Source organism: Mus musculus, chromosome 14 (assembly GCF_000001635.26).
Source record: "Mus musculus strain C57BL/6J chromosome 14, GRCm38.p6 C57BL/6J".
NCBI classification, from domain to species: domain Eukaryota; kingdom Metazoa; phylum Chordata; class Mammalia; order Rodentia; family Muridae; genus Mus; species Mus musculus.
The window spans coordinates 100,964,918-101,109,096 of record NC_000080.6 but is presented as its reverse complement, the minus strand read 5'-3'; the positions used below and the strand labels follow the sequence as shown (position 1 = coordinate 101,109,096).

General features: G+C 39.3%; 1 long non-coding RNA gene across 1 annotated transcript; it reads left to right on the top strand.

The window, feature by feature from the left end:
* Positions 1 to 53,010: 53,010 nt before the first annotated feature.
* On the top strand, positions 53,011 to 129,632 carry Gm46481. Its single transcript, XR_001781421.1, has 3 exons — positions 53,011 to 53,156; positions 127,733 to 127,973; positions 129,564 to 129,632. It is a non-coding gene; the product is annotated as a predicted gene, 46481 (long non-coding RNA).
* The last annotated feature ends 14,547 nt before the right edge of the window (positions 129,633 to 144,179 follow it).

Sequence of the window (144,179 nt, the reverse complement as noted above, 5' to 3'; positions counted from 1 at the left end):
AATGAGCTTGAGTGCACACTCAGGTTCCCCTGACCTGACTCGGATGTGAGTAGCTGAATGCAGTTTCCAACTGGCACGTATTTTGGGGCTACATTTCTTTTTCTTCATTCTATTTTCCTCTAATTGTTCTTTCTACAAGTTCTTACTTTTATCCCTAATCTGAACTAAGCCCTCATAGTTGTTGTTTTTTTTAATCTCATTTCCCTTAAAATACTATTTTGTGTTTTGATATACTAACTTCTATCCACATTTTCATGTCCTGTTCACTTAAAATAAAATCTGCCAGCCTTCCCTGTAAACTATGAATAAAACACAAGGTACAAGATACAAGGTGAAAAACACATGAAACTCAAGAAGAACTAAGACCAAAGTGTGGACACTTTGCCCCTTCTTAGAAATGAGAACAAAACACCCATGGAAGGACTTACTGAGACAAAGTTTGGAGCTGAGACGAAAGGATGGACCATCTAGAGACTGTCATACCCGGGGATCCATCCCATAATCAGCCTCCAAACGCTGACACCATTGCATACACTAGCAAGATTTTGCTGAAAGGACCCAGATATAGCTGTCTCTTGTGAGGCTATGCCGGTGCCTAGCCAATACAGAAGTGGATGCTCACAGTCAGCTATTGGTTTGATCACAGGGCCCCCAATGGAGGAGCTAGAGAAAGTACCCAAAGAGCTAAAGGGGTCTGCAACCCTATAGGTGGAACAACAATATGAACTAACCAGTACCCCAGAGCTCTTGACTCTAGCTGCATATGTATCAAAAGATGGCCTAGTTGGCCATCAGTGGAAAGAGAGGCCCATTGGTCTTGCAAACTTTATATGCCTCAGTACAGGGGAATACCAGGGCCAAGAAGTGGGAGTGGGTGGGTAGGGGACAGGGGGAGGGTATGGGGAACTTTTGGGATAGCATTGTAAATGTAAATGAAGAAAATACCTAATTAAAAAAAAAGATTTAGAATTACCATGGGAAAAAATACATACTTGTCAAAATATTTTTAAAAAGTAAAGAAATACAGTGTCATCTGCCTAGCATCATTTCATGGAGGCAACTAAATTATCAGTTATTTATATATCTATGTGTTCCAAAGCAATGCCCAAATAAAGCATATTTTCCTTTCAGAGGTAGTTTTATACATGACAGCAAGTGCCATTTTTCTATATTTAAAATTCACAAATATGCTATTTTACATATTTGTGTGTGCACGTGTGTGTGTATAACATATTTTAAAAGTAGAGAGCATTCCATTACTTTAAATTTAATTATCTTACCCAGATGGGCATTTATAGTGCATCAGATATTTTTCCTGTTAATAGTAGTATTTCTCCAATGTGTTTAAGTACATCTGTGATATAAATTCCTAAACACAGAATCTAGGAGACAAAATAAAAGAAGTACCTTTTATTTTGACAGCCATTGCTTACATTTTCTCTGTAGTAGTTTTCATAAAAGGATGGAGGGATCGTAGAAGCTGGAGGGTCAGCACATCCGCTGTGAGATGGTCTCTCCCCACCCACCCAGGAAAGAGACAAGTTCGAAGAGAGTAGGAGGGAGAGGGTAGATGTGGGAGGAGATTAAGGAAGGAATAAAGATGAATATGTTTGAAATATGGTGTCTGAAGTTCACAAAGTATTAATAAAACATATTATTTAAATTTTCTAAATTTGGACTTTCCCATCTCTTTAGAAATGACATAATTATTATATTCTATGTCTTCCTACCATTTGTCTGATTAGTCAATTTCTACTGGTTTCATTTCTTAGTGCTTAATTTTGCACCTTAAGCTGTATTTCTCCCACATTATTTAGTTTGTATATCCTTAATGACATATAGTAGAAAATAGGCATGAGTGATGAGAAAACCCACATGTTCTTCTTGGTGGATTTGCTTGGTTTCCTTTTTGAGATGGAGTCTCATTATATCAATCTGGCTGGCCTGGAGCTTGCTATGTAGATGAGGCTGACATTGAACTCAGAGATTATTCGCCTGCCTATTTACTTTTAGCCTCACTTTCTCTTATCCCCCCCCCCCCAACATTTGCTGGGTTCATTACATTGGCTATCTCTCCTGTAAGCTTAATTCAAACACTTACTTGACATAGACTGACTCATATAAGGAATCAGTACAAAGAGCCAGGATTGTTTTCTACTCCATTATTAAATAAAATTTACTTACCATCCATTTTTTTTCCAAGAAGAGCTCAGTAAAAACAAAATTTCAATCACAGAGAGTCTCAAGTGATGAGGAGTGAGCTAAGTATGAGGTTAAGTTTATTTCTTGAAGAATCTTTGGAGATCATCTCATTGCTCCCTAGCAATGACAATGTTTTGACACCTGAGATCAGCCTGGTGTCAACCCTTTAGACTTTAGATTCCTTTAGACTTACCTTTTATGTAACCTAATCTCTTTAGCATGCATGTATTCCTCTTTCTAGCTCACCTAACTTCCCTAGAGGAGCTCTTGGTGTAATCTTTTGTATAGAAGTTCCTGGGAAACACTTCTTTTCACTCCTCTAGATTAAAATCCTTTTTTCCCCCTAGTAAGACTTCTAGAAGGATAATTGTAAGTATGTTTTATTATTTGCTATTTCAGTTAATTATAGTTTATATACACATCACCCATGTGCTTGCTGATCTTTTGTGTCATTTGAGGGGTGTGGGGGATCCGTTTAATGATGGGTCAGGGGTGGGGATCAGTTTCACTTTTTTCTCTTTGCTCCACACGTACTTCTGGGCTCCTCGTTTCGTGATTTCCCATGTTTTCACGGGCATGCCTGTCCTTCTTGGTCTGTTATTGATGATGCATGATATTATGATATCTCTGTGATCATAACTGTGAAGGTTTTCCTTTTCTCACTGCAAGTTAATGCGTTTCCTTCTGTCAGAGCTTCCCTGAGCTCCTATAGCTCTGTTCTGGTCCTATAGCCTCTTACCTGCTGTGTGAACTTGGAACTTCTCAGCACCCTTAGCTCTCATGCTTAGAACAGGAACAATCATTTTGTTTGTTATATAGTGAAGATTAAATGTGTTAATTATTGAAGGCAATAAAATGTGCTTTATACATGATAATTGCTTGCTACTACTTATTTGTGGTTCCGCATATATTTTACAAGTTTTAAAACATTCTTTTTAATTCAAAGAAAACTGATCTTAGAACTGGAGAAATGATATAGCAAAATGCTTGCTCTTGAAGTCTTGGGACCAGGATTCCATGCCCAGCGTCCAAGAAAAGTTGGGCTCAGTGCTATGTGTTTAGGTGTTCCCAGTGCTGGGGAGATAGAAACAGAGGATTCCTGGGGCTTGAGATGGCCAGCCAGCCTGGCTGAATCAGCAAGCTCTAGGTTCATAAAGAGAGAATTTATCTCTAAAAATAAGATGGGAAAACAATTGAGGAAGACACTAAACTTTGACATTTGGTCCCACAACACCTTATACCCCCACCCCCATGCACACATGTGCATACCCCTCTACCTCCACACAAACATAGGTATACATACCCCCATATACCACCATATGAATAAACACACATATTGACACACACATATATTATTATTATTATTATTATTATTATTATTTAAATGTGGGATTAGCCCAAAATATAATATTCCTTTAATATAAGAAGTTACACTCCAGTAATTAATCATCATATTTGTATAAAAATAATATAATTACCTCAATAGATTATTCTAATTTGTGGGAACAACCTTTACTCTGCTTGAAACTAACATATCTACCTTTTATTACTTATCTGATATATATATATATATATACATATATATATATATATATATATATATATGATAATTTATGATAAACACAATATCTCCAGTTAGTGGGATGAGAGATTCTCTTTCTTCTACCAAGCCTCAGTGCTTTTTCCTTTGTACACCATGAGAATTTTCTATAAAAATAATTCTGTCTTTAATATTAATTTAATGCAAAGGTCTTAATGCATTTATTATTCCATCATATCATTAAGCATTAATGTTCTTGTGGTCAGAGTCAAAGGTCAATAGAGGACAGACAAGAGAGGTAGTTAATTGCAACCAAGGGATCCAATCTCCCTGCTAAAAGGGGGACATCTGGGCAGGAAGTTCAGGTGGCATGTGGCTTGAATATAGTTCCTCGTCTGTCACATGTATTCTGGAATCTTTCTGTTATAAGGGTTCTTCCAGCTGATGAGACTGGGCAGAAGAGATGTGAGCCAGTGCAAAAATGAAAACCACAGATATGCATACTTAGTTTTGCTTCTATGATTTCAAAGTTAATTATTTGAACATTTGACTAATTTCCTTGTCTTTGGAACTTATTTCTAGAAATGGCAAAACTGACTCAGAAAAAAAAATGCTTAGTTTTGTTTGGAAGATGAGATTATCCTCTGAATCACCTTACTCGTGTGCACATTCTAAATTTTATATGAAGTCTCTCAGTGCAGACTTTTGTTAACTTATTCACTAATTATGCAATAAAACTGTTGGAATAACTGTCTAACTCATATTTTATTAGTGCTTAATTAAAGATATGGTTCAAATAATTGTGGCATATTGCAATACTAGTGAACCAAAAATTATAATAAACAAAGTGACAACAGAAAATTACTAGGTATGGTTTACTTTATGGATTTTTAGCCGAATTTATAAATAGATTACATCATTTTTGGATATTTTTGGCCTCATATTAACCTTTCAAAATGAGCTGCAGCCATGGGTGTAGCATATTTATGAAACGGGCCTTTCTGACGGCCTTAAAGCAGGTATCAACATGCCCTTTGGGGTTTTTCCATAAATCCAATTTTTAGATCTGATGTCAATAGTGGTTTAGAAATAAATTGAGAGAAAGATTGACAAAAAGTCATAAATGAAATAACCACAGGGACCTAGATGGAAGAGCCTCAGGAGGCAGTGTGGCTTATTGAATTATAGCCTTAAGCAGAGTTCTACACTACCTTTTTTATTTTGCATAGTATTATGACTCCAGTTCACACTTTGGCCCTGAATGAAATGACTGTCTTTACTGGTTTTGTGATTTCTGTTAGTTTTAAATCATTATTAGGCTTAGGTATTAAGTGTTGACAAAAAAATAGAAATTATCAAGTTGATTCCATATATAATGGTAGTGGGAATTTGTAGCTCTAGGATCCTCAGCTTGTTTCCTTATTTATTTACTTTTGATCTCATTCTATTTAAGCCAAGAGATTCTTTAGAAAAAAATGGATCAAGTAGTGAGGACAATAGATAATAATATATTTGACTTTATTATTCTCAAAACAAATTGGCATGTATAAATTTACTGTCATGGATCTGAAATATCAGGATTTGAAAGGTCACGTGATATTCAGAGGAAAACAATTTCAGTTTGCCTAATTTTTCTCTTGAAGGATATGTGTGGTGGGAATGTCTCCTCTAAGACCTCCCAGGAAGGAAGACTAGGGAACAAAATCTTAGCGGAGCACTGGAGTCAGCCTGTCCCGAGCTAGCTCTTAAGAATGCATTCTGCTTCCTTTTATTCCATCAGGACCAATGTAGAAGATTCTGCAGTGTTTAAGGAAAAGGCAGACAGATAATCTTGTCAAAGGAACAGGGGCCAGTCCTCAGATGAAGGCCCTCTAGAAGACAGACAGAGCTGACAAAGGGACAGGGCCAGTCCTCAGATGAAGGCCCCCTGGAAGAGTAAGTTGTTTGTGATGCTCTCCAATTCCATCACTGATGGTTTGCATGTGATTCTTGATTTACAGAAAGTATGATTGATTGATACACTTGCAATGAAAGCCTATGGATATTTTAAAACATTGGTTCACATTGAACAAATTGTAACAAATTGCACATCACCCAACTGGGATCCTCAATATTGCCATTTTAAGGACTCTTATCAGATTTTTCACCTAATTAGCACAGCACTTCACAGTTTTGTTTGCAGCTATAATGTTCACTCTAAGCTTCCTTCATTATCTCTTCATACTCATGGCTGTTTTTCCCTACAAGGAGTAAATTAACTTCACTAAAATACCCAAGAGTTAACAGAAGAGGGTAGATAGATAAATAGATAGATAGATAGATAGATAGATAGATAGATAGATAGATAGATAGATAGCCTTGCTACTCTTAGATGGCATGTGGCTCTGAGGAAAGCTGAAGGTAAATACAGAGAGGGATACAGAGGGAGAAAACAGACAGAGAAGAGAAAGGGAGGAAGGAAGAAAGGGAAAGGGAGGAGAACTGTTTCCCAGAATTAGGTAGAAAAAAATCAGAAACTTAGAAAAATGCTTTTGAGGAAGGTTAACAAGTTTATAGAGTTCCCCAAGACCTTAACAGAGAGGTCTCAAGTTTCCTAGGCATTTCTAGAGCTATTCTGGCTGTTGTGAGACATAGAAAGGAGAGAGGTCAGGCTGAAGGACAGGATTGCTTTTGGTCTTCTAATGTTTCTGAATTAAGACACTTACCAAGTCCCTGCACATTTGCTTGCAGTTGTAAGGATGATGCAAAGCCATCCCCTGCATCCTTCAGTAGGTTCTCAATAGTGCTTACAGTGCACACAGTTATAGAATAGTACCGCAGCTAGGATGGTGATTCGTTCACCTCTCTGATCCCACTCCAGCACCCTTGCACACTCGTGCCTGTGTGTACACGTATGTTTGTGTATCAGTCCTAAGTTCATCACACACATTGCTACAAGGTACCGTCACCTCCATCCATATACAAAGCAGCTTGTCACAGCAGAGATCGGTGCACACATTGTATGCTTCCCGTCTTCTACCTTCTCCTCCTCTGCAGGCTTCACATTCTCCTCCCAACCCGGGCAACTATTATTCTATTCAACAAAATTGTGTTCTTTCGAAATCGTTAAAAATGACAACCTGGAGTCATAAAGGAGTCCTGGAGAATAATGACACACTTGAGCTGCCTTTCATGTCTGCATCGTAGATCAGAAGTGATGGGTTTGGGAAACCTGTTGGAAGTGAAGAAGTAACATACCTGGTGGTTGTGTCCCTTTCATCTTGGTATCCCAGCTCAGCTTTTAGACATGTCCTATGGTTACTTTTTGGTTTATTTCTTGTGCTCACAACTGTCCTGAGTGGGGGAAATACAGACAGCAATGCATCTATGCCATCATGAATAGTGAAATAGAGAAGAGTACATCTTCCCGTCTCTGTTCCCCGTGAATATATATCCTTCCTCTTGTTTATTATAAGTTCATCCATTTGCTTATTTTCTTGTGATTCTGAATTAAAATTAAATCCCTCCTGGTTCCCTCTCAGGCATGTGTTGACACGTAATTAGATGGGTTAGGATATTTTTGCCTATAAATACAATATACTAAACTAAAATTTAATTACGCAAAGAGGAAACCAATAGAAAGCTAGAGATACGGGGCACGAAAGATTTGTCTAATTTAGTGCCTCCAACCAAATAGCTCAGAAAGCCTCACTGTTTTCATCCATTGTGAAAAAAAATTCTTATAGCTGTTATAATGATAATATGATAATCTTATATATCATATACATGCATATATGCATATTTTATATTACACATTAAATTTAATATATTAAAAAGGCCATGGAGGCACTGGCCATTAGCTAATGTATAACATCTTCTAAAGTTACATTAGTACAGGTATCTAGTTCTTGGTGTGAAGTGGACATTCTCCTAGAAGTCTTCCAGTAGACTGTCCTCATATCTAGGTCAGGATCTATCCTATGCAAGCTTGCCTCCAGAGGGAATGACATTACTCTGTTTTAAAGTCATTTGCATCCACTTATAATATGTTTTGAGGAATGTCATGTAAAGTATCTCTTTAAGTTGTGAGGAATGTCACCATTTCATTTGGATCTAAAGGCATGGCATGAGTGGTGGCTGTAGAGAAAGGTGTTCCGCCATTGTCTGTTTTCTTAGTGTGATCACAAAACGCAATCAGGTCTTTGATGTTTAAGTTGTTTAAGATAGATATGAGGCCCACACACAGGAGGAAGGTGAGTTGAACTGGTTTGTGTTAAAATTGAATTGACTATGTTTTAACCATTCATAGTCCCAACGAATGGTCAAAACTAATGTTTTGGCCATGATTGATAAGTGGTTTATCAGAAAGGTAGGGTTACCTAAGAAACAACCATGACCCAGTGGTCAAGTGGAAATCAGATTTCATCCAAGTCATGTTTGCTTCAGGGCAGTGTAGACTGGTTAGAAAGGTGAATAGGTTTGTATTCATAATTTCCATGAAAAATCCAGGTCAGCAAGGACTGCTTAATTTTCTGAATCTAAGAATTTACAATTCAACTCAGGAAAATGTGTGCAACTCAAAAATATCTGAAGTGTTTATCCTAATTTTCTTAGCACATTGATATTATTTGATGGCAGAGAATTATTGCAAACTAGATTCATTTAGAAAAATAGCTTTGATATTTAGAAAATAATCTGAGATCTAGATTAGTGTGTTGATGCTAGGATAAAAAAGAAAACTGATTAATTGGGTGAATTATTCAATAAATATTTGCAAATGCTTGAATAATCAGAAATTACAGCATGGCAGGCTTTATACCAGGTTTTGATGAAGTGAGCTACTATTCCTGAGAGAATATCATTTGATTGGAATTTTACTAATTAGATGTAAGGCTTGAATCTTACCTGAGAATGCAAAGATGAAAAAGACATTTTCTATCCACAAGTTGCTGGATCTAAAAGGCAAAACAGACAAACTCTATTCTTTTTTTTTTTAGGTATTTATTTCATTTACATTACCAATGCTATCCCAAAAGCCCCCCACAACCTCCCCCACTCACTCCCCCACCTACTCCCCCACCCACCCACCCCCATTTCAATGCCCTGGAGTTCCCCTGTACTGAGGCATATAAAGTTTGCACTACGAATGGGCCTCTCTTTCCAATGATGGCCGACTAGGCCATCTTCTGATACATATGCAGCTAGAGACACGAGCTCTGGGGGGTACTGGTGAGTTCATATTGTTGTTCCACCTATAGGGTTGCAGATCCCTTCAGCTCCTTGGTTACTTTCTCTAGCTCCCCCATTGGGGGCCCTGTGATCCAACCAATAGCTGACTGTGAGCACCCACTTCTGTGTTTGCTAGGCCCCCGCATAGTCTCACAAGAGACAGCTATATCTGGGTCCTTTCAGCAAAATCTTGCTACTGTGTGCAATGGTGTCAGCGTTTGGAAGCTGATTATGGGATGGATCCCCGGGTATGGCAGTCTCTAGATGGTCCATCCTTTCGTCTCAGCTCCAAACTGTGTCCCTGTAACTCCTTCCATGGGTGTTTTGTTCCCAATTCTAAGAAGGGGCAAAGTGTCCACACTTTGGTCTTCATTCTTCTTGAGTTTCATGCTTTTAGCAAATAGTATCTTATATCTTGGGTATTCTAAGTTTCTGGGCTAATATACATTATCAGTGAGTGCATATTGTGTGAGTTCTTTTGTGATTAGGTTACCTCACTCAGGATGATGCCCTCCAGGTCCATCCATTTGCCTAGGAATTTCATAAATTCATTTTTTTAATAGCTGAGTAGTATTCCATTGTGTAAATGTACCACATTTTCTGTATCCATTCCTCTGTTGAGGGGCATCTGGGTTCTTTCCAGCTTCTGGCTATGATAAATAAGGCTGCTATGAACATAGTGAAGCATGTGTCCTTTTTACCAGTTGGAACATCTTCTGGATATATGCCCAGGCAAGGTATTGTGGGATCCTCCTGTATTACTATGTCCAATTTTCTGAGGAACCCCCAGACTGATTTCCAGAGTAGTTGTACAAGCTTGTAATCCCTCCAAAAATGGAAGAGTGTTCCTCTTTCTCCACATTCTCGCCAGCATCTGCTGTCACCTGAATTTTTGATCTTAGCCATTCTGACTGGTGTGAGGTATAATCTCAGGGTTGTTTTGATTTGTATTTCCCTGATGATTAAGGTGGCTAAACATTTTTTCAGGTGCTTCACAGCCATTCGGTATTCATCAGGTGAGAATTCTTTGTTTAGCCCTGAGCCTCATTTTTTTAATGGGGTTATTTGATTTTCTGGAGTCTGCCTTCTTGAGTTCTTTATATATATATTGGATATTAGTCTGCTATCTGTTTTAGGATAGGTAAAGATCCTTTCCCAATCAGTTGGTGGCCTTTTTGTCTTATTGACAATGTCTGTTGCCTTACAAAAGCTTTACAATTTTATGAGGTCCCATTTGTCAATTCTTGATCTTACAGCACAAGCCATTGCTGTTCTATTCAGGAAGTTTTCCCCTGTACCCATATCTTCGAGGGTTTTCCCCACTTTCTCCTCTATAAGTTTCAGTGTCTCTGGTTTTATGTAGAGTTCCTTAATCCACTTAGATTTGACCTTAGTACAAGGAAATAGAAATGGATCAATTCGCATTCTTCTACATGCTAACCACCAGTTGTGCCAGCACCATTTGTTGAAAATGCTGTCTTTCTTCCACTGGATGGTTTTAGCTCCCTTGTCGAAGATCAAGTGACCATAGGTGTGTGGATTCATCTCTGGGTCTTCAATTCTGTTCCATTGGTCTACTTGTCTGTCACTATACCAGTACCATGCAGTTTTTATCACAATTGCTCTGTAGTACAGTTTTAGGTCAGGCATGGTGAATCCACCAGAGGTTCTTTTATCCTTGAGAAGAGTTTTTGCTATTCTAGGTTTTTTGTTATTCCAGATGAATCTGCCGATTGCCCTTTCTAATTCATTGAAGAATTGAGTTGGAATTTTGATAGGGATTGCATTGAATCTGTAGATTGTTTTTGGCAAGATAGCCATTTTTACAATGTTGATCATGCCAATCCATGAGCATGGGAGATCTTTACATCTTCTGAGATCTTCTTTAATTTCTTTCTTTAGAGACTTGAAGTTCTTATCATACAGATCTTTCACTTCCTTAGAGTCATGCCAAGGTATTTTATATTATTTGTGACTATTGAGAAGGGTGTTGTTTCCCTAATTTCTTTCTCAGCCTGTTTATCCTTTGTGTAGAGAAAGGCCATTGACTTGTTTGAGTTAATTTTATATCCAGCTACTTCATTGAACCTGTTTATCAGGTTTAGGAGTTCTCTGGTGGAATTTTTTGGGTCACTTATATATACTATCATATCATCTGCAAAAAGTGATATTTTGACTTCTTCCTTTCCAATTTATATCCTCTTGATCTCCTTTTGTTGTCGAATTGCTCTGGCTAGGACTTCAAGTACAATGTTGAATAGGTAGGGAGAAAGTGGGCAGCCTTGTCTAATCCCTGATTTTAGTGGGATTGCTTTCAGCTTCTCACCATTTACTTTGATGTTGGCTACTGGTTTGCTGTAGATTGCTTTTATCATGTTTAGGTATGGGCCTTGAATTCCTGATCTTTCCAAGACTTTTGTCATGAATGGGTGTTGGATTTTGTCAAATGCTTTCTCAGCATCTAAGGAAATGATCATGTGGTTTTTGTCTTTGAGTTTGTTTATATAATGGATTACATTGATGGATTTCCGTATATTCAACCATCCCTGCATCCCTGGAATAAAACCTACTTGTTCAGGATGGATGATTGTTGTGATGTGTTCTTGGATTTGGTTACTGAGAATTTTATTGAGTATTTTTGCATTGATATTCATAAGGGAAATTGTTCTGAAGTTCTCTATCTTTGTTGGATCTTTCTGTGGTTTAGGTATCAGAGTAATTGTGGCTTCATAGAAGGTAGAGTACTTTCTACTTCTATTTTGTGTAATAGTTTGTGAAGAACTGGAATTAGATCTTCTTTGAAGGTCTGCTGGAACTCTGCACTAAACCCATCTGGTCCTGGGCTTTTTTTGGTTGGGAGACTATTAATGACTGCTCGTATTCTTTCGGGGATACAGTACTGTTTAGATCATTAACCTGATCCTGATTTAACTTTGGTACCTGGTATCTGTCTAGAAATTTGTCCATTTCATCTAGGTTCTCCAGTTTTTTTGAGTATATCCTTTTGTAGAAGGATCTGATCGTGTTTTGGATTTCTTCAGGATCTGTTGTTATGTCTCCCTTTTCATTTCTGATTTTGGTAATTAGGATGCTGTCCCTGTGCCCTTTATTGAGTCTGGCTAAGGGTTTATCTATCTTGTTGATTTTCTCAAAGAACCAACTCCTTGTTTGGTTGATTCTTTGAATAGTTCTTGTTTTCACTTGGTTGATTTTGCTCCTTAGTTTGATTATTTCCTGCAGTCTACTCCTCTTGGGTGAAATTGCTTCCTTTTGTTCTAGAGCTTTTAGGTGTGTTGTCAAGTTGCTAGTGTGTGCTCTCTCTAGTTTCTTTTTGGAGGCACTCAGAGCTATGTGTTTTCCTCTTAGAAATGCTTTCATTGTGTCCCATAAGTTTGGGTATGTTGTCGCTTCATTTTCATTAAACTCTAAAAAGTCCTTAATTTCTTTCTTTATTCCTTGCTTGACCAAGGTATCATTCAAAAGAATGTTGTTCAGTTTCCACGTGAATTTTGGCTTTCTATTATTTATGTTGTTATTGAAGGTCAGCCTTAATCCATGGTGATCTGATAGGAATCATGGGACAATTTCAATATTTTAGTGTCTGTTGAGGCCTGTTTTGTGACCAATTATATGTTCAATTTTGGAGAAGGTACCATGAGGTGCTGAGAAGAAGGTATATCCTTTTGTTTTAGGATAAAATGTTGTGTAGATATCTGTTAGATCCATTTGTTTCATAACTTCTGTTAGTTTCACTGTGTCCTTGTTTAGTTTCTGTTTCCATGATCTTTCCATTGATGAAAGTGATGTGTTGAAGTCTCCCACTATTATTGTGTGAGGTGCAATGTGTGCTTTGACCTTTACTAAAGTTTCTTTAATGAATGTGGCTGCCCTTGTATCTGGAGCATAGATATTCAGAATTGAGAGTTCCTCTTGGAAGATTTTAACTTTGATGTGTATGAAGTGCCCCTCCTTGTCTTTTTTGATCACTTTGGGTTGAAAGTCGAGTTTGTTAGATATTACTATGGCTACTCCAGCTTGTTTCTTCAGACCATTTGCTTGGAAAATTGTTTTCCAGCCTTTCATTCTGAGGTAGTGTCTGTCTTTGTCCCTAAGGTGGGTTTCCTGTAAGCAGCAGAATGTTGGGTCCTGTTTGTGTAGCCAGTCTGTTAGTCTATGTCTTTTTATTAGGGAGTTGAGTCCATTGATATTAAGAGATATAAGGAAAATTAATTGTTGCTTCCTATTATTTTGTCGTTAGAGTTGGTATTCTGTTCTTGTGGCTGTCTTCTTTTAGGTTTGTTGAAGGACTACTTTCTTGCTTATTCTAGGGCATGGTTTCCATCCTTGTAATTTTTTTTTCTGTTATTATCCTTTGAAGGGCTGGATTTGTGGAAAGATAATGTGTGAATTTGGTTTTGTTGTGGAATACTTTGGTTTCTCCATCTATGGTAATTGAGAGTTTGGCTGGGTATATTAGCCTGGGCTGGCATTTGTGTTCTCTTAGTGTCTGTATAACATCTGTCCAGGCTCTTCTGGCTTTCATAGTCTCTGGTGAAAAGTCTGGTGTAATTCTGATAGGCCTGCCTTTATATGTTACTTGACCTTTCTCCCTTACTGCTTTTAATATTCTCTCTTTATTTAGTGCATTTGTTTTTCTGATTTTTATGTGTTGTGAGGAATTTATTTTCTGGTCCAGTCTATTTGGAGTTCTGTAGGCTTCTTGTATGTTCATGGGCATCTCTTTCTTTAGGTTTGGGAAGTTTTCTTCTATAATTTTGTTGAAGATATTTGCTGGCCCTTTAAGTTGAAAATCTTCATTCTCATCTATTCCTATTATCCATAGGTTTGGTCTTCTCATTGTGTCCTGGATTTCCTGGATGTTTGGAGTTAGGATCTTTTTGCCTTTTGCATTATCTTTTATTGTTGTGCTGATGTTCTCTTTGGAATCTTCTGCACCTGAGATTCTCTCTTCCATCTCTTGTATTCTGTTGCTGATGCTCGCATCCATGGTTCCAGATTTCTTTCCTAGGGTTTCTATCTCCAGCGTTGCCTCACTTTGGGTTTTCTTTATTGTGTTTACTTCCAATTTTAGGTCTAATATGTTTTTTTCATGTCCATCACCTCTTTGGATGTGTTTTCTTGTTTTTCTTTAAGGACTTCTGTTTGGTTGTGTCTTCCTGTTTTTCTTTAAGGACTTGTAACTCTTTAGCAGTGTTCTCCTGCATTTCTTTAAGTGAGTTATTAAAGTACTTCTTGATATCCTCTACCATCATCATGAGATATGGTTTTAAATCTGGGTCTAGCTTTAGTGTGTGTTGGGGTGCCCAGGACCGTCTGAGGTGGGAGTGCGGGGTTCTGATGATGGTGAGTGGTCTTGGTTTCTGTTTGTAAGATTCTTAAATCTGCCTTTTGCCATCTGGGAATCTCTGGAGTCAGATATTATAGTTGTCTATGGTTAGAGCTTGTTCCTTTCATGATTCTGTTAGCCTCTATCAGCAGATCTGGGAGACTAGCTCTCTCCTGAGTTTCTGTGGTTAGAGCATTCTCTGCAGGCAAGCTCTCCTCTTGCAGAGAAGGTGCACAGATATCTGGCGTTCTGACTTGCCTCCTGGCAGAAGATGAAGGCCCAAACAGGGCCTGTCCCAGAAACTGTTAGCTTCTGAAGTTCACACTTTCACCTGTGCAGACTAGTCTCTGTGGGATCCGGGAACCAAGATGTCTCCTGCAGATGCTCCAGCCAAACTCTATTCTTTACACATCTTACTCATAACTGAATTCTGAAGAATCAGTAGATAACTCAGCCTATAGCTCATGCACAAAACCCTTTTTTGTACAAATGAACATGTAAGAAGCTAACTCTAGTATTCTGGTCATACTACAGTGAAACCATGAGGGTAGAGAGCATATATGAAAGATTAATCATCTAGGGGAATAGAGTGAAGGCCAGGGAGAGTCTCAGAGGACATATTTGAATTGAATCTTGAAGAATGAGCAGAATTCTGCCCAGCAGAGGAATAGATTGAGAAAAAACTGTGAAATTACATTGAAGTTTTGATAAGTATGAAATGTTCAAATTGCAATACCTAGCCCCGTTTAGTGAAGCAAGGGGGATTCCTTTCAAAATATGGTGGAGTTATTTGGAGAGTATATTCTTCTAAGGAGTCTACCTTATATGCTTACCTTACATGTTTATGTATTGGAAAACAGTAACAGAATTTAAGTGTCTAAACTGTATTAGTAAATGTGATTCTCAGGAAGATCATAGTAGTAGCTACATGGAAGGTAGACTAGAGAGTGCCGGAGCCTGGGATTGTTATCAGTCACTATCAAGAATCCCAAGGACACATCCTGAGAGCCAGAATAAGAGCAGTGACATTGGGAAAGAAAAGGTACTTATTGGATAATGTGAGAGTTAATGAGATGACAATTGATCAGCTTGTTATAATAATTTAAAGGGACGGAGGAGGAGCTTTCACCCTGAGGTTTCTCGGTGGGGAAGCTGAGTAGATGGCATCACATGTGGATGGCGAAGCAGAAGAGTCCTTGGAGAGATTCAATATTCTCTGTCATAGAAAGACTGTGGCACAAGCTGAGACCCTCAAAAGGCAAACATTACTATTCTAGTGAGGACTGGGATAAACCTTTTGTATGTGTGTGTATGCAGAGTTGAAAATGTGTGTGTTCATGTGTGGGGGTGATTGTGGAGAATCAAGTTCACATAGGCTCTGCCCCTCAGGAGCTGTTCTCTTTGTTTTTTAATTAAAAACAATTTTTAGAACAGAGTATTATTACATCGTTGCTTCCTTCCTTTTCCTCCCCTCAAGCTCCGCTATGTACCATAGCCTTATATGATGGGGGGGGTGGGGGGGTGGGAGAGAATGGTGTGTGTGTGTGTGTGTGTGTGTGTGTGTGTGTGTGTGTGTGTTCAAGACTGATCATTTGGTAACCAATTCGTGTGCCTTTCTCTGGGGAAGACTTGCTCTTAGCATTTTTTTAGTTGCCTGAAGTTTTTATTTTGTTTTAATTAAAAAAAATTCAGACAATATATTTAATCATATACTTCCTACTCACCTAACTCCTCCCAGACTCTCCTGTGGTATTGTGGCCTCTTGATCTTTCCTTTCACCACATTTGCTATTGGTTTTGTCCTTATTCTACTCACACACACGCAGTCACATCGGTGAGACTTTATGGGTGTATCTTCTGTTATTTGAAACAAATCTTTCACTGGTCTGGAGCTCAGCTTGTTGGGTGGATTGGCTGGTGAGCAAGACCCAGCATTCTGCCTTCCTCTTTCTCCACTGTTGAGAATCATAAGTCCACGTTACCATGCCTAGCTTCTAGTTCTGGGGACTAAACTTAAACTCTTGTGATTGTGAGGCCAGCTTGATTCACTGACCTGTCTCTTAAACCCATACTAGGGTAAATGTGTTCAATAAACATCCATTGAAATATAGCATCTATAATTCACAAAATATATAAACAAAATGAGACTGTTCTGTAAGCTGTTGCCACTGTTAGATTATACAGATTATAACAATCTTCATAATCTCCATATCCATCCATCTCATAATTTTAAGGCCAGCTGTTGTGACACATACCTTTAATATCAGTGATTGAGATGCAGAGGTGGGCAGATCTTTGCGAATTTAAGACCAGCTTGGTCTACAGAGTGAGTCTAGGTCAGCTAGGGCTACATAGTTTTACCCTGTCTCAAAACACAAGGTATACAACTTTAATAAAAGATTTGGATATTTTGCTTTAGTATCTGACCAATGACATACTGAATTTCCCCCTCTGCACCTTTAAGCTACATTTGACCAGGTTAGATCTGAAATGTCAACTTTCTGATCCATATCAGTTTATGTGTAAAGGAGCTGAATTTGAGATACAAGAGACCCCCATGACTAGAGACAGCAAAAGACACCATACTTGCTAACGAATTGAGAACAAGAAAAAGCAAATAGGGTTCTCAGATAAATTAAATAGTGCTTTTAAAATAAATTGTTGTTAGGGAAAAGCTGTTATTTATATGCATTGATTTTATGTTTCTAACTTGGACAATAACTATAACTAATATTTATTAGTCACTATTTAGCAGGACAGTTTTCTGAGCTTTATAGGTAGTAAGTAATTGAAACTTTACTCTTCTTATTATTACATGAAGCATCTCAAGCAAAGAGCTGAGGTATTCCAGAAGTCCCAGCTGGGATGTCTCAGAGCTAGGCTTGCAACTTACCTCAGAGTTTTGTTTTCTAGACAAATGCTAAAAATCTATGGAGTTAGCCACAGGGTATAAAGCAAAAGCGATCTGCATAATTAGTGAGGAATAATGATGTTCTCTAGTAAATTGCTAATACTCATGACATAAGTGGCAGGGATTTTGAAGGAATAATTTAATCAAGAATCAGCATAACGGTATATATACATATGAATGGCATTTAACCTTGCCTATTTATAAGTTTTATATTAATTTATTAAATACTTACTATAAATCAGATAATAAGCTTCTTCAAGATCTTGCTTTATAGATCCTTAGAAGAGAATACAGAGAAGCAAAAGGTAGCAGCCTAGGGAATGAGCTTAGAATAATTTTGCTGGCAGTGTGGACAGGAATTACTGCAGCCTGCCCAGGAGTCGGGCAATGCATTTTGTAGCACAGACATGTGATTTTTCTCTTGTGGGATTGATAGATATTTGCATCCAAGTTAGTTAGAGGAAACTTTCTTAGATTATCAAAGCCACAGGAATGGAGAAGCCTGGCTGATGAGATGGGGTTTGTAAATTAGGCTAAAGCTCTATTTTAGTCTGTTTGAAAACTAGTGGTTTTCCAGTTCTTCTGACTCCAAACTGTAGGAAGCTCTAAAAAAACTGTGCTCAAATAATTGCCTGACTATAATTAGGCTGAAATTTTTTCTCAATAAATTTTGTCTTTCATTTTTTCCTTTTTTCTTTACATCTTGTAGCCTGTGTTTTATTGCAGAAAAAAATCTGTTTCAAGATTAAGAAATGTAAGTCTGTTTGTTAGGTGATGGTTATGGTAGTGGTGGTGGTGCTGTGTTTGTGTGTGCGTGTGTGTGTGTGTGTGTGTGTGTGTGTGTGTATGTATGTGTGTGTGTGTGTGTGTGTGTGTGCAACCTCAGCTGTGGTTTGTAAGCATTGTTCACTCTGTGGTATGATCCAGTTATCATTGCACTGACCTGGAGTTTACAAAGTAGGATTGTGAGGAGCGGGTGTGGCGGCAGTCCCAAAGGCGCCAGGGACTGCAGCTAAGTCGTATGACTTGCACATGACTTCCTCATATAAGCCACAAACATCTTGAGAGCTGCGCAGGTGTACCAGGATACCGGTGAATCCATTTTGGTGGAGATATGCCCCTGCTGCCCTGATTAGCTGAAGCTGCGTGTCTGGTGAGGTGGCGTGGCCTGCTGTGCGTGGATGGGAACTGAGAGTATAAAAGAATGAGAGGCCCAGGGTTCGGGGGAGATATAAACAAGGGAGATAAAAACAAGGGAGATATAAACAAGAAGAAACAGGACTGAATAAACATGTGCAGAAGGATCCTGTTGCAGCGTCATTCTTCCTGGCCAGTTGGGCGCACGCAAGAAGTGGTGCTGAAACCCGGGAAAAGGAACATCTTCAGGCATGAGCGAAGACCCCCTGCTACAGGGAGGATTCAGAACTGCATCACGGGGAAGGAGTGGTTAATAAAGGTTCCCATAAAACAGACTGTTGAGAAGGATCCAGCGTGGATTCAGAACTCTTCAGCTGGGGAACAGTACTGATGAAGAGAAAGAAGAAAGATGAAGACTGAATAAACTGCTGTTAGAAGGACTGGTGGTCGTGTCGTTCTTGCTGGTCAAGAGCAGACACGACAATTGGTGGCCCGTACGGGGAACGGACTCCCCCACCGAGTTCAGAACTTTCAGCAGTCAGTGGTTGCAGGCAGGGTAAGTTCACGGTAAGTGAAACTTGCGACCCCAGGAGTTTGGGAAGGACCTCGGATAAAATAGAGGCAAGCATAAAGTTGCCAGGAAGCAGGCACAAGGTAACGAAAGGTTCCCGGCTTTGGGACAAGTTAAGGAACTATGATAAGCTCAGTGTAGTGATCAATAGCTCCTGGCTGTGTAGTTATGCTTTTTTCTTCCATTGACCCTTTGTGGGTAGGTCTGATTGTTTTGGTCTTGTTTGTTCTGATATATGGACTCTGTTACTGTTTGAATCGAGAGGCAGTCAAGACAGGTCAGAAAATCCTTACAGAGCAACAAGAGAGTATGTCAGAAGAGGAGAAGGGCTTAAAAAGAAAAAGGAAAACAAAAGGAGACACAGTGTTATCAGGTGGACAGAAAGGACAAAATAAAAGAGCTGAGGCAGAGGAGGAAGGTGAATTAGCTTCTGTGCCTCCTCCCTATGCCTCCTCGGCAGCCACCTATAGGCGGACCTTCTGTCCGGAGGTTTGGAGAGAGGTTAGATTCTCCTTGCTGGGATGTCCTGTTTTCACTGACCAAACAGGGCAGAGATATCACGAGCCTCTAGATTTCAAAGTAATTGGGAATTTGGCTGAGTCTGTGCGGACATACGGCCTAAGTGCCTCCTATACTATGGCTCAAGTAGAGGCCTTGAATAGACACTGTATGATGCAGTCAGATTGGGCAGGCTTGGTGAAGGCATGCCTTTCAACTGGGCAGTATTTAGATTGGGAAGCCTTCCTTATTGAATTTGCAAACGAACAGGCAGCTGCTAATGCTGTTGCAGGAAATCCAGTATGGGATAGGGATATGCTGCTTGGTCAAGGTCGATTTGCACAACAACAGACAGGATATCCACTGCAGGTGTTTGAGCAGGTGAATCAGATTGCCATAAGGGTGTGGAAATCATTGCCTATCAGAGGGGAAGTTAGTGAAAACTTGACTCTCATATTGACTCCCCAGATGGACACACAGGTGATTGAGGTTATGGTCTCATCACCACGAGGTATTGTGTCCATCCCCTCTGGGGATCGACCAGATCAGGTGTTGATGTGGGCGAGAGGGTCTGTTTGTGTGTTTCCACAGGACCAGACGGAACCTCTTTGGGTGCTGGAGAGGTTGGTGAGACACTGCAAGAATGAGACTCCTGATCCAGTTGCCCCTGTGGATGTGGTGGATGGTCCCACAAGCACAAAGGATGGAGCCGAGATGGGAGATCCTCTCGGTGTTCCAGAAGCCGATACCAGCTCAACATGACGTTCAAATTTTTCCATGCCTTTTTGATCCCTGAATTCCCCTTAAAGAGATAGCCCCTCTGGCTATCTATCCCTTGCTTCAGGGAAGATGAGTGGGGATGGGAGCCCTGGGATGTATGCTTGCTATAGTGTGTTTGTGTTGTGTGTTTGGCACATGTGTTAGGTGCAGAGTGTGCGGGTCCGCACTTTCGCCATGGTAGCGCAGGCTTTTGCTGCAGTGGAGGCAGGATAATCTCCTCAGATTCAGTTTGCCACTCTAAAAGAAATTATGCTGTGTTATGCCGTGGGGTGCGAGGCTAAGCACTGCACAGAGGATAGCTTGATGTTGGCATCCTGTGGAAGGCATGTCTGATTGCATGAAGGTTCAATGTCCTAGTAACCTTCCCCCAGGAAAAATGACACAGGAGCTGGCCAAGACCTCTCTGGATGATGAGCCCAAGGGATGGTTTTGTGTAGGGTCCCTATGCTTGCACACTGGGGATCAGACCTCTACCTTCACCCATGAGGCTTGCTTGCAGCAATTAAGATCTGGCCATAGATTAATCAACATCCTGGCCTTTTGATGCACCTGCAGCAAGCAAAACACAATCTCCCCAGGTGTGACTTGGCATGATAGAGAGGTAGTCAGTGATAAGACTCCCTGGGCATGTCACCAACCTAAGACAGGGATCAAACCAATGCTGTTTGTCTCCCAAGGACGGGTAAGGGGCATGGCTGCGGGGGGCTATCTACAGACATTCTCTCTGTCAAAAAAGAAAAAAAAGGGGGAGATGTGAGGAGCGGGTGTGGCGGCAGTCCCAAAGGCGCCAGGGACTGCAGCTAAGTCGTATGACTTGCACATGACTTCCTCATATAAGCCACAAACATCTTGAGAGCTGCGCAGGTGTACCAGGATACCGGTGAATCCATTTTGGTGGAGATATGCCCCTGCTGCCCTGATTAGCTGAAGCTGCGTGCCTGGTGAGTTGGCGTGGCTGTGCGTGGATGGGAACTGAGAGTATGAAAGAGTGAGAGGCCCAGGGTTCGGGGGAGATATAAACAAGGGAGATATAAACAAGGGAGATAAAAACAAGGGAGATATAAACAAGAAGAAACAGGACTGACTAAACATGTGCAGAAGGATCCTGTTGCAGCGCGCAACATAGGATGACCCTATTGACAGTGGGGCCCACTGCCTTTGCATCCTCAGTGCTGAGATCTGAGGTAGGTGTTTTAGTGACTCAGGAAGGGTTCACTTCCTACAGTGAAGAGGAAGACTTGAAGTGACCTAAAATGTTTGCCTGTAGAAAATTCAGCAGATTGTCAGACATGGATGAAGGCAAGTTGATCCTGGTAGATAAACCTCAGATACAAGGCCAGTAAGGATGCTTTTAAAAGTCTGTTCTGGGAATTGATAGGACTTCTAACAAGCGTGGGCTATAGCAAGGAATTGCCACTACGACTTCGACAGCAGAACTGGCTTCACATGGAGGGGATATGCATACATGTGTAGGGGTTGAGAGAGTGTGGAGAAGTGAATGTGGAAACATTTGTTACCTACATGACTCAGTACTGACAGTGGTGAAAGTATAAGATATTCCTCTCATGATCTAGAGAATTCCTTCCCCAAAGCATCAAAAGGCCTACCCCTTGCACGTCACATTGCTTCTTTTCTGGGTTCTTGATTAAATGATCCTGATCAAAAGACTGTTCCTTTTGTCTCTCGTGTCCTAATGACATACTTAATTTTCTTTTATGCACTTCAAAAAGAATTCTTTTGTATGAGGTGATGTATAAAAATCCCATTAGAGAATTATTTTAAAAGAATAAAATCTTTGACCCCTGTAAAATTTGTGGAGAGAAAAGAATTTATATAAAAAAAGACTTTGGCCTTTAGTCTACAGTTGAAAAGCTGTTCAGATGGTTTAGGGCAGTTGAGCTTTTGCTTTTATGAGGACTGATTACTGCTTGGACTATCTTGTAACAGAGGGCAGAATGATGGGCAAGTCCCCCAGAAAGGAGGTTGCTTCTCACTGAGACGGACTGCTCCAAGAAGACAGTCACAGCTATAAATCAAATGTTCTTCTTGTCAGAGTTCTCTCATTTCTTTGTCCCCATGTCATTCCATCTTCGCTAACTTGTCCTGAGAAGGGAAATTAAATATTTTGTAACATAACCTCCTCAGCCTTTAACCATCTTAGTACATAAGATCTCATACTTTGTTTTTACCCTATTGGTAGTGTTATAGAGCCACTAATCCCCAACCTATAAGTCAGGCATGGCTCAATATACTGTTCCTCTAGCTCCATCAGTCATTATTCTACTTTTCTCTGTACAGATTTTCCTACTTCTGACATTTTGAATTCAGTGAAGCCCGTGGCTGTATCTGCACAGGAGTCTCTCACTTGGTATACCATCATCACAGTTCACTCCCACTGCAGCGTGATCGAGCCTTCACTCCTCTCAACAGCTGAACCTCATTATGCTGAATGGGATGGCCCATGTTTACTTCATCTATTCATCAGTTGTCAGATTCTTGAGGTTTTTTTTCAGTATTATAATTAATGCTGCTATGAGCATGCCTGTACCAGTATTTCTGTGGATCTGTGTTTTCAACTCACTTGGGTATATACTTAGGGGTTGTACTGTTAGGACCAGAGAGTTGTTCTTTAGAAACTCCTAAATTCTAAATGGTTGGACCATTTCACATCTCCTCTAGCCATGAGTGAGGATTATTTTCTTTTCACTGTCCCCGCATCTTGTGCAAAACCTGAAAAAAAAATATAAGCAGAGAATAGCAGACTGTGGAATTTTCATCTCTAAGCAGGACATCAATATCATATCATATCTACTCCCCAGGACCAGGGATCATCACAGAATAAAGAGTCAAATGATTGTAAAGCTGAGAGGCTGGGGATATCAACAGCAAAATAGTATTTGCCAGACATAAGCCGTTGCACAGATGAGCTCACTGTGGCTGTGCCTGTGTGTGCACAACCTGCAAAGGATCAAGTAAGGCTCAGCGTTGAGGGGACGATGCATGAAGTTCCATCCTTAGTTGAGAAGTTATTGACAGTGGTAGATGCTGGGGAATGGAGAGTTAGTATTTTCAGGGAAGTATCATGAAGATAGTCCTCCACCATGCACATAGGTGGCTCTAAGTAGACTTAGTGTATTTAACAAGAAAAGAAGAACACACAAAGTTAGGAGGGGAAAGGTGGTGGAAGAGGGACGAGTGGAGTCGGAGTGGAGGAAATAAAAAGTGAATTTGGTCAAAGCATGTTACATGCATGTATGAAATTCTCAGTAAAATATATAAGCATCATCTTGCTTTTTGCTCTTTATTTTAACCCTGTCTTCCGTTTCAACATCCTTATATTTTGAGGTTGTTTTATTCCATTTTCCTTCTTCCTTTAAAAGTTAATTTATCTATTATTTTAATGAGAAAAAGCATCATTCCCCAGTATTTCTCATCTGCCAATGGTAAATAATTGGTGTTAGATTTATCTATTGCTGCATGACAAATTATGCTCAAATTTAGCAGCTTAATCGAACAACCATCCATCTAGTTTCTGTGAATTCCGAATGCATCCCTCCCTCCCTTCTTGCCTCCCTCCCTTCCCTCCTTCTTACATATCAAACATCATTTAACAGTATCTCCACTCAAGCTTTGTTGGGACACGCTGCTGAGAATCCTTATATATTTGTCAGCAGGTTCAGTTTCTCGCTGTTGATGGATGGTAGATCCCCATTTATCACTGGATGTACCTAGAGGCTCATTTATTCCTTACTATGTGGAATTTACTGTAGGGATAGTTCATGATAGTGCAGCTCCTTTCTGAGAATGATCAGCTGGCATGAAGACTAGGCAATGGAGACCTTTGGATTGAGCTTCAACAGTGCTCCAATAATAGTATAAAGAAAAAGGAAAAAGACTTGTGGGCAAACAAAGCCATACTTTTATCCATGCAAATGATTTAACATAAACTTTTTGGTCTTTGTTTAAATATGATTAGGACATTTCTTACAGAAAGCAGGCTTTCCAAGGTTTGGGTCACTTTCCAATGTAGAATTAGGAGAAGCAGAAAAATACATTTGGAGTGAATCATGATCTGGTCTGACTGACAAAGTCCATACTCTTCATGCTTCAGTTGTACGGTATGTATAGCTCAAGGGTACTTCCTACCAAGAGTTTCCAAGCCAGTTTGACTTCAGTCCATAATAAAAAATGATTTTTCCATGGATACCATTTCACTGAACAAATACACGGAATCAGTTCACAGAAAACACAAGTTCCCCAAACTAAAAATGCACTCTTGCAAAATACAAGCTTCTCTGAGTGAGCTTTGCCACTCTATCTTGTTTTTAAAAAAATTATCCTACTTAACAAGGATATGTTGTCCCAGGGAAGATCCTTAATTTCTTTCTAGTGGATTTCATCCCTTTGAAAGCATGGGTGATTCAATTTCTCTTTCCCAAGCTGCTAAGTCAATGAGAGCTGTTTGTCTTGACTAAGAAGACTGACGCAAAGAGAAAGGCCAACAGCTCTCCTTTTCCTTAAACACTACATGCTCTCCTGAAGATTTTATATTAGCAAGCGCTCCATCTCTCTGCTCTTTCCTACAAGAATGTGCATTGCTTTGATACAGAGGATCCAGGACAGCTATTTCAGAAAGCTAATGATTTCTGTTGGCTAAATAGCCTTTGGCTTTGCCTCAGGCTATGAACTCTCCCCACAGTTCTTAATTCTCAAAAATGAACCTTTTTTCTTCGTCTACTGGCCTCAAGGGGTTATTGATTCTGTCACATGCATATTGTGCTTGGTCTCCGCGGTGTTTTCATTTACTTGTTCTTCCTGTGGACACCTCATAGTTGGTGTGACAGGCAGTTCTCTGAGCTCATGTGGAATAGCCACTGAACATAAATTTTACCTAGAGGAGGAAGTATTCTCTTTACTGCCATTCAGCACCTGCTAAGTGTTTGACAGTGTACAAGGCATGCACTGTTTCTCAAATATTTTTCCAAGGTCTCCTGAATGCAGGAGAAGTATGGGATCTGAGGGAGCTTGCAGGAAGAACCAGGCCCCCTTGGAGTATTTTATTTTAGCTTGGATATTTATGCAAATTTTAACTCTGTGATATGTGTTTGTTTTAATAGCTAATCAATGCTTTATACTATTTATGGGTAAAATTACTTTAACTCTCCTCCAGAAGTGTAGACTAAAATTCATATCCAGAGTCTACACTTTGATTTTCCATGACTAAAAGCAATGTTCACATAGGAATTCTGAGAAGCATGAACATTTTGTGTTTTTGCTTTTGTTGTTGTTTGATCCCATGTGGTAAGTATTAACATATGCTTTGACATCTGAAGAATAAGGAGCTCAATAAATTCATACAAATTGATTGATTAGTGCATTGGAACAGACCAGAACTTTCTTCCCAACAAATGTTTTCTTTTTATGTCATACTGTCTATAAAGCTTCATGGAGTGAAAAATAATCCAGTAAATTGTGGAGTCTTTGCTACAGAATCACTTCTGGTGTCAATAATCAGTCTCTTGGTGGGAAGATATAATAAATGAGGGAATTCAAACATTTGATTGCTTGAGAAGAAATCAGGATGCTTGAAAGGGATAATTTCTCAAGCAAGGCTTAGGAGAAGTTGAAGAGACCATGCATAGATTTAGCATCTTATTTAAGTCATGGGGTTTATGTCATGTTACAGGAGTTAGGTTTCTACACACAAGGTTTGGAGCAGCCAGTGCTCTAGCCAAAGACCCTGGGCTTCTGACTTCTTCTTTGTCATTCTCTTTTATCTAAATTGAAATTTTTGATTCACTGTGGGTCTGAATAGTTTTTAAATCATATTCATAGAGTTGCAGACCTGGAGGGAGGGAGGGAGGGAGGGAGGGAGGGAGGGAGGGAGGGAGGGAGGGAGGGAGGGGGGGGGAGGGAGGGAGGGAGGGAGGGAGGGAGAGAGAGAGAGAGAGAGAGAGAGAGAGAGAGAGAGAGAGAGAGAGACACCTTCTCAGTGCTTGCTAGGGGACAGTTTTCTTGATCCATGGAGAGGAGGCAGGAAGAATGTTCTAAAGCACAGCATACGTGTTGTAGTGGCTATTCCTGGTTGTCAACTTGACAATATTTGGAATGAACTACAATTCGGAATTGGAAGGCTCACCAGTGACCCTTATCTGGAGGCTTGGAGATCCTTATCTGGATCTTGGTTTGAAGATCTTGAGCCATAGTGGCTATGGATTCCAGAAGATTGAATCTCCGAGTTAAGGAACACACCTTTAATCTGGGCTATGCCTTTCATCTGGGATTAAAGGTGTGGTGGAACACACCTTTAATCTGGGCTACACCTTTTGCTGGAGACAATATAAGGACATTGGAAGAAGGGAGTCTAGCTCTTGCTCTTGCTCCTGCTCCTTCGCCTGCTTGCTGCGTGAGACTGAGTAACTGCTAGATCCTTGGACTTCCATTCACAGCTGTGACTGAACGATTGTTGGGAATTGAGCTGCCAACTGTAAGTCATCAATAAATTCCTTTATTATCTAGAGACTATCCATAAGTTCTGTGACTCTAGAGAACCCTGACTAATACAGAAGTTGGTACCAGGAGTGGTTCTAGAATAACAGAAGTACAAGGATGAATCTTTTAAAATTCTGGAATTGGCTTGTTGATCCACCAGCACTTTCAACTATTGAAACCTCTCCAGATTCTCTCCCTCCTGGGAGCTCAGAGAATTTTGAAGACCCATGGTTGAAACTATATTCCGAACTTAAAGAAGCTAATGCCCTTGATTTTCTTAATGAATTAGGTGATTCAGTGCACAAAGCTTTCTACAAGATGGGGAAAAAATCGAAAAATGATTTTACTGGCTGGCTGCTCTTAGTATCTGTGGAAAAAATGATGAATGAAAGGAAGGAGTTGTGTGATAAAATTGAAAGGCTCCAGACACAAGTAAACGATCTAAAAGTTGCTAAGTGTGTCCTTGAGGAGAATCTTCTCTCTTGTAGCAATAGAGCTCAAGTTGCAGAAAATCAAACAGAAACTCTCATTGTAAGGTTGGCTGAACTACAGCGAAAATTCAAGTCTCAGCCTCAGAGTGTGTCGACAGTTAAAGTAAGGGCTCTAATTGGCAAAGAATGGGATCCTACAACATGGGATGGGGATGTGTGGGAAGACCATGTTGAAGCTGAGAATTTTGAATCCTCAGATTCTCAAGGGTTTGCCCCACCTGAGGAAGTAGTACCCTCAGCCCCACCTCTTGAAATAATGCCTTCCCCACATGAGGAAATTAATTTTGCAGAGTCTGCTCACGGCCCACCAATAGTTTCTTCTAGACCTGTAACCAGACTCAAAGCAAAACAGGCTCCTAGAGGGGAGGTAGAAAGTGTAGTCCATGAGGAAATTCGCTACACTACTAAGGAGCTTAATGAGTTTGCTAATTCATTCAAGCAGAAACCTGGTGAATATGTGTGGGAATGGATTTTAAGGGTGTGGGATAAGGGTGGAAGGAACATAAAACTAGAGCAGGCTGAGTTTATTGACATGGGTCCTCTGAGTAGAGATTCTAGGTTTAATACGGAAGCTCGCATAGTTAAAAAAGGTGTCAAAAGTTTGTTTGAATGGTTGGCTGAGGTGTTTATCAAAAGATGGCCTACTGGAAATGACTTGGAGATGCCTGATATTCCATGGCTTAGTGTTGATGAAGGGATTTTAAGACTTAGGGAAATTGCAATGCTAGAGTGGATATATTGTGTAAAGCATAATTGTCCACAATGGGAAGGTCCAGAAGATATGCCTTTCACCAGCTCTATAAGACGCAAATTGGTGAGAGGGGCACCAGCACATTTGAAGGGTTTTGTTCTTTCCCTTTTCCTTGTGCCAGATCTTAGCATTGGAGATGCTTCTGCTCAATTAGATGAATTAAATTCACTGGGTTTAGTTGGATTCCGAGGTAACAAGGGCCAGGTGGCAGCATTGAATCGCCAGAGACAAGGTGATTCTAGTTATTATAATGGACAGCGTAGACAAAAGAATGTTTATAATAACATACCCAGTAATGGTCAGCACAGGAGAGGTGAAATTTATAATGGCATGACTCGGTTGGACCTTTGGTACTGGCTAACAAATCATGGTGTTTCCAGGAATGAAATACATAGGAAGCCTACTGCATATTTGTTTGATCTGTATAAGCAGAAAAATTCTCAAACAAATGAAAGAAAGGCTACATTAGATCATGGTAAACAGCCAAATGAAAGAAAGGCTACATTAGATCGTGGTAAACAGCAATCTCGGCCAGTGAATCAATTTCCAGACTTGAGACAGTTTGCAGATCCAGAACCCCTTGAATGAAGGGGTGGCCAGGTTCCGCTGAGGAAGGATCTTGATAAGACACTCAAAGGTTTTGCTGTTACCCTTTCTCCAGTTCTTCCCCAGAGGGACCTACGGCCTTTTACAAGGGTAACTGTACACTGGGGAAAAGGAAATAATCAGACTTTTCGGGGTCTGCTGGATACTGGTTCTGAGTTGACACTGATCCCAGGGGATCCCAAGAAACATTGTGGCCCTCCAGTTAAAGTAGGGGCTTATGGAGGGCAGGTGATTAATGGAGTTTTGACTGATGTCCGACTCACAGTAGGTCCAGTAGGTCCCCGGACACATCCTGTGGTGATTTCCCCAGTTCCAGAATGTATAATTGGGATAGATATACTCAGAAATTGGCAGAATTCTCATATTGGTTCCCTGAACTGTAGAGTGAGGGCTATTATGGTTGGAAAGGCCAAATGGAAGCCTTTAGAGTTGCCTCTGCCAAAGAAAATAGTGAATCAAAAACAGTATCGTATTCCTGGAGGAATTGCAGAAATTACTGCCACTATCAAGGACTTGAAAGATGCAGGGGTGGTGGTTTCCACCACATCTCCATTTAACTCTCCTATCTGGCCAGTGCAGAAAACAGATGGATCATGGAGAATGACAGTTGATTACCGAAAACTAAATCAGGTAGTAACTCCAATTGCAGCTGCTGTACCAGATGTAGTTTCCTTACTTGAGCAAATCAACACATCTCCTGGCACCTGGTATGCGGCTATTGATCTGGCAAATGCCTTCTTCTCAGTACCTGTCCATAAGGACCACCAGAAGCAATTTGCTTTCAGTTGGCAAGGCCAACAGTATACCTTCACAGTTTTGCCTCAAGGATATATTAACTCTCCTGCCCTGTGTCATAATTTAGTTAGAAGGGATCTTGATCGTTTGGATCTTCCACAAAATATCACATTGGTGCACTATATTGATGACATTATGCTGATTGGACCAAGTGAGCAGGAAGTAGCAACCACTTTGGACTCATTGGTAACACATATGCGTATCAGAGGATGGGAAATAAATCCAACCAAAATTCAAGGACCATCTACCTCAGTGAAATTCTTAGGAGTCCAGTGGTGTGGGGCATGCAGAGATATTCCTTCTAAGGTGAAAGATAAGTTATTGCACCTGGCCCCTCCTACAACCAAGAAAGAAGCACAACGTTTAGTGGGTCTATTTGGATTCTGGAGACAACACATCCCTCACTTGGGTGTGTTACTTAGGCCTATTTACCAAGTGACTCGGAAAGCTGCTAGCTTTGTGTGGGGCCTGGAACAGGAGAAGGCCCTTCAACAGGTCCAGGCTGCTGTGCAGGCTGCTCTACCACTTGGACCATATGACCCAGCAGATCCGATGGTACTTGAGGTGTCTGTGGCTGATAGAGATGCTGTTTGGAGCCTCTGGCAGGCCCCTGTAGGTGAATCACAGAAAAGGCCTTTGGGATTTTGGAGCAAAGCTCTACCATCATCTGCAGACAACTATTCTCCCTTTGAAAAACAGCTCTTGGCCTGCTATTGGGCCTTAGTGGAAACTGAACGTCTGACAATAGGACACCAAGTCACTATGCGACCTGAACTACCCATCATGAGCTGGGTACTATCAGACCCTGCAAGTCATAAAGTGGGACGTGCACAGCAGCAGTCTATTATCAAATGGAAGTGGTATATACGTGATCGGGCCAGAGCAGGTCCTGAAGGCACAAGCAAGTTACATGAAGAAGTTGCTCAAATGCCTATGGTTTCTACTCCTGTTACAATGCCATCTGCTGCCAAGCATGCACCTATAGCCTCATGGGGTGTTCCCTATGATCAACTGACCGAAGAGGAGAAGACTAGAGCCTGGTTTACTGATGGCTCTGCACGTTATGCAGGCACCACCCAGAAGTGGACAGCTGCAGCATTACAACCCCTTTCTGGGACAACCTTGAAAGACACAGGTGAAGGGAAATCTTCACAGTGGGCAGAACTTCGGGCAGTACACATGGTATTACAGTTTGTTTGCAAGAAGAAATGGCCAGATGTACGATTATACACTGACTCATGGGCTGTAGCCAATGGATTGGCTGGATGGTCAGGGACTTGGAAAGATCACAATTGGAAAATTGGTGAGAAAGACATCTGGGGAAGAAGTATGTGGATAGATCTCTCCAAATGGGCAAAGGATGTGAAGATATTTGTGTCCCATGTAAATGCTCACCAAAAGGTGACTTCAGCTGAGGAGGAGTTCAATAATCAAGTGGATAAGATGACCCGTTCTGTGGACAATCAGCCTCTCTCCCCAGCCATCCCTGTCATTGCTCAATGGGCACATGAACAAAGTGGCCATGGTGGTCGAGATGGAGGTTATGCTTGGGCTCAGCAACATGGGCTTCCACTCACCAAGGCTGACCTGGCTACAGCTGCTGCTGATTGCCAGATCTGCCAACAGCAGAAACCAACACTGAGCCCCAGATATGGCACCATTCCTCGAGGTGACCAGCCAGCAACCTGGTGGCAGGTTGACTACATTGGACCACTTCCTTCGTGGAAAGGACAGCGTTTTGTTCTTACTGGAGTAGATACTTATTCTGGTTATGGATTTGCCTTTCCTGCACGTAATGCCTCTGCTAAAACCACCATTCACGGACTGACAGAATGCCTCATCTATCGTCATGGTATTCCACACAGTATTGCTTCTGACCAAGGAACTCATTTCACAGCCAGAGAAGTACGACAGTGGGCTCACGATCATGGAATTCACTGGTCTTACCACATTCCCCATCATCCTGAAGCAGCTGGGCTGATAGAAAGATGGAATGGCCTTTTGAAGACGCAGTTACAGCGCCAATTAGGTGGTAACAGCTTGGAAGGCTGGGGCAGAGTTCTTCAGAAGGCAGTATATGCTTTGAATCAGCGCTCGATATATGGTACAGTTTCACCCATAGCCAGGATTCATGGGTCCAGGAATCAAGGGGTGGAAAACGGAATAGTTCCACTTACTATCACTCCTAGTGACCCTCTAGGAAAATTTTTGCTTCCTGTCCCCATAACTCTAGGTTCTGCTGGCTTAGAAGTTTTGGCTCCAGAGAGGGGAGTGCTCCTACCAGGAGCTACAACAAACATTTCATTGAACTGGAAGCTCAGACTTCCCCCTGGTCATTTTGGGCTTCTAATGCCCTTAAACCAACAGGCTAAAAAAGGAATAACAGTGTTAGGAGGGGTGATAGATCCAGATTACCATGGGGAAATTGGATTACCTCTTCACAATGGTGGTAAGCAAGATTATGTCTGGAGTGCAGGAGATCCCTTAGGGCGTCTCTTAGTACTACCATGTCCTGTGATTAAAGTCAATGGGAAACAACAACAGCCTAATCCAAGCAGGATGACAAAGGACGCAGACCCATCAGGAATGAAGGTATGGGTCAATCCTCCAGGAAAAGAGCCAAGACCTGCTGAGGTGCTGGCTGAAGGTGAAGGAAATACAGAATGGGTAGTAGAGGAAGGTAGTTATAAATACCAATTAAGGCCACGTAACCAGTTGCAGAAACGAGGATTATAAAGTAATATGAATGCCCATTGTAAATTTACTAATGCGTTTGCGATTGTACGAGGGATAGTTATATCATGTTAGGCGTATTTACAACCTTGTTATTGTTTCATGTGAACATGAGATATTATTTGTGTCAAGTTGACAAGGGGTGGATTGTAGTGGCTATTCCTGGTTGTCAACTTGACAATATTTGGAATGAACTACAATTCGGAATTGGAAGGCTCACCAGTGACCCTTATCTGGAGGCTTGGAGATCCTTATCTGGATCTTGGTTTGAAGATCTTGAGCCATAGTGGCTATGGATTCCAGAAGATTGAATCTCCGAGTTAAGGAACACACCTTTAATCTGGGCTATGCCTTTCATCTGGGATTAAAGGTGTGGTGGAACACACCTTTAATCTGGGCTACACCTTTTGCTGGAGACAATATAAGGACATTGGAAGAAGGGAGTCTAGCTCTTGCTCTTGCTCCTGCTCCTTCGCCTGCTTGCTGCGTGAGACTGAGTAACTGCTAGATCCTTGGACTTCCATTCACAGCTGTGACTGAACGATTGTTGGGAATTGAGCTGCCGACTGTAAGTCATCAATAAATTCCTTTATTATCTAGAGACTATCCATAAGTTCTGTGACTCTAGAGAACCCTGACTAATACACGTGTAAACAGCTTCCTAGGAGGAGATTCTGTAGTAGAAGCCGAGGTTTTCAAAGTCCCTCTGAACTCTAAGAGTCACATATTCTTATGCCATCTAGAACTCTTTTTTGTTGTTCAGGATTTGTGAATGTACTAGGATAATTCCCCACTCTGTATATAGCTTCCAGCCATAAAGATATCTAAGCTCCATTTATTTCAGTTACAACATTATTAATGTTCCCAATTTCCTGAGATCCAAAGAATGAGTTCTGTGAAAATAGCTTTTATTTCTTCTTTGGCTGTCTTCATTGTGTGACTTTTGCCCATGTAGCAACAAAATGGCTACCACACTGCTGCTAGATACTGCCTCTGCTCCTGTGTTTTCCTGTATCACTCTGCTGTTCCGATTGGAGACATACTGCTCTCAGTTCAGTGGTCCTTTATGAAATGAGGATAGGAACTATGAAAAGAATGAGCAAGAATAAAAAAGGAACATGATTCTTGGTGATATCATGGAACTTTTGTTACAGCCTCAACTGTAATGTCAAGATCTCTTGTTGCTTATAATATACAAGTCCATAAGTGTCTCATCTTTGAGCTGAGAATGGTATCAGGTTCATTTTGTTGTTCATGTTTCTTTCCTTTGAATTTAGTGATAAATCATTATTATGACATAGAACAACTACACTTTTTACTTTAAATTAAAGAACATGTCTTCAAAAGCTTTATAATTTATTCATCTTTTTAATGGAATTTTATAAGTTTGAATATTTTTGACTTACTATGTTTCCTTAACATTATCTCAGTGATCTCTATGTACTTAAATAAGGAAAACAAACACATGGTCAGTATTCAGGTAGGAAAACTCTTGGTAAACTGAGAACCACCCTCATTCCAGAACCAGATGTTCCACAAGCCAGCCTTGAGCAACTCGGCACCAGCAACTGTGGCAAATTGCATGTAAAGGTAGGGTATAGCTAGAGTTTTCCATAATGTGGCTGAGTAGCTTCATTACCATGTCATTTACTTAATTTTTGTAAAATAGGTCCTAGTACACTTCATGTACTTCCATTGGTATACCTGTATATCATAACAAACATACATTGATACCCATGGAGCATATATCTGTCCTTTATGTGTTTGTGACACAGGATTTCAGTTGTAAATCATCAACAATTCTTTTAATGGAGATTTGGTGTCATGCTAGTTTAGTACTGCTGTGAACAATGTTGCTTGCAAGGCTGTCTCTGAGTGTTCACTTTGTGGAAGATTTTTCTAGTCTACAGCCTTAGAAATAGAATCACTGGATCACAGGAGTCTGCAGATCTGACTTTAGTAGAGAATATCTAACTTTGTTAGGGTTTTGTGGTGACCAAAGGGCCAAGGAGTGTCACAGAGATCACACCACATAACAGACCTCATGCAAGAAATTATTGGGGGAAGGAGAGAGGTGATAGGTCATCTCCGAGGAGGGGTAAGAGAGAGAGCTGTGATTCCCATGAGCTTTATATAGGGTATGGCAATGACGGAAATGTGTAATCATACAGTTGCTGGTGCCAAGTTGCTCAAGGCTGGCTTGGGGAACACCTTGTTCTGGAATGTGGGTGATTCTCAGTTTACCAAGAGTTTTCCTACATGAATACTGATCATGTGTGCTCCTATTTTGTGGGAGAACCTCACAGTTTCACGTTATGTTCCTTTAGTTTCTATATTTAAAGTCTTGCAAACAGTATGCATCATATTTATCTCAGAGAAGATATTTATTAATTTTCAGAAACATCTATTCTATAGCATTTTAGTGCCTGTTAAACAGATGTGTTTTTTTTTTCCTCATTGAGAATATGATTGGTTTTGTTGATGATTAATTGTGACTTTAGGAGTACTTAGGGCTATCAATCAGAAAAACACACCAAAACCAACTAATGCTCCTCTTCCTAGGTTAAATGATTACTTTGAACATTGGATATGATGCTCAGATTATGAAGTATTTACCAGAAAGCCCCAAATAAATAACCCAGACAGGGAGGAAGATGCGAGTTCCATTATCTGATTTGGGGATAGTAAAGAAATTTAATTCTCCTTTTTTTTTCTGTAATAAAACTATATGGCGACTGTGGAGAATTCCTGAATTGTAAGATAAATGGCTGTGATTTTTATGGGGAGTTTGTATTTAAACAGAAGCACGAACTTCCTCAAGGCTTGAGAAAACAAAGGTCTTTTGCTCTCTGGAGAACATCAGTTCCTCTTGGAAAGTGTTCTATTTCTGAAATGTGTGATACTTTCTCCTGTCCTTTGTGAACCATGAGATTCAGCTAGGGCTTTAGAGCCCACACCACAGCAAAAAACTATTTCTTTCAAGCAGGGACAGTTCAATCAGGAAGCACAATATTTTGCTTGGGAAAATACTTCTCACATGGTAAGCTAATCTACAGCCACACTGACAAGTGCTTCGTAGTAGTATGAAATGGAACTTGCAATATTATCTTGTTTTTTAAGGATTTTTAAAACTTCTTTGACGCACACCTACCCCCATAGACCCGTGAACTATGTTAAAGTTCACCATGCTCTATCAGCTAAATTTTATAAGAGCTCTCAGTAGATAAATATATACACTTATATGTATGTATATTATGAACAGAGCTTTCCCCCAACAGCCACATCCATGCTGCAGAGTTTACAGAGTTATTGGAAACACTTCAGGATGTGGAAAATGGGAATTTTGTAGACTGAGAGACCAAATGAATTTAGACTACCTTTTGTCCACTCAGTAGTTTATTTCTTACCCATCCCTATATCTGACCTAACTGCTCTTGAATTTTAGATAAAACTCTTGTAAGTATAGCTAAGCTTGACATGCCTATCCTTCATAGTTCCAAAGTCAAAGAACGTTGACAGATAGCATCTGAAACCTATAACACAGTGTGGGTGATGCTATGGCATACTTACCAGATATTACCAAATGCACGTAGTAAAATGTGCTGATTATGAAAACTTTTTATTGTTACTACATGCTTTGTATACAAATATTAGCTATATTAAATATAAATGAAAAAATATATATACATGCATATAAATATAAATAATATCTGTATACATGTATATAATTATGATAAATAATTATATACATGTATACGGTGGTGTTATGAAGATACGTTATATGAAATGTTAACAGCCACATAGATCATAAAAATTCCTGAACCAAGCATGGGAAACTTCCCTTTGAATCGTTGGTCAAGAAGATCCAAGAGTGTCCTCCAATAATATAGTCTGTTGCAGTTGCCTTTGGTCGAGTCTCAGAACTTGAAGGTCAAACCTTACTGAGGAAGACACCACACACTTCAGATACAGAACTTGGAAAAATCAAACTGAAACTGACTGGGAAAGCTCCTCCCGGAGGTCCATCATTCATAGAATCAGAAAGTGCTATCCAAACTGTCAAGCGAGACAACCAAAAATAGTGCCATCCAGCTGTCAAGCCACAATGTCCAGCCTGGTAAGATGTCCCCAGTGGTATAAAAGCTGCATCTTCATCTTAGGGGAAACCTGCAGCTGTCTGGTTGGACTTAAGCCCTGTTGAATAGAAAGTTATTCATGGTACTGTGAACACAGCCAGCTATGAATAGCTAGAAGGGAGAACTAGAGAAGAACCCAATACTCCCAAGTTACTAAATATATACCCTTTCTAAATGTAGTCTAAATACTGATCCTTACATGCATATATAAGTTTAACTCTCACCCCCATCAAAGAATCTCCCTTATCCTATAGATCTATATGAATACAGAGATCTATAGCTGATGCCCATGACACAACTTCTGCACACAAGGCTCAGGGAACATCATGGAAGATGGGGTGGGAAGGTAAGAACCAGAGGACCAGAACTGTTGTGAAATTTGTCTTCTCTACATGAAAAAGATGTTTCACACATGGAATTTCAAAGATGTGTTTACCTAACAGGAACTGTACAAAGACAATGCCAGTTGAAATGCCAATATGCATATAGGGCATTTTATGAGGTCTTAATCCTCGAAGAAGAAATAAAAGGAAGTAGTGATGTCTGAGAGGGAGAGTCAGTTTTCTTCTGAGATGAATTCCCTAATAGGTTTTCCAATCCCAAGTGGTCATCCTAAACACATATACCAATGAGCAACACGAAATGGACACAGTACTATTTATAAACACACATATACATGTGCATGCATATGCATATACACTGTAGTAGTTAAAGGAGGGAGTGGAGGATGAGGGAGATTTGGAGGGATGTGGAAGGGGTGGAAATGATCTGAAGGACAGCCCTCAACTATTCTAAAAGAAAATAAAAACTTAAATTAAGAGAGAAAGAGGGAAATGAAGAACTGGGAATGACAAGGTCATGGTAACACAGTTGATATGCATAAAGCAACAGAGAGGACACACTAGAAAGCCCATTTGCAGTTATTTGCTCTTCGGATTCTCCTTTCTCAGTTTCACAAGAGTGCTAGTACTGTAGGCATGCATTGCCACACCTAGCTTCTGTGTGTTGTTTTTAAGGACGGACAAGAAGCCTCCAAAGGAGGGAATTTTTTTTTTTCACATTAAATTTTTAAAATATTCCTTTCCTACCCTGTATTTCTCTTTAAGGAGACAAAACTTGCAACTTGGTGTTAAAAATAAAGACTGGGAATGCTAATGTAAGAACTGTCACCTGGGGACCATCCTGCCTGACTGCTTTCCACCAGATTAAAGGGTTCTAAAACTTATCTTTTGTGGAAGCAAAGCACGCAGCCCGTCTTTATAGCTGCTTTCAAGTACTTAGAGATCAGCTGGCTCCTGACCCCCAGAATGCTGCAAAAGAGCTTATGCCCCTTCCTAACACTCTTGAATCCGTACTTTCCCTCTCTGTTTTGTTTCTCTCTATAGTCATTACTCCCTTTATCTTTTGAGATTATAATATAATTACATCATTTCCCCCCTCCCTTTCTTCCGTCCAAATTCACATATATACTCCTCCTGACCTTTCAAATTCATGGACTCGTTTCCCATTAACCGTTACATGTGCAGATGTTTATATGAACACATTCCTAGTCACAATCTGCTCGGAGTGGGGGAGGATTCTGTTCCTTGCGTGTATGTTGTCAGGGCTTATCCCTTGGAATTGCATAACTAGTTTATTTTCTCTGTCATGAAAGTCTCAACAAGAAGACTCTTCTGTTTTCAGTCTTCTTTGCTCTTTGGCCACCACCCTGTCCAGCCCTGAAGTGTGTTGCTCCTGTTGAGTTGTGGCTGGCTGAGGCTGCAGCAGAAGCCCTCATTGGCACATCTTAGAGGTTTACTCCCTGTAGTTTCTTCTGGCTTCCTCTCTGTTACCTTAGCTTCCCCATGAAAGAGGCAATGAATGAATTTCACAGAGATGGGGCCATCTCTAAGCTCTGTATGCAGACTCCCTTTTCCACCACCATCCCAAGCATCCACTCTGTCAAAGGATATATCCAAGTATACTACTTCTTAATTAGCTGCAAAGAATAATATACTTTATTATGGAAACAGCAGATACCAAACATCGTGAGCAGAGACAGCATAGTTCAGAGCTTTGTGTCCACTGGCCGGCGTTTGTGGCTTACTGTCCTATGCCTTTTGGCAATCTTTTCTACTCTCCAGCAGCATTTGTGAAAATAAAGTTTCAGATTTTCTGTTGTTCTTGTTACATTATTTCAGTCCATTTCACTGTTCCCAGGAGACCTTTGCTCATTGGTATGTACTGTGGTGCTAAGTTTTTCTATTGAAAATAATGGACCATAAAAGACACTGCTAAGCAATTTCTGTGAGGTTTAATAGTAAAATTTTAGTAGGACTCAGCCCAAATGGCATTTGTAATAATCACATTTTCTGTTCCTGTCCAGTATAGTCATTTCTTATATCTTGCTTTAGCAGGGGCTTTGTACTATTGTAATTTTAAGGAGCAGAATGCATGGAGTGTGAGGTGAATTTGTTATCAAATATGTATATATACTCAAATATATTACAAATATCTGGTAGCTTGTTTGGAAATATGAGTTAGGCATTGTATCTGAGGCTTAATATGTTTATTACTCTTATTATATTATTGCTATTATTATTTTTGTTGTAGAGATATGGCACAAGGAGTGTTAGTTGGCTGCTCAGCTATTTTGTTGTTTACTTGAACTTGAACATTCAGGATTAGCTGCTCTCTATGTTCCTTTTGCAAGACTATTTTAAAGGCATTAGTGCATTTTATAAAGGTTAACTTCTTTTAGTTTCATTAAACTTATATAATTATAAACTCACTTTACTGAGTTTAATATACCACATTTAGTGGCATTACAGTAAAACAGAAGTCAAAGGAATAATATTTCTGCTGACATTTTAAAGTTTCTAAAATTCTCTACTCTAGCCAGTATGGTCCATGACTATAATTTCAGCTCTCAAGAAACAAAGTGTTGCAGTAGGAAGAATTCAAGTTCAGGATAGTCTGAATAGACAACAAAAAGTGGCAAAGAATCTTAGACTAGATAGTTAATGGGCCTAGGGGAAAAGTTACTACTATAATTCAACTGAATGAGCATAGAAATAAAATGGCTCCCAATGACATATTGCAATATCCACAGATCGGTGCATTGCTCAACGATTATCAAAGCAGTGTCTTGCACTAGGTGGCAATAAACAGAGACCTACAATGGAAAATGCTCAGAGAACGTGAGTTCAGAGCACTTGGTCCTACGTGGGGCGTCAGCATAAACCCCCTCCCCTTAAGGTTCAGTGATCCATGCACCAGAGGTGTTGGGAAGAGTGTGAGATCCAGGGGTGATGAATAACTCCCAGGAAACAGCGTCTTCCAGACACAACATAGTTGATGCACATGGGAACTCACACAGATGATTGACAGCTCGCACAAGCTCTGCTCAGGTTCGAAGACAGAAAAAGCCCAGCACTGAGCAGGGGAAGTACACACAAAGTCCCACCCCTCAACAAGAAGCTATTTGCAATTGATACCTGCTAGGAGGGGAATACCAGTTTTCTCCTCAACAGACTCTTACTGTGTACACCAGCAACACTCCTGGGCAGGCCACATGTCCAGGAGTATTTGACCAACACATGACAGACCCCATGCTTTTGCTGTGGGGTTTTTGTTTCATTTTGGGTTCTTTTGTTATCTTATTGATTCTTTGTTCATTTGATTTTTTAAATTTTGTTTTTATTCTTTTGAGAAACAGAGAGGAAGGGTGAGAGAAAGAGAAAGAAGTTGTGTGGGAATGGAGGAAATGACCTGGGAGGAGTTAGAGTAAGGGGATCCATCATTTAAATAAATATTGTGGAAAAAAAGACAGAGCAAGGGAAAACTGTTATCAAATATGTATATATGCTCCCAGCTGTTCCAAATATCTGTTAACACGTTTGGAAATATTGCATGATCATCGCATTTAAGGCTACACTGGATGTGATCCCAGCATACCGGAGACTGAGGCGGGCAGATCTCTGTGAGTTCCAGGCCAGCCTGGTCTACAGAATTCCAGACCATCCAGACCTGTTTGGTAAGACCCTGCATCAAAAACCAAACTAAAACAAAACCCTAAAAAGAAGAACACAAGGAAACAATAAAACCCGAAAACAAAGACCAAGTCAAAATCAAACAGGGAACACCTGCACAAAAAGGCAAAGCCTCTGATTGGTCCACAGCAGCAAAAGCCACCACTGTCCAGTAGGAAATAGAGGCGCTCCTTTATGTCATCTTTAACTTATTTCAAACGCATTATTTTTTGTTTGTTATGTGGTCTGACACTTATTTTAGACATTGATTATTACTTATTTATTTATTAATTATGTGGGCCATCATTTATTTTACGGTCTTATAGAACTACTCTCCCAGTACATTTTAAAGTTAGCATTTTCTTTTTTGAAGAATTTATACTGTCTTTTAAATTGGGGTAGTTTGTGGTTGATTATAGCTGTATTTTAAGATTTTTAAAAGGTATTTTCTGGTTATTTCGTTAATGTTAGTTTGTTAGAAAAATAATTGAATCCTAATGAAGGCAATTAAAAAGGCCCATAATCGGACCACATGCAGTTCTCTGTAATTCCTGTAGTGAATGCCCTTCTGTACCTGAGCCAAGGTAGTATCTTAATGCATTCCATTCCATAGATGCTTCAAATGCAGATTTACATTTGACTCAAACTGTACCTATACCTATTGCACAATAACTTTGTGTGTGTGTCTGTGTGTGTCTCTGTGTGTGTCTGTGTTTGTAGGGATTGATAGCAAGGTGTTTCCCAATCACTTTCCACCTTACTGATTGGATCAGATCTCTCTGAAGACAGAGCTCACTGTTTCCTAATTTAGCTGGCTGGCTCAAAATTCCCCACAATCCTCCTGTCTCCAGCACACTCCTGATGTAGAATTACAGGCTCCAGCAACTGAACCCGGGAGGTACCTCCAATGCCTCTAGTGCCATAGATACTAGCAATCCTCATTCAGGTCATCCAGCTTACCAAGCAGAGAGGATGCTTTGCCCACCTAAGACATCATCCTCAGACACCAGTTTCTTATTTGATAATGAGACATATGGGACATCATTCATGTTATGAGGAGTTTGCCTCCACTCATAGGAAAGACTTTCAGTCTTAGCATTCTTACTATCATTTCTTTTGTTCTTTTTTGTGTTTTTTCTCCCATACTATCTTCCAGGATGGCCTCAATTAAATTCAGAGCAACCTGAATGCTTCAGTCTCTTGGGATTGCAATTACTGGATAGAGCCACCACCCTCCCGTAAAAGTTGTTACCGGTGATAGTTATGTTTTTGTAGGTTTTGCACAAAAGCATCCTTAGTAGCATAATACAAAGATCTATATTCCTTAGTAAGTGACAAGAAGAAGTGGCAGTTTGTAGGAAATGCATTTCTTGACATGTGTAATGACAGGAAATCAACTAATTGTCACAGTGCCTTCACAGTTCAAGTGATTGATAAATTGATGTCAGCATAGCCCAAAGACTTGGTTTTCATACGAAAGAACTAACCTCTATCATGCATAGAGACAAAGTCTCTAATTCTAAGCCCAACTTGCTTATAAAAATACCAGAGACATATGGTGTGATGAGGAAATGTCTTACTGTGGGATTTGAATCTAAAAACCACAGAATTAAGTAACATTAGTTGAATGGCAATGCTTTCCCTATGACTAACTTGGCATTTTCCACAATCACACTATAAAACTGTATTGCTTTCCTGTTAAATGGAAGTTATAATATTTTCTAACTACAAGCATTCACTGGTGCTAAACATGTAACCATTATTTAAATATCTGATACATATTGAATACCCTTTATTGCTAATGACAAGCTTAATGTTTTCAATGTCTAATCTAGACAGGATAGGAAGAAACAGCTGTTCTCTAGTGTGGTAGTTTGAGAGCAGAAATAGAGGAAAAACACTTGGAAAACCTGAACAATCCTGGCTTTGTACTAGCTTTTAGGCTGACTCAATGTGGCACAAAATTCAAAACAATTAGAAGAAACCAAAATACGGCCAATTATGATTGATTTTTCTGGCTGTCACTTACTGGCCACTTGAAACCGCATTGTTTTAAAACAATTCTTAGCTATTTAACATTGAGGCACAAATGGCAAAGTGTCATAAAACTATGCCTGTATACATTTTAGGGGTCTGCAAGATGGCTCAGTAGGTTAATGTTTTTATCATCAAGCTTGATGGCACAAGTTCAAATACAGGGCTCCATATGATAGGACAGACAAAGTTTGACATATTGCCTTCTAATAGACTGGATTGTGCGCACGGGCACGCACGTGCACACACACACACACACACACACACACACAAGGCCCAAGATTAAGGTAATAGGTATGATTAGATTTGGAAACTCAAGAATATAAGCACCTGTGCCCTGGTAATGGCCTGATAGCAGTTGGCATTGCCAATGACTTAAAATTCTTCCAGGAGAGCTTAAGGGTTCCATCCTGTAATGAGGAACAGGCAGAACATAAAACTCTGAAAAGAGAAACTACATCCAAAGGTAGCAAAAAACTGGTTTGAAGTGATAAGGAAGAGGGAATAACTTTTTGAACTCTTCCTACATGGAGAACCTATGTGACTAATAGTTCATTTGCTTTCTTATTTTTCATCTTTTGTATAAATTGCCAATAAGAATTAGCATCTGCATTTTTAAACATACCAAAAATTCAGAACCAAGATCAAAGTCTGTTAGGATCTGAATAAGATTGGTCATAGTGAGGTAACAAAGGCCCAGAAAGACAAATATGGTATGTATTTGCTTATTTGTGGATATAATCTGTTAAGTCAATGATAAACAAGCTATAATCTACAGAACCACAGAGGCTAGGTATAGAGTAAGGAACTAGGAAAAACAGATAGATATCCCGAGGAAAGAGAAATAGAATATATATTTATGGATGGGGAAGAGTTGGAATGGGAAGATCAAGAGGAATAAGGTGAAAGCATATGGGGAAAGACAGAAAATGACAAGGGCTATGTGAAGGGTAGGATGGAAACCTAATATAGAACAGTCTTGATAAAACATATATATATATATATATATATATATATATATATATATACACATATACATGAAGAGCAGGTAAAAGAAACTACCAGATAATGGGAGAGATGGAATCTCAACTGGGCCCCAAATAAAGCTTCTATTATTGGGATTAGCTTACGTCTAATTGAATTGTTGGCCAAAGGGGTCTCATGAGAATCTCATGAAAGCAAGGGCCTATTGCTGAAGACACCTACACAACTCTTTGAACACAGAGAAATCAAGTTGGTTCATTCAGCCCCAAACAAAATGCCTCTATCAAATCCCTCCTCTCAGGGCTCAGGGAACCAAGAAGAAGAGGAAGTAGAAAGAGCATCCTTGATGGAGGGGTTTGCAACCCCATAGGAAGAACAACAATCCAGCAAGATTTTGCTGAAGGGACCCTGATATAGCTGTCTTGTATGAGGCTATGCCAGTGCCTGACAAATACAGAAGTGGATGCTCACAGTCATCTATAAGATGGAACACAGGGCTCCCAATGGAGAAGCTAGAGAAAGCACCCAAGGAGCTGAAGGGTTCTGCAACCCTATAGGTGGAACAACAATATGAACTAACGAGTACTCCCAGAGCTCGTGTCTCTAGCTTCATATGTAGCAGAAGATGGCCTAGTCAGCCATCATTGGGAAGAGAGGCCCCTTGGTCTTGCAAACTTTATATGCCCCAGTTCAGGGGAACGCCAGGGCCAAGAAGTGGGGTGTGTAGGGGAGCAGGGCAGGGAGAGGGTATAGGGAACTTTTGGGATAGCATTTGAAATGTAAATAAAGAAAATATATAATAATAATAATAGAAGAAGAACAACAACAACAACAATATCAACCAACAAGACCTCCCCCCCCAGAGCTCCCAGGGACTAAACCACCAACCAAGGAGTACATATGGAGGGACCCATGGCTCCAGCTGCATATGGAGCAGAGGATGGCCTTGTTCTGCATCAATAGGAGAAGAGGCCCTTGGTCCTGTGAAGGCGTGATGCCTCAATGTAGGGGAATGCCAGATCAGGGAGGTGGGAGTAGGTGGGTGGGTGGGGGTACACACTCATAGAAACAGGAGGAGGGGTGATGGGATAGAGGATTTCTGGGGAGGAAATCAAGGAAGGGTCTAACACTTGTAATGTTAATAAATATAATATCCAATAAAAATGTAAAAAAGAAAGAAAGAAAGAAAGAAAGAAAGAAAGAAAAGAAAGAAAGAAAGAGTATCCTCTGAATATATACTATGACAGTTTAGTGTGTTGATGGGCTTCTTCAGTGTGTGAACAAGTGGGTCTCTATTTTTTGTACCATCTTTTGGGCTCTTTTACTTCCTTTGTTTGCTTTGTCCAATTCTGATGTGTTAGTTTTTGTTTTCTCCTATACTTTTATATTAATATTATTATTATCATTTAGAAGCATGTTTGTTTAGAAGAGAGAGGGTAGATCCAGGTAGGAAGAAAAGTGGCAAGGAACTGAGGGGGGTGAAGGAGGGAAACTGTAATCAGAGTACATTCTGTGATAGAAAATTCTATTTTATTAAAAACAGAGAAAACAATGGCAGAAAACGAGAAGCAACATATGTATTTTCTAACCCACCAAAAGTTCAGGATCAAGATCTGCTAATGGTCTTTACTCAGGGTTTGTTATGATCTGAACACAAACTATATCCACCCCTCACAGGCTCCTATGTTGGACGTTAGATATCGACAGCTACTAATTTGGTCATTTATGCAAACTTTGGGAGGTAGGGTTTAGTTAGAGGTAGAGCATCATAAGAGGTGATGTCTTGTTCTTCCCTTTCTTGCTTCCTGTCTGCCACAAAGGGAAGAAACCCTTATGCTACATACTCCCATTGCCATGATATTGTTTACCCAAGTTCCATGGATTGAATGATCCTAAACTTGGAGCCGAAAATAAATCTTGGAGCCAATTAATTAAATTAATGAATTAACATATTTTCCTTTTTTTGAAAGTTGATTCTCTTCTCATACAATATATCCAACTTACAGATTCCTCTCCCTTTCTTCCTCCCAGTTCTCCTCCACCTCCCCTTTCCTCCCCGCCAGATCTAATTATTTTCTGTTTCTTATGAGAAAAGAAAAGGCCATAAGAGATAACCATATATGACAAAGTAAAATATGATAAAGTAAAGCAAAACCATCACATCGGCGCTGGACCAGGCAATCCAACAGAAGGAGAAGAGCCCCAACGGAAAGTACAAAAGTCAGAGACCCACGTTTTCACATACTCTGGATTCCCATAAGCTGAAAGCTCTAAGAGATACGCAGTGGACATGGTAACAGGCTCTTATCTCGTTTCTTGCTGCTTTGATCTCTGTGAATTTTATGAGGCTATCTCAGTTGCTTCAGAGGGCCTTGCTCCATCCCCTCTGGCTCTTTCACTGTTTTTGCTTCCTCTTCCAAGGAATTTCTTGATTCATGAGTGAAGGGCTTTGATGGGGTCATCCTATTTAGAGCTGTATGTTTCAACGACTCTTTCTGTGCAATGTCTGGCTGTGAGTCTCTGTGTTTCTTCCTGTCTGATGCAGGGAATGCTTCTCTGACAACTGGCTAACACTAAATCTCACCTCCTTTAAGTTGTTTTCTCATGCATTTTGGTCTTAGCTATGCAAAAGTCACTAAAACAGGTCCCTACGGGGATGGATTATCCAACCTGGAAGAGCCTCCTCTGAGAGCTCTGTGTGTAACAAGGTCTTCTGAATTTCTTTTTATGACATTCAGCCTTTCACAGCTGCAAGATATGTTCTGCATTAATTTAAGAAGGGACATTTTGATAATCACCTCTGCTTCCCTTTGGCTCTTATTTACTTCATGTGAGTCATCAACATAAGTAAAAGGAATTGCACCTATCAGTGAAGTCCACATGCTTGAAATAACTGTGGGATGAAGATGGAATAATTTCATTTACCAGATGCCTCGCAATGAGAATTTGTATTTGATTGGGGACAGCTGTTTTAATAGGCAGCTTGAAACAAGAAATGGGCACTGAAGTGACAGCAGACAGTCCTCAAACTGTTTCTGTGTAGAAGAAGCTGCTAACAGGGGGTTTCCATGTGTGCTTAGGGCAATGCATAATTGCTTGTGACAACCTTTGGACTGGGAAAGATTATTAAAAGATGCTCCTTGAAAGATAGCAAAGGAAGGGAAACATGGCAAAGAGACATACTGAGCTTAAGAGCTAGGTTCCCTTGAGTATGTAATATAAAGCCATCTTTCATTTTAATGTAGACTCGGGGAATCTGTCTACATCTCTTTTTTAAAATATTTTTGCTTATTTCTGGTGCCTGTAAAGACCTTCAGAGTCCTATGCATTGGTGATCTATGAGAGGCAAAGATACAAGACATGGAAATAAAAACCAACAGAAGGATATATGAGAATATTCACTAACTACATTGCTTCATGGGCTACATTGCAACTTTTTCATCAGTGACAAAGCACACATACAGTGCTGAACTCATAAAATTATGGAAGAGCTGAGAAATTCCTACGGCCTAGTAGAGTTGTAGCTATCCTATTATGACAGCTTAAAATAGATCACTCACATGTTCCTGGTGAATCTGATATACATTCACCGTGCTCCTGGTCTAAAATGCACAGTACACAGAATCATATGCAATGCACAGCAGTGGATAGATATAATAACTTTTACTAGCTCATGTAATTACTATAGTTTTTATCACTTAAATGTTTATTCCTTACAAAATATACTTACAAAATATAAATGTAGTGTGAAACATTGTGTCTTGTTTTGGTGTGAGCGATCTCATTCATCTTGTATGTCCTGTATCTCTTGATTGCATCAGGATGCTGTCTCTAGTGACTGACCAAAATCCCTGGATGCCACTAGGCACTCTACAGGATGTTCTCACTACTGCAAACTTCCTAGCCCATGTGTGCATCCTTGCAAAGCACAGCACTGTATTACAAAAATAAGGCTAGCGAGTTCCGGTATAGGTGTAAGCAGCTAGACACATAGAAGTAAGAAATTTCTAGTTCCTTTCTCTGTAGCCCTTGCAGATCCTTGCACTTGCTTTTGTTTTATACATCTGCTGACATCTTGGAACTCAAAGGCAAATGCAATTCATCCCAACAGCAGTTCAAGGCAGAAGCCAGTTTCCAAACCCCAAATGAAGTTTTATTTTTAGTCAAGCTAGAACAGGGAATATTGCTAGACAATGACTTTTACTGAAGCCTTAGAATTTGATGAAGCTAGGTATTTTGTTGAGACTTTATTTCCTTTAGATCCTTGGTCAACACAATGTTGTCCTCAACTTATGGCTGAGGTGAAACAGGCAGGCATTAATTTTGAGTTTGCTTCAGAAGATTCCCCAACGCTTACTCCAGATATATAACTGAATCTTACATGAAAACTTACTCATTTCGTGAAGAATGATAAAGAAAATGAATATAAAGAATGAGAATATAAAGAGAGTTAAGACATGTCATAGTTTCCTTCTAGAGATCTGCTGTTAGCAGAAGTGATCCCCGATGAAGATGAAGAAACAAGTTCCTTGGGTTGTTCTCATCTGTCTTTTCAAACTCTTTAGCTTTCTGGAATGAGGTAAAGGCAAGTGTTCACCCTAGATGTCTCTGCTCTCCCATGGAGCCTCAGAGGTGACCTCTCTGTACGCATTGCCTAGTAGTTAATGACCACTAGTTTAAGGGCCTTGGGCTTTGCCTCTGGCCCTTAACCAGCATCTCCTCGTTAACTGGAAGGATGTGTTTCCCTTCTGTTTCTTACCTTATATATATATATATATATTCTCAATAGAACAGAAGGTACCTTGGCAGAGGCAGACAATGTTACCCTTTCAGCGTCTCATTTGTAAATAACCCTGTTATGAGTAATAGGAAGTGATCCAGCTGGTTGTAAAAAGACACAGGTTTAATGGGCAACTCCTGGTGGACTAATGGTTTTGCTGGAGAAAACATTGCACCTGCAGGACACATTGCTCCGGTGTTTGTTCTGAACATAATGAGCCTGCGTTCAGGCAGAGATGTGCACACGCCTCTCTGGGAGTTATAAACCTTGAAATATACAAAGGGAAAAAATTTTAAAAACAAATCCAGCACATTTTTCTCCCCAGAGGCAAGCATTATTCTGTCAGAGCATCATTCTTACCCACAGTTCAGTAATTTCCAGGTGCAAGGTAGAAGTGCCTTTATACACAACATAATACCCCTTTAAAAATTTACACAGGGCCCGTACGATTTATGAATATGGTGTGGGAATATGGCTATTGTTACCTTTTATAGTCATTACCACGGTGTCCTTCTCTGACACTTGGAGAGTATAGTGACTATCACAGCTTATGGTATTTATTTAATAAAAATTCAGTTTCTTTTTAATGGGAGGTCCTAATGTTTTATGCTTATTTAATGCAACTGAATAAACGTTTCTGGGGCAATTACCACAGTGATATATTTATTTCATCTACAACTAATATCCCTGAAGCCAGTTTCCATGTCTATATTGCTATCTTATTCCCACATCATGGCTCTGTGACTGCTGTCAGTTACTGTAACACAGTAGTTAAGGGCACATGTGCAGTTGATAAATGACAGGAACCCTGTTCACTGGCTTGAGAAAGTATCGGCTTTTCTGTATGTCATTTTTTTAGTTGTAAATGTTGAGAAGTAACTGTTACTACTTTAAGATTACAAGAGTCAGAAGGAAGATTCTAGTAGATAGAGAACTGGCTTGATCTCCCTGTGACCTATGATATCATGTCTTCAGCAATAGGGGCTAACCATATTAAAATGAGATGGTAATTTCAAACCCACTCCTCATGCTACTGTGTCCTCTGATTTCAGTAGACCTTTATGTATGAGTAAAAGTCACTGATATACAGAGAAACTGTGTACAGTTTTTTAAATTTTTTTTTTGGGGGGGGGGTGTTGAGACAGGGTTTTTCTGTATAGCCCTGGCTGTCCTGGAACTCATTTTGTAGACCAGGCTGGCCTCGGATTCAGAAATTCACCTGCCTCTGCCTCCCAGGTGCTGGGATTAAAGGCGTGCACCACCACCGTCCGGCCCTTAAATTTTTTATTGGTCATTTTATTTATTTAACATTTCCAATGTTATCCCCTTTCCTGGTTTCCCCTCTGCAACCCCTCATCCCCCCCTGCTTCTATGAGGGTGCTCCCCCACCTACCCACCCACTCACCTACTATTGCCTCAACACTCTAGCATTCCCCTATGGTGGGGCATCAAGCTTTCATAGGAGCAAGTGCCTCCCCTCTCATTGATGCCAAATAAGGCCATCATCTGCTACATATGCAGCTGGAGCCATATACCCCTCGATGTATATTCTTTGGTTGGTGACTTAGTCCCTAGGAGCTCTGGATATGTGTGTGTATGTGTGTGTGTGTGTGTGTGTGTGTGTGTGTGAATGTGTGTGTGTGTGTGTGTGTGTCTGGTTGGTTGATATTGTTGTTCTTCCTATGGGGTTGCAAACCCCTTCAGCTCCTCCAGTCCTTCCCCTAATTCATCCATTGGGGTTCCCATGCTAAGTGTGATGGTTGACTGCAAGCATCTATATTGGTAAGGCTCTGGCAGAGCCTCTCAGGAGACATCCATATCAGACTCCAGAAGCAAGTACTTCTTGGAATCAGCAATAGTGACTGGGTTTGGTGGCTGCATATGGGATTAATCCCCAGGTGGGGCAGGCAGTCTCTGAGTGGCCTTTCCTTCAGGCTCTGCTCCACTCTTTGTCCCTATATTTCCTTTAGACAGGAACAATTCTGGGTTAAAAATTTTGAGAAGGGTGTGTAGTGCCATTCCTCAACCGGGTTCCATGCCTAACCTCTGGACATGATCTCCACAGGTTCTCTCTCCCCTTTGTTGGGTATTTGAGCTAATGTCATCCATGTTGGGTCCTGGGAGCCTCTTGCTTTCCTGGCATCTGGGACTTTCTGTTCTATATGCCCCTTCCCCATCTCCCATTGCTACACAACTCTATTCAATTTCCTGACCCTTTATACATCTCCCCAGTCTCCTCCCACACCTGATCCTGCCCCTCCCTCTTTCTTCTCCCCCTACTCTCTTCCTCCCAAGTCCCTCTTACCCTCTATCTCCCATGATTATTTTGTTTCCCCTTCTCAGTGGTACTGAAGCACCTACACTTTGGTCTTCCTTCTTCTGGAGCTTCATGTAGTCTGTGAATTGTATCTTGGGTATTCCTAGCTTTTGGACTAATATCCACTTATCAGTGAGTGTATACCATGTGTGTGACTGGGTTACCTCCCTCTGGATGGTATTTTCTAGTTCCATCCATTTGCCTAAGAATTTCACGAAGTCATTGATTTTAATAGCTGAGTAGTATTTCATTGTGTAAATGTACTACATTTTCTGTATCCATTCCTTTGTTGAGAGGCATCTGGGTTCCTTCCAGCTTCTGTCTATTATAAATAAGGCTGCTATGAACATAGTGGAGCATGTGCCCATGTTATATATTGGAGAACATTTTGGATATATGCCCAGGAGTAGTATAGCTGAGTTGTCAGGTAATACTATGTCCAGTTTTCCGAGGAACCGCCAGACTGATTTCCAGAGTGGTTGTACCAGCTTGCAATCCCATCAGCAATGGAAGCATGTCCCTCTTTCTCCACATCCTTACCAGCATCTGCTGTCACCTGAGTTTTCTGTCTTAGCCGTTTTGACTGGTGTGAGGTGGGATCTCAGGATCCTTTGGATTTGCATTTCCCTGATGACTAAGGATGCTGAACGTTTATTTAGGTGCTTCTCAGTCATTTGAGATTTCTCAGTTCAGAACTCTTTTTTTTAGCTCTGTAGCCCATTTTTAATAGGGTTATTTGTCATGAAGTAGACTAGAGTTTGGTTGAGAAAAAAAATACTCTGCCGCGATAGAATATAATTGCTCATTGTGAAACACAGAAGCAAAGAAGGGAGAGTCTGGAGGCTGGAAAAGACCAATCACTGCTTCGAGGGCATGGAGAAATGGACTGCACGACGCCATAGATATCCTCTCAAAATCAACGTAGATTTTAAACAGACAGGGCCCTTATCCTATGTAAGATAGTTTCATACCAAATATCTGATTTTCTCATTCTGGTTTCTTTCTCTAATAATCCTGACAAAGGCCTGCAAATGACAAACTCTTGGAAAACCAAAAGATTCCTGAGAAAGGATTATGCCACCTCCATCAACACTATTATAAAATCAGCATTCATTTACTGTAACAAAGCTTCACTGAGAATTACTCAGCTATTTTAGGTCAAGTGTCTTGCAGGTTGCACTAGTATCGTCCCTGAACTAGGCATGGCACTGCAATCATGAAATGTCATTTGATTCATTACCTACCAGCACTACTGATCCCTTACACCTCTTAAACCTTTTGAATCTAAGAGGAAAACTAATTTTTAGAGGCTCACTCCAAGCTTGCTTCTTTTCACTTGGGCATTTTGGGGAAAGAAAACAATTTAAGTATGTGTTTATTTATTTATTTTTATTTTATGAGACTGGGTTTTTCTGTATAGCTCTGGCTGTCTGGAACTAGCTCTGTAAACCAGGCTGGCCTCAAACTCACAGAGATCTCCTGCCTATGCCTCCTGGAATGTTGGCATTAAAGATATGTGCTACCACTGCTCAGCAAATTTGGGGTGTTTAAAAAACAAATTCTTTCATAAAATGTTGCTGTTAAGCTTCTCTTTAAAAGTGAATTGTGATATTTACTATGTGCAGTTGGCTGACACTGAGTATAAGTCTTTAAGGACCTGGTTACCATGGATTTTTGCGTAGCCATAGCTGCTGGACTTTTATTCTAGACTCCTGCTGCTGGGCATGGCCCTTCCCTAAAGGGGGAGTTTCTTGCAGTTTTTCTGGACCTTACATTTCAGACACAGTTATAATTACACTCTTCATTATATAGCTTCTTTTGTTCTGTCTCATTAAATCAAATCTTAATGTTAAATTTGTCCTAAGACTCCTGTCTCACACTCATTAGCATGGAGTTCGTATGTTCGTATGTTTTCTTAATTGCAAAATCTCCCAGAATATTATTGGATGGTTTAAAATGTAAAAAGTCAATTTATTTAAACAATTCTAACAACAACACCGGAGTTTCAAATTTAGGACCAAAGAAAGCATGCTGGACTCTTGAGGAATTGGAGCTACAATGTTAGCTCACAGTGTATACCTTGGTGCCAAAAGATAATTTTATTTCCATTTAAACTCCAGTGTTAAAAACTACAAGGCAAATTGTTTACTCACAACAGATATATGTTAACTACAGGCAACAGTAGCTCTGCAAGCTGGAGAGAAGACTGAATCAGGGTAAATGGTGGCTGAAAACTGTTGAAGATTACACTGTCTGTGCTGGTTTAATTAATTTTTTTCATTAGGAAAAAACTCAGAAAAAACATATCCAGCATTGCCTAGTGGAAATTATGATCATACATTAAGTCTTACTGAATATATTTGATCAGACCTTTTGCAGAAGAAGATGCATGCACCAATATACCTAAACAACTGTAACCATCTCACTTTCTTCACTTTTCTAATGAACCCTTTGAAACAGAGGACTTCAGAAGCAATGGGAATGGGGTAGGGGCTTGGTCCCCAAAGAAAAAGCTCTGCTCTCTCTACTGCTCTCTCTACTAGCAGGATTTTTTTTCTTTTTTACAAGAGGGCAGGGGAACTGGGTAATTGGCCCAGAGCCACACACTTCTGACTCATGAAGTTGTGATCACTCCTGGCTTCCCCCACAAACAAGCACTTTTCTCTCTACTCACCGGAGCAAACGGAAGTTTCCAACAGGGGTGAACAGGACCTCTTTCATCCCGAGGCTTGGCTGAGGCAAACAGCCAGTATTCCTGACATCCTGAGGTCTCTTGTCTGAGGTCCTGCAGTTGCTAGATGAAACTCTGCTTTGAAATGACTGCCAGGAGCAGGGTAAGAAGTGTGAGTGCCAGGCCTGTCAGAAGCTGGAGTATCCATTTGTACCTCTCCATGCTGAATACCTGAACTTTGTTTTTTGTTTTTTGTTTTTGTTTTTGTTTTTTTGTTTTGTTTTGTTTTGTTTTTTGTTTGTTGTTGTTTTTTGTTTTTGTTTTTCAAAGAGAACAGTGGTGCTCTCTGCTCCTGGGATGGTGGAGGAGGGGGGGGGTCTTTCTTTTCCCCCTTCATACTTGCCCAATGCCATTCAGGGTTGCCTCATCTCGGGGACACTACAGCAGAGAATCAAAGAGGGGTGACCTGTCCTTCTCCATGAATCGCTGTGTTAATTGGGGACCAGGTGCTGTGGTTCCATAAAGGAGGTACTCAGAAAGTGGTGTCCATCGAAGCTGTCAGCAAGCTAGACAAGTTATATGTTCCCTTCAGCTTTGGCCCTGTGTGGAAATAGCAATGAATCTATCTCAAGATATACTAGAAATCTAAGATTTCTGAGTAGAGTGCCTTGTAAAAATCCAATGACTTCAGATGTTAGAGTTTAAAAAAATAGCCCCTCTTTATGAGTCTCTCTCTACCCCAACACATGCATATTTTCTTCCAACTATATGGCAAAAGGACTTTAAAGCTCAGGGGAGTCCCTTTTATCTGATCCCAATTATGATATGATGATCTTTTTTTACAGTTAACTTTTGTTTTCTTAATTATAGTAAGTAGCAAACAAGCCTGTTCAAATTTATTTTAATAAATACATTTGACCCAATGTCATTTCTATATGGACTTGGGCCAGTACTTTAATAGATAGCTTAGATGTCCACGAGCCAATGAAGGATGCTTTGGTCTTGATAATTATTGTCTACACTGTCTGAATTTGTTATGTAATTACTTAATATTCCGCTTCATTTTGACTGTTTACACTTGGCCTTTGAGCACTTGGCATTTTGCTCACAGGAAAGAATTAACAAACACATCCCTTGGCTGGTAAATGTAACAGCACGTGACGGTGTGAATCTTAATTAGACAGTCTCACATCTCTGGTATGTTAGGGTCAAGAGCTTCCAAGTATCAGAATAGTGTGTTTATCTCATTAATATATGCAGCCTTGGAATTGATTATTGCAATAATAACCTTTTAAAAAAAACTTAGGGTAATTAAAATTTGCAGGGTTTCCTTTTTATGTTGGGTAAATGTTGTTTTAAAAAGCGTAAGTTGATTTAAAATGAATCTTTGGGGGTTGTGGTTTTCAAAAATCTGTGGCTCTTTCAATAAATGTCGTTTTTATGGGAAAGGCCAGAGTATCAGAAATGTGACATTGTAAAATGTGCAAAGTCAAGGCTTATGTTAAGTGGGAAATAAGCTTTGATATAAACAGCTCTTTCCCTTTGAGGAGAGGATTGGCTTGATAAGGTCTTTTTCTGAACTGTAGATTTTTTCTCTTTCTCTTTCTCTTTCTCTTTCTCTTTCTCTTTCTCTTTCTCTTTCTCTTTCTCTTTCTCTTTCTCTTTCTCTTTCTCTTTCTCTTTCTCTTTCTCTTCCACCCACCCTCCCTCCCTCCCTCCCTCTCTCCCTCTCTTCCTCTCTTCCTCTCTTCCTTCCTTCCTTCCTTCCTTCCTTCCTTCCTTCCTTCCTTCCTTTTTTTTTTTCTTCTCTTTGAATGTACTATCACGTAGCTGAGGCTGGCCCCAATCTCACTATGTTGCTTAAACTAAGCTTGAATTCCTAATCCTTCCACCTTCACTTCTTGAGTCTTGTGATTACAGTTGTGTGCCACCATGACTGATAGTTTTTAATTTAATTTAATTTAATTTAAATCTTTGAGCTGTCATTTTTCCCACATAAGTCTTCCAAATGTTGGATTCCAGGTGTGCATTGCTTTTTGCCTTTTATTTGTTCTTAAATTATATGTACATACATACATACATACGTACATACATACATATGTACATACATACATACATACATATATACATCATACATACATATGTACATACATATATAATCATACATATGTACATACATACATACATGCGTACGTACATGTATGCTTTCTCAAATGTATGTCTTTTCACTACCTCTGTTCTTGGTACCATTGGGAGCCAAAAGAGGGCATAGCATTCCCTTGGACTGCTCTTACAGGTGACTGTGAGTTGCCATGTAGGTTCTGGGAACCAAATGAGGGTCCTATGGCAGAGCAGTGTGTGCTGCTAACTGCTACATCATCTCTCTAGCCTGCCTTCCATTTCCAAGCTTTGATTCTTCTACTGACATTTGGAAAAGATAGGGCAGGAAATTACCTGGCTGAATGGATTTTTTTTTTTTTTTACTTAGATTCGCTTATGGTAAACAAAAGCATCTGTAATTCAACCTGTGGTCTGCATCTGCCTCTGTTTATCACTTATCAACAAGAGTCTAACATTTGCTATGTTTGGCTGTTTACACTGGACGCTGTGGAGCAAAACAATGAAGGTGCATTCACCCTGTGTATAGAGTCAGGGAACTCCCAAAATCAGTGGAGTGTGGAGACTAAGGTGGGGAAAACTCTGTAATTCACATGTTTAGAAGAATTTGATCTCTGAAAAACTAATAAAAATAGAATTTACTTATAATTTTAAGAGTAAAAGAATATCCACAAGACTATACATACATAAATATGATTGAATAATTAAATAAGATAGGACAAATAGACCCATTCTTACAGAAGTACTCCAAATATGTTTACATCTTCAGAAGGTGGGGCTTAACTGCTCACCCATGGACTGTAGGGTATGTTTAATGACTGGCTGATCTACTTTCATTCTCTTGCTGTGATACAATGACCAAGAACCACGTGGGTAGGAAAGGGTTTATTTTATCTTTTGCTTTGAAATTGTAATTATTGAGAAAATCCAAGGCAGAAACTCAAGGCAGGAGCCTAAAGGCAGAAATGCTTGCTATTGTGTGCAGCAGGGAGCTGACTCACAGCCAAAAATCAAACAAGGACCATGGAGGCATGCTGCATAATGACCAGTGCTGGCTCAGGCAGCAAGATCATGCTTAGCTGGCTTCTTTCCCCAGCCCTGGACCACACCTCTGACTAAAACCTCACAATGGCTTTAGATCCATCCCATAATTAGCCTCCAAACGATGACACCATTGCATACACTAGCAAGATTTTGCTGAAAGGACCCTGATATAGCTGTCTCTTGTGAGACTAGGCCGGGGCCTAGCAAACACATAAGTAGATGCTCACAGTCAGCTATTGGATGGAGCACTGGGCCCCCAATGGAGGAGCTAGAGAAAGTATCCAAGGAGCTAAAGAGATCTGCAACCCTGTAGGTGCAACAACATTATGAACTAACCAGTACCCCGGAGCTCTTGACTCTAGCTGCATATGTATCAAAAGATGGCCTAGTCAGCCATCACTGGAAAGAGAGGCCCATTGGACACGCAAACTGTATATGCCCCAGTACAGGGGAATGCCAGGGCCAAAAAATGGGAATGGGTGGGTAGGGAAGTGGGGGGGGGAAGGGTATGGGGGACAACTTTTGGGATAGCATTCTAAATGTAATTGAGGAAAATACGTAATAATAAAAAATATTTTAAAAAATGACAGAAGTCATGAGAGCAAACAGACTGTGCAGACTCTAGCACTGGGCATGGATGTGCTTAAAAAAAAAAAAAAGAATTTCATGTATTGTAAATACTGGAGGAGCTGCGGGGGAAAAGCTTTCCATGTTAGTTTTGCAACTTACCCTGAAATCAAAAATTATTCGGAGCTAAAAATTATATTCATTTTTTCTTTGTTAGTTTTGAGACAAAAACTAAGTTACATTTCTCCCCCACCCCTTATTTCTCCCTCCAAACGCTATTTCCCCACTCTCTTCCCAATTCCTAACCTCTCCTTTCATTGGTTGTTATTCAATGCATATATGCATTTCTGTATACACATATATCACAAACATAACACATTGAGTCCATTGCTCAAATAAGTACCACTAAGGATTCTGGTCTTGAAGGGAATAAAAGATTAGTGTAGAAAGTGACGATTGCTTTAGTGAGGCATATGCTGAAAGTCTAGACAACTAGAAATGACTTGAGGTTCAGTTATTGCTTCCCCGAAGCCACAAGGTTTGTTTTCTCCCAACCACCAACCCTCACCATCCTACTGACTGAAAAAGAATTCTCATAAATAATTTCTCAGCTAATTGTGGTACCGAATCAAAGTAACTGAGTTAAATTCAGTACTCTTGGGATACGTTTTCTCTATCCATGTCTCCTGGGCTTTGTCCAATGTACAGGACACATCTTTCCCTACTCCCCTGAGGCTCCATGCACTGTTACTGTTCATCCATCCCATAATACCATCTTTAAGCAAATTGCTTGCAGATTTAGGTCTACTTGCAATGAGCCTTGCACGTCTGAGACATTTTGCAGGATGCCTTTCTTTCACCTCAGAACTTTGTGCTCACTTTCTTCCATGCGATCCTCGTTCACCACTACTATAGAAGAAATTTGAAGCCAAGTAGGAAGAAGCAAGAGCAGCTGGGCTTGTATGGGATTTTAGACCAGAGTTACTATGACTCTAAAGGAAAAGTTGATCCTTACTGTGTGCTGCAGCACAGAAGCCTAGAAAAAAGCTGACTGGTTGCCTCCTCCTTTGATGAGATCCCATTAACCTTAGTACCCAAAGTAATAATGAGAGCAGCAAAAGATACTACATGATCCAATTGTCCTTAAGGACAAGGAGAAAAGAAATGCAGAATAAATATATGCTGATGTAGGATACAGTTTATTAAGAGAAGAACTTTATAACTATTAGGACAGAAATGGGCTTACATTGTACCTGCTGCAATCTGTAATTTGTGTACTGTAGTTTCTGTAGCCCTTGCAGTTCCTTATCCAAGTACCCTTCTCATTTTTACTGTTCCAATAATATATACATAGTATTTGTCATTTTTTGTATTTAAATCCTAATGTACAAATCTCTCTATAAACAACATTGAGAATATATATATATATTGAGGATATATATATATATATATATATATATATATCCACTTGATAAAATGGTAAGCTAGAAATGGAATAATAGAAGGAAAGTGTATTCAGCACAATATATTCATGGGTAAACAAACATCATCCTTATGTAAACTATGCAAAAATTCATTGTGTGGCCAAAACTGCAAATTCTATAAAATATGCAAAAAACAGTTGCATGCTATAAATATTCAACTAATAAGAAATGTTTAGCAATCTGCTGGGTATGATTCTGTATCTGCTTCCCCATTAAATTATAAAAATACAGATGAATGGAATGCATAGGCGAGTAGATGTACATGCATACATTTTTAAAAGTAGCATTACATGAAGTTATTGTTCTGAAATTTGCTTTGAAATTTTTATAAACCATGTATTACTAATCCCCTTCTATATTTAGTCTATGCAGCCTGAGCCCATTCATTTTTAACATTAAATTACATTTCTCCCCTTTTGGGGAGGGGATGGGGGTTGGCCCATCATTCCGGTGCCTGGTACTCACACCAACATACTTCCCTTTCTTTATGTGTGATAAGAGCTACGGTTGCTTTTAGCCAACAGACATTGAAAGGCAGAAGTTTCTCTGAAGAGACCTTTCTAGATCCTAATCCTGATTTAGAAAGTCCTCACAGGACAGGTTAGATCTTCCTTTGGATGAGAGAGTCTCCTGTTGGAACTGATAAAATACACAGTCATGTTGGAGAAGTCTGTGTGGAAGAAACTAAAAAGCCTTAAGAATTATAAGTGGCTTCTTGGACTTAAGCTGTAACCTCCAATGGACAGATAGAAAAAAAAAATCATCCACGAGAAAGGGACCTTTACCAACAACCCGAGTGAGCACCAGCCAATCCTGGAGAAGAGACACAGGCAGTCTGATGCTCTAAGGTGAGGTCCCACCTAAGTTTCACCATGCTTGGACTTCAAACCTACAGGAAGAGTGAGGTAGATGTTATCTCAAGTGACTTCCGCTGACAATCCTTTGTTTTACAACAATAACGAGTGAGCACATATTCTTTAAGTTGTTTCCCCATGTTTATGACCTGTCATTTCTGTGGAGTTACCTTATCTTAAACTGGGTCACACAGTGAGGTGAAAGGACTGTCCCAATGCCAGACACTGGTAAGAAATGCAGCCAAGTTTTGAAGCCAAGACTTTTGACTCCAGAATCTGTACCCTTAAGCAGCCTAAAGTCTTACTGCTATACCTTAAAGAAAAGGAAATAGAGTAATGAAGAAAGACTGAAGCTGCACCCCAGAAGGGTTTCTTTGTCCCTCCATTGCCCTGTGCTGATAAGAACAAGGGAGGTCCAGTCAAGGTGAATAAACTGGGTATGAAGGAAAACCAGGGAAATGGAGTAAGACCTTTAAGTGGGTTGGAAAGGTTCAGACTCAGTGCTCACAGGAAGGGTGGTTTAACTTGAAGAGCATAGATATTTCATCCATTAGACCCAGAAAAGGCAATGGTGTGATCAGGAGGCAAGTTGTGTGTAGATCAAAGCTCTTTCCTAATTACATCTCTCTCCTCTGTGGGAAGAGAAGCAGACCTATGGGGATTAGCAGAGTAATCTGGAGTTTTCTAGAGGACAGTGTGTAAATATAGGATTGAGAACGTTACCCGACTTGGAGCGTTCAGATGGTGTCTATGTGAAGCCAGGTGATTACTTACCCCTTTTTTGATTCTCCCCAATCCTTTACAGTACCTAATGACAGCTCTGAAATAGGCAAAACAGGGAGCTTTCCTTTCTATTGGGTGAGAACAATGAACCGAGTGAAAAGTCTATTATAGCTTGAACTATTTCCCTCATACCTTCCCCCAACCCCACGAAGAGAAACACATACTAGACACTTCAAATATCAGAGGTTCAAAGTAATATTTTAGTAATGTTGAAACAAGTAGAATATATCTTTTCAGTAAACTCAAACATATTCTGTATTTATGACCGCTTCCAATAGAAATTATTTTTTGGCACTAAATATATATGATATTGTTAATGATCTGACTATTTGTGTGTCATACATACTTTTCATATTTCATAAATTTGTCAAGATGGACTTTATATTTAATTACAGTCATGTGCAATTACAATTTCATGTACAACAGTGATCCCATATGATTACAATGTGCCTGAAAGCATCGACTAATGCTATCACAGCCATCATAAGCTCACGAATATACATTGCTTGTGTGCCTGGGTATTGCCAATGTAATCAAATTCCCTGCACTGCCAACCACATAAAAATACATCTCACACAGCAATGTATAGGATATACTTATTAATAAACAATTTTGTTCTCCTTTCTATATTTGCCATAATTTATAATTATGTTAAACGGTTTCTCTTATTTAAAATTTCATTATAAAACTTCATGCTGGGTTATACTATGCTGGAAGAGCCTTTTCCACCTCGTGCTTTGCAAGCTTTCGATTTAGTCATATTCTCTTGAGCTCCATCTTGAGTTACGATTTCTCGTTTGTTCACTGGGCACAAGGAGCAGTAGGTAGTATTATAATGCCTGTTGTTATTGGATTGCATGGCATTTCCAACTACACCCCATAGCCCAGGTGTGCAGTAGGCAACAACATTCAGTTTTTGTACGTATATTCCATGATAACAGGATTGCCAGCTGATGCATTTCTCAGAACAGTTCTCCGGAGGCACACGACGGATAACAATGTTTCAAACAATGCTAAGAGCATAATTCATCTGTTTAGGTGCTGGGGCAGTTGCTCACACAACAGTTGTTATTTTTATTTGTTTTTCCCCATATTAATTATAAATACACCACTTACTATGAAATACTAAGGAAAGAGGGAAACAGATACCAATAGTTCAAGGAAGAAACTTTCTGTTTACTTATCTCTACCAAGGAAGATCATACCATTAATGAGAACCACTGCTATTAGTTTTTATTAACCTTGAGTTTCTAGAGGCTTTGGAGTAAATACATTCTTGCAAAGAAAGTTAAATTTTCCTGTGTAATACTGATGGGATATTTTTTTTCAGCTTCAGTACAAGGTAAGTTAAGTGGAAAATTATTAGTGATCATTAAATGATCAGTGAGCATTACTATAAAATATTGCATAATCTAAAGAAGATAGCCTTGAAGTGGGAGAATGTTTACTTTAGAAGAGGCATAGGGAATAGCAGATTTAAGGCATTGTCACGTGTGTGCGAGTGTGCCTCGCTGGTGCACACACACACAAACACACAAACACACACACACACAGACACCATATTCATCCTGTTTGTGCCAATTCACTTACACATGTGTGTTTAATTGCTTCAGATATGAATATGAATGCCATCAGCCTGGTGGTGGTAGAGTGTTCATCATTTTGTAGCCTGTCATATGCTCATCTCTGGGTGCTTATCAGTTTCCTCTCGGTGGAGGTTTGAATGAGATTGGCCCTGTATACTCTTGAATGTGTAGTCTCCAGTCCATGAGAAGTCAGGGAAGATTTAGCTGTGGCCTTGTTGGTTACTAGGGCGCTCTCTCTCTCTCTCTCTCCATTTCTCTCTCCCTCCCCCTCTCTCCTTCTGTCCCTCTCCCCTCTTCTGTCTGTCTGTGTGCCTGCTTGCCTTCGTGGGAATCAGGATGTAGCTTGCAGCTACTTCTCCACGTCATGCCTGCCTTTGTGCTGCCATGCTTCCTGCTGTGATGATAATGGACTAACACTATAAAACTGTACTCAAGCCCCCAATGCTTCCTTTTATAAGAGTTACTTTGATCTTGGTATCTCTTCATAGTAACTAAGGCACTTTCATATACTGTCTGGGTCTTTGACGATGCCTGAACTATGGTTCTGGCCAGTTCACCTTACCTTCTAACTCAATAAGTACATTTGCCATGAGATGCTTTAGCCTTTAGTGGAGCCTTCTCCAGAAGGGTGAGCAGAGAGCCCAGCAGACACTTTTGACTTGTTCTTTGACACTAAGCAGCAATTTGATTCCCAGACACTTCCACCTCAGGAAGCAGCCTAATGTCTCTTCCACACTACAAAACTTCAGGGACCCTATGAGATCCATCATGTCCTCCATTCCAGAGCTTTCCCTCTCAAGGTTAAACACCCTCAATTTCTTTAATGTCCCTCATTTGGCATTCAGCATCCTGATAATCCTCCTTTAAATGAATGTATTACCATTTGTCAATGACCCTTTCAAAATTTGCTTCTGAACAGGAACATGGTAATCTGCATGTGGTCTGCCCAGCCCAGGGTAGAGAGGGGCTATTAACACTTACATCTGGGCATTATGATTCCATTAATGAAATTGAGGGCTGCATTAGCCATTTCTAAGCAGTTAGTAACAAGGGTAGAAATGATGGCTAGGGCTGGAAGCATGCTTCACCACTTTCAAGAAGGATGCAGTTTGGAAGTTAGTGAAAGTAAGAATTGCTCTTTAACTTCAGTAAGATTTTTCCTCTTCTCAGAGGACACTGGAGATTACATTAGCAACTGTGCATGTGTTTAAAACCGGCAAAGAAACCACCAAAGACCCAAAGGATGTATCAGTGTTGAGATCAGTTTCTTTTTTTCCTGTCATGTGGCAGCCATTTCTAAAATACTGATTAGATCACCAGCCTATACACGATATTATTCTACTCTGACGCATAATATTTGTATATTTGATTTTACATAAAATGCACAAATGCACATGCTCACAAAGCTATGTTTTCTGATATACGAAGCCATCTTTGGAGATCTCTCAATGGAAATAGGTATTTTCAGCACACTTTCATCTCTAGTGCAAGTCGCCTGATTCTCTTCCTTCAGCTGATCTTTTGCATGTTTCCTAGGAAATCTCTGTGATCATTGTTTCCAGGCAAGGTCTTGTATTCAGGCAGGGATTAACATGAATAAGTGTTTTAGCTTCTACTACTAGACTACATTAGTCTAGTCTTTCCAGGGTTACTATTGAATTTTCACATCTGTGATTCCAAGTCTTATTTTTCCTTCTGTACTTCTAATTTATTAGTTATTTATTTACTTATTTATTCATCTATTTGCTTATTTATACCAGCTCTCTCCATATAGCCCTGGCTGTTCTGGAACTCTCTTTATAGACTAGGCTGGCTGCCAACCCACAAAGACCTACCTGCCTTGGCTTTCTGAGTGCTGGGATTGAAGTGTGTGCCACTATGCCTGGCTTACTGCTCTTCTCACCAGCCCTCAATGGTGACTGTACTCAGGGCTGGAGAGATAGCTCAATGGTTAACAGCACTTGTTATTCTTGCAGAGTGCCTGAGTTCTATTCCCAGAATCCACAGTAGCTAACAAATGTCTTTAACTCCAGTTCTCAGGGACTCCAACCTCCTCTTCTGGCCTCTATAAGGTCCAACCAAGTCTGCACACCGTGCACATACATATATACAGGCATAATAATCATTTACATAAATTAAAATAATAAACAGTTCTTTTTAAAAGGTAAATGCACTCTAAAGTTAGTAGAGTTTGAACTATTGTACCCTATATTTCCAAATTTCTGGAAGAAATCCCTATTTTTGTTGGAAAATATAATATCTGTGATTATATATTGTTTTGGCACTAAGGGCCTTGACTCTGAAAAATTCAAATTTAACTATCTTCTTCTTTTCCTTCCATGCCTGTCAATTTTTGCATTTAACTGTATTGGCATACTCTTGGGTTGTACGATTACGCCTTGATTCTTAGCATGGTGGGCCACACACCCTCTCTTGCTGGGCTATGCCATCCTTCCAGTCCCTTTGTAAGTCATCTCTTCCATACAGTCTTTTTCTGTTTTATCATCCTGAGTCATGTTCTGGCTGAGATGCTAAGGATAGATAATGTTGCCTGCTGATTCTAAGATTGGCATGTTTTATTTGCTGTTCTTCCTGGCCTGGGTGAGCCTTGCTCATCACCTCTCTTAAACAATGTACCTGGACTTTCTTCTATTCTTCAGTGCCATCTCACCTTATCTGAGTGCACATTAGTCCTGGTGTACAGCTGTATAAAGACCAAATTATTCTTGCTATCAATCTACCACCCTTGGGAAATAACAAAAGCCTTGTACCATTATACCAAAGAAATTATACACTTTTCTACAGACTGAGAATTTAGTCAAAATTTAGTAGTAAAAAAAACAATGGCAAAAGAAGAAGTGAAAGTTTGGCTTTCCCCAACATTTTGGAATATGACTGCACGTTGTTTTTATCTAACTTGTAGAAGCATTACAAGTGATTTCAACATCATTATTACTATTGATCTGTTATTACTATTACATTTTTACTATTGCTCTAGCAGTAGTCTGGCTTTTGCTGCTTAAAACATCACCTTCTGTGATGGCTGTCATCTACTCAGCTTCAACGTTCCCTGCATCAAGCATTGTCTCTACTTGATCCTGGCCAGCAAGAAGAGATAAGTGCTTGTTGATTAAACGAATCGACAAATCATTGAATAATGTAGTTGTAAAATTAAAGATGGGAAGTGAAGCTGGAGTAAGAGTGTATCTTGGGAATAGTCACTATTATGATCAGGAAGACCCTTTATGGAATCACCACTTAATGCGAAGAGTACTTGCCCTTTGGATATATGATAAGTATAAATAAGTAAACAAAATTTATGAATTATACATTTTCTAAGTGCAAGGTGCACCTGCCTATATGAATAACATCTGGGAATCCTTTTAAAAATACCATTTAACATTTGAACACTACCTCATCCATTATCCCTGGAAAAGACATTGAGTTTCCAAAGTAATTTAGATTGTATCTAAGATTTTATCTTGACAATTATATCATAGGATTAAATCATAATTTATTTACATTATTAGATACATTCCATTTATTAAGACATTATTAAAACTGTTTTAATAAACTTGGCACATTATACAAGTTACACATGTGTATCTATACACACACACACACACACACACACACACACACACACACACACACACATACACACACACCTCTGCACATGGAGACACAGGCTAAAATCGGCTATGTAATCTTAGAATCTTGATGCTTTATGAGTATTCCAGGATACAAGTGGTTTGAAAGTGTCCATATTGTGTTTGAAGGATGCTAACTAACAAGCTGTCATCAGGACTTGCCCTTTCCTTTGAGAGTCATAAGTGTGTGCATTGCTAGAGATAGCACTAGAAATTTTGTCCATAAAAATAACTCTGATGTGGCAAGAAGCACAGCTTTTATGAGGGTCTTTGATTTGTTTCCCAGAGGTCAAGTTCAATCCGGGCGGCTTTCTGTAGGAACGTTTTAATTTTCATTTAGAAATCCTTCCTTCCTCTAAGTGTCTTGCTTGTCCTATCTCCCAGCAAATAAAACTCCAAGCAATAAAGTTTGTTAGTGAGGCATACTCTGTAAAACGTGATGATTTATTCTTCCAGTGACCTTAATGATAGTTTTAGTGTAGTAAATTTTTTATTACAGTAAATTATTTATTGCAAGAGAGGCATGTAAGTCAACAAGGAATGTGAAAATAATGGTAAAGAAATTTATGGGTTTTTCTTTTCTTTTCTTTCTTTCTTTCTTTTTTTATTTTTTGAGAGTCTTCTCTCTATGAGTCCTGATCTCGTCTTCTGTGTGCATCTAACAAAACACTTCAATTATATGAAGTAAATGCGTAAAATAGCATGAGTTTGTAAAGAGGGCAGACTTCCTTTCCACTCAGTTTCCAGTTGCTTTAGGGGAGGAATTTTTTAACAATCATCATACTTATTCTGGAGCCAATTAGCCCGCCAGCTTATGGCCTGAGACCCCATTCAATCGTCACTGCCCAGAAAAGATCTTAATGTTTGCTATTCTTACTAAATAAATAAATAAGTAAGTAAGTAAGTAAATAAATAAATAAATGCAGCCCGTAAGGTATTTCAATAGATTATCAAGAATGGGTCTATCCAAAGACTCTGGGACAGGAGAATCATAAAGACAAAATATTTCTCCCTCCTACTGGTCATCTCATGACTTAGAGCCCAGATTAAGAAGCTGAAATTCATCGTTGACATGGAGTAAATTCTAAATTATTTAGAAATACAGAATTGGATATTGTTACTTTCTACTGTTACATAAAAACCCAAGACTTTATAGCAGATATTGGATTATCCCACGGTCATTTTTGAATATTATCATGAATGGAGCAAATAACTTCATAATCTTTTATTTAGTAGTTGGTTACTGCTAGTTCATGTAAGTAGTAAGTTACCAGAAATTTTCTATCAATTGGATTTGTCAGAGAGCTTGGTGACCTTAGCAAGTAAAGTGGTTAACCATAAACCATGTCAATAGTAGACAAATTCCTACCCTACAAGAGAAATGTTATTTAACATTTCAGAAATCCATAATTAGATTCTAGGGACCCACGTGCATTAATTTCTACTACTTTATGACTCATTTGGTTCTTGCATATCTATAGAGGGAAAATTTGTGTGGTTTCAGAGGAACTGGAGCACACTGCCTAGGATACAGCCATCATTCAATACATATTATTGAATTAATAAGTGAGTGGTGAAATAAATTTATTCCTTATTTTAGTGAAGTGCATTTTTATGGTCTGGAAAAACAGTACATGATTTGCCAACTTTGATAGATCCCACTTATCTTCAAATGCCTTTTCTCCTTTCATTGCGTTCACAAGGGAAGGCTAATTGGTAAGCATCAAGCTCTGACTTGATAAACATTTCTCTTCAAACACTTAGAGCTGTATCCCCCTCCACCCCCACCATTTTATCAGCTGCTCTTCCGTCTCAGCGTGTGTCTCCTTTTGAATTTTTTTTCTGCTTGTTTGATTTTGATCATTTCATTTTACATATCATAGGCCATCAACAGTTTTCTGGAGGAAAAAAGTGTTCTGCTTGTTACAATAAATAATTCTAGAAAAAAACTCTTACTGTGAGTGTTTTAGACAGCCCTAAGTTCCCTTCCATTTATGTGATCAGAGTTCCAATCACTTCTACCAATTAGACTGAGAAGACATGAGTGTGTGTTTGGTGTTTCACATTAGATGAGATCTAACAGCCTTGACCTTGGTGGGTACACATCCGTGCTGTCCTGTTTTGTTTATTTTGTTTACTTTATTGGAAACAGTATTTTTCCACACAATATATTCAAATTACAGTTTCCCCTTCCTCCACTCCTGCCAGTTCCTCCTTACCTCACTTCCCATCCAGACCCATACCCTTTCTGTCTCTCTTTAGGAAACAAACAGGCAAATATAATGTAATAAGATAAATCAAAACCAAAGAAATCAAAATAGGACAAAAACAAACAAACAAACAAGAAAAAGAGCCCCCAAAAGACAAGAAGCATATTGATGTAGAGACACATATTTACATGTGAAGAAATTCCATAAAAACACAAAATCAGAGGCCATAATATATACACAAAGGACCTGCAAGGTAAGCAAACAAAAACCAAATGCCCTACGTAACATCATGAGACAGGGATACTCTAAGGATGCCATAGAGTTAGTTTTCTGTTGGTCATCTGCTGTGGGGAATGGGGCCAACTGTTTGTTTCCACACTGAGACTCCTTGGAGAAAACTAATTTTTCATTTGCCAGTGGCTGTCAATTTGAGACAGGTTCTGGGTTATGCATGGAACATGTGTCCATGTCTCCTTTTGCTCTAAGACCTCACTTGGCATCCTAGGCCCCTAAGCACCCACCTCAGCTTCGGGAGGTTCATATGTATTCCAGCTTTGTGACTTGAAGGCCTTGATGGCATGGTGTCTTCCATTCCCTCTGGCTCTTAAACATTTTCTTATTTGTTTTACTAGATATTTTCTTTATATACTATCCCAAAAGTTCCCTATACCCACCCCCACCCTGCTCCCCTACACACCCACTCCCTCTTCTTGGCCCTGGCATTCCCCTGTACTGGGGCATATAAAGTTTGCAATAAAAAGGGGCCTCTCTTTCCAGTGATGGATAGGCCATCTTTTGCTACATATGCAGTTAGAGACACGAGCTCTGGGGGTACTGTTTAGTTCATATTGTTGTTCCACCTATAGGGTTGGAGATCCCTTCAGCTCCTTGGGTGCTTTCTCTAGCTTCTCCATTGCTTCCTGTTTGCAGAGTTCCATGAGCCTCAAGGGGAGGCATTTGATAGAGATATCTCATTTCTGGCTGAGTGTTCCAAGGTCTATCACTGTCTCCAAACTGTCAGGCTGTGTGTCTCTGTTCTTGTTCCCATCTATTGCAGGAGAAAGCTTCTCAGATGATAGCTGAGCAAGGAACTGAGTTATAAGCATAGCAGAATCTCAGTTGGTATCAACTCATTGTGACATTTTGTTTTTACTTTTAGTTTTTAGAACAGTATCATTTGATTTCCCCTTGGGTCCCTGGTCTGTCTAGTCTCCCATTCTTGACCATCTAAGCAGTGTTGGGAACAGGTTCCATCTCATGGAGTAGGCCTTAGGCAAATCAGATATTGGTTGGCTCCTCCCACGAGCACTGTTTCGATATAGCATCAGTGTATCTTGCAGGCAGGTCACTCTTGGAAATGAAGAGTGCAGCTGGGATGGTGTTTACCTTTCTCCTTTTCTAACATGCAGAGTATATTTCTAGTTGGTCACTAGTCAGTAAGACTGACTAGGCAGTAGGTAGGCAACAGCTTGACTCTCTGTGCTCAATGAGTTATATAGGTGTTGTCTTCAGAAATAGGGCCTTACTATCAGTTTGTAGAGAGCTACCTAAAAGTTTGGGAATAGCGTGGGTGGGTTGATGGACATTGCCATGGGCTCTCTTCCCTCTGCTAACAACTTGATTAGATATAACCCATTGTGGGTACTGGAAGCTTCCTATGGTGATTAGAGATATCCTGTTGGGGTGGATTCCCTTATTCTTTGGTGATTGCATTTGGATTGCTTTCAAATATGTATGTGCTGTAGGAAGCATCTACTGTATTAGTTTCCATCTAACTTCTCAAATGGCTCTTAGTTTTAGGTATATTTCTGCATATACCCTCCATTCCTGTTTGATCCTTCCAGGGTGGAAGAAGCTCAGCTGGGAGAGCTTTAGGCCGAAGAGAGCAGTGTTTGTAAAACCCAGCTTATCTATGCAGGAGTCAAATTCACTTTCCCTGTGTTGTTGCAGGTAAGGAGAGAAGGAGCTTAGTTTCACTAGCTGTTACACAGTTACGATTTAAAATCACGGTGAGATGCTCTAAAATAGAACAGAATGAAAAGTGAAATCCTAATAATGTTCACCAAGAACATGGATGCCTAAGTCCTTTAATGAACTACTAATGGTCTTGGTGAATGGTTCAACTTCATGATAAGATAGTTCAAAGTTTTCTTAAAGAGGTGAACACGTATTTATCTTAAGTTCTAGCCATTCCACCCCTAAGCTCAAAATCAAGTAAAGGTGAAAATTAACTCACATAAAATTACTGAAAAGGAAGAAATTACCCTTAAGTCATCGAGGATGTAAGAAGTAAGGCACTAAGTGTAGGGATACGATAGGTTTGTGAGTGTAGAGTGGGTATTTATTATCTTGCTAGGGGCAATGATTTTCATTGGTGTATGTCATATGTCCAAACACATTGATACAGCAAACTATAACTCTTTGTTACTAGCCAATTATACCTACATTTAATGGTGTACCCACACACACACACACACAAACACACACCCCACACATGTATACCACATACATATACCACATACACACACCACACGTGCACACACCATACACAACACACACAGAGACACAAACCAGCCCACATGAAGTTTTAAAATATTTTACTTCCATATAGCTTATAGCCATGATTATGATGATTGCTTATCAAATGGGAGGAAAACATTTTTATTAAAAACATATCACCAAGATGTTACTAGTACATACTCTAGTGTGTGAGAAAGCACAAAAGGAAAGGAAGATCTAAATAAAGGGAAAAATTAAAATGACTTACCTTCAGCAAGTTTGGGAATGCATTTCCAGAGAACCAGCCTGAGTTTGGAAAGAGATTCTAAGACCCTGCATGAGCTCTGGTAAGAAGTGACCATGAAGGACCAGAGAGTGTGAGATTTTAATGTGAATAAAAAATCAAGCTGACTTTTAGTTCATATTTTCACCCTCTCCACTTAGCACCATCTACTTTGAAATGCAATGCCTTAGAAACAAATATTTCTTTAAGTGTTTTTTTCCCCAAGAGCTATACTCTGTACGGTTGGTGAAATGTTTACATTTTGAAAATGAACATTTTGAAAGCAAAATTAGCATTTTTGTCAGCGTTGAAATGGACTCATTTCCTTGGAGTTTGCTTTGAGAAAATTAAACTTTTAGTTATAATCACTTCGGAGTGAAGCTGATAAGAGCACTCTGTATTACTTGTTGCCTAGAGTGGAGAAAACACTCCGTTAGCAGTTAGAAAACGTGGACTCCTTGACAACTCATATAATTTCAGTGGATCTCAAATAATCCTCTGTCGATTAATTCAATCTGCTTTCCCAACTCTTCCTGCATTCGATAATTAAATATTCTATATTCTCAAGCACAGGGATTTATCAGTTTCAGGCCATTTAATTTTCTTCCCCTATAGATAGAACAGAAAAAAGAATTCTACATAGATGAGTTAAATAATGAGGACATGACTTCATTTATAAGCAATGCAAGTATAATAACCATTACTATCACTGTATTTATCTGATATGTTCTTAAATTTATTATGTTAGTCTTTCAGGGCTAGGAATCTCACTCATGGCCTCATGCATTTTAGACAACCTCTCTACCCCAGAGCTACCTCTTAGCTATTATCTATATTCTTAATGAATTTTTTTCTACATGTTATTATTATAAACCCTATTCCAATCCCTAATGAGTCCTGTAATGTGTGAGTGGCTTGTTTCTCTTATGCACTGGTCTCTACAGCATTCAAGTATCAATTGATCTGGAATCTGACATAGAGTATTTTCTTTATCATGATTCCCTAGGATGGCCATCCATATACTTCCTGAGGCTTCTCCATGTTATACAAGCTTAAATTAAGCTGTGATAATAATACAATGAAGAAGAAATGTAGACAGCCTGTGGGGCAGTGTAAGGAGAGGAGGTTTAGAAAACCTACTGTTGGATCTTGTGTAAGTCCAAGGACAGATGTTCAATTTCTTATACTGTGGCTGCGATTCCAATCCCACTGCCACTGCCATGAGGATGCAATATTACACACTTGTTCTAAAACTCAAAATAAAGGAATCAGTGAACCAACAAAGCCTTTGGGAACTAATTTGATGTTACATATCAAGATCATTAAAAAGTTCTCTCTTCAATGAAATAAACCCACCCAGGAACACTCTCACTGCAAAATAGCTGTCAATGTTAAGACAGATGGCTCTGAAGGGGTTTGTAACCCCATAGGAAGAACAACCATATCAACCAACCAGAGCTCCCAGGGTCTAGAACATCAACCAAGGAGTACACGTGGAGTGATCCATGGCTCCAGCCACATATGTAGCAGAGGATGGCCTTGTTGGGCATCAATCGGAGAAGAGGACCTTGGTCCCGAGAAGGCTCAATGGTCCTGTGTAGGGGAATGTGATGGCAGTGAGGCAAGAGTGGGTTGGTGGGTGGGGTACACCCTCATAGAAGCAGGAGGATAGGATAGTGGGTTTCTGGGGTGTAAATCAGGAAAGGGGATAACATTTGAAATGTAAATAAATAAAATATCAAATAATTTTTAAAAATGACAGGTGGCTCATCAGTGAAGAGCACCTGTTGTCTTGCAGAAGACCTGGGTTCAGTTCCCAGGACTAACATGGGATGGCTCATAATCACCTATATCTGTTGTTCCAAGAGGATCATACATGTGCTACACACCCACGAAGACACATATGTGCATAGAAAACTAATTATAAAAAGGTAAACAAAACAGATACCACTAAGAACTGTGAAATGCTTCTCTTTCTACAGAAAATGCTCCATATGTACAATGTGACTCCAGCGCCCCTCATCATTGCCATATTTCATGCAGAGTTGCTTTTCTTCTTGGTGCAGAACTCTGCTTTCTAATCCACACTGTTCCTTTCCAGCATGATTTGCTGCCTTTAGTTCACTATCCCCATATAATAATGCTGTATTTTCATTCAGCATTAATTCTCAAAGGTTTTTTAAATTTATTTCTTATGAGTGAACTTAGTGCAACCATTATGGTAACTCTAAGTGGTAGATGACCCAATGTGAAATGATGGGTTTGGAACTAAATCAACCTATGAAACCCTCCTTTGAGCCTGCTCATTTCTTTACTCCCCTGCTAACTAATTGAAGACCAAGTCACTCTGCAGACTCCTCTCATCTCATCGACACATTATCCTGTGCAGAGAACTCATTCTCTGCTTTTTAAAAATACAAGTTGTCGACCTTTGTTCCGGGACTTCGCGGCAGGCAGTCTGCAGGTGAGAGTGTGGACTACAGAGGCTAGCAGCTTCTGGGACAGGCGAGAGCCACAGAGCTCCTGAGGCACCACCATTTTCAGCTCCAGACAACCAGCTACCTTCAGGGCCAGAGGACAGGTGTCCGCCCAGCCTGGGAGGCTTCTCAGTTCCAGGACAACACGGCGGGCAGTCTGCATAGGTGAGAGTGTGGACTACAGAAGCTAGCAGCTTCTGGGACAGGCAAGAGCCACATAGCTTCTGGGGCAGCACCGTTTTCAGGCTCCAGACATCCGGCCACCTTCCTGGCCAGAGGACAGGTGTCCACCCAGCCAGGGAGGCCTTTGCCTCAGGATCCTCTGGAGCCATCTTGGTTTCAGGACTCCACGGAAAGTAGTCTACACAGGTGAGAGTGTGGACTACTGAAACAACGGCTTCTGTGACAGGCCAAAGCAACACAGCTTCTGGGAAAGATCCTGTTTTGGGCCTTCATCTTTGGCCAGGAGGAGGTCCAAACACCAGATAACTGTGCACCTTCCCTGAAAGAGGAGAGCTTGCCTGCAGAGACTGTTCTGACCACTGAAACTCAGAGGAGAGATCTAGTCTCCGAGGTCTGCTGATAGAGGGTAACAAAATCACCAGAGGAACAATCTCTAAACAGAGACAACTATAACAACTAATGCCAGAGATTACCAGATGGCAAAAGGTAAATGTAAGAATCTTACTAACAGAAACCAGGACCACTCACCATCATCAGAACCCAGCACTCCCACTTCGCTCAGTCCAGGGCACCCCAACACACCTGAAAAGCTAGACCTGGATTTAAAAGCATATCTCATGATGATGGCAGAGGACATAAAGAAGGACTTAAATAACTCACTTAAAGAAATACAGGAGAACACTGCTAAACAGGTAGAAGACATTAAAGAGGAAGCATAAAAATCCCTTAAAGAATTGCAGGAAAACACAACCAAAGAGGTGATGGAATTGAATAAAACCGTCCAAGACCTAAAAAGGGAAGTAGACACAATAAAGAAAACCCAAAGTGAGGCAATGCTGGAGATAGGAACACTAGGAAAGAAATCTGGAACCATAGATGCGAGCATCAGCAATAGAATACAAGAGATGGAAGAGAGAATCTCAGGTGCAGAAGATTCCATACAGAACATCGGCACAACAATCAAAGAAAGTGGAAAATGCAAAAAGATCCTAACTCAAAACATCCAGGAAATCCAGGACACAATGAGAAGACCAAACCTACGAATAATAGGAGTGGATGAGAATGAAGATTTTTCAATTCAAAGGACCAGCAAATATGTTCAACAAAATTATAGAAGAAAACTTCCCAAATCTAAAGAAAGAAATGCCCATGAACGTACAAGAAGCCTACAGAACTCCAAATAGACTGGACCAGAAAAGAAATTCCTACCGACACATAATAATCAGAACAACAAATGCACTAAATAAAGATAGAATACTAAAATCAGTAAGGGAAAAAGGTCAAGTAATATATAAAGGCAAGCCTATCAGAATTACACCAGATTTTTCACCAGAGACTATGAAAGCCAGAAGAGCCTGGACAGATGTTATACAGACACTAAGAGAACACAAATTCCAGCCCAGGCTACTATACCCAGCAAAACTCTTAATTACCATAGACGGAGAAACCAAAGTATTCCACGAAAAAACCAAATTCACACATTATCTTTCCACGAATCCAGCCCTTCACAGGATAATAACAGAAAAAACCATTACAAGGATGGAAACCATGCCCTAGAAAAAGCAAGAAAGTAATCCTTCAACAAACCTAAAGAAGACAGCCACAAGAACAGAATATCAACTCTAACAACAAAAATAATAGGAAGCAACAATTACTTTTCCTTAATATCTCTGAATATCACTAGACTCAACTCCCCAATAAAAAGTTACAGACTAACAAACTGGCTACACAAATGAGACCCAACATTTTGCTGCCTACAGGAAACTCATCTCAGGGAAAAAGACAGACACTACCTCAGAGTAAAAGGCTGGAAAACAATTTAACAAGCAAATGGTGTGAAGAAACAAGCTGGAGTAGCCATTCTAATATCTAACAAAATTGATTTCCAACCCAAAGTAATCAAAAAAGACAAGGAGGGGCACTTCATACTCATCAAATGTAAAATCTTCCAAGAGGAACTCTCAATTCTGAATATCTATGCTCCAAATACAATGGCAGCCACATTCATTAAAGAAACTTTAGTAAAGCTCAAAGCACACATTGCACCTCACACAATAATAGTGGGAGACTTCAACACACCACTTTCACCAATGGACAGATCATGGAAACAGAAACTAAACAAGGACACAGTGAAACTAACAGAAGTTATGAAACAAATGGATCTAACAGATATCTACAGAACATTTTATCCTAAAACAAAAGGATATACCTTCTTCTCAGCACCTCATGGTACCTTCTCCAAAATTGACCACATAATTGGTCACAAAACAAGCCTCAACAAATACAAAAATATTGAAATAGTCCCATGCATCCTATCAGATCACCATGGACTAAGGCTGATCTTCAATAACAAAATAAATAATAGAAAGCCAACATTCACGTGAAACTGAACAATACTCTTCTCAATGATACCTCGGTCAAGGAAGGAACAAAGAAAGAAATTAAGGACTTTTTGGAGTTTAATGAAAATGAAGCCACGACATACTCAAACTTATGGGACACAATGAAAGCATTTCTAAGAGGAAAACTCACAGCTCTGAGTGCCTCCAAAAAGAAACTAGAGAGAGCACACTTTAACAGCCTGACAACACACCTAAAAGCTCTAGAACAAAAGGAAGCAAATTCACCCAAGAGGCGTAGAAGGCAGGAAATAATCAAACTCAGGGGTGAAATCAACCAAGTGGAAACAAGAACTATTCAAAGAATCATCCAATCAAGGAGCTGGTTCTTTGAGAAAATCAACAAGGTAGATATACCCTTAGCCAGACTCACTAGAGGACACAGGAAAAGCACCCTAATTAACAAAATCAGAAATGAAAGGGGAAACATAACAACAGATCCTGAAGAAATCCATAACACCATAGGATCCTTCTATAAGAAGCTATACGCAACAAAACTAGAAAACCTTGATGAAATGGACAAGTTTCTAGACAGATACCAGGTACCAAAGTTAAATCAAGATCAGGTTAATAATCTAAACAGTCCTATATCCCCTAAAGAAATAGAAGCAGTCATTAATAGTTTCCCAACCAAAAAAAGCCCAGGACCAGATGGGTTTAGTGCAGAGTTCTATCAGACCTTCAAAGAAGATCTAATCCCAGTTTTTCACAAACTATTCCACAAAATAGAAACAGAAGGTACTCTACCCAACTCATTCTATGAGGCCACAATTACTCTGATACCAAAACCACAAAAAGACCCAACAAAGATAGAGAACTTCAGACCAATTTCCCTTATGAATATCAATGCAAAAATGCTCAATAAAGTTCTTGCTAACCGAATCCAAGAACACATCAAAACAATCATCCATCCTGACCAAGTAGGTTTCATCCCGGGGATGCAGGGATGGTTCAATATACGGAAATCCTTCAACGTAATCCAGTATATAGACAAACTCAAAGACAAAAACCACATGATCATCTCGTTAGATGCAGAGAAAGCATTTGACAAAATGCAACACCCATTCATGATAAAAAGTCGTGGAAAGATCAAGAATTCAGGCCCATACCTAAAAATGATAAAAGCAATCTACAGCAAACCAGTAGCCAACATCAAAGTAAATGGTGAGAAGCTGGAAGCAATCCCACTAAAATCAGGGACTAGACAAGGCTGTCCACTTTCTCCCTACCTATTCAACATTGTACTTGAAGTCGTAGCCAGAGAAATTAGACAACAAAAGGAGATCAAGGGGATACAAATCGGAAAGGAAGAAGTCAAAATATCACTTTTTGCAGATGATATGATAGTATATATAAGTGACCCTAAAAATTCCACCAGAGAACTCCTAAGCCTGATAAACAGCTTCGGTGAAGTAGCTGGATATAAAATTAACTCAAACAAGTCAATGGCCTTTCTCTACACAAAGAATAAGCAGGCTGAGAAAGAAATTAGGGAAACAACACCCTTCTCAATAGTCACAAATAATATAAAATACCTTGGCATGACTCTAACTAAGGAAGTGAAAGATCTGTATGATAAGAACTTCAAGTCTCTAAAGAAAGAAATTAAAGAAGATCTCAGAAAATGGAAAGATCTCCCATGCTCATGGATTGGCATGATCAACATTGTAAAAATGGCCATCTTGCCAAAAGCAATCTACAGATTCAATGCAATCCCCATCAAAATTCCAACTCAATTCTTCAACGAATTAGAAAGGGCAATCGGCAGATTCATCTGGAATAACAAAAAACCGAGGATAGCAAAAACTCTTTTCAAGGATAAAAGAACCTCTGGTGGAATCACCACGCCTTACCTAAAGCTGTACTACAGAGCAATTGTGATAAAAACTGCATGGTACTGGTATAGTGACAGACAAGTAGACCAATGGAACAGAATTGAAAACCCAGAAATGATTCCACACACCTATGGTCACTTGATCTTTGAAGAGGGAGCTAAAACCATCCAGTGGAAAAAAGACAGCATTTTCAACAAATGGTGCTGGCACAACTGGCGGTTATCATGTAGAAGAATGCGAATTGATCCATTTCTATCTCCTTGTACTAAGGTCAAATCTAAGTGGATTAAGGAACTCCACATAAAACCAGAGACACTGAAACTTATAGAGGAGAAAGTAGGGAAAAGCCTCGAAGATACGGGTACAGGGGAAAAATTCCTGAATAGAACAGCAATGGCTTGTGCTGTAAGATCAAGAATCGATAAATGGCACCTCATAAAATTGCAAAGCTTCTGCAAAGCAAAAGACACCGTCCATAAGACAAAAAGACCACCAACAGATTGGGAAAGGATCTTTACCTATCCCAAATCGGATAGGGGACTAATATCCAATATATATAAAGAACTCAAGAAGGTGGACTCCAGAAAATCAAATAACCCCATTAAAAAATGGGGCTCAGAGCTGAAAAAAGAATTCTCACCTGAGGAATACCGAATGGCAGAGAAGCACCTGAAAAAAATGTTCAACATCCTTAATCATCAGGGAAATGCAAATCAAAACAACACTGAGATTCCACCTCACACCAGTCAGAATGGCTAAGATCAAAAATTCAGGTGACAGCAGATGCTGGCGTGGATGTGGAGAAAGAGGAACACTCCTCCATTGTTGGTGGGATTGCAAGCTTGCACAACCACTCTGGAAATCAGTCTGGCGGCTCCGCAGAAAATTGGACATAGTACTACCAGAATATCCAGCAATACCTCTCCTGGGCATATATTTTCTTTATAAAAAACATCTCCAAATAAACAAACCCTTGTAAATACCATATGTGATCAGGACTCTTAACTCAAAAATCATGAATATAATTTAATTAGAATAATGTGGGGCAATAAATCACCTATGTACCATGGAATTATAGGTTTTAATTTCTTGGGATTAGGAATTCAGGGTACAGCAGGGTTTGCTTTAGTGTTTGCAAGTGGCTGTTGAGTTTTTTAAGTCTCTATCTGATAGAGAGACTGAGGGGACCTCCCACATGTTTTATAGAAGTAAAAATCCCCATCATGAGGGCTCTAACTTCATGATTTAATGAACTACCTAATTTTCTACTTTTAAAAACCATCACCTTGTAGGTTAATATTGTGACATTTGCAATTTGTGGGTATCCAAACATATATTCTATTGAACATTTTAATGGAAATACTATTTTTGAAATGTAGATGATTCTCTTCCCTCTATAAACTTTGAATAATATATCAAGAACCACAAAATATCCTCTCCTACAATAAAAGTTTCAGTGACATGTAGCTATAATAGTTCAGAAAATAGAGAAACTGATATGTTGTTTCTTAAATAATTTTATAATCTTTTCATTTTATTCAATGTACTTTGAACATATTCATCTTCATACCAGAACTTCTTTCACAAGAAACTGTTTTTCCACCCTCTCTCTTCCCTTCTGATCAAGAAGTTTCTTTTTTCCTGCCACTAAGGTATATAGTTGTTGTTACTAACTTGTCTTGGAGTGGGGCATGCCTTAGCTCCTGTAGTCAACCAACCAGGGGTCACATCATAAAGGAAGCTGACTGTCATTCTCCTAGAAGCTACCAAATGCTAACTGCTCTTCAGATAACAATGAACTTCCTTGCCAGCTCTTCTGTGCTGGAGGTTTGTCTATCTTGAGCCAACTCAAGTCTTTAGCATGCTGTTAAAATCACTGTTAGTTCATATGTGTAAGTACCATATTGGGTCCAGAAAACAGTCTCTTTGATCATGGCCAAGGCTTTCTGAAATTATCCCTGAGTCCTGAGGGGAGGGCTGTGATACATATGCTCTATTTAAGATTAAGCCCTAAACAATCACTTATCCTATGTATTGATTATCATTCCATGGCTTGTATTTACAACCTGAAATTGACCAGGCTGAGAAGAGTATTGTCTTTAGACTCAAGATAAGACTTGTGAAAATTAATCCAGTATGCATTCTCCTGAGTTAGCCAACAAATTGTGTTTATTTTGTACTGTTACATGAATAATAAGGAAGATAATGAATATGGAACTGTACAGATATTGTGCAAACCTTTTTAATTTCTTTCATTTTATCACTGATACTTGTCTGATTATATTGTGCATATGAATTTGGTCTAACAACATTCATTTATTTGAAGGGAAAGGGGTACAAAATATGCTTTCTACTATATACAAAAAGATAACACACCAATGGCATTTATACTCTTCCTAGAGAGGTCAAGCCCAGAAGCATGGCATTTATAAACTCTCATATAAACATTCTCAAGAAAATATATGAAGAATAACAGTGAATATTTCTTATGTAAGAGGATCTAAAGAAAACCCTCAGCATATCCAGTGTATGCTATATACATATACATATATACATACATACATACATACATACATACATACATATATACATACATATATACATACCCAGTGTATGCTATAAAAGAAATCTAATTCTCGGAATTATATAAAAGTATATATGGTAAAAAGATGCATAATTCTAGGAATTATAAAAAAAGGAATGTTGGTGAGAAGACTGATAGTGACAGTGACAAGGGAAAAGAATGAATGACATTACTAAAGAAATAATTGAAGGGATTCATTGCCTGTCAGCCATAAAATGTATTATTTTTAGCATAGTTAAAGAAGCAATCAGTCAGCATAATCCAGTACTTTCTCCTGCAAAAAGATGATAAGCAATATGCTGACTGACCTAGAGAAAAGTCTTCCAGAGCAGACAGTTCTGAATATAATTCACAGATGTGTCTACATCACCACTGATAGCAAAATGTTCACATACTGAAGGGTACACACATGAAGATCGATAGAGTATGTCTTAGTGTGCAGCCGCTTGGTCCAGCATCTTCTGCCCTAGTATGGGAATTTGAGAACTAAAGAGAAAAACATCTCTATACACTTCTAAGTAAAGCTGTACATATCTCAAGCTTCTAAAATGGTATTATAATAAGAATTCCTTTCAAAATCAGAAAAGCCATCTAGGGTTCTATAGAGCAGAAAGTGAAATTTGTGGGCACTTTCTTTTTTGTTTATTTATTTTTTTAATTAGGTATTTTGTTCATTTACATTTCAAATGCTATCCCAAAAGTCCCCCAGGCCCTCCCCCTCCCCACTCCACTACCCACCTACTCCCACTTCTTGGACCTGAGGCATATAAAGTTGGCAAGACCAAGGGGCCTCTCTTCCCAATGATGGACAACTAGGCCATCTTCTGATACATATGCAGCTAGAGACATGAGCTTCAGGGGTACTGGTTAGTTCATATTGTGGTTCCAACTATAGGGTTGCAGATCCCTTTAGCTCCTTGGGTACTTTCTCTAGCTCCTCCATTAGAGGTCCTGTGTTCCATCCAATAGCTGACTATAAGCATCCACTTCTGTGTTTGCTAGACCCTGGCATACCCTCACAAGAGCCAACAATGTCAGGGTCCTTTCAGCAAAATCTTGCTGGTGTATACAATGGTGTCAGCATTTGGTAGCTGATTATGGGATGGATCCCTGGGTATGGCAGTCTCTAGATGGTCCATGCTTTCATCTCAGCTCCAAACTTTGTCTCTGTAACTCCTTCCATGGGTGTTTTGTTCCCAATTCTAAGAAGGGAAAAGTGTCCATACTTTGGGCTTGGTTCTTCTTGAGTTTCATGTGTTTTGCAAATTGTATCTTGTATCTTGGGTATTCTAAGTTTCTGGGCTAATATCCACTTCTCAGTGAGTACATATTGTGAGAGTTCCTTTGTGATTGGGTTACCTCACTCAGGATGATGCCCTCCAGGTCCATCCATTTGCTTAGGAATTTCATAAATTCATTCTTTTTAATAGCTGAGTAGTACTCCATTGTGTAAATGTGCCACATTTTCTGTATCCATCCCTTTGTTGAGGGGCATCTGGGTTCTTTCCAGCTTCTGGCTATTATAAATAAGGCTGCTATGAACATAGTGGAGCATGTGTCCTTACCAGTTGGAACATCTTCTGGACATATGCCCAGGAGAGGTAGTGCAGGATCCTCCAGTAGTACTATGAATTTTCTGAGGAACTGCCAGACTGATTTCCAGAGTGGTTGTACAAGCTTGCAATTCCACCAACAATGGAGGAGTGTTCCTCTTTCTCCACATCCTCGCCAACATCTGCTGTCACCTGAATTTTTGATCTTAGCCATTCTCACTGGTGTGAGGTGGAATCTCAGGGTTGTTTTGAATTGTATTTCCCTAGTGATTAAGGATGCTGAACATTTTTTCAGGTGCTTCTTGGCCATTCGGTATTCCTCATGTGAGAATTCTTTGTTTAGCTCTGAGCCCCCTTTTTTTAATGGGGTTATTTGATTATCTGGAGTCTACCTTCTTGAGTTCTTTATATATATTGGATATTAGTCCTCTATCTGATTTAGGATAGGTAAAGATCCTTTCCCAATCTGTTGGTGGTCTTTTTGTCTTATTGACGGTGTCTTTTGCCTTACAGAAGCTTTGCAGTTTCATGAGGTCCCATTTGTCAATTCTCGATCTTACAGCACAAGCCGTTGCTGTTCTATTCAGGAATTTTTCACTGTGCTCATATCTTCAAGGCTTTCCCCCACTTTCTCCTCTATAAGTTTCAGTGTCTCTGGTTTTATGTGGAGTTCCTTGATCCACTTAGATTTGACCTTAGTACAAGGAAATAGGAATGGATCAATTCGCATTCTTCTACATGATAACCACCAATTGTGCCAGCACCATTTGTTGAAAATGCTGTCCTTTTTCCACTGGATGGTTTTAGCTCCCTTGTCAAAGATCAAGTGACCATCGGTGTGTGGGTTCATTTCTGGGTCTTAAATTTGATTCCATTGGTCTACTTGTGTGTAGCTATATCAGTACCATGCAGTTTTTATCACAATTGCTCTGTAGTACAGCTTTAGGTCAGGCATGGTGATTCCACCAGAGGTTCTTTTATCATTGAGAACAGTTTTTGCTATCCTAGGTTTTTTTGTTATTCCAGATGAATTTGAAAATTACCCTTTCTAATTCGTTGAAGAATTGAGTTGGAATTTTGATGGGGATTACATTGAAACTGTAGATTGCTTTTGGCAAGATAGCCATTTTTACTACATTGATCCTGCCAATCCATGAGCATGGGAGATGGTTCCATCTTCTGAGATCTTCTTTAATTTCTTTTTTCAGAGACTTGAAGTTCTTATCATACAGATCTTTCACTTCCTTAGTTAGAGTCACGCCAAGGTATTTTATATTATTTGTGACTGTTGTGAAGGGAGTTGATTCCTTCATAATAGACAAATAATATAAAATACCTTGTGGGCACTTTCTAATGTAATTCAAGGTCAAAATTCTCCTGAGGGAAAATTCAAAGATTTCCTGAAACCAGAATTTCCTGGAAGGGATACCAGTTCGTTTTGTAAATTAATCTTAGATTACTATCACAGTCATAAAGGTGTGCTTCCTGTCTACAGCCTGATAATCCAACAATGAATTGGAAAAAATGAGAGCAGTCACATCAAGCAGTTTGCTACATTGCTTAATTAAACCTCTCCAACTTGATGTTATCAGTTTATTATTCTTCATATAAGACTGATGATTCATAGTAGTAAAGCCTTGGACAACAGGAGATGATCTACAGAAAAGAGAGTATATTACACACAATACAAAATAGGAAGTAAATTATATCTTAAGCTAGGCAAACTATAATTTTCAAAGATATTTGCTTAGAGGGATGAGTTCAAATGCACTGGGTGTGTGCGAGTGGAGGGCACATAGCTAACCTTTTCATATCAAAGCTGTCTCTTTTCATTTTGAAACAGAGGTAGGTGTAAGTTTGTAGAAGGCTCGAAGAATGCTGAGGAGAGAGTTACAGTTTCCACTGTTGCTGTGGAATTTTTTAAATGGTTTGTTTGACACAGCTGAACTTCATCATAGAGATGTACAGGGTAGCGTCACCTCAATCTTGGAGTCTCTGAGCTGGAGCTTCTCACGTCTAGAAAGCCCTCTGATGAGAGAAGAGTGGACGAGGGAGAGGGGCTACGACATGAGTGTAGGTTCTGCACCGTCTTCTCTAGAATAACTAAGATGTCCTTGTCACCTGTTTTCACCTCTCCTAATGTTTTCTTCTGAGCTCCATTTCCTCCTTGATTAGGGCACTTCATTCCTTTTTTCTTCACAGCAGCCAGTCAAGCTTACTGTATGTAACCCTATGCAACTGCAGCACCTAACTTTTGTTTGCAAAATTCATTGAAGCTGTCAGTTTCATAATACATTGTGATTCCTCACACCCCATCACAAGCCTCATCCCCTACCATTCCTGGTGAATGCCAACCAATTTCCATTTTGGCTTCATGGTGTGTGTATGCCTGTGTGTGTGTGTGTGTGTGTGTGCATGTCTCTCTCATGTTTGTATGCCTCTGTCTCTCTCTGTCTCTGTGTCTGTCTCTCTCTTTGTATTTCTCTTGGTTTTTTTTTTTTTTTTTTTTTTTTGAGACAGGGTTTCTCTGTGTACCCCTGGCTGTCCTGAAACTCACTCTGTAGACCAAGCTGGTCTTGAACTCAGAAATCTGCCTGCCTTTGCCTCCCGGGTGCTGGGATTAAAGGCGTGCACCACCACTGCCCGGCTGTCTCTTATGTCTCTTATCTGTCTCTCTCCACCTCTCTCTCTCTCTCTCTCTCTCTCTCTCTCTCTCTCTCTCTCTCTCTCTGTGTGTGTGTGTGTGTGTGTGTGTGTGTGTGTTCATGTACATGTGTGCATGTGTGTGCAGATCTTGTGATGGTAGTCATCACTGTAGTATCCTTATGGTGTCCACAAACCTGCTATACAGAAGACAGAGTTTCACCCATACTCTTCCTATCCTCCTCTTGAAATCTTTCTGTCTCTGTATGTGTGATGCTTCCTAGAACTTAGAAGGGGGTATTGTAAATTTCTTCTTTAGGGATGAGAGCTCAACAGTCACCTTCCCCATGCTCACAGTCAGCTAATGGATGGATCATAGGGCTCCCAATGGAGGAGCTAGAGAAAGTAGCCAAGGAGCTAAAGGGATCTGCAACCCTATAGGTGGAACAACATTATGAACTAACCAGTACCCCGGAGCTCTTGACTCTAGCTGCATATATATCAAAAGATGGCCTAGTTGGCCATCACTGGAAAGAGAGGCCCATTGGACTTGCAAACTTTATATGTCCCAGTACAGGGGAACACCAGGGCCAAAAAGGGGGAGTGGGTGGGCGGGGGAGTGGGGGTGGGTTGATATGGGGGACTTTTGGTATAGCATTGGAAATGTAAATGAGCTAAATACCTAATAAAAAATGGAAAAAAAAGAAAAAAAAATAATTTTCTGCATTAACCCTTACTCTTTGTAAAAAATTTTTTACAAGAATGAAAGCAGCACTAATCAATAGACATAAACATACTACTTAAAAGGTAGTTTGATCATATAAGCATTTAACAAACTAAACAACCCCACCTAATCCCATTGTCTGTGACCTCCACAGCATGAGCCTTTTGCCATGTTTACAGGACAGGACACATTTTCTATCCCATACTGCTTTCCTTAAATTCTATCAGAAGGCAGTTGTTTAGCTCCAAATAGTCATGTCACATGCATGTATCATGATGCATGAAGCTGATGTTATGGCAGAATGGATCCCTAACACTGTAAAAATTTTGATGGCTTTCCTCTTCTTGCACTTTATGATAGCTATCGGGCAGAATGTTTCAATCTCAGCTCCAACTTGAATTCTCTGGATTCTATATCCAAAATGTGTGGCATTTTCAGTACTGAAGCCTTACCACCTAGAACAATGTCAATAACCTCTATTGTCTTGGGAGCCTCTGAGATGCTCTGGCCAACAGCTTATTGGAAGCTATCTCACATCTGGGACTAGAATTTTTATAAGAAGCTGTGTCTATCCACCACTCATGCAGGGTTCCTCTACTCCAAGTTCTTTTGAAAGAGAATGTAAAATTACCTCTTGAAGTAGTAGGTTTCTATTTGGCATTTTTCTGTAGGTTTTCTTATGGATTTTTCTATAAATCATGATTTTAGGTTAGTCCTTTCCTCCATTAACTCAGACTCATCCCTATTTAAACCCAATATTTCTTCTTCTACTTTCAAATCACATATATTTCACTGTCCATCTGGTGACACTCTTCCCCATTCTTGTTGGCACAATTAGCACCAAGATCCAAGAATTCAAAGCTAGGATTCACACAGAAAGTGGAACACATCACATACTATAGTAGTTTCTAGTTCTATCTTTGAAAAAATTGCTAAAATTTTCAAAATTTCAGTTTCCTTAGTGCTAAGTAGAAGTCTATTATATCAATAACATGCTTTCATTAGTCATTTGTCAATTGGTAGATATATGGGCTGATTTCATTTCCTATATATTGTGACTACAGAAAAATATAACAGAGAGAGAGAGAGAGAGAGAGAGAGAGAGGGAGAGAGAGAGAGAGAGAGAGAGAGAGAGAGAGAGAGAGAGAGAGAGAGAGAGGGAGAGAGAGGGAGGGAGAGAGAGAGAAATCAAGAAAACAAGTAACCCAATTTAAAATTGGGCTATGGATCAGATTGAAGCTCATAGAAGAAAAAATTCACATGATTAATAAACTTTTAAGGAAAGTTTTCAGCCTCTTTAGACCTAAAGGGAATGCAAGTTAAAAAAAATTTTTTTTAAGATACCATTTCACTCCTAGCCAGGATGGTGATCATAAAAACAGAAACAAATGACAATATGTTCTGGTGAGGATCTCGAGAAAGGGAAACTGATATTCACTGTTGACCTGGTATATGTACTATGGAAGCCAGTGTGGAAACTTCTCACACCTGCACATACACACAAATGAGTCTGACAGTGGAGCTCCTGCTCATCCATGGTCACATCTACTTTATTTGCAATAGTTAATGCAGCATTTTTATTTGACTTCTTGCTTGTTCTAGAAGCCCATTCTGGGTCTTCAGAATCTACCATAATTGTCTTCTGCTTTACAGGATTCCATGCCATCTAAAATCAAGCCCTGCACACACTAGATTTATTGACGGAAGGCAGAGAATTTTAAAGCAAAAGGGTAATTGTGCTTGGACGTGTCTTGTTTTCTCCTATTTTTCCATTGCAATGACATTTATATTGAGACTATGCCTAAGCATAACTTTGTTTTTCAAAATAATTTTTCTTTTATTTCTCAGATTCTTCCTATTTTGTATTTAAAAATAACAGCATGGACAATTCTTAAATATGCTTTCTACTCGAGAAGAATAGTGGAGTAAGATAATGTGACTTTTTTCACAAAGAATTAGAAGACCAAATATGTTCTTCTAAGAAATTCTCTTGAAATCATTTTCTAATTCATTCAAAGGCTGAGTTATATTGTGGACTTTGAGAGAGGGGTAGATGTGCTATTTGCAATTCCTTCTCTTGAGTTAAAAATCCCAAATCAATAAGTTATATCTTATTAAAATTCATAGTCTATTAGAAAAAGCTCTCCTGAGTTGTGTGGATCTGTTTCTTGTATCCCTTTACAAACAATAGTTTCTAGAGTTGCCTTTTGTAAATATATTTACTTAGCTATGAAACCATATTCATATTTACAAAGTTGAATGCCCAGACCTTAAAGTAATTGAAGGTGGAAAATGCCTTTGGGGAGGGAGTAAATGGTTTTTAAAGCTCTCTTGTTTAAACGTGGCCAATATTTTCAACTAAGCAGCTATAAAGCAAGTATTAATTTATTAATTCATAATACTTGGGAAAATAGCAACAGGAATAATTCAAATATAGAGATACATCAGGTTATGGTGTTAAATGGCCTGGTATTTATTAGAATTATGTCCAATATACTTCCCTTCAATATGACTTTTATTTAGACCCCTCCAGAAAATAGATGTCCACCATTGACATACCTGATTGTTTCCCTGCCTTCTTTCCTCCATATTTGTTCCCTCGTGATCAGTAGATGGTAGGATATGCAAACATTTCCTTAAAATAATGTCATAGGTGGACAGAGATGTTATGGTTTGTGTGAGAAATGTCATAGCATGGGCTCTTATATTTGAACATTTCGTCCCTAGTTGATGGCACTCTTTGAAAGGCTGTGTAACCTTTGGGAGGTGGAATATCGCTGTAAGAAGTAGGTCACTAAGGGCAAGCTTCAAGGGTTTATACATTTTCCCTACTTACAGTTTTCTCCTTTTCTGCTTCCTGTGTATGAGTGGATACATGATCAGCCAGCTTCCTGTTTGTTTTGCCTACAGCCTCTCTTATCATCAAGGACATCTCATCTGGAACTGTCAGCCAGAATAAATCCTTTCCTCTCTATGTTGCTTTTGGCCATGTTATTTACTATAGCAACAGAAAAGCAAAGAGGACCAGAGGAAATGGTTGTGACTTTATTATGGTGATAGCTACAATTTGGAAAACTACTGTTGACTATTACTATGGTTCTTTTTCTGTGTTCCCCAACTCTTGTCCATCATTTAGGTAGTCAAAGAGCTCTGGCTGTCCTGGAACTCACTCTGTAGACCAGGCTGGCCTTGAACTCAGAAATTCACCTGCCTCTGCCTCCCAAGTGCTGGGATTAAAGGCGTGCACCACCACTGCCTGGCTTTTTTTTTTTTTAAGATTTATTTATTATTATATCTAAGTACAGTATAGCTGTCTTCAGACATACCAGAAGAGGGCATTAGATCTTGTTATAGATGGTTGTGAGCCACCATGTGGTTGCTGAGACTTGAACTCAAGACCTTTGGAAGAGGAGTCAGTGCTCTTCCCTGCTGAGCCATCTCTCCAGCGGATTCAGACTTTTGAATTGCAGGGAAATGATGCTTAGCCTCCTCCTCACTGGGTCCTAGCTCACTCATGTTCTCTAGGCAGTTTAGGGCTGCTGTTCATAAATTAGAATATTGAGGGAATCTCTCCTTTCATTTGTGTGGCAAAAAGGAGCACTTCTTGCTTGCATTATATTCATTGTACATCTTACAGTCACTCAATGCTCATAATATTTGTAACTGGGGATACATTTAAATGGAATGTCCTATACTCCGGAAATGCAATGTATTTTTGTTACCTGATTTCAGATTCATCACAGAAATCATTTTTCTCCCAAGAATGTCTGAGTACATTAGCTCAGAAGATGGTAATATTGGTGAACTGATTCATTCTATGCATATTTTTTATGTAGAATGGTTAACTGTACTAAATATGTATTTGTAAGATATAATTCCATTTTTTATGGTGTTTATGGAGATATGGAGAGACAGTATGCTTCTTTTCCTAAGCAGTGGCCTTTTCCTTTTTTACAAGCTATCAGTTACATGATACAGAGAAGCAGAAAAAAGAGACTTTTATATCAGTGAAAAAAAATGTCAATATCTAAATACCGTGTGTAACTGAAACAGAATTTACGGTTAATCGGCTCAGACATTTGTTGCAAGAGAGATGGCTGCTCTCATATGACTGATGGGAACTTACAGGCTGTTGTTGTGTTATGCTTTGATTACATAATAAAAATCAAAGTTGTGATTGTAAAGGTTCCGAATAATAAAGGACAGCATCTTATCCTGTAAATACTAACATTAAACACCATTATGGGGTTTGGGTAGCTGTTGAACTAGTTTGAAAAATTCTGCAAGTACACCAAGAGTTCATGTAGGTTTGATGATTAAGGAGAAAAGTCGAAGAAAAATAGAGGAAAGAAACTCAAGGAGCAAGAAAGAGGCTGAATCAAATGCAGTACATGAGCAGATGTTAAAATTAAATGGAGCGGAAGAGCGTCGATTAAATTTATTCAAGGAATTAGAAATAACTACTCATTATATGTCATAATGTGCCATGAAAATGTTCATATTCAAAAGCTCCTCATGAGTTAAGAATGCAGAAGATATGGGACCTACCATATGGGCACAGGAGAAGCCCAGAAGTAAAGGGGAAGAGGTGGATCAGTATAAAAAGGGCACCCAGAGTTTGTAGGAAGTTATCTGATAAGTAGTGAGTGTAAGTTGTCTAGGTAGGACCACTGGAGTCTCCCTCTACTAATATACAGCAGTCATCATATGGAAATATAAAACCAACATTTCGTTGGTGTAACAAGGCTATTACTAGGACTCTGGGAAGCAGGCTGCCATTTAGATGGTTTCCAAATGAGGGCTTTATTACTGCAGAAGAACAAGGAGCTTAAGGAATGATCTAGGATGCAGTGAAGAACAGAATTTCTTTTCTCAGAAAAGAATATGTATATAGCATACATATTTTATTGCATGTATATATGTATGTATGTTTTATATACATTATACATATATACATGTATATAAATATGCATGTTTCATTGTATGTATATATGGATGTATACATATATTGTATGTATATATAAATATATATTTCTCATATATATGTATATACAATGCCTCTTGATTATATCTCTCCTTCGCTCCTTCCTTTCTATCCCTCCCAATTTTCTTCATCAAGTCTCCCCTGCAACTTCATAGTCTCCTCTTATAATTTTTATTTGTTGTTTATTTATTTAGCCCACTGAGTTCAGTTAGTACCATCCAAATGTAAATACGTGTGGGGTCATCCACTAGAGTATGAATGGCTGCATTCTTAAAAAATATTCCCCTCTCCCTCTCATCCATCAACTGCCAATAGCTACTCAGCTAGGATTGGGCCCTTTTCCTTCCATGCTGGAACATTTTAATTGGCTTGCTTTTTATGTAGTTCTTGTGTAAGTAACCTTCGCTATTGTGAGCTTAGGTGTGAAACATTCATGTCATGTCCAGAGGACAGCATTTCTAAACATTGTTATTCATCTTCCTGTTATTATATTCTTTCTCCTCTTCCATGATGTTACCTGAGCTTGGAGGTCAGATGCAGACATCTGTCTGTGGCTAAGCATCCCTAGCCACTGACTCAGCCCTGGGAGCAGATATGCCTCTCTGCACTGACTCACCCACTGTAGGGAGAAGCTTTTCTGACCAAGGAGGAAAGCAGCACAAATCTATTTAGAAAGCAATTTGACAACATAATCATTTAGGAGAACAACATCAATATGTTCTCCCCTAGATGCTATGGCTTTTAATACCCATGGGTTATGATCATATTTATGAGTATGAGACATGCAATTCCTCTGGAAGAGAAGGCCTTAAATTAAATCAAGAGAATGGCTGTTTAGCCCACAGACTTGCTAATCTTGTATCAATGGGCACATATTGAGTTACAGGTTGTTATTGTAGGGAAGGGTCCAGCTCTGGATAAGACTAGTGATGTTTTTTCTTCCCAGCAACCTATAAAGAACCTTATAAATGGGGAGGAGCCTGAGGAAAAGATCCAGTGACAGGCTCAAAGTGGATCCACCTCAAGAGACGGTGAGGCCCAAGGCCTGACACTATTACTGAGGCTGTGGAATGCTCACAAAAAGGGACCTATCAGGACTGCCCTCCGAAAGACACAGAAAGCAGCTGAAAGAGTCAGATGCAGATATTTGCACCCAACCAATGGACAGAAGCAGCTGACCCCTGAAAGAAGCTGAGGAGAAGCACAATCCTGTTGGAGGTCCAGCAGTCTCAATTAATCTGAACCCCTGAGATCTCTCAAACACTGGACCACCAAACAGAAACCATACACCAGCTGGTGTGAGGCCCCAACACACATACAGTAGAGGACTTCCAGGTCTGTGTTCATTCAGAGATGATGCACCTAACCCTCAAGAGACTGGAGGCCCGAGGGAGTTTAGAGGTCAGATGGGGTTGGGGTGGGGGCATCCACATGGAGACAGGGTGGGATGGGGAGGAGGTGTGGGATGTGGAGTAGTTGGAGGGTGGATGGGAGCAGGGAATGGAATACAGAGTATAAAAAGTAAATTAAAAACAAAATTAAATTAAAAAAGGAACCTTATAGCATGACAAAATCTAGCCATTAGGAAGAGTTTTCTGGTTAATCCCTATGAGCTATCACTTAGAGATACTCCAGTAAACCCCCACCCACAACAACACAGGCTACTACCATTACACTATTGCCAAACGTGGCTGGGCGGTGCGGTATTATTGATTCAGCCTTTCCTAATGTGGTTGAAAGCAGCTCGCTGTCTCAGAATCAAGTGCAAGTTTGTGCATAACGCCTGGTCCTTATTCCCAACTCGATGTGCAGAAACAATGCTCAGAAGATAGAGCCAAGAACTTGAGTTCACGAATAGAGTTCCAAGTGCATCTTATGCACATTTGCAGTCACCTCGTTGGTGAATCTTTCGATAGAGTAGGTTCTTAACAAAAATCAAATCCTAAGTATAGTCTCAAATACATGTTTCTCTAGGGAATAAATGATAAAGAAAAATTAAGAAAAGAATATCGCTTCCTTTGAACTTTCAAAGTAGAGAAGCATTTTCTTAAGGCTACCTTGAAACAGATTCACCACTTCTTAGTCATGGAAGGACTCAGGCTGGAAGGCCCCGGGACACTACTGTCAACACTGAGGTTACAAGGGAGGTTGCTGACTTCATAAAAGGAGATCTCAGAACTATTTGCTGGGAGCTCTGCCCAGCCCATTGCCATCACTATACTCTGACCCTTTCATGTTTTTAAAATATGAGTGAAGTTTGGCAACTTTCTTACATTACTGGAGCCCATTAATTTCTACCAAGCAAGTAGGAACATATAGTGCATCCAACAGAAGGCATCCGCTGAAGGAAATTCCAGGGGTTTTCTGGACATGGCAGACAGGGTCAGCTCTTTCGGATGGTGTCTATGGTAACTGAAAAATAATAAAATCAAATGTAAACATCAGGGCATATGGATGCTGTTGAGTGAAATAAAACGAGTTCCTGATAAGGGCTCAGCACACACTGGCTGAAACCACAAAAAGTATAATTGAAAGGAGAGTTACAAGACCTCATCTCTTCTTTTCATCTGAAATTGATAGGTGGAAAGAAAAACTAATAAAACTGTCACAAAACATTGCAAAGGGGGAATCAAAAATGGGGATGAGAAAAAAAAAAGGAAAGAGAAAAACATTTGTAATTTTAGATGAATGCATACTAGTGAGTAATGTTTCTGGTTTGGGGTATCTTGTGTAGTAAAACCACTCTGTTTAACTGATTACCAAAATAACTTAAAATATTTTACCCATGAATGTGAAATGTTATGAGTAAGCACTCAGATGAGATTTAACTAATATAACATGGCGCCAGAAGTGAGTAAATTGATTAAGTATCCTAAATCTAATCAAAGCAGGGGAAACAGTTTTACAGAATATGGTTAGATTCTTCCTACTGTGAAGTACAAAACTGGAATATGTCTAAGCCATAAAGAGAAACCAGCAATTTCACAAATCTTGCAAATTATTACCACAAAACTATATTCTTTAAAATGCACTTTTCTCTTATATGATTATTATTAATAATTTTACAGTTTTTAAGCATTAAATATGACTAAATTGAGATTTAATAGTATATGTGTGCTTTAAAACTGTAGGTCTCATTAATATTATATAACAACACCTTACTGTGTGATTATACTCTTTCACAAATTACATTTTAATTGTTGCATAATATTCTGGAAGAGCGAGAGATGTGGTTCATTAATCATTTCTTACTGTACATTTATATTATTTGTACTTTTTGCTATAAAAGTAATGGTAAAAGATATTTTATTATAAGTGAATTCTAGAAAAGTAAGTAACTAAATGATCCAACATATTAGCATGATTTTAGTTTTTAAAAGCATTTACGGAATTATTTTAAGAACTGCTTCAATAGTCTCACCAACAAATTGTGAGCATATCCACCACAGTGTACATTTTCTATATCGAATAGAGTAACAACAATACTATTTTATTTTCTACTAACTTGGACTGCAGAATAAGGCATGGCTCTAGAGGTTAATAGGCAAGCTTAGATTTGGGTCGATATAGCCATTCTCAGTGGTACTCACTATTTTCTTTCATGTTCATATGTAAGAAATTAGTCATTCTGTCTTTTAGCCATAGAATACCTGGTTTCTTTTTCTTAGCTATTCCTATGTTCTTATGACATAGCTCACTCAGTCATAGTCTGTTAGCCATTTGCTTGCACTGTTCATTGTAAGCTCTATAGTTTAATCAAGTAACATTAACTATTGCATTTATCTTTGACTTTCCGATCTCTGTTTGTGTGAGTTTGGTGAGACAGAACACTGATGTGTGCAATTTAGCAAAAACCTTGGAGTGGGAACAACCTGCTCCCCTAAGGCTCAGGAAAATGCTAAGAGCAAATGCACTCCAATTTTCATATACTCCATTGTATCGCAGACGAGGGACCCCAGAAAGCAACCTGCCCTGATTGTTACACTCTAAAAGCACCAATCCATGCTTGGTACCAGAAGGTACCCTCTATCTAGGAGGACACTGGACAAGAGAGCATAGCTGATTCTGTAATTTCTCCTTGTTTCAAGACATTGTGTTCTAACACATCCTAGCTATTCTGTGGGACCTATATAGGAAAAATACATAGAAGAGAATAGATCCAAGATCTATTGCAGAACTGGCCCACATGGTTGTTTTTTTCCTGAACAGGTTATATTTAAGAATATTCATGTAGTTACATATACAGTACATATAAAATTAATTTTAAACAGAGGCCAAAAGTTGAAAGCAAAGAGGTATCAGGGAGGGATTGGAGAGAGGGAAGGGAAGGAAGAAATGATTGAATTGCACTAGAATCCTCAGTATAAAAGAAATAATCGAACACTAAAAGAAAAATGCTCAAAGTGTATAGATGTAGGCAATGTGTTGAGACCCATATGTGCTGAAAGCTGAGGTGGTAAGAGTCAGGCCACAGCTTCAGAGCCACAGAGTCTTACTACAAAGGCACCACATTTCGCAGGTTTATTTTCATGGTGTCAATGACAAGGGGCAATGGCTAGTACGAGAATGTGCTGGCTACTTTCATGTCCTACTACTTGGTAGCGCAATTCTCCCCTGGAAAATATTTGTAAAGTGAAAACAGACGTTAAAAAAAAGAAAGACAGGTGGGGTCGTCTCTGGATGGTCCATCCTTTCATCTTAGCTCTAAACTATGTCTCTGTAACTCCTTCCATGGGTATTTTGTTCCCTATTCTAAGGAGGAATGTAGTATCCACACGTTGGTCTTCCTTCTTGATTTTCTTGTGTTTTGCAAATTGTATCTTCGGTGTTCTAAGTTTCTGGCCGTCATTGGGAAGAGAGGCCCCTTGGTCATGCAAACTTTATATGCCTCAGTACAGGGGAACGTGAGAGCCAAGAAGTGGGAGTGGGTCGATAGGGAAGCAGGGTGTGGGGGGCGGGGGAGAGGGTATAGGGGATTTTCGGGATAGCATTTGAATTGTAAATGAAGAAAATATTTAATAAAAATTGAAAAAAAGAAATCATAAAGGCAAAAAAAAAGAAAGAAAAGAAAAGAAAAGGAAAGGAAAGGAAAGAAAAGAAAAGAAAAGAAAAGAAAAGAAAAGAAAAGAAAAGAAAAGAAAAGAAGACAGGAGATTAAACACCGAGTTGTTTTTGTGAAGAAACCTACCAAAGGCATATTAAAGAGACACTAGGGACCTTGGAAGGACATAAAATTAGTGACTTGGGTAATTAGATGATAATAGAACTGATAACAATTGGCCTCAAGCAATTTAATATTAGTATGTCTCTTAAAAGACTTGCAGCTACTATTTTTTATTAATGATATTTTCACTTTTCTTCTGTTCTTTCTCAACTTTTAAAAACATTTATGTTAAAAGTACATAGAGATTGTTATAATAGTCCCTGTTACTTCCAAAGACTGTGTATGTTTCCAAGAGAAATCAATTTCATTTTATGTATTTTCTATCATTAATATTATTATTGCTGTATTAGTTTTGGAAAGAAATGTTGTGCTAACGTCCCTAGGTATGCTAGTAGCTAGTATGGTCATCTAAACAATCTAAAAATTTGGCTCATGTTATGGATAGAAATACAATTTCATATTTCACTTTAGAATTGGATGGGGTTAGTAGATTTGTTTATTTATCAAAAACATTTATTAACCAACAATTATTATGTATCATGTAGTCAGTAGAATATTTTTGACAGACCCCATGACCCAGGACTTATAAACTCCAGGATATGCAACTAGTGAAAAAGCAATTTCATGCATTATGGACCTACTCATTTCCCAGGACTTTCACCTCATTCAACAGAGAAGATGGGATGCAAATGCCTCCCCACTAAGAAAAATTTAAAAAAATATAAAACAAAAAATAAACAAACGGGGCAATGGTGAAGGGAAACAGACAAAGAAAGAGGGATGATGCAGAACTGTAGAGAAACCTGGATTTATCAGCAAGGTGGGGTGTTGATAAGTGTTACTAGAGTTAGGGTTGGAGGCTGATGTTCTGAGATCCTAGAGGCAGACTAAGCTGAGGTCTTATAGCACCTAAATGCCTTTCTAAACAAGAGGATGGCACCAGAGAACTGGCTTGAAGTTGGGTGATTATGTGGTCAGATTTGCATCTCCTGGGATGGAAAGAAGTAAAGAGGAGGCAAAGAGTAAAATTGGAATTGGGAGGAATACCTGAAAATATACACACCACACACACAAACAGAGAGGGGAGGTAGTAGGAGAGGGAGAGGGAGGAGGAGAGGGAGAGGTGGAGGGAGAAAGGAGGAGGGGGAGAGGGTGGGGGAGGGGGCGGGGCAGGGGAGAGAGGGAGAGGGAGAGGGAGAGGGAGAGGGAGAGGGAGAGGGAGAGGGAGAGGGAGAGGGAGAGGGAGAGGGAGAGGGAGAGTTAACTTAGGTCAGTATGAGAAAGGACAAAGGACAGACAGACAGACCTTTAGGGGATAGAGATACCTTGGAGGGTTGCATGATGTAGAAGAGACATCTAGGATCACCTTTTCGGTTTTGGGTTAGTTGGTCTAGTGGTTTCTTTAAGGTAGAAATGAGATTATTCTTATTCTGTGGCTCTTACATCCTTTTCCCTGAACTTCCACAATGCTCTCTGGGCTTTAGTAGAGGAGTTATAGATGAGTCAGTTGGGACTAGGCTCCCACCCTGTGATCACCTGTTATATGCATTTTGACAAGCTGTGGTTTTCTCACTGTTTCTAGCTGTTGAAAGATTGTCTTTGATGAAAGGTATGAGCTACACTTATCTCTAGGTATAAGGATAAATATTTAAAATGTTGTTAAGAATTGTATCCCGAGCTTTTGTACCCGCCGGCAAGAACACACTCAGGACAACCGGAATCTTCTGCGGCAAAGCTTTTATTGCTTACTTATCAGGAGGGAAGACTCCGAACCGGGAAAATGGCGCTGCTTATTAATGCCCACAGTGTGACGTTTCAGCACCTGATGTGGCGTGACAGCTCCTGATTCGTTGCTTGCCCATCACCCCATTACTACACCGCAAGATGGGCAGTGACTAGGCGTGAGTTCACTCTTGCACTTGCACATAAGGCTTATTTACTAGTTAGGCGCAGTGGAAGCCAGCGCCATCTTATAATGGCGATTGCTCACAGCAAGCATGCGATTGCTCGCAGCACGGCTCTCCACATCTCCCCCTTTTTATTTTATTAAAATTTGAGGCTGGTCTAGGCCTCTGCAGTCATGTCCATCTGCTGTGGCTCCTGTCTTAGGTCATTCCTCCAATGCCACAGCCTATCCTGTCATAGGGTAACCCTATCGCCACCGAGTCCGTGTCTTAGGTTGGTCTGTGCATGAGGAAAGTTGCCCGTCTCTGGATACCGCAGTACTGTGTGACAGTAACTGCTAAATGACCTAGGGTGAACTCTATAAAAGAGGCCAGCCAAAAAACGAATTAGTAAACCTCAGCGAGGTGTAATGGCTAATCAATGAGCATTGAGTCTCTTACATCCCAGTGCAATGTATCCAGAAATCCATGGGACGCAATAGCAGAGAACTCAGATGCCATTTAGGTCTTAAGCATGGAGAGCCAAATTTTCGGGGAAGCCCCTTGTTCAATGGCAGCAAGTGCTTGAGCTATCACAACCTTGTCATTTGTTTGTTGGGTTCTGATCTTGCAAACTAACCAGAGCATAAACACAAGTACACAGCAGGTGGCAGCAGCAAACAAAACCACCCCCACCCATTCCTTAAAATAAGAAAAAGCAGATGAAATCCAGGAGGAGAGACCCTCTGTCAATGACAGGTCCACTTGTGTCGAGTTGATCCTGAGAACAGCCGCTCTCAGGGCCTCGAATCTTTCAGACCAATTTCCTGCAAGATACAAAGAAATATGCCTAGACAGATTAGCAAACATGTAAATATTGATTTTTCCCAAAGGAGGAAATATGCGTGACATCCATTTGCCAGCTCAAAGAACAGGAGCTAATAATGGAGCAGGACTGATAGCCTAGCCCTTGTAAAGAGTGTGATGACTAAGTTACGGGCCAGGTTTTTGGCCACCAGTGAGAAGAAATAATACTTTTGTCTGCTCCTGTATCTAAAATTCCCTTAAATTGTTTCCCTTCTATAACTAACTCCAAGGATGGCCTGGAATCTAAAGGCATTATTAAGTAAGCAGAATCATTTCTAGTAGAACCAATCCCTCTGGCAGCTGAGATCTGAGTGTATGCTCCCCAATGATAATCTGTTTGGTTAGCAGCATGCTGTCCCTGACCTGTAAGTAATTCAAACGTCCACGTTCTTTGGTCCCCTTCCATGGTGGCATTGGCCCTTGCCTGCGTCTGGCAGGAGTCCTGCCACAAGGCTTTCCACTCAAGATACATTCCCATACTGGGGGCTGCAGTTTTTACTACAGTCTGCCAATCACCAGGAGTCATAGTGTGATTCACAAGCCTTTCAACTTGTGCTATAGTGAAATTAGCGCTGACTCCATAATTGCGAACTGCTTCTGCAAGCTCCTTAATCTGTATATACTCTACCGGAACGTGAACACACCCTCCCTCAGCTCCTTCAAAAACTGGGAACCTTGCTGCACTTTTCTCTGTTCCTCTTTTGGAATGAATGAATCTGAATGATACCTCTGCACATAAAGCTCTGAATGGTACCTCTGCACATAAGGCTCTGAATGGTACCTCTGCACATAAGATTCTGGATGGAACCTCTGCACATAGGGCAGAGGTGCACTAGGACCCTGAAGCCGACAGTCCGGAGTCTGAGCAGCAAGCTGGCTTTCGCCAGCTGCTTTTTGCCTTTTTCTGGACTGAGTAGCTCGCTTTTTATCTTGCTGGTACCTTTCTCCCTTATAACGAACTGCTTCCTCCTCCAAGTCTGTTTCTTCAGAGGAGCTAAGTCCTTCATCTGATTCTGAGCTACAAAGAGCTAACCGCTTAAACTCATCTAGTGGCGGGTATAAGTTCCTTCTCCTAGAAACCTCCGCTGATTGATCTTTTTTCTTTTCTTTTTCCTTCTACTTCCTTCCAATCTCTCCCCAGGTATTCTTCCCTGACATTAACTTTTCCTCGGGTTCAAGACCCGTGGAAAGGCCTGTATGCTTAATTGGTGCACCATGTTTCCTCTTTGCTCCTACTCTCTCTCCCCACTTTACCTCTGATAGACTGTCTTGAATTTCGTCCAGAATTCTCTGCCCTGCCTTAACCACTTGTTGACATGTGAAAAGGAACAAAAAGGCTTCTAACACTGGAGAAAGTTCAAGGCCAGACATACCTCGTAAAGCTGTAATGTGTCCCGCAGTTCTGGTTCCGCCTCGCGAACGAGGGATCTCCCTTGCGCCGCTGTGATGGTAGTTCCCGGGTTTCTCGGTACCACTTATGCCAAGCTTTTGTCCCCGCTGGCAAGAACACACTCAGGACAACCGGAATCTTCTGCGGCAAAGCTTTTATTGCTTACTTCTCAGGAGGGAAGACCTTGAACCGGGAAAATGGCGCTGCTTATAAAGCCCGCAGCGTGACGTTTCAGCACCTGATGTGGCGTGACAGCTCCTGATTCGTTGCTCGCCCATCACCCCATTACTACACCGCAAGATGGGCAGTGACTAGGCGTGAGTTCACTCTTGCACTTGCGCATAAGGCCTGTTTACTAGTTAAGCACAGTGGAATCCAGCGCCATCTCATAATGGCGATTGCTCACGGCAAGCACGCGATTGCTCGCGGCACGGCTCTCCACAGAATTGTACTGCTATGTCATCGTGTCATCGTTTAAATTGACAGAGAAACTTCACCCATGATATTACAGCAATATGGCTGCATAAATAAGACCTGAAGAAGTACAATAGTAGGAAACATGTTAATATGGAGGGGAAAATATCAAAGCACAAGGCACAAGGAATGTTGTGAGCTGGAGAAATAATATTATCTAGGGATGAGCTGCCTCTTTGTTTAACCAACAATAAGTGATAAGCCAGGATATCATATTCATATAAATAGCACTCGATGGCCAGGTTGCCTTTATATATTTAGGTATGTGCTTGCGTGTGTGTGTGTGTGTGTGTGCGTGTAAAACAAAAGCAAAGAATAAAATTTTGAGAGCGAGCAAGGGATGGGGGAACATAGAAAAGACTGTAGGGAAAAAAGGGAAGGTTGGCAATGATGTAATTATGTCCTAATTTAAAACTTTCAGTAAAATTTTCTTAAAACAAAAACAAAATATAAGAAGATGAGTAGTGTAGATTAAAGATAAGCTCATTTGAATTGCCACTAACCAATCAGAATGGAAAGGTAACTGGATGGTGGGAATCTGAGTGTGTAGCTAAGGTTGGGATGTATTCAGCTTAGTTAGGGCAGGGTGATAAGGAGGACAGGGTGTGAACTGAGAAGAGCCAGGAATACCAGCTTGTAGTACCACTAACAATGGAGTGGGTAGGTGGGGGAAAACCCTCATAGAAGCAGGAGGAGTGGGGAACTAGGAAAGGGGATAACATTTGAAATATAAATAAAGAAGATACCCAATAAAAAAAATATTGGAGAAAAAAAAAAGAAAAAGAAAAAGAAAGGAGCCAGGAATGCAGGTGGGGAGAGTCAGGAATAATAGAACGCTAAAATCAAAGGGTGGGTATTCTACAGAGGATAAAATGCTTCAACATGCCATCTATTTAAATGACAAACTTGTGAAAATGGACAGATTTATGGAGGGGTTAACAGCCTCGAAGTCACCTCTGGTCTTAGTATCATTTTGATGGCATAGGAACTGAAGCCAGACAGCAGTGGGCGATTGCCAGTGGAGGTCAGAGAGGAGGTGGAATGAACTGAAGCAAAATCTGACCTCTGGGGAAGAGCTGACCAGAGGGATCAGTAAGTCTGAACAAGAGGGTTAGACGATGCTTTAAATTCTGTTTTATTCCTTTTTATCCACCTAAGTTGCAAATAGCTTAAACATATGCAAGTGCTGATAAGAAGGAATAGAGAGCAAGGTACTGTTATCTTAGTCTTCCTTAGAGTCTCACAGCTGTTGACTCATAAGCTGAGATTGATTAACTTTTAACCTGAGGAGCCTGGTTATTTTATCTCTTTAGCTTTTACTAAATTATAAACCTGGATTCGAATGAAGGAAAACATCATCCTACAGCACCAAGTTCATGTTGCGTTTGGTAAAGTTACTATGAAGTTATAAGGAGTGTGTGTGTGTATGTAAGTGTGTGTGAGTGTGTGTATGAGTGTGAGTGTATGAATGTGTGTGTGTGTGAGTGTGTATATGTGAGAGTGTGTGTGTGTATGTGAGTGTGTGTGTGTATGTGTGTGTGAGTGTGTGTGTGTGTGAGAGAGTGTGTGTGTATGTGTGTGTGAGAGTGTGAGTGTGTGTGAGAGTGTGAGTGTGAGTGTGTGTGAGTGTGTGTATATGTTAGTGTGTGTGTGAGTGTGTGTGTGTATGTGAGTGTGAGAGTGTGAGTGTGAGTGTGTATGTATGTGAGTGTGTGTGTGAGTGTATGTGTGTATGTGAGTGTGTGTGTGTGTGAGCGTGTGAGTGTGTGTGTGAGTGTGTGTATGAGTGTGAGTATGTGTGTATGTGAGTGTGTGTGTGAGATTGTGTGTGTGTGTGTGAGTGTGTGTGCATGTGAGTGTGTGTGTGAGTGTGTCTGTGAGTGTGTGTATGTGAGTGTGTGTGTGAGAGTTTGTATGTATGTGAGTGTGTGTGTGTGAGAGTGTGAGTGTGTGTGTGTGAGAGTGTGAGTGTGTGTGTGTGAGAGTGTAAGTGTGTGTATGTGAGTGTGTGTGAGTGTGTATGTGAGTGTGAGAGTGTGAGTGTGTGTGTGTGAGTGTGTGTGTGAGTGAGTGTGAGTGTGTGTGTGTGAGTGTGTGTGTGTGTGTGTGTGTGTGTGTGTGTGTGTGTGTGTGTGTGTGTATGCAGAAGAGTAAAGGGTAAAACCGTGTTTTATGAGTTATGTCTTTGCAAGGGGCTATGGCCCAGGCTGGTTATATATGCGTGGGTGCCTTGAGTACCGACAGGGCAGAGATCTCTGCTCATCAGTCCTCAGCAATGCTCTTCCTGCACTGCAAGCCACAGATTACACTGCATGCCACAGATTATCAGGCCTGACAGCAGCTTTCAATAAATATAATACATGGATCCTGTTTGCTGACCGGATCTTTAACTCTGGGAGGTGGCTAACAGAGATTTATAAAGCATCATTCCAATTTGTTTTGCTCCCTGGCATGAATACCCGTGGTCTAATCCTCACAACAATAGTGTTAGAGGATACTCTTCATGTCTGTCCAACCTATCGTCGCCATTTGTAGGACATTGATTGCAGTGATGATGTAATATTGTACCCTTCTGTATGACCTTTGACTTTTTCTTGTATGGTATTGAGCCTACTATTTGCTACCTTAAGGCAAGGCTTGTTTAACCAAAACAATCAGTGACGTTGACAGTATTGCAGTGACGTATCTTGACCACACAGGTCTTAAGTGCTTTGCTTGATTTGCTTATGACACCACCCAGGAGTTAACTGGGTCTTCAGAGCCATCATTCACCAAGGCCAGGTGAGCCCACTTGACACATCTGGTCACAATATCTAAAGGTTTTTGGTCATAACCAGATCCATGGCTTAGCCAATATCTCTGCATTTGGAATTATGAAGTAAAGAAGTGGTTATTTTAATTTTTAGTGACTAAATTTTGATATGATTTGTTGCCTGGTGCTACTAATTTTTATGCCTCCCTGTTCCATTCCTGTGGCCTAATCATCTCTATATCTTACTAAAAAGATGATTTTGCTGATTATGGACATTAGTTATTAAGTAACTGTGTTCTTGTTATGTTGTTTCTAGACGCTTTGCAACACATTGTAGTCACAGGCACACAATTTCAACACTACTATTTTTATTTTACCACAGATATTTTTAAAAGCTCAAATTTCATTGGTATCTGAAAACTTATGACTCAAGTAAGCAACCACGGTCATTTGAAATGATATTATTTATCAAACTAGTTGTTTGCATTCAACATATTTCTGGGTACAATATTGTTTTTATTATAAACTACAAGGTATGGCCTGAAAGCACATTTTTCCTCATCTTATTTTATGCTATAATCAGTGTGTTTAAATCACAGAGAGAATGGGGTATCAATCTGTTTAGCATGCCTCTACTTAATTTGCTAAGAACATAAAATATATGTACACTTGGCATTTGAAATGAAAAATAATGAAGCACTTAGAGAAATTAGATTAGTACATTATAGTATAATAAGAATTTAATGATACAAGTAGGATATACTTCTCATACATTCTGGTATATGGGAAGTTACATGATTATCAACAGTATGAATTTTTTTCCTTTGGGTTGCCAGAGCCTATTCATGTGATTTATAATCAGATGTAATAATGTTGTTCTACTGGAATAAAATCTAATATGGCATTACATATAATTTTTATTAATTTTATTCTATTGGATAATGGGAGACATCCTATATTTTTTTCAAATGACAGAGTAGAGACCTCAGCTCATTTTACACTTTTTAATTTCATGCTTGTCTTCGACTAAATCTCTTCCATAAATTTCAATTCAACAAAACACAGATGCACTGCCAAGTTAAACCTTAATGAATTGGCTAGAATTAATCTAGAAGTCAAAGAAACTAGTTTAAAAAAAAACTAAAATATATTCTTTCAATTGATGTAAAATTTAGCTGAAGAAGGTCATATTTGAGTGTCTTATATTACTAATGAAACAGAATTAATGTGGCTTTCCTGCAAATGTGTCAAAGACAAGTGGAATGGCCAATGTTGCAGTCTTGTCTATTGAGAGTTTCAGAATCTGCTGGCAGACAGCCCCCAGTGCCTACCTGGAGAGTGTCAAAATCCCATAAGTAAGTGAGTGTTGGTTAGTGTATAGATTAATATTTTCTAGTGTGACAATGACACATGTGTATTTCAATAAAATGACTTTTCAATGCTGTATGAATTGTTCATTTGTAAAGGCCAAGGCAGGGAGTAAGGAGGGAGGGAGGGAGAGAGAGAGAGAGAGAGAGAGAGAGAGAGAGAGAGAGAGAGGGAGGGAGGGAGGGAGGGAGGGAGGGAGGGAGAGAGAGAGAGAGAGAGAGAGAGAGAGAGAGAGAGAGAGAGAGAGTTGTAGTGATTGACATTTCATAATTTATCAAGATGTAAGATTAACAGAACCTTGTTTTCCAAATTCCAATTCAGATTCCCCATTGTCTCTGCTCAGTAGAACTTTCCACTGAATTCATAATCACCCAAACCTCTTAGTTAACTTTTTAGGGCAAGGTAAGTTTTGTTCTTCTGAGAACTTTTTCTTTCTTTAAAAAAAAACTCTAAAAGATTTATTTTAAGTGTATATTATATGTATGTGTATATTTGTGAGTGCAGGTGCCCTCGAGGCCAGAAGTGAGTGAGTGTTGGAACCTTTTGAGATGGAATTATATGCTATTTTCACTTAACTGCTATGTGTCTTAGGAATGAGGTCCCCTGCAAGAACAATCAGCACTGTTCTCTGTAAATCTCCAGCCGAGAGAGGCTTTTTCTTAATTTGCAATTATCACTTTGATTGGAACTTAACACTAACGATTTCTCCCATAAACCATCCTGTCTAACCTCTTTCAATGTTAGTTTTGAGTGAAGAACTACAAAGTATGAAGAAGTTAACCAGCCAGAGGTTGAGCATCTTACAGGGCATCTCATCTTATGAAATCAGGGAATCATAATTTCTCTTGCTATCATCTGAATGTTTTTGTATCTCCAAAATTAATATGCCCAACCCAAAATTTTAGTGTGATAGTTTGTACGTGAGACCATGGATGGGAGAGTCATGTTACTGGGGTTAATCTTTTAAAACAGGACAAAAGGACACTTTTGCTTCTTAGAGATTACAATAGCTGCCATCTATTCTAAGATGTCTTTTCCCAGACATTAAATTTTATCTTGATCTTAGCCTTCTCTGATTACTGAATCCAGTTAAAAGCAGTTCAGAGATCATTTATGTAACAAGAATTAGGAAGTCTAACATGGATGGGAGACTTATGAAGCTACTCTTTGAATTAAAATGACCTGACATATGTTAGTGAGGAGAATATTAGTTTTTGACTTCTTACTTGAGAATGAGAAGAGGAAGCCCAAGCCTGTAAGTAGAGACCCAGGATAGACAGATCCATGCCTTGGAAGGAGTTTTATTCTAGAAGTCTTTCAGATACACGTTAGAACTCTCAGCATATCAATGCTATCTAGTAGCAGAACACAAAGTATATCAAGGTCTCAGATCTCACACAAGGTGCCCAAGGTACCCAAGACAATGCAAGAAGTTTTTCCATCTAGTTAGACAGCAGGGAGGCATGAGGAGAAATTTAAGTGAAAAAATAACTGAAGGGAAAATATAGGTCAATACATTCCAAGCAGTGTGATTTATAACCAATGAATAAACACATACTCATAGGCCAGACTCCTCCCTAGCAATGAAGGCTATCTTCCCAACTCAAAGCAAGCCAAGCTCACGTTTAAACAGACAGAGCCCTAGAATTAAATTCCCACGAATTAGTCATATTGCTTTCTTGTGCAGTAGCCCAAAAGGATTGCTTTCTTGTATAGCATCCAAAAATAGTAACCGAGGTATGGGAGGCTTGTTCATTGGGTATCCAACCTTTGTTCTATCCTGGGGTCAGCAGTTCTTCTTTAAAGGCCCATTGCTTTGGACTGGATCAAGGTGCTTGAAATCAATGGCTATTGTCTTAGTTATAGCCATTAGTTTGTCCATACTCCAGTGGATAATGTCACCATTTTTAAAGTATAGGCAGTACTAAATGGATTTAGCTGTGATTGTTGTTCTTGTTGTTTGGTTGCTATATTTTTCTTTTCTCTTCTTTTCTTTTCTTTTCTTTTCTTTTCTTTTCTTTTCTTTTCTTTTCTTTTCTCTTCTCTTCTCTTCTTTTCCTTTTTCTTTTCCTTTTCCTTCCTTCCTTCCTTCCTTCCTTTGCTTTTTTTTTAAAGCACACTAAGTTGGAAGGAAGATATATTGGAAAGATCCTGGAGAAGTTTGATGGGTATATCAGGTATAGCTGTTAATTGTACACATTTACAAATTTCTCAAAAAATAAGTTTCACCACTTAGGTGAAAAACACATTGTACAGACTCAAGACAAGGCATATAGGTTTTGTGTTAACTAACATGCAAATTCACTTCTAAGCTTTTCTAAATAAGATTCTTGATAGAAAATCTGCTTTAAAACCAGTATTCTCCTATCTCAGTTTGATTTTCTGAGTCTCTCAGTTGAGTCCAGGGTGACTCACATGCTAGGTCATTGCTCACAGCCAATCTGTAGAGTGTAGATCTTAAGTATATATCTTAACTGCTGAGTACAGGTCCTCCTGATCTGTCTACTTCTAGTAATGGTAATTACTTTGATGTTGTCATTTGCCTCATATAACTTAATATAAAAATTACTGCCTTTATTTCTCAAATGTTAATTTTCGTTTTAGTTAAAATATTTTATTTAGTCTTACTGAAACTAAAACACATATGATTCCGTGCATCAAATCTACTGCAGCAAAATGAGGCCTACTTCCTTTAATCTTGTGGCCCTCAAACTTTCTCATGGTATGACCCTTCGACACAGCTCCTCACGTTGTAACTACAACCACACATTCACTTGCATGGCTACTTCATAACTGAAATTTTGCTACTGTTAAGAATCATAATGTAAATATATAGATTTTTCAATGGACTTAGGTGACCCCTGTGAAGGAGTCATTTGACCCTCAGGCTGAGAACTGCTGCTCAGTTTCCACTTTATGGCCCTTACTAATTCTCTCACCAAATACCTGCTTGTAGCCTCTCAGGTATGGGAAGTGCCTAGATTATGGACCTTTTAATTTTTTTTCTGGCTCCAACAGGCATCAACCACTCAACATATAAATGTATTTTTGACAACTTTTTAGTAATTCTGAGTCTAAATTTTGACAGCAGGAATAATGTCTTTAATGATACTAATTTTCCTGGTAAGAAAACACAGAATACAATATTTTCCTGTGTAAGAGTGAATTATTATTTGTCATCATTAGCATTATTTTGATCGTTCTTATCATCAGTCATCTGTGATGAACAGACTTAATTCTTCAGCACAGCGTCTCCCTTTCACTGTTGAGAAATACCCTCTGGGAAGCTTCAGTTTAGCTACTGATGTGTACACTGCTTCCTTTTATTTGTAGTATCACAACATAACCTGCATGAAGCCTGTGTGGACATTAACTGCTAATGTTAGTAATGATGATAATAAATTGCCCATTTGAATGTCATGTTCAATGCCCATTTGGATGTATTTTAAAGGGGTTGCCTTTTTCAAAATCATGATAAATAGAAGGCAACAAGGTCACCTAGAAGATTTTTGATACCTGTGATCTTCAAATGAGATGTCTTGGTTAACAGCCATAGGTAGTCCATGTTCATGTCTCTAGTCTGAGACCCTGATTGTACAAGCCACTTTGATTTAACACAATGTCAGTTCCAACTCACGTCTTTCCCATGGCAGATTGAAATAATAAGAAATAAGAAAATGAGGGGAAGAAAATGGCTGGAAGGACTCAAGTTCCATGAGATACTGCATTCTTTTCCTGAAGTCCCTGGCTCCCAGGGAAAGCAACATCCTGGTGACAGGGCAGCTCACTGGCTATATCTCCTCTCTGCTTGAACTGCAAGAAAAATTTACATTACTATGCTGTTGTTCCAGGTTATTGCTTTCATATGCCTCCTGTACAATGGGAAAAAATAATGTGTGAAGTAGTAGAGAGAAGCTTTAAATAACTGGAGTTAATGCAATGGTATCACTTGAGTTTACTTGTCAACCACCATCGTTCTCTCTGCTGTGAGTCCTACCAGCACAGCGGAAAGATTTAATGTCAAAGAGAATAGCTTGTTAGGTAGAAAGCTGAGCTGTGAATTTTGTGAACATTGCAGAACAAATCTGGTCTTCTGAGAGAGGTGAACTAAGAACATAAAAACATGAACCTTTATCACAGGCTCTACTGAGAAAAGCTGATTTTGAAGCAGTCCTCGAGTTGGGTGGGAAGTTGGGGTCTACACCAGATTGTCATCATCAAAGCATTATTTGATGTATGATACCTGAATGATATTCGGCAATTCTGACATTCCATGAACAAATTAATTTGATGTTCAACAACATTTTATCCCATGATTAAAGGAACTAGCAAAAAAAAAAAGAGTAAAACAACAAACTTATTTAAACAATAAAGTTGGGTTCCTGTCAAACACTGAGTGGATCTCACTGTATGTTAAGCAGAGGGCATTTTCTGCAGATTAATAATTAGCTAGAAGGAGTTGATGGTCCTTGGCTAAAACGTGGGTCATTAACTCCAGCCAGTCATTAATTGCCTGGAAATGTCCTGGGCTGAGGTCATTATTGCTATTATAAACTGAGTTAATGCCTTGTGCTTTACCCACTAATATTATCTGAATTATCTTTATTCTTCACTCAATTCATAATTATAAAAATATACCACAGGCAATCAGACCAGATGATAGATTAATCACATGCAAAATTTAATTTTTAAATGAAATGTTTTGACTCATACAGCTACTGTTAACTTTGTGAGAAGTTGTTTGGTGGTGTGGACATGTATGAAAATTCCTTTGCTATTCTGAACTGCTGCATCCCTCAAACTCATTTCCTACTACTCCTTGGAATCTAGTAACTCAAGATGGATGTGATCTTCAGATGACAACACTTTGATTCTTGCCCTTAAAGGATATAGTATTTTAGCGTTTTGGCATGAGGAAGCCAGGATGAGTGGTGCAGGGAATGACAAAGAATCAAAGTGCAGAAAGGAAGTGCATGTAGAAAAGAAATCATAATTTTGGTTTTGTGATCCTTTGTTGTAATATCACAGTAATTTACACATTTATTGTTTAATTAAGAACAATATTTTAATTCATTTTTTGAGAATTTCATGCAATATATTTTTGCTTATCCCTTCCTGATCCACCCCTATTAATTTTGCATTCTCTTTTTCTTTCATTTATTACTTCACTGAGTCCAATTTGTTTTGGTCATATACTTAAGAGTTTCGAACTTATGGCTATACTCTTAAAAATGCTGACCTCTTCCTCATCACAAATCATCAATTGTCAATAGCTCCTCAATTAGAGCTCTCTGCATGCTAGCATATTGACCAGCTTGATTTTGGGCAGGTCTTGTGCAAATTAAAGCTGCTGGGAGCTCATGTGTGTTGTGATCCTGTCGGATCCAGAATCCCACTGGTTTTACTCCCAGTCCTCCCTCTTATGATTGTTTCCCCCTTTTCTGAACCTTACACTGGCCATTGAGGTGAGATTGCTACAGATGTCACATCTATGACTGGTAACCCACTGATACCTATCTTTTATACTTTGATCAGCTGCAAATATCTGGGTTAACAACCACCACTATCAAAAGTGAATTCTCTGATGAGTTCTGAGAGCTTCATTAATCTTTGTGTATACAGGTACAAAATTAGAGAGTCCTTTGAGGCCATATCTATTTAATTGGTTGATAGTGATAGATTCATCTCTAGAGCCATTAGCTGTTGGTCAGATTTAGAGTACAGGTATGTATTTTCATTTATGGAGCAGGCCTTATACGTACTCAGAAAGTGATTGTTACGCTAATACTATTGTACCTTTGGTTATTGTTAATTTTTAATCTTTTAGTAAAGTGTTCAGTTAAACACGACAGATGTAACTAACTATCCTATCTTACATATGAGAAAACTGAAGTCTAAAAGTGAGTTATTTACCTTGCATGGCATTGCAACAAATCTAGCAATTATCCTCAACCTAAGGCTATTTTCTCCACTGTTAGTCCACACCAAACTCACTACACTATGTCAGTCTGGAATGTTCTTTTACATTTTCCTGGGCGGAGGGTGGGGTGGGGAAGCTCTGTACTATTAATGATTATTCAGATGACTTAAATCACCATCTTTCAAAGTGATTCTAAGCCTAGAGCTTTTTAGAGAAAAAGTACGATTATCAAACAATGGAGCCTCTTGATGCTTTGTGAGAAAGCAACAGCTTGCTTCTGGGAACCTCTCAGGGTCAGTGTGATTATTTGATTGCTTTGTAAGTATGCATATTAATTTATAATCCAATTAAATATATTTTGTAACTGTTTGATGCTTCTGTACTCTGGGCTCTGTGTAGAAAGTCTTTTACTAAAACACATCAAGGCACTGTTAGTAGCCAGTTTTATTAATATGCGATTACACAGGAAAAGAGGAAGAAAATCTGAAGAGATTTTTGAAACATAGTTTAAAAACTAGAGCAGAAGATACTTTAATATTCATAGATAGATCTGAGGAGGGACTAGGGTAAGATATTCTACCCTATCAGAAGAGTCATTGCTTTTGCCTTGATTAATGTCATGTTAATAAAGTTAACATGCATTAGATGACACCACCAATGGGCAAGTCTTATGCAACTCATGAAGATTTATTCTATAATCATAAGCATGTAAAAGTGAGTGTTCTTCATCTTACATACATGATGTCATGACTTTTGTTCCTCTGAAACGCCTTTCCTTCTGGACAATCTCTGCTTGTCATTGCTCCTATAACAAGCTCAAGACGAACAGTAGTGCCAAGTCAGAGCAGGGGCTTTTCCTTTCCTCCTCCAGTAGATGACAATTTTACTTACTTATCTATCCATTTATTTTACTCAAGAGACATAGAGTGACTATACAGGGAGATGTCACATCCCAAGAGCACGCCCTTGGTAAGCTTACCACTTGTAAAATCAGCAGAATAACAAAGTTCAGACCTGGGGAATCACATCACAGCGTCCCTTTCAGTCTACTTTAGTGAGTTTCACTTGCTTTGAAAGGTAGAGTTTATCAAGGTAGAGATGAAGTATTACATGGGGCACAAATACTACTTTGACAAGCTAATAGAAAATCAAAAGCTATCACTTTAGTTATTGGTACTTGCACCAAGCAGGTTAGAAATCCAATGAGTTTAAAGAACTATGAAGATGTATTTATAGCATTAAATTTAGGTTCTTAGCATCCTTTTCAATAATTGACCTTTTATCCATATTTCATAAATGCATAAACAAGGATACCTGAATCATATCTTGGATGGTGAATAAATAAAAATTTACCAGTAGTTCTTCTGGATAATTCTTTAGAGTAGCATCTGGTTTCATTTTGTAAACCAGATACATGTTATAGGAATATTTCTTTCATAAGGAAACAAAACATAAGCAAAAAAAAAAAAAGAGAGGAAAACAAATGCTAATCAGATAGCACAGAAATCTGATCTACTTATAAGAAAGAAGCGAGCCCCGTCCTGGTCCCATAAATAAAACAATATCCTAGAGCCCATAGATTATATGGTTGTGTGGAATTCCATTAATTTAATGGATGCATCAAGACTGTTTGGGGAAAGGCAGATGCTTTGGAGTTGAGTCTCTCCTGCACAGTACTGGTATCTGAATGGAGAAAATGAACTACGCAGAAAAATATAGCTTTATAGTTTCTTTTATTCTATTACGTCCCTGGACTCTGTGAATTGCTCCATAATGATATTTTTCAGAAACTCTTTGCTCTTCTAGGTCAGAATCTATGTTTATTTCATGACTGGAATGTAGTCATAACAATATGGAGCTATTTCAGTTTCCAAAGGGGCCACTGCCAAAAGAATGATTGGCCAATGGAAGACGATGACTATTCAAATGTTATTCAGAAGCTCAGCAACACACAATATAGCACAGTATTTCTCAGCATAAGGTCTTCTTTAAGGCAAGTTACAAGTATTACATTCTGAAACTGAGCCTTCTGACATTTTGCTTGTGCTGAGGTTTAACTTCTCTGTGTGCTAAATGCCTGGGATGAGGAAGAGGTTTAGGGGTGGGGAGGTGGGGATAAAAAAATAAAAAGAGTCCCTTTGACTCTTGTTCCCTCCTTTCTCTACCATGAATGACCTGTTTAATTCCTATCAACCTAACATTCATTATCTATCATCTGAGTTTCTTATTTGATCTTGGTTCCAAGGAGTATTACATAAACTTGGATGAAGAATTGTGTCACTATGAAGTTTGAGGGCCCCGGTTCCTCAAATCTTGCTTTGCTAATAGACAAAGAGTGTTGGTATCTTGAAAAGGTATTTTAATTGTAAGCCCCTCTGTAAGACAGTGTCCAAGTGACTTAAGAGCCAATTATGGAAAGAGAAATCTATAATTTCAGGGTATAGATCTTCTAGTGAATATTTAAAGACTTTGTATCATTTATAGACTAAATCTCTTAACCCTGCCTGCCTCCCCCCCACACACACACACAAAGTATTCTCTAATAGTGGAAACATTTTTATAATCTCAAGCCCACATATTCTAAGAAACAAATTAAATAGTGATTTCTGATCTGGGTGTGGTGCTATGCACCTATATAATAGCACTCAAGGAAGTAGAGGCAAAAGCATTACAAAGTGAAGGTCAAACACAACATAATAAAAGATGAAAGCAAGATTATGTGTTTGAGAAGTACTCAACAGATAGTGTTTGTCTTTTAAGGCAAGAAGAAATAAAACACAGTAAGGACAATGACAGAAATCCATGGGTGGAGGTGGTGGTGGTTTTCAAGTAGAGAACAATAGTTACTGAAGGTGTGTGTGTGTGTGTGTGTGTGTGTGTGTGTGTGTGCGCGCGCGCGCGCAAGTTGTTGGTTAGAAGTAAATCAGTAAATCTAAGCAGTAACTGAACCAATCAAACTGTTCATTATGATATCTATGACCAACTAACCTTCCCTTTAACAGAGCTTGGGGGTCACAGGCTTGGCATATTTCAGAAAATCTGCTACATTTCATAGCTATATCACATGGCTTCTTACCTGAGCTGAGGTTCAACTTGTCTGCTTTGTGTACTGGGTGCCCCTGCTGGGGAAAGGCATGGGGTAGATAGCTGGTGGGAAGACGAGTTCTGAAGTTCTCTTTAATGTCTTCTTCCTTGCTTTCTGTACCAAGAGTTGCCTGTTTAACTTGTGCTTCCATCCTCTTGTCCTCTAGAGTATGGATGTACAAGGTAGATGCTTTGGGAGATGATGTTATTCCTCAGGGGTTCCCACACTCTCCGTATCCCCCCTAGCTTTGTTAAGTGCTAATTTCTCTCCATTCTCCTTCTTTGCCCAACTTTGTGTAACATTTTTCATCATTCTCTAAAATTTCTCATATTGTTCCCAATCCCTATCTTAGCAAGCCACGGCCCTTGACCATTCATTCTTCCTTTGAAAGATTGTCATTCTTCTGGCAGTTGGTTCAGTGAAGTTTCTTGTAATCCCTTGTTCATTAGTAGATTTCAGAACTAAGGGTTCTTCAACAGCTGTTTCCTTGTGTGAAGTACTTGCTTTGCTCCAAGTTTAATGGTGAGAAAATAAAGTTTGTTTTTATACCAGAAAAGTCAGGGCATCTTTTAATAGGGTAGTAGCAGTAGACCGAATGGTGGTCCTGGCACTGAAAAGACCAGTCAGTGGCTTTGATTCCAGTATTATACCAATGTTAATGCCGACAGTGTTCTTTCTCATAATCAAATAAAAAAGATATTGCTTGCTGTGTATGACTGTTGCTGAGAGGGAAATTCTATTAAGATTATGTTTCTATAAAATAAGAAAATGATTTGAACCTGTTTTAAAAAGAAGTGAACAGAGTGTTATATTTGTACATTTATCTGATTGTTTGGGAGTTTTTAAGCATCTTGTGGCATTTTTTTAAAAGGAATAAAATAGTTATTTTTTTTAAATGATGGCAGACAGGGGTAAAAGTTAGAACAGTGAAAGTAAGATGTTCTGTAGATGGTAAAATGACTGTACTAGTAGAAGTTATCTGTAACGGTGGCAATGGCCTTGGTCTTGTACACCTACAGAAGTTTGTCACCAAATTCCTAACAAGTCTCATGGAATGTTTGGATTAAATTTTCCATCACATCCAGGCTGAGAATAATGAAAATACAGCAGCATTCATTAAATTTTGGATTATAAAGAAATAATAGTTTGACCTTGTTTATGGCAACTTCTTCCATTCCGATTACTCTGCTGTTGCTATTAGGTATGCAGCATCTCCAGTGAAGAGAATTTTTGTTAGCTTCACTTAGACTTGACGACAAAGCAATCAGGAACACAACATAATTGTTCTCACATCAAAAACTATCTGTTTTGGGATCCTGATAGGGGTTTCCTCAGGTCCAGGCCTCATGCCCAGAGCATTTACAGAGTTATTGGCCTCACCGGCAAGAAATGGCTACTATGAACTATGTAGACTGCTTAGGTACCTAGTTTCTAGGACTGACTGACTACTGAATTCTGAGCCTCACAGGTGTGAGGCAACTGTTGTTATTATTTCAACATAAGCAGACTTAAGAAAGTCTATCATCTGTCCATTTATCTGTCTGTCTATCAGTGGCCATCCTGGCACCACAAGGATTCCCTGGGAAGGTAGCAGTGCATTGGCAGTTGCAATTGCTGGGCCTAAAGCTGCTTACTATTTGTTAATTTTGTCTTCCTTTAACTCTTTGCTGTTCTAAGATCAAACGCCTCTGGCTTCTGGTACCAAGCTCCTGCTGTTGGCATTCAGAAGAAAAGGCAGGTTTAACTCCTCCATTGTTGGTGGGATTGCAAGCTTGTACAACCACTCTGGAAATCAGTCTGGCGGTTCCTCAGAAAACTGGACATAGTACTACCGGAGGATCCAGCAATACCTCTCCTGGGCATATATCCAGAAGAAGCCCCAACTGGTAAGAAGGACACATGCTCCACTATGTTCATAGCAGCCTTATTTATAATAGCCAGAAACTGGAAAGAACCCAGATGCCCCTCAACAGAGGAATGGATACAGAAAATGTGGTACATCTACACAATGGAGTACTACTCAGCTATTAAAAAGAATGAATTTATGAAATTCCTAGCCAAATGGATGGACCTGGAGAGCATCATCCTGAGTGAGGTAACACAATCACAAAGGAACTCACACAATATGTACTCACTGATAAGTGGATACTAGCCCAAAACCTAGGATACCCACGATATAAGATACAATTTCCTAAACACATGAAACTCAAGAAAAATGAAGACTGAAGTGTGGACACTATGCCCCTCCTTAGAAGTGGGAACAAAACACCCATGGAAGGAGTTACAGAAACAAAGTATGGAGCTGAGATGAAAGGATGGACCATGTAGAGACTGCCATATCCAGGGATCCACCCCATAATCAGCTTCCAAATGCTGACACCATTGCATACACTAGCAGGATTTTGCTGGAAGGACCCAGATGTAGCTGTCTCTTGTGAGACTATGCCGGGGCCTGGCAAACGCAGAGGTGGATGCTCACAGTCAGCTAGTGGATGGATCACAGGGCTCCCAATGGAGGAGCTGGAGAAGGTACCCAAGGAGCTGAAGGGATCTTCAACCCTATGGGTGGAACAGCATTATGAACTAACCAGTACCCCTGAGCTCTTGACTCTAGCTGCATGTGTATCAAAAGATGGCCTAGTCGGCCATCACTGGAAAGAGAGGCCCATTGGACACGCAGACTTTGTGTGCCCCGGTACAGGGGAACGCCAGGGCCAAAGGGGGGGAGTGGGTGGGTAGGGGAGTGGGGGTGGGTGGGTAAGGGGGACTTTTGGTATAGCATTGGAAATGTAAATGAGCTAAATACCTAATAAAAAATGGAAAAAAAAAATAAAATCTAAAGAAAAAAAAAAAAAAAAAAAAAAGAATAGATGTCCTGTCCTCTGTAAGAGTAGTATGTGCTTTTAACAACCAACTCACATCTTTAGTACCCAAGAGTGCATTTGTGAGACTATAGGCTAGCAGAGCTTTTCAATGATCATGTTCAGTACTGTCACCTTCCTTACAAAATGGTGACAAGGATGGAAGTCACTAATGCTCTCCATCTGTTTAAAAAACTAATCAGAAGGTTTTTAAAAACCAGATTAAAATCATGAATTTATTTTAATGAATGAATATCTAAAAGTTTATTTTCCAAATGAAATCCTTTTTTTCCAACCACTATATTAAAAAATGTGATTATTGAGAAAGGTTGGCGTGCTTCAGTTATGAGATGCTTAATTAACTGTATGAAATAACCTGACTCATGTAGTCACCTAGGCAGTGTGCTACATTAAAAAACACTTTTTTGTCAGTTCATTTTTTTGCTTTTTTAATATTTTCTATTAGATATTTTCTTCATTTACATTTCAAATGTTTTCCAGAAAGTCCCCTATACCCTCTCCCTGCCCTGCTCCCACTGCCTGGCCCTGGCATTCCCCTGTACTGGGGCATATGATTTTTCACAAGACCAAGGCCTCTCTTACCAACTGGACCATTCTCTGCTACACATGCAACTAGATACATAGTTTTGGGGGTGGGGTGGGTAAAAAAAAAAAAAAAAAAAAAAAAAGAAAAGGCTTAGCTACAGGTTTCTTTTCTTTCTGGTTCAAGGTCCCCTGACTGGACAGACAAAGGGCTCAGAGTTTCTTAACTCTTTGTGAACCAGAGAGAAAAGAAAAGAAAAGAAAAGAAAAGAAGAGGAGAGGAGAGGAGAGGAGAGGAGAGGAGAGGAGAGGAGAGGAGAGGAGAGGAGAGGAGAGGAGAGGAGAGGAGAGGAAAGGAAAGGAAAGGAAAGGAAAGGAAAGGAAAGGAAAGGAAAGGAAAGGAAAGGAAAGGAAAGGAAAGAGGGAAAAACAGGGAGAAAGGAAAAAGGCAAGTTATGCACTCAGAGAAAACACACATTTTGGATGAAGCAGAAAAAGAAAAGCCCCATCAAGCCTCTATTTATGTTTTCAGTATATAGACTTTCTCTAAAAAACAAAACAAAACAAAACAAAACAAAACAAAAGAAAAGAAAAGAAAAGAAACATTGCCTCATGCAGCTCTCAGGTAGAACAGTTACAGCAGAATAACTTACTACATGATTTTTAAAATACTTTTATATTCTGATAAGTTTACAGTAAGTTTAAAGCAATAGTTTATGTCATAGATCGATAAGATGTAAGGAATTACAACAGAATGTTGACCTGTCTTTCCAGATCCCACCTCACACCAGTCAGAATGACTAAGATCAAAGCTCAGGTGACAGCAGATGCTGGTGAGGATGTGGAGAAAGAGGAACACTCCTCCATTGTTGGCGGGATTGCAAGCTTGTACAACCATTCTGGAAATCAGTCTGGCGGTTCCTCAGAAAATTGAACATAGTATTACCTGAGGACTCTGCTATACCACTCCTGGGCACATACCCAAAAGATGCTCCAACATATAACAGGGGCATATACACTACTATGTTCATAGCAGCCTTATTTATAATAGCCAGGAACTAGAAAGAACCCAGATGTCCCTCAACAGAGGAATAGATATAGAAAAATGTGGTACATTTACACAATGGAGTACTCAGCTATTAAAAACAATGACTTCATGAAATTCTTAGGCAAATAGATGGAATTTAAAAATATATGTAGCAGAGGATGGCCTTATGGAACATCAATGAGAGGAGAGGCCCTTGGTCCTGTGAAGGACTGATACCCCTGTGTAGGGGAATGTGAGGACAGAAAAGCTGGAGTGGGTAGGTTAGTGATCAGGAGGAGTGTAAATGGGATAGGTGGGTTTTCAGAGAGGAAAGGGGATAACATTTGAAATGTACATTGCACACACTAGCAAGATTTTGCTGAAAGGACCCTGATATAACTGGCTCTTGTGAGGCTATGCCGGGGTCTAGCAAACACAGAAGTGGATGCTCACAGTCAACTATTGGATGGATCACAGGGCCCCCAATGGAGGAGCTAGAGAAAGTACCCAAGGAGCTAAAGGGGTCTGCAACCTTATAGGTGGAACAATAATATGAACTAACCAGTACCCACCGGAGCTCGTGTCTCTAGCTGCATATGTATCAGAAGATGGCCTAGTCAGCCATCAGTGGAAAGAGAGGCCCATTGGTCTTGCAAACTTTTTTTTTAATTAGGTATTTTCCTCGTTTACATTTTCAATGCTATCCCAAAGGTCCCCCATACCCACCCCCCCAATCCCCTACCCACCCACTCCCCCTTTTTGGCCCTGGCATTCCCCTGTACTGGGGCATATAAAGTTTGCAAGTCCAATGGGCCTCTCTTTGCAGTGATGGCCGACTAGGCCATCTTTTGATACATATGCAGCTAAAGACAAGAGCTCCCGGGTACTGGTTAGTTCATATTGTTGTTCCACCTATAGGGTTGCAGTTCCCTTTAGCTCCTTGGGTAATTTCTCTGCAAACTATATATGCCCTCAGTACAGGGAAACGCCAAGACCAAGAAGTGGGAGTGAGTAGGTAGGGGAGTGGGGGGTGGGGAGGGTATGGGGGACTTTTGGGATAACATTGGAAATGCAAATGAAGAAAATACCTAATTAAAATAAAATAAAATAAAATAGAAAAAAAGAAAAGAAAATAACATCCTGAGTGAGGTAACCTAGTCACAAAAGAACACACATGGAATGCACTCGCTGATAAATGGATATTAGCCCAAAAGCTCCGAATACCCAAGTTACAGTTTACAGAGCACTGGAAGCTCAAGAAAAAGGAAGACCAAAATGTGGATATTTCTGTCCTTCTTAGAAGGGGAAAAATACAGGAGGAAATATGGAGACAAAGTGTAGAGCAGAGACTGAAGGAAAGGCCATTCAGAGACTGCCCCACCTGGGGATCCATCCCATATACAGTCACGAAACCCAGACACTATTGTGGATGCCAAGAAGTACTTGTTGATAGGCGCCTAATATACCTGAGAGGCTCTGCCAGAGACTGACAAATACAGAGTTGGATGCTTGCAGCCAACCATTGAAATGAGCACAGGGTCCCCACTCAAGGAGTTAGAGAAAGGACTGAAGGAGCTGAAGGTGTTTGCAACCCTATAGGAAGAACAACAGTATCAACCTATCAGAACCACCCAGAGCTCCCAGGGACTAAATCACCAACCAAAGAGTACACATGGAGAGACCCATGGCTTCAGCTGCATATGTAGCAGAAGGTGGCTTTGTTGGGCATCAATGAGAGGAGCAGCCCTTGGTCCTGTGAAGGCTCAATGCCCAGTGTAGGGGAATGCCAGGGCAGGGAGGCAGAAGTGGGTGGGTGTGTGGGGAAACACCCTCATAGAAGCAGGAGAAGGGGGGAATGGAATAGGGGGTGTTCATCAGGGAAACTGGAAAACGGGATAACATTTGAAATGTAAATAAAGAAATTACCCAATTAAAAAAAAGGCTAGTTTCTGACTAAACATTCATTATCTGTTACTAAAGCAATAATGTTTATGTCACAAGCTGTAAGGGTCTGATAATCATTGAAGGAAGACCCCAGACTCAGATAGTATGCAAAAACAAAGAGCATTTATTCTGCAGAAACAATCAACATGCAGGGGTCAACCATTTTTTTTTAATAATGGCTACCCCAGACAAAGGCAGGCAGGCTTTCTTATAGGGAACCAGGAGAACTCTCTTGAAGGATTAGGTAATCTAAATGTCATTGGTGGGCTCTAGGGGGTCACAGGTGGTCAGTGGTCTGTATTCCTATGTCATGAACGTTCAATCATGTGATGAAAAAGGGCTGCCCACTGCAGATGGCCCATTCTGAGATAAGATATTTCTCCATTTTTGTGGTTATCCCTTGGTTGTTATTTGGGAGGGGATTTTATTATCTTGTTCTGGTGCCACGCACTCCGGTCGAGTCAGTTTGACAAGCCGAGAGGCTTAAAAGCTACTCATGAGGCAAAAGAGTTTCACAGAAACTCACTCCTGGAGTCTGGTGTTCTCTCTAAGCCATACATTAATATTCCATTCCCACGTTAGTCTAGTGTATGGATCCACGTGCTCTCTTTTAGTATTATCCTATTATAAGTGCCTTTTAAGATTAAATTCTGACATAGCTTAAGCCAGTGTTACAACAGTCCTAGAACGTTCTTGAGCAAGACCATGGGCTTGGAATTCAGTAAGAATATTGCTAATCAATGACATTCAGAAAAGCCTCTGGTACTACACTATCACTTAGAATAAAAGCCAAGTCGCTCCCATATACAGGAATTTACAATGGTTTAGGAAGTAGATCAGGCTGTGGTTTTAGAGTATTGCATTATTCATGAGATGGTTAGCTAGAACGGGACTGGAACTCCCTAGTTAGAACCATGACTTGGGTGTGAAAGCCCTTGCCCTAGGAGAGTAAAGACCTCACACCTGGCTTCTAAGACTATAGCGGAGTTACACCCATACACACGTATTTACAATGGCCTAAGGTGGACTATACAATGGACTAAAATAGGAACTATGGCAAGGGCGCGAAGCCCTTGACTCTGGCTTCTAAGATTAGTGAATCTTAGGTAGAGCCCTTGTTGATCCCAGTTGTTAACAATAAATTCTATCCCAGGTGGTTCCCTTTAGACCTTTTGTGTTTGCATTCCTCTGTTTTATTTAAAAATGGGAATGGGTGGGTAGGGAAGTGGGGGGAGGGTATGGGGGAATTTTGGGATAGCATTGGAAATGTAATTGAGGAAAATATGTAATAAAAATATTTTTTAAAAAATGGAAAAAAAAGAAAAAAAAAAGATTCCAGTTACCTCATTTGTACCTTTCGGGTATGTCACCCAACTTCCTTATTGTCTTCTGTATAAAAAGTCTGATACTTGATTTGACAAAATATATTCAGATTCTCCACAACCTCTCCTGTAGGCATCTGTTTGTCAATTCATCCAACACTTTGCCCACCCGCGACTAGAGACCCACGACTAGAGACCCGTTCCAGGCAGACAAAGGGGCCCAGAGGGTCTGCGACATTCTCGATTTTATGTTCTGTACCTAGAGCCACTGTCTTATGTCTTAGTTCCTGGGAGTTAGGATCTATTCCTGAGGCTGGTGCCTTACAGCCTTTGTAGAAATCAGGCCTGGTCCTTAAAATGAGATTTATATTGTCCTTTCAAAGTTAGCACACTTTTGTCAAGAGATAAATCTGCCTAATGTCTTATTATTATCAAAGTTTGTATAGATAAGCTAGTCAATATTTTATCCTCTGTCTTTGCACCTACAATAAGTTGTCCATTGCTAGGTTATGATCCTTAGTTACCATATAATGCTCTCACACCTAACCTAGAAGGAATGTTTTCCTTGGTTGTAAACTTGTTCCAAGCCTGCTTTCTTCTTCTAGTGCAATTAAGCCCATGATACATGAAGGTTTTCAGAGCTCAATTTGCAGCTTTTATTTCATTGAGATTACTTGTATCAATTTACAAATTCTATAAAATCATTATCAGGAATTACAAAATAATCAATTCGTCTGCACAGCATGACTACATGAGACTACATGTTCATATTGATTGATCTGCCCAATAGGGTGGGCCAATGCTCACGAATCATTAGGCTAAGCAATAGTGACAGGAAAGGCATATCAGCAGCAAGAAACAATCTGGGATGAAGTCTCTTGGGACCTTGCCTCTTAGAGCTCACCTATTACATCCATGTAGCCATGCAAAATTGTGGGCCGTCTCCAGAAAATTTACGAGGAAAAATACAGGAGGAAATACGGACACAAAGTGTAGAGCAGAGACTGAAGGAAAAGCCATTCAGAGACTGCCCCACCTGGGGATCCAACCCATATACAGTCACGAAACCCAGCCACTATTGTGGATGCCAAGAAGTACTTGCTGATAGGAGCCTAATATAGCTGAAAGGCTCTGCCAGAGCCTGCTTTAGCCTTGCTTCAGCCTTTCCTAGATGCCTTCCGACATCAATCTATTTCTATTCTATTGCTTCTTTTGCTCTAAAGAACCATGACCAATATTATGTCACTTCAGATATCATTCATTATTTAACCTGATCAATTTTTCTCTTATATCATTCATTATTTAACCTGATCAATTTTTCTCTTACTGCTGAGCCATGTACCCCTTTCATGGAATATTTGGTACAAAACATTGCTGAAATCTAGAGGATTCATCTGCAAATTGTTCAATGACATTTAACAATGTACACTATGTAAATACATCTTGGATTCTCACATACACTAAAATCTGACAAGCAAAAAAGAAAGTACACAATACTGTGATGAAGTATACATTTTATGTTGAAGATCATCAGAGCAACAAAACCGTGTTGTTCAATTATCTATTTGTGTAAAATACTTATGAATTTGTATAATTACAATTTCTATTTCAACTGGCAAAATATCAAAAACAATGGAATCAAGTTTTAATTATGTGTGTACCATTACAAATTCCAAATAGGTTTTATTCCATAAATATCTCAACTTAATAAAAATGTTTTATCATAATATCATCTATTGTAATTGTTATTTGAAACATAATCAAAGCCAAATAATTTTATGTTGAAATGGATAACAACTTTTAGAACATATGAATGTTTCTGAAAGAGTAAAGTTAAAAAATAATATTACAAAATATAAGAGATGGCTCATTCATGTAACCCTAGCAGTTGCAGGCAGGAGGGAATCAAAAGATGAAAACAAAAGAAATTAACTAACTGACAAAAAATGAAAGTACCTCACTTCATTTTATTATTTTTATTTTTTACTTTTTTGTTTTTCTAGACAGGGTTTCTCTGTATAGCTCTGACTATCTTGGAATTCACTCTGTAGACCAGGCTGGCCTCTAACTCAGAAATCTGCCTGACTCTGCCTCACAAGTGCTGGGATTAAAGGCATGTGCCACCACTGCTGAGCTAATTTTAAAAACTGTTTGAAAAGGATAGCCATTTAAAACTGGTTATCTTTCAGAGTCACTTGATGAAATTGGTGCAACTAGTCATATTGAATGATTTTCCAAGCTTTACTTCAGCTAATGGAACCAGTACATTAACACACTTATTTATATATATGCATAAGAACACATGAAATTAAATTTCATTTAAAAGAGCCATTTGACCTAAATTAGCAGCCATGCCTCATAGAGTGATAGGCAGTCTCCCCTTTAAGATTGATTATTTATTTTATTTATATGAGTACAATGTAGCTGTCTTCAGGCATCAGATCCCATTACAGATTGTTGTGAGCCATCATGTCGTTGCTAGGAATTGAGATGAGGAAGGGCAGTCAGTACTCTTAACTGCTCTTACTGCTGAGCCATCTCTCCAGCCCTGAGGAAGACCACTTTTGTCAAGCATGCTGCCTTTTCTTCAGATGTATGAGTTCACTGATCAATAGGAATAGCAACTTTTAAAAGTGGATGCAGGTGATTTTTTTAGATTTGTGTATTCTTAATTCCACAACAGCTAAGAGGATTGGCTACTACATTCGATGATATAGACAGACAAATAACTTGTTATTCATCAACTGTCTTAAAAAGTGGAAATTTACTACATACTCTTATCATTAAACATACTTTTATCTCATTGCTATAAAATGGTTTATTGAAAAATGAAAATATATGTTAGTAGGTAAAAAAAAAAGTTCTTGGATGTAGTTTGTGTAATAAATGACAAAATCTATTTTTGAGAGCCATTGGCTATTCTGTGTACTTTGTAAGAAAGAGTTGCTTAGCTTTTACTTAAAATATAGGTTTTGTATCATCTGATCTGAAGGGTCTCATGTGTCTCAAAGATTTCACCATCTTAGGCCTCTTTGGGTGCATCTCTCACTCAGATAATGATATAGCATATCTCACTGAGATCATGACATGGCATATCTCACTGAGATCATGACATGGCATATCTCACTGAGATCATGACATGGCATATCTCACTGAGATCATGACATGCCATATCTCACTGAGATCATGACATGACATATCTCACTCAGATCATGGCATAGCATATCTCACTCAGATCATGGCATAGCATATCTCACTTAGATCATGACATAGCATATCTCATTCAGAGCAAGACATAGCAGCTGAGAGAAACTACTTGGCAGGATGCTGGGGAAATTAGCTAGTGGCCTTTTACCAGCAAGTTTTCCTGGTTTGAAGAGGTTGTAATGGGAAGGCAAACTGAAGTGGATGAAGCCTGCTGACAAGTATAGCCTACCTAAACACTAAAAGCCAACAAGCAAAAGCAAAACAGACAACAGCAAAACAAAGCCCAAAGCCCAACTAAAAACCCATCAAACAAAACAATTCTCTACTTCATACTGACTGCTAGAGAGGAAATACAAGCAGGTTGTTGGCATGCATTTGCAAAAGTCATATGGTCCAGGAAATTAATTCAGAACTTAGAACTTTAAATATAGAAGATACAGAAGACATAAAAGGAATTATGCAGTTCTATCATGAAGTGAGGAAAAATTCATTAGAACACAATGATTTGTCAGCACAAAGATGTTCCAAATTAAATTTTAACAAAATTTAAGGTTTCTTCTCATCAAAGTCCTATGGACGGAAGGACAAAGGATTCATAGAATGTGCATGCCGAGCAGCACAGTGCGCTGGCATGGACCCTCTCCACAACCTTCCCAACAAGACAAAACAACCTTTACCACTCAAAAAAAGAGAGAAAATAGGTTTTTTTTTTTGATGTACCTCTCTCCCAATGCATTTTTTTCTCCAGATTATATAAATAATTCTTACATTTAAATAAGATTTCAGTCAAACAAGGTTATTAGAGAGGAAAGATCTAGGGATAGACTTTTCGTGCACAGTGTGAAGATTGTCTCTGTGTTATTCAAATGCTAATTTCTGTGCTATCAGAAAGTTGAGAACAGACTGGACTTTGATATTGTCACTCCAATTGTTAAGTAGCACCTGCATCATATCTTTTCAATGCTTACTCTCAAGTCTTCTGATTGATTTTAATAAAAAGATGATGGCCTACAGCAAAGGCAGGAAAGTAAGGTGGTACTTCTGGGAGAGAGAGAGAGAGAGCGAGAGAGAGAGAGAGAGAGAGCAGGAGGACTCTGGGAGAAGAGAATTCACCAGAATAACTCGGAGGAAGAAACAGACCCTGTATTAAAGACTAAGAGGAGGTAATGAGCCATCTGGCAGACATAGAACAAATAAGAGTTGCAAGAGCTAATTGGGAACTAGAGTATAAATGTAAGTCTTTGAGTCATTATTCAGACCTAGGGTGGGCATAGAAATTCCTTATAGGTATAGAAGGAAAACTCCGGTATATTTGCATGACTAGGATCTAATAACAACTTAAAATGTGTATAAAAGCTGTATACACATACATACATACATACATACATACATACATACATACATACACACACATACATACATACATACATATATACATACACACACACATACATAAACCCACACATATATACATAGACACATACATACATACAGCTAGCTCTGGAACTTTCAGTTTCTTATGCAGAATGAGAAGGCATGCACTGGATGTTTGTGCATTTTGAATGTAAAAGGAAACCTAACCTATTAGACTATTAGGTGTGGAGTGGGTCAAGTCTGATAGTTTTATATATACTACTAATAGTTATATAACTGTGAACTATTAGTAGGTGACTATACAACTACACTGAGGGAGTCCTGATGGCTGTGTTAATGAATCATAGTGTAGTCTATCCAGAAAGGGAATATAATTTTTACCATTTGTGCAGAATTGTTCTCCAACTGTTATGAGTGGCACCAATGGAGCATGATGATCTGAAGAAGAGGATAAATGTGGAGTCAGAAAGCAAGTGCCACTAAAGACAGTACTTGCCTCTCAGATTCGTGGACTTAAACTGTCTCTAAAAATAGTCTTTCTCTCTTAACTGTAGCACGTAGCATTGTTATAGGAAAAGAGCCAAAGAAATTTATACGCATATCACATCCAGGAGGAGGAGACTTTAAGACATTGCTGGTTAGTATTAAATGACTGTGAATAAGGATATACAGTATAAAACATTATACAGAAATGCTGTTCCTAATAAAGTATTTATAAGAAGCATATTAAGGCAGGTGAAGTTCAAAATAAATTGTTCGAGATGGGGTTTTGCTATGTAACCTGTTGTTGGCATGAAACTAGCCATGCCTGTGCTTTTGCCTACTGAATGTTGCGATTAATAATACATTTTCAAAATTGTGCCCTTGATTTAGAAAAGAGTCACAATTCAGGAATACTAACCTTGCTGATTGAACTAAGTGCTGATTGTAACGGCATTGAAAAGTCTTGTCTAGACCAACAGTTCACTTTCAGTGTTAAATTCTTCAAATTACATAAAAGTTAAGTCAGCTATTTTTCCTTAATGATAAAATTCCACCACAATGAAAGCAATTCTAGAAACTTCTAGTCATATCATAATAAAATAAATGTAAGACAGGCAGAAGACTCGGTCCTCTTTGAGATGTAAGTGGTTCCTAGAGGCTCTGATCTCATCAATGGGTGAGTCCACTGATTAATGACCATGAGACCATGGAAATTTTCAGAAACAGTGTTGACTGGAAGAAGGTGGTTTTCTGGACCATGCCCTGGAAAGTTATAACTTGTCCTGTTTCCCTTCATCCTATCTCCCCTGTCTTCAGGTGAGACCCTCTCTTCCATGCTGTGCTCTCTGCTCTCATACTTTGCTTCACTACACAGCATCCAGAAGCAATGGTGTCCTGTGACCAGGGATTGGAACCCATAGAACTATGAGCCACAGGAAATCATTCTCTCAGGATTTAGTGACTCATATGGTGACTAAAAAAATTTCTGTGACAATACATATTTTTAAACTTTTTGTGGATGAACAAAAAGGAAATTAAGTAATGATGTACCTATAGCAGTGTTCCAAGTCCCAGATGCCTAGCTAGCACATATTTTGCTTGCAGTCATTTTATATTAATATATGCTATATATATGTGTGCTATATATATGTGTGTACATAAGTGCATATATAATACTATGTATATATAGTCAAACCTACAAATATTAATCCATATATAAGTTTAATGTTTAAGTAAATGCTTATAATTTTAATTTCTGAAGTTGTTTTAGTGATGCATTCAATAAAAGAGTATTCTGAGGAGATTAGAGATTTCCTTTCTGCATGGGGCAGTTGGTTTATATTGGGAAGCAATTTTAATACTGGTTTAAGAAAGGGCACTATGGGAGAAAAAGGCGCATCTGAGAAAAAAAATAAAAGATAGTATATACCCAAGATATAGAAGTGGGCTGTCCAAGAGGTGCAATAATGCCAGAAATCCACTTTCCAACTTACCTGAACTCCCTTTTTCTGTTGCTAAATTTCTACATTTCTTTCTCATCCATTAAATTGGTATGTCTGTAGATGCATGCATTCTTGTACACACACACACACACACACACACACACAAAAGCACGCGCGCACGCGAGAGAGAGAGAGAGAGAGAGAGAGAGAGAGAGAGAGAGAGAGCAAGATATGCACAATTAAATTAGTGTTTTATTTTCATTAAGCAGCTCACAGATAATGTATATTAACCTGAACATGTGTTTGAAAATAAATGATATGGGCCTCCTGAACAAATGCTTACTTATTAATTTCTGCTTGTTTAATCAATTGATGCTTGTTTTTTTATGGAAGTCACGGCTAAAATGTCCTGGCTTTGCAGGATACTTGCTGCCTTCTCATGTGTCACTTTAGGATTCTCTGCTATCTTTTATACCTTAATTATAGGCATGGAATTCAGGTGACCCAGCCCAAATCATCCCCTGAACAAGTAAAGCAAGGCCCTATTCTTTCTCTTTAAAAATGTATGCAGGCAATAACAAATACGCCTTGTCCATTAGAAACTGAGATAGGAGACTTTAAAAATTAAACAAAAATTCCAGAGAGATCAAACAAAGAGTCCTTTGAAACAAAGGCAAGAGTATGTTTTCTTGGAAGGATAATGAATGAGACTCCCTTGGCAGGTGGACTTGGCACTTAAATGGCAGGTAGACAATGGCTTCTGTTCCTCTGTGGTCTGCCCATCCTTCAGCTGAAAACACCTACATGTTACATGAGTATTTGCCAGCGTTGCGTTTCAGTCTTGCTCTTTATTATATGCTAGTATGTATTTGTGCTTCTCTAAGTTTGTTTTGGACAGATGTTAGGACGACAAGTTTAAAATCAAATGTATTTCATTTTCATTGAAATCCTTGGCTTATTAATTTAGGATATCTTTTAATTTATTCAGCGCTGTTTTTATTGTTGTAGTTTTTGAGGAAAAGAGTTTGAGGCAAGATTTTGCTACATATCCCAGGCTAGCTTCATTCTGTAGCTCAGGCTGGCCTCACGTTCGCAGTGATCCTCCTGCCTTAACCCTTTGAGTTACTGAGCTTGTAGGCAGGCACGACACCTGGATCTTTTCTCTATTTTCAGAAGCATCTGAATTTGAAGAAGAGAGACAAGTTCTGCTGGAGTCCCCTCCTCTTTGAAGAGGCTTTGGCAGTTCACTATTGGAATTCAAAGCATGGCCCTGCTCCATTCTTCTACAGGGGAACTAAACAGCGCACCAGTGAGACCAAAGGCCAATTACTGCCCTGTATAGTCCTGCTTTCATCATCCCTGGAGAACCCTCGTGTGCCGGGGCATGAGGACTATCCATCTTCCTTCTTCCTGGGTAAGTTCTTCGGAACCATTTCCCAGCTGATCGCTGTGTGCAGATGCTTTCTTCTCTGAAAGGAGACATTTCAGTAGATAAGAAACTCCCCAAACTCACTCGCAAACCAAGAAAGCTTGTTTCTTTTCTCTCTTGTCCTTAGAGAAGACAGACCTGGAATTTTTGCTGAGTCATCATTTTCAATTGGTATTAATTTCTAATGTTAGTTGCATAAATAATTAAAATCTAAATGTGTACTCTGGGTGGCTCCCATATCACAAAGAGCAGATAGATCATTTGATAATTTTCGATAGACTCTTTTAATATTACAATTATAATCCATGTAATAGTGATAGAAAATAAGTTTAGGATTCACGCACCAGTGGGAAAGTTCAGAGTAATATGCTTATGTATTTTTTATCATAGCATTTAATTGTGTATTAAAAATGCATTACCTCTGACAGAAACAAAGTGCACACTGAGGAGTAACCACACCAGTCACTGTTAGTTCTCTTAAACCACACAGAATTAGCATTTAGGGTTTGTCTCACATCTCAGGTAACAGCTGATCAGCTGTTCACTGAACGATTGGCTTTTTTGCCTGGACTGAGAATTTATATTGGCTCATGGCGCTAAGAGGTGGCAGCCCGTGGTTTTGGAGAAGACATGGTGATTGGAAGCGTGCAGTGGCTGGTTATATTGCTTCCCTTGTCAAGATGAGAGTGATGAATCCTGATACTCCTCAGGCTTTCTCACTTTCCTTTGTTTAGTCTGAGCTCATGGCCCATGGGAGTGTATTCCCCATGTCTAAGGCAGGTATGCCCTCCTCATTTAAATCTCTCTTGAAATGCCCTCACAGACACACATAGAAGTGTGTCTGCTGTATGGTTCTAAGTTCAGTCAAGCTCACAGTTAAAGTTAGAGTTAGGCTCAGATGTAAAAATGTACAGTTAGTTGAAGTAATATTAAATGATGCACTGGCTGGACCAGATGACTGAATGATTAAGTAATATAAAATTCATGCGGTCTGCCCCTGGGCCTGAATCGGAAGCATTATGAGACACAGAGTGTGGAAAAATCCACGGTCTCTGGGGCTTGTTAGCCATTAGCTTGTCTTTCAGTTGGCAGGACAGAGATGATTGGTTATGATGTAGATATTTTAGTTTAGAGGTATAAACATTGAATCCTTTAAACAGCCTGATAGTTTTGGAGAGAAAACAGATTTCCCACAGAGAAGCTAATTAGGTAGGAGTCTGAAGACAAACACAGGCATCCTCCGCATAACTAAAACATTGATGTAACTCCTGAGAGTAACTTACTAACTCTCGTGAACTAATGAACTCCTTCACAAGTTTACTGCCTTAGAAAAGAGTAGACGAGGCATCTTAGGGGTATGCGGAGGAAGAAATTGTTTCTTGAACTTGACACCTCTACAAGGACTAGCTCCTGGTTGTCAGCCATTAAGAAAATAAATAATTTTCAAGTTGAAAGGCTTATTCTTTTCTCATAATGGTTATTTTCATAGTGCTGTATTATATAAGTGGCTATCATCCTGGTAGTAGTGACTCTTCGCTCGATCAGAAGAAAACTCAAGTTATAATAATTACCTAGGTATCGCCTGCCTCCGTCATGTGACCTGGCGAATGCTCCAGCCCTTTCGGGAACTAGACGAGAAATGATCAAATCCTATAGGTGAGTTCATTTTTGCATTTCTGCAGGTAGAGGATACTTTCAATCATGGAAAACCACACTTGTGATCATGGCATAATATTTCTGAAAGAGAACAAACATCCCTAAGTGAAATGACTTTTATTCTATCTGCAGATAAAAAAGGAAAGACATGATGTTAAGAGCCTCATTAGTAATTTAATAAAATTATTTTAGAGCTATTTTAAAGCGGAATTTCTGTTGTTATGTTCCTTATCAGCTTCAAGTCAGCATCCAGCACCATATTTCCAATAAGCATCATTAATCTGTGAGATGCTTAACCAGAGCTCCTGTTTACTTTTACAATAATAAGTGAGTGATATAATAAGAGAGCTCAAGACCATATTACAAAACTCTCCACGACTGCTTTTGTTTCTTCTGTTAAAAGATCCCAGTGCAAAATTGTTGGATTATGCTGTTAAATGTCTTTATAGCTTTGTTGCGTTAAGCCTGGCAGTAAAAAGAAAACTCCTTCAGAAGAATGTACACAAGGATGTCTCTTACTAAGAACCAGAATTTTGCTACAAGTCCAAGTAGCTCATCCCATATAGGACAGCTCTTCCCTCTTCGGAGGTGTTTGCCACATGGGTTAAATGATTTTCTCCTATTCGGCCCTCAGGGCCTCCTGCATTTCTCTAGATTAGAAGTGATGAGCTTTAGTTAACCCAGACTCCCAGTGGTACCCAAAGGGATTTTGTTAAGGGCTGTGATCAAAACCTAGCTACCTCATCCTCCACTTATTCCATATTCAGTGTCAGACCTTTGCTGCAAGTCTTCATTACCTTTCATGATTGGATAGTTTTCTCAAGGGAGATGATCTTCCATGGAAAGGATTACATGTGTATTAGCAAGTCTGACCCTTTAGGGTAGGTTTACACTAACACTATTAGTTCTTGGATAAAATCTGTAAGGCTCCTAGAGGGAATTAAGACTTCATATGGAGACCCTCATCTCTCAGAGCATTATAAATCATTCAAACAGTCTTGGAGGTGGGCTTGGGAGTCTAGAACTCCTACTAATACTTTTGATGAGTGTGGCTTTAATAGGAATTTTTAAAATAAATGAGCTGTTCATTTGGGGGAAGATGATATGTTTTGCCTTATATTCTAAAGAGATTACATGAAAAAAAAATGGAGACAAAGTCTTTAGGCACTAAAGATTGTACCCTAAAAATCCATAAATTGAAATTTCCTTCCTCTTTTATTATAATTATGTAGGATAATTATATTTTATTCATAAAATAATTTTTCTACAAGTAATTTTAAGAGTATTTTATTCAGGAAAGTAATTTCTTTTTTCCTGAGGATATCACCCAAAAGTTTAAATAAAACATTTTGTAGTGCATCCTTTTGAACAACACTAAATTATATTTCAGTCCTACTGAGAGATACAGAATTCTGGCAGTGCATTTGTATGTGCCTTCAACTCCCCAATATTTCTATTAAATTTATATCAAATTAAAATATCCTTGAAGGGGAGAAGCCAAAACTGGCAGAATTCAGACTTGATTGATGTCTAGCAGGGATCTATCAATCAAATTTATGTAGAGATAAATATAAAATTTAGTACTGACTCTCATATGTGGTGTTTGCTGTTGTGAGTGACATAATATTCACTTACAGACTCACGAGTGTTCTGAGATGCCTCTGCTTGCTCCCCTTTATCTCAGTGGGGCTCAAACTGAGAACAAATCTACGCTTATGATGAGTGGGCTCAAGGTCAGTGCATTCTCATTACCCACTGTGCTCTGCTCCGAGAGTAGGTGAATCATTTGGGGGGTCTCATCCAGACATCCAAAGGTGGGGTGTTCTTACTTTAAGGAAAAAAACAGTCAAGTTAAATAAAAGTAAAAAAATATCATATTTGACCATCTCTTATCCAGCCAGAGCAGACTCTCCAGAAAATATGGAAGATTGACTAACCCCCCAAGAGAGTCTCTTCCAATCCAACTGCCATGAAGACAAGGATGTACAATTTCTGTTAGCACAAAACATTCTATAAAACCTTTGACAGCTCTCCATCAAAGATCTCATACCAGCATACTTTATTAAGATTGGTCTATGAAGCAAACTCTGGGTATCGGTGAATTTCTCATCACCAAATGCTGTGTGAACATACCTTGTCTTCACCTCTTCCACTCCCTGCTATCAGTTTATTTGCAGCTCTTCCATACACTGGACTCAATGTAGAAATAGATATATTCTCCTTCTGATAGTTCTTGTTGAAAGCAATGCACCTGGGTACAGGGAGGAGCTGTAGGAGGTTCTTCTTGTTAATTCTGACACCGGAGAACTGCATTTTATGTAGAATTAAGACTAATACTGAGTTTTTCAGCTGTTTTTTTTCCCTGTGGTGTACCTGTAACATAATTAAGAAAAAATGAATGACTCGTTATGGTTCCTTATTCATGTCAGGAAGCAAGAGGGGTTTCATTCAGCATTTTAATAAACATGAATGATGCTTGGATTTTCAGGGCATTGGTTTTTAGGATTTTAAAATAGGTTAAAAGTTTAGAACATTATTGAGTTAGATGACTGAAATGATAACTAGGAGTTGCTGTCCCCAGGTAGGGAATCTGTGCAAACTATGGTATCATTGTAATTTGTGGCTGGAAACTGATCAATTATTAACAATAGGAAAGGTTATCATGGAGAATATGTCAAAAGAGCAAAAGGGTTGTCATCTTGAGAACCAAGCCCAAATGAGAACACTGTAAGCAATGACTATAGTACTAAGAATCATATTCGGAAGAATTAACAAACACTAAAATGGAAGTGTAGACAAGAAGAGGGAATAAATGGTCATGAGCAAAGTTAATGCAGGGAGCAGAGTTCTTAGTGATCCAGTAGTGGAAGGTTTTTTTTTTTGTTGTTGTTGTTTTTTTTTGTTTTGTTTTGTTTTGTTTTGTTTTGTTTTGTTTTTTCCATCAGAAAGACATATCTGAGGACTTTGTAAGTAGGAAGTCCATTTCTTCTTGGTAATGGATGATTTTCCTGAAGCCAGACAATTCCTCCAGGAATAATTGTTATATTTTTCTACTGTAAACCATTTCCCTTCCTGCAAAGGTGATCATGCATCTGTGTTGCACAGAGAGAGGAGCTAACATAACCTATGTTCTAAGAGTTTAGAACATATTCTAAACTCTTGAGAAGTGCTTCCCCCTTGAGTTGAAAGATGCAATGTATAATGGCTGAATCATGCTGTTGAAGTCTTTCTTTTTTTCTCTTAAACCATAAAGAGATTCACCTTCACTGAATGTATACAATAATGGATTTTTACTAAGACATCAGAATTTTGCTGTAACTTTCTTTTTTTATTTTCAGTTATTTTATTTATTTACATTTCAAATGTTATCCCTCTTCCCAGTTTCCCCTCCAAAACTTCCCGATCCCATTCCCCCTTACCCTGCTTCTATGAGGGTGCTCTTCCACTCACCCACTCACTTCTGCCTCAGTACCCTGGCATTCCCCTACACTTGGTCATCAAGACTCCATGGGACCAAGGACCTGCTCTTCCATTGATGCTAGACAATGCCATCCTCTGCTACATATGTGGCTGGAGCCATGGGTCCCTCCAGTTGAACTCTTCTACCAACTTGTTCCCAGAGTAAATTAAAAGGAAAGGGAGAGGAAGAAAATACTCAAACAATTTTAAAGATGTATTTATTGGCTTCCATGTGTTCATCCCTTGTATCTCAGTTCTTTGTGTCATTCAACAAAGTATGAAAAAATAAAATAAAACCAGAAGTTCTCCTGAACATTCACTCCCTCAAACCAGCATGAAATAATCTAATTTCCCCCACTTTTATCTTGGAAATATTTCATCTGTCTACTCTATCTGAAGTCTTGATTTTTGTTTTATTTTTTTGAGAATTTCGTACAACATACTTCAATGATATTCTTTTGCCTATCATAATTCTTCCCAGATACCTTCCCCTCTTCTTTCCTACCCAGCTCCAACCTCAAAACAAAACACAAACATGGAGTCTAATTTATGTTGGCCAACTACTCATGAGCATACAGAAGGAAGAAACTTTTGTAGTAATAAAGCCAGAAAATTTGCTGCTGGACCTAATGGTTGTAAAATGCGATATTATTATTCTAGAGGCAATACAGTCAACTTTCTGGTAATTAATAGTGTATGTCCTAGAGGTATTCTGCTGTGATTTTACCACTTCCTAATTATGTGACCTAGAGACATTTTTAATCCCAGTGAGCTTCACTATTTTCCATCTACAGTATAGAGGTAATAGTAGCCACTTTCATAGGAGACAATGAAAATTAAAATTGTTAATAAATAAACGGAAAGCATTTGGACAGCCTCTAGTGACATATTAAAGCATACATAACTGTTGGTGGCTAGCTGTTGGAAGACACCTAGATTTGTAGCTATCCATGATGTAATGGCTAATCTTCTTCTTCGTCAGCTTGACTGGAATTAGCATTTCCCAGGGGACACACTCCTGGATCAGCCCATGAGGAATGCAGAGAATTTTTTTTCCTAATATATGTCTGCAATCAACAAAGTCTTACAGGTTGAGGTCAGAGATGGAATTAAAAGGACAAAGGAAGATGGAATCATTCACCTGTCTGTGCCTCCTGATTGTGGATGCAGAGTAACCAACCATCTGCCAGGAGGAACCTCCTGCTGCCATGTTTTTGTTGTTGTTGTTTGTTTGTTTGTTGTGTTTTGTTGTTGTTTGTTTCCTTGCTGTTATGAATTGCATCCTTGCCGAACCATGAGTCAAAATAAACTCGTGCTTTCTTACATTGCTCTCATGAGATATTTTGTCATAGCAATGTCAAAATATTACACATTTTGTGTATGATAATACAAATAAATATTCTTGGGGTTCCTAAAGTGGCCATTCCTATGCTGTTTTAGCCAATTCCAGTCTAATTTGTGCACCTTGGACTCAGCAAATGATTGTGTCACAAACTTCTGACTACAGGGATTAGTTCCAGGTATGTACTCAATCCAAGCTGGGAGAAATGGAATTTTTATTGATTTTCTTATTGAGTCAAATAACAAGGAATGTTTCTTTTCCTTTAAAGGTCCTCTGCGCCTCAGATCAGAGATTCTAGTGGGCATTTTTTGTGTGAAAAAAAAAAGTGTCAGAGAGTAGGAGAGAAAATATGTAAAGAGCCGATATACAGAGTAAAAAGAGATAAACATTTTGAGGTGGAGAAACAATGGAGTCCTTTTTATTTAACTTTCCTCAAGGTTAAGTTCTGCCTTGTTAGATGACAGTGATGTGTATCAATTTCGTCTTTTCAGAAGAAGAAATATGAAGTTTTTTGTTTTGTTTAAAGAGCATAGAAAAGCTTGTACATCGGATACCGCATGTCTTTCAAAATAGAAAGGAACAAAGTGTGAATTGTTCTCCAGGGACACATGAACAGTGTGCAAGGTTCTCAAGTGACACGTGAACAGGGGGTTCAAAGAGATCACACAGCTGGGTGTATGTCCAAACTCTCAGTTATGGATTCTGTTACGACTCTAATTTAGTCAGTGATTGAACTGAGACATTTTAAGGTCTTCAATAGTGTGTGTTTCTAGATTTTGTTTATTTAATGTAGATTGTATGGCATGACATATATGTGTACATTCTCCCAACAGTGTTGTAAATATGAGCTTAACTCTTCAGCATTCTCTGACTTTGCTCAGAAAGTTGAGAATGGTGGGCACCTTGGGAGGTTGCTGTATTGTATTGTATTGTATTGTATTGTATTGTATTGTATTGTAGGAGGGATTGCTCTCCCAACTACTAGTTGATCTCGTCTGTCAAGATTGAAAAAACTACAGTGTCTATTCAGCTCCAGCAAACTACACTCATTAGCAAGTTGTGTATCATAGAGTAAAATTAGTGTGTTATTTACATCAAGCCAAACAATAACCTGCATAGCATTATTGAGTGTTAGCTACGTGGTGGTGGTATACTAAAAACCCAGTAACAGTTATGTAAACCTTGATTGCTCTAGAAATCAGAAGACCAAAGGTTGGGTCTACTTTTTAGTGTATTTATTACTCATTTTTCTTTGTTATATTTAAATGTGGGAGGGGGGTTGACTCTGCAGGATAAAAGGAGGTCAATATCAAAGTAGAGGGAGAAATGGGGGTGAAATAACACTGAGGACATTTTTAAGTAATCATAAAGAATAATATTAATATGCATTTATGTAGGATTCCATATAATTTGTGTAAGTCTATGTGTGTACAAATACATACATACTTTAAATGATATTTTATAGCCTGGGATGACAGAGAGCCTTAGACTATGTAACAAAAACCTTCAATTCCAATCTCTTATACTCTTGATCAGAAGAGTATAAGAGACTTTCAAAATTATCCAGCTATTGGTTGCCGCTGGTTGCCTCACAGAGGTTAAGGTCTATTGCTGAAGACACCATGCATGTCAGATAAAAGATCCAGAGGACCCCAGTTGAATCTAGCTTTTATAGCACCAGAAAAACTATGCAAGCGTCCAAGGGAAGCAAGCAACTGTATGTCTACAAATCAAGATGACAACTAACATAGACATGATAACATTAAGGGTGAAGTAATGACACTCACATCTTGGCAGTAGCCAATAGCTCTCTACTTGGAGTCAAGGCCTCACTCAATAGGAGAGAAGTTATGCTGCAAACCTGCTACTATCCACAGCTAGTGAGGTGATGGATTTGGAAGAAAACATAACACCACTACCTTATTTAATAAGGATAATTATCAATTTCTTTGTGTATAAACATAGAGGACTTGGCTTCAGCACCTTATATACAGCATGTCTATATTCTTATTTATTTATTTATTTATTTATTATTTATTTAATAGTACTTTAAAATTAATTATCTTTTTACACTCCATATTTTATTCCCCCCTCCCAACCCACCCTCAGACTGTTCCACTTCCCATACCTACTCCCCACTCCCATCTGCAGGTGTCTGTCCCCATTCCCCACCCCACCTGACCTCTAGACTCCCTGGGGCCTTCAGTCTCTTGAGGGTTAGGTATATCATCTCTGAATGAGCACAGACCATGAAGCCCTCTATTGTATGTGTGTTGGGGGGCTCATATCAGCTGGTGTTTGCTGCCTGTTTGGTAGTTCAGTGTTTGAGAGATCTCGGGGGTCCAGATTAATTAAGACTGCTGGTCATCCTACAGCATCACCCTTCTCCTCAGCTTCTTTCAACCTTTCCTAATTCAACAACAGGGGTCAGCTGCTTTTGTCCATTGGTTGGGTGCAAATATCTGCATCTGACTCTTTCAGCTGCTTTTTGGGTCTTCCAGAGTGTGGTCATGATAGGCCCCTTTTTGTGAGCACTCCATAGCCTCAGTAATAATGTCAGGCCTTGGGACATCCCCTTGAGCTGAATCCCAGTTTGGACCTTCTTTTCCTCAGGCTCCTTTACATTTCCATCCCTGTAATTCTTCCAGAAAGAAACAATTATGGGTCAGAGTTGTGACTGTGGGATGGCCCCCCTCTCCCTCATCTGATGTCCTGTCTTCCTGCTGGAGGTGGGCTCTACAAGTTCCCTCTCCCTACTGTCAGGCATTTCATCTAAGGTCCCTTCCTTTGAGTCCTGAGAGTCTTTCATCTCCCACGTCTCTGGTGCATTCTGGAGGGTCCCCCAACCTCCTATCTCCATGTAGCATTTAGAGTTGGGTGTGATGCTTCATGCCTGTAAATCCAGTACTTATGTCTTTAAGCATGAGGATTACCTCAAATCCAAGACCAGACATCATGACATAGTGAGTTCTAGGCTACCCTGAGTTAGAGAAGAAAGTCAACAATAACAATAAAACCAATTTCATTTAACAATGCAAGTTATTAATTAAAGTAAAGCAAATGTGATGCTATATACTACAGGAAATCTTATAAAATTATGTTCCAAACTGTTTTGATGGTACTATATAGATAGAAGAAAAGTAAAAATTTTCGTTGAGTTCTTTATCTAATTTGTCTGAATAGAAACTGAATTTTTCCAAAACTTCTTCATACAAACATTATCTGGTCCAATTCTCAAATGTTAATGATGAGTTGTGGTTCTCATTCTGAGATGTTAGTTACAGTCTGGGAGGTAAAAAGATGGGCAATAAAACAAGGGTAAAGAGGAAGCTGAGGTCAAGGCTACCCAGACTTGAGAACTGTTCTCCTCCTTCTACAAGGATGAAAAAAGTCCGATGAAAACATTCTTCTGCTGGTTGGAGTTCGCTGGCACTAGGTTGTTGTGGGTGGAGATTCAGCTACTTTGGCTGGGACTCAGCCTTGAGACAGAGATAAGCATGGTGTCTTGTCTCTGCCAAGCTTCTCAGTTACACAATGTGAGGCCAGGATAAAAAGAAGTCCTTGAACCAACAGCCCTTTGTGAGTGTGCCTTGTGTGTGTGCTACTTGTCAAGATGCCTGGGCATAAACTGATAGAAGAAAAATCAACCAAAATATGCTACAAGATTGTTTTGATTCAAAAGACTAAAAACATGTGTGTGTGTGTGTGTGTATGTGTGTGTGTGTGTGTGTGTGTGTGTGTGTGCGTGCATATGTTGGAAAATGAAAAGGAGAAAGAAAAAAAAAAGAGAAGTCTATTTTCTTGAAAGTCATTGCCTTCCAAATACAAATTCCCTTTTAGCCTGTTAGATCCTGTTTTCAGCCACAATCCAAGACTTCCCTAGCCTAGCTCAGAGGCATTTTGTGAATGTCTGAGCCACATGTCTTTCATAAGAATTTTTATCCTAGATTCTGGATCCAATAGCAGTCAGAGGAATGCAGTAATTTGTAAGGGAATATTCTGGAAAAGATTTTGCTCATCCTTTAGTAAATATATGTATGAAATTTTATCATGTGCCATTTTTTATCTAATGTTTAAAATTCAAGTTACATATAAATCATTGATTGGAGTCAGAACTACTTTGTAATAATTTCATAGTAGGTTATTAGCTTTAAGTGCTAAATATTTTCATATTTAGAAAAAAAATGACTGTTCTAAGCTTAGTTTAAATCATTGGTAGAATGATTTAAGTGCCAGATTTAGTCCTCATGGGTGGAAAAAAAATAGATAAAAATCTCCGCAAAACAATAGAAATGTTATTCTGCGATTTTTTTTCGAAATTTCACACTGTATCAGCTCTTTAGATCCAAAAGTAATGAAACTTGACCAGTTAATAAAAATGGAATAAATAGACAAGACATCGCTACTTGAGAAAAATGTGCTTTTGCTTTATTTAGGGACAGGCTGAAATTGCATCTTTTAAAATTGGATTTATATCTTGTCTACAACATCATTTTAATGAAGATAGATATAAACTTATTCTAGTTTTCTTGATGATAACACACTGTAGACAAAGATTTTCTAAGAGAAATGACACAAGATTGTGGATCATCACAAGGATCTTGTAGAAGAACTTACTAGCTGTTAAGGATTAGGTGAAAGTTGAAAAATATTACTTGGGACCATATAAAGTCATTCTATTAGAAGATGAACGTGTGATGTATTTAACTCTAAAGCTGTAGGTTTCTTAATCAGTTTATTATATCTATGGGTAGCTGACCTTAAATAAAAGCAATGTGGGGAATTCAATTTGAAAATGGTAGAATATTAAGTTGTCCAGGAAGAATCTGCTATAAGGTCAAAGAGCAATGGGCCTGAGAAAATTGTAATGATTATACAATAATTAAGCTCATCTTTTGTCTACCAACAGAGAGAGGACAAAACCATAAAAATAGTCATTGTCTATGCCTTTATGACTTCTCTTGTGGCTGGTTTTGAGAATTAAGAACTGTTCAACATAAAGCTGAGATTTAAAAAAAAATCAGGTGCAGTATCTCACTTTCATTAGATTTTATCTTTATGGTACTAATTTCAGTTGTTTGAATTTACCTAAATTTCAGAACATGTACATTTCCACGAATCCATGTGTGTTCCCCAGGGCTCAAGACTTTTTAGAATTAAAGCATAGTCCTCACTTTTAACTATGAAGTCAGTGCTTCCCAAGAGCCAGCCAACCTTAGAGACTAGGATTCTTCCATCTACCAAGCTAGAATATTTCTGGTCTGAAGGTTTGCTTAGCACGCGTCACTCCTTGTGGTCTCTGCAGACACTGTGGAATTTCCCTGGTGTCATTCTATAAATAATCTAGCTTACAGCATGGAGATAGATGCTCTTCTTGTTTGGGGTGTTCAGGAAGGCGCTGCAAATAGGTGGAGTCTGCAGTGGACAAGCATTGACTAAATTCAAAGTGTTCATCTCCACTGTTCTATAAGGTCTTATTGTCATTCTTTAATTTAAACACTGTTTATAGATCTTTATTATCTATGCAAGAAAGGAAAACACAAACCTTTACTTGACAAAATATATTCCCAAAATTAGCACTGTCACTTGGGATAACTTTGTTTTTCTCTTTTCCCTCAGACCAAGGTCAATTGTCTTAGATATAAGTTAGGACATGGCTAGTTCTTGTCCTGAAGTTATGGCTGTTTCAAAAGTTTGCCCAAACCACCCCAAATGTATGTGTCCAAGTGAACAATTTCAGTTTTCCCTCCAGTCATAAGCTAAGTCTGATATTTCTGCCAAATATTTCCACCCTTGTTCCTTTGATTAAGAGACCAAAAAAAAAAAAAAAAAAAAAAAAAAACCAACAGGAACAAGCCACTGCCTGATTCTCTATTCTAATCCGATCACATATACACTGATGTGAATAGCATGCCACTTTTTAGAGCCAAGACAGTCAATTTGAGACCTAGCAAAAACTATAGCAGACTGTGAAGGTCAGTGTGAGAAAGACAGCAGAGATGGGGAGAAAGGAAAGAAAGGAGAGAATCTGAGCTCTTATCACCAAGCTGCTATTTAAAAAACTCCACATTTCTAACCAAAGACATCATAAACACTAAAATATTGTAGGAAAAACTACTAACTGGGAAACTTTGCTACTATATCCAAACCATGTAATGGATTTGGCTAATTCATTTTTGATACATGCATGACCTCACACCTATACCCTGGACCACATACTATTTTCTGTAGCCAGAGATGTACAATATGGCAGCCAGCAGCCATTTAGTTGTGACTGAATACTTGAGAGCAGAAATGCAGCATAAGTACAAATCAGCCAAAAAAAATTTAAGACAGAATATGAAAAAATATACAACCTTCCATTTTGAGTTTTAAATTGACCATATATGCTGAAATAACTATATTTTAGACATGTTGGGTTAAAAGAAATATATTATTAAAATTAAACCAGAAATACTGTATAAAACTTGAATTGTGGTGGGGAGGAAGTGTTGGATGTGAAGCAGTTGAAGGGTGAGAATGGAGGGGTGGGTAATGGAATATGGGGTGTAAAAATGAATTACACATAAAATTAAATTTAAAAAAAACCCTTGAATTGTGACATGCAGAGCTTAGAATACCTCACAGGACAACTAAAATTTCAGTGTGGAGAATCATAGTTCCTACTGTGAAAGTAGAGGATATAAGTTCCATAAGACCCAGAACTCTTTAGTCTCTGGATACTGAATCAGAATATGGAGAATTAGAAGCAAAAGTTGTAATAATCAAATAATCATTGAGTAGTTAGTTATAGCTTCCAAGAACTGATCATAAAGACTCTCCAACTTTAATTGGCCCTTAACCAGAGTCTTGGCCATGATTCCCTTGTGAGACTGGAGTAGATGGGCAAACAGATGAATGGATTGATGGATGAGTGGGTAGGTGAATAGTAGTTTGATGGGTGCATCAATAGATAGACAGATATAAAAACTGGTAGAGGGATTTGGCATCCTGGTTTAACCTTCTTTTCTATTTGCTACATATATTTGTGAAGGCAGAGCCTTTCAGCAATTAGAATGATGTTATTTAAATGTCAATAGCCTGTGAACTTACAGAGAAAACTAGAAATATAAATATCATATTCTAAATGTTCTTATAGGAAATACTTTTGTGTTCTTTAAAGTTTTTTTTTAAATTTTAATATGAGTTAGATAATGTAACACAGGGTTATTATAACAGCTTCTCCTTGATCTATATGTGTGTGTATGTGTGTTATCAACCAACCACCCCACTTTGCTTTTGTTCACAACACATGGTGTCTTTTCATATTACATTTTTATCTGTGTGGTTATGGTCTCTTTGTTTTATTTATTTCCAAGGAGAACGGGATTATTGATGTTCCCAGTGTCTGTGGCCTGCCTAGTCTGGAAGGTAGCAGGTTGTGAACATAAATTTGTTAAGACAATGTATCGATGAATGGATGTGTTCTGGGTGACTCTGGGAGTATGTCCAGAATAAAACAGAAACAAAAAACAAGCAAACAACAAAAACAACAAAACAAACATAAAAAGCTTGTTAAGGACATTTATCCTATGCCTGCAATAACCACGCCAGGCATGGAATACCAGAGTCTAGGAACATAGAGAAGGGTGTAAACTAAAGAGGAAGAGCCTAGACAAATTGTATCTCGGTTACAGCAAAAAGAATGAGCCATTGGATTGTTTTTATTATAGAAATAAGGCTCATGGATTTTGTGTTTTGCTATGTATACAAGCAAAACATGTATTAGGAATAAAAAATTCTCTCATGTTGTTTATTTGAATTTATGGAAGTTATTTAAGATATAATTCTGCTGTTATCACAGTATGATAGAAGTCCCAAGATAAAGATTTCCCAAAATGGGAAACAGACCCTGATGAATTGAGGAATGGCAGAACAAAAAGCAAGCCAAGCAGTAGACCAGCTTGGACTGTACATAGGACAGAAGATGAAAAATGTGCTAACAAATCTATTCTCCTATCTCCATTAGCATGATCTATATTTTTAAATAATGATAGTTTTCATGTTTGTTTCCTCAGAGTCTGGTTTTTTCCTTTAAATCTTTCCACAGAAGTCTTATTTACACATTTTCTTATGTTTATAAAAAGAAAGCAAAACAAGATTGGGAATGAAGCTCCGTCTGAGAGAGCTTTCCTGGGAATCACAAAGGGATGGTTTGGATCCTCGCCAAGATTCACATGTGTGTAAGCATGTGTGTGCATGTGTGTGTGTGTGTGTGTGTGTGTGTGTGTGTGTGAGAGAGAGAGAGAGAGAGAGAGAGAGAGAGAGAAAGAGAGAGAGAGACAGAGACAGAGAGAGAGAGACAGAGAGAGAGAGAAGGAGGAGGAGGAGGAGGAGGAGGAGGAGGCAGAACCTAAGGTTTGGAAATTCAGATACAAATTTGGAAGTCTTTGTTTCATATCCCAAAGACAGGACAATAGGAAATGAGACAAGCAGGCACAAAAGCCAATGAGCTGCTCACTCTGTGGGTAGGCATCCTTTACAACACAATTCTATGAATAGGAAGCAAGGAATGATTTTATTTTTACATGTATATAGAACCTGGATTAGAGTAGAAAAGTCTCGAGAACCAAACTTGACATTGAATGGAATTGAACCAAGTAGCAAAAGTGTTTCGATTTCCATGTGGATAAAAATGGGTCCTGGTACTTAATAATGTCAGAAAACTTGAAATGAGAACAACCAGGGTAAAAGGAAATTATCTGTGGATACAGATGGCATCTCTGGACCCAGAGAAAAATTCCACCCCTGTGCTAACCACAACCCTTTCAGTCTGAGAGCTTGTGGATCACTCACACCTCTGTGCAGCAACAAGTGGGCTCCTGAGCTACTGAGATAAAGCAAGGTTTAAGTCAAGGCTTAGAAACTGTCTTTGGAAACTGGACATAGTACTATCGGTAGATCCAGCAATATGTCTCCTGGGCATATACCCAGAGGATGTTCCAACTGGTAATAAGGACACATGCTCCACTATGTTCATAGCAGCCCTATTTATAATAGCTGGAGGCTGGAAAGAACCCAGATGTCCCTCAACAGAGGAATGGATACAGAAAGTGTGGTACATTTACACAATGGAGTACTACTCAGCTATTAAAAACAACGAATTTATGAAATTCTTGGGCAAATGGATGTATCCAGAGGATATCATCCTTAGTGAGGTAACCCAATCACAAAAGACGTCATTAGATATGCACTCACTGATAAGAAACCTAGAGTACCCAAGATACAACTTCCAAAACACAAGAAAATCAAGAAGGAAGACCAACTCATGGATACTTCATTCCTCCCTAGAACAGGGAATAAAATATCCATGGAAGGAGTTGCAGAGACAAAGTTTGGAGCTAAGAGAAAGGATGGACCATCCAGAGACTGCCCCACCCAGGGGTCCATCCCATAATCAGCCACCAAATGCAGATACTATTACATACACCAACAAGATTTTGCTGAAAGGACCCTAATATAGCTGTCTCCTGTGAGGCTTTGCCAGTGCCTGGCAAATACAGAAGTGGATGCTCACAGTCATCTATAGGATGAAACACAGGGCCCCCAATGGAGGAGATAGAGAAAGTACCCAAGAGCTGAAGGGGTCTGCTACCCCCCCATAGGTGGAACAACAATATGAACTAACCAGTACTCCCCAGAACTCGTGTCTCTAGCTGCATATGTAGCAGAAGATGGCCTAATTGGCCATCATT